At 52.5% G+C, this 137373-nt stretch overlaps 10 protein-coding genes and 1 long non-coding RNA gene across 12 annotated transcripts; 8 read left to right on the top strand and 3 right to left on the bottom strand.

The window, feature by feature from the left end:
* Positions 1 to 27542: 27542 nt before the first annotated feature.
* Positions 27543 to 34359, top strand: LOC101436293 (sialic acid-binding Ig-like lectin 10). Its single transcript, XM_004475827.4, has 11 exons — positions 27543 to 27819; positions 27893 to 28279; positions 28412 to 28696; positions 28907 to 28954; positions 29058 to 29318; positions 29507 to 29554; positions 29680 to 29937; positions 30015 to 30278; positions 30488 to 30581; positions 30675 to 30786; positions 33554 to 34359. Exons 1-11 carry the CDS (start codon positions 27777 to 27779, stop codon positions 33833 to 33835), a joined length of 2082 nt encoding a protein of 693 aa, XP_004475884.1. The 5' UTR covers positions 27543 to 27776; the 3' UTR covers positions 33836 to 34359.
* Positions 34209 to 58632, bottom strand: LOC101436700 (uncharacterized). Its single transcript, XR_188855.3, has 4 exons — positions 58552 to 58632; positions 57924 to 58029; positions 56969 to 57062; positions 34209 to 35251 (listed from the first exon to the last, which is right to left on the bottom strand). It is a non-coding gene; the product is annotated as an uncharacterized lncRNA (long non-coding RNA).
* A 2407-nt stretch (positions 58633 to 61039) lies between these two features.
* On the top strand, positions 61040 to 62349 carry C18H19orf84 (chromosome 18 C19orf84 homolog). The gene is made up of 2 exons (XM_012518520.1): positions 61040 to 61074; positions 61848 to 62349. The coding sequence occupies exons 1-2, from the start codon at positions 61040 to 61042 to the stop codon at positions 62347 to 62349; spliced, it is 537 nt and encodes a 178-aa protein (XP_012373974.1).
* A 1083-nt stretch (positions 62350 to 63432) lies between these two features.
* LIM2 (lens intrinsic membrane protein 2) lies at positions 63433 to 69080 on the top strand. The gene is made up of 4 exons (XM_004475828.3): positions 63433 to 63607; positions 66553 to 66702; positions 67941 to 68075; positions 68279 to 69080. Exons 1-4 carry the CDS (start codon positions 63433 to 63435, stop codon positions 68338 to 68340), a joined length of 522 nt encoding a protein of 173 aa, XP_004475885.1. The 3' UTR covers positions 68341 to 69080.
* A 1-nt stretch (position 69081) lies between these two features.
* LOC131274392 (protein NKG7-like) lies at positions 69082 to 71474 on the top strand. Its single transcript, XM_058280719.2, has 4 exons — positions 69082 to 70051; positions 70460 to 70606; positions 70691 to 70825; positions 70930 to 71474. The coding sequence occupies exons 1-4, from the start codon at positions 69772 to 69774 to the stop codon at positions 71043 to 71045; spliced, it is 678 nt and encodes a 225-aa protein (XP_058136702.1). The 5' UTR covers positions 69082 to 69771; the 3' UTR covers positions 71046 to 71474.
* Positions 71475 to 71599: 125 nt separating this feature from the next.
* On the top strand, positions 71600 to 72742 carry LOC101438134 (protein NKG7). The gene is made up of 4 exons (XM_004475830.5): positions 71600 to 71942; positions 72023 to 72169; positions 72265 to 72399; positions 72520 to 72742. Exons 1-4 carry the CDS (start codon positions 71789 to 71791, stop codon positions 72576 to 72578), a joined length of 495 nt encoding a protein of 164 aa, XP_004475887.1. The 5' UTR covers positions 71600 to 71788; the 3' UTR covers positions 72579 to 72742.
* A 1580-nt stretch (positions 72743 to 74322) lies between these two features.
* On the top strand, positions 74323 to 75291 carry CLDND2 (claudin domain containing 2). The gene is made up of 4 exons (XM_058280721.1): positions 74323 to 74528; positions 74655 to 74795; positions 74898 to 75017; positions 75178 to 75291. The coding sequence occupies exons 1-4, from the start codon at positions 74360 to 74362 to the stop codon at positions 75249 to 75251; spliced, it is 504 nt and encodes a 167-aa protein (XP_058136704.1). The 5' UTR covers positions 74323 to 74359; the 3' UTR covers positions 75252 to 75291.
* A 466-nt stretch (positions 75292 to 75757) lies between these two features.
* Positions 75758 to 88844, top strand: ETFB (electron transfer flavoprotein subunit beta). Its single transcript, XM_004475833.5, has 6 exons — positions 75758 to 75909; positions 82313 to 82471; positions 82577 to 82735; positions 84541 to 84603; positions 87669 to 87827; positions 88650 to 88844. The coding sequence occupies exons 1-6, from the start codon at positions 75853 to 75855 to the stop codon at positions 88818 to 88820; spliced, it is 768 nt and encodes a 255-aa protein (XP_004475890.1). The 5' UTR covers positions 75758 to 75852; the 3' UTR covers positions 88821 to 88844.
* A 2558-nt stretch (positions 88845 to 91402) lies between these two features.
* Positions 91403 to 98940, top strand: VSIG10L (V-set and immunoglobulin domain containing 10 like). The gene is made up of 9 exons (XM_071209419.1): positions 91403 to 92806; positions 93103 to 93396; positions 93495 to 93779; positions 94475 to 94729; positions 95099 to 95377; positions 95519 to 95815; positions 96997 to 97110; positions 97300 to 97448; positions 97932 to 98940. Exons 1-9 carry the CDS (start codon positions 91831 to 91833, stop codon positions 98001 to 98003), a joined length of 2721 nt encoding a protein of 906 aa, XP_071065520.1. The 5' UTR covers positions 91403 to 91830; the 3' UTR covers positions 98004 to 98940.
* Positions 98941 to 100029: 1089 nt separating this feature from the next.
* On the bottom strand, positions 100030 to 115881 carry IGLON5 (IgLON family member 5). The gene is made up of 8 exons (XM_058280718.2): positions 115650 to 115881; positions 108100 to 108178; positions 107065 to 107297; positions 104724 to 104843; positions 103503 to 103637; positions 103267 to 103387; positions 102777 to 102931; positions 100030 to 101529 (listed from the first exon to the last, which is right to left on the bottom strand). Exons 1-8 carry the CDS (start codon positions 115726 to 115728, stop codon positions 101441 to 101443), a joined length of 1011 nt encoding a protein of 336 aa, XP_058136701.1. The 5' UTR covers positions 115729 to 115881; the 3' UTR covers positions 100030 to 101440.
* A 3620-nt stretch (positions 115882 to 119501) lies between these two features.
* LOC101440417 (uncharacterized) lies at positions 119502 to 135368 on the bottom strand. Of its 2 annotated transcripts, none has more exons than XM_023583897.3 (7): positions 135036 to 135368; positions 132515 to 132854; positions 131023 to 131913; positions 130469 to 130750; positions 130219 to 130321; positions 121241 to 121379; positions 119502 to 120150 (listed from the first exon to the last, which is right to left on the bottom strand). In XM_023583897.3, the coding sequence occupies exons 3-7, from the start codon at positions 131714 to 131716 to the stop codon at positions 119833 to 119835; spliced, it is 1536 nt and encodes a 511-aa protein (XP_023439665.2). In that variant the 5' UTR covers positions 131717 to 131913; positions 132515 to 132854; positions 135036 to 135368; the 3' UTR covers positions 119502 to 119832. The 2 variants fall into 2 exon arrangements, with proteins under 2 accessions (XP_023439665.2, XP_023439667.2); XM_023583899.3 differs by having other exon boundaries at positions 119502 to 120096.
* Between the last annotated feature and the right edge of the window lie 2005 nt (positions 135369 to 137373).

Below are 137373 nucleotides of genomic sequence, written 5' to 3'. Positions count from 1 at the left end.
TCGACCAATCAGCCTTCCCCAGCCCCTATAAAACTGTTGCCTCTCCCTCAATAAAGTGGACTTGCGTGTTTACCTTGTCTCCGCAGTAGTTCTTCTGTCGTGCGCCCTCCAGTCCTGAGAGCCCCCGACAAGGGCCTGGCCTCCCTTGTCCCCAGTTCGTCGCCTGCTTCTCCGGGCGACCCCTTCGTCGCCTGCTTCTCCGGGTGACCCCTTCGTCGCCGGCTTCGCCGGGCGACCCCATCAGTTGAACCGCGCAACCCCTGTGAGACCGATCCCTCGTATGCTGCCAGACCGACCCCTCGTCCCAAGTGGGACCGACCCCTCGTCCCGAGCGGGACCGACCCCTTGTCCAGAGCTGGACCGACCCCTCGTCCGCAGCCAGACCCCACCTCTACCGACTGAGCAAGCCGTCCCACTCACCCATAGCCCATGTCATTTTCCCCCTTTATGCCGAAGCTTAACTTGTTAAGGTTTGGCATAATCATTGTTGGAGCTATGAGGTGGGTGGCTGTTTGTTGTTTTAATTGATTACTTATCAATTTTCAGTGAGTACCTAAAGACAAAGTTTTTGTTTTTAGAAGTTTTTGTTTTGGACAGTAGAATCCTGGGGGTGGGCCCCCCTGAAGTCATCCTGGGGCCATCGGTGCTCATGCAGATTTCCAGTCATGCTCCAGATCCATCTATTAATTTTATTTTACCTTTAAAGAGTTTACACTTTTGATTTTAAAGGGGTGATGAAGGGAGATGATCTCTTTTCTGTAACTGCTTTCTGCTGGCCATGGGGTGTAATCATTGCTTAACAAGGTGTAAAATTTTTATTTTATTTTAACTGAAGGAAGATGGATCTGGCATTCTGTTCAAAGCTGGATGAAGTTCTTATATGGTTAATAAGATGTTTGTTTTGAAAGAAACAAACTTAATTAAAATTTTGGAATACTCATTTTTAAAAGAGGACATTGGATTACAGAGGTAGACAGGTTAAGTGCTTATAAAGATGGCACCCTTTTTTAAAAGCTGGTGGGAACAGTATATATATATATATATTTTTTTTTTTTTACGTTATTTATTTTCAGAGAGAAATTGCAACAGATACTTAGCTTTGAAGACACATTTCAGGCTGTTTAATGATTGGCACCTATGTGCTCTGTCAGATGCTCCTGGTGAACTGGAACTTTTTGGGCAGTTGGTTTCATTCAGGGTTAGTGCACTAAGTTGGACATTTTTTTAGTGTTAGCTGTGGGAGTGATCAGAACTACAGAATAAAGTTTTTTTACATTTTGATTTTAACTGTACAATTTCTGGTAATTTTGACTGTTCAATAGGTGACTCATTATTAGCAAGTAAGCCTCATTTTTGCTACACAGTAGAGTATAGTAGAATAGTAAGTTGGCTGAGCCTTGCTAAGACTGCCACTTTATTTTACAGGCATGTTTATTAATTATTTAGAAACTGAAGTTACTAGGAATTTAACATGTTTAATATGCTTTTGTACTTGATCCAGAATAGAAAAGATAACACTATAATTATGTAAGAAAGAAATCTTCTTCTGGAAGAAAATAAGGCTCACCCAATTGTGGAGAAGAAAAGAATTTATTCTCAATCTTGCAAGAAGGGGTGCACAACCAGAAAACATGGCTGGTGCCCCAAACAAAGAAAAATGACACAATTTATACCCCTAAGCCTAGCACACAAGCCCTTCCTCTGTTTCTCCATAGATTGGATACTTCAGAAGTTACAATCTATCTGAGAAGATCTAACTTTCCCACACAAAAGTTTGTGATTAACCGCTTTCCCCATCACACTCCAACCATTTTAGTTTTTACCTGCTCCCCTTTGCCAAATCAAGAATGGAATTTAGTGCTGAATTGGTATTGACTTAGCTCTTTCTTGAGTATCATTTTTACTACCTATAATATAGCCTGTGCACAAATCCAAACTTATTTTATATCCAAATATGCCTAGAAAGCCAAATGAGAAGTATAAGCTCTATAGGCTTTGGCTATTTAGGGAGAATGTAAGCTGGAATGCGGGGGATTCCTGCTAAAAGCTGACTTGGAATGTCGGGGATATGCATTAAGTCAAGCTTACCTGGAGGAAATAACCTATCCAACAATACTCAGATAAAACACTTGAAGAAACTAACAAAAAGTCTTTTTGCATACAAGCACCATTTGTCTCCCCACTCTTATTTCCTCTGTATAAAAGGGACCCAAAAATTCTATTTGGGGCTCGGTTTTTATTAGGACAGGAGTCCGCCGAGTCTGGCCGTTTGAAATAAATCAACTTCCTTCTCAGAGTTCTCGTGTCCTGGCCTTCGATACGGTGTACACCCGACTTCTCTGCTACACCAATAGGACTGGCTTCAGCTGGTTTCCTTTGTTCCTGCTTAACCCAGAAGTGGGAGACTGAGGCAGTAGGCTGCCAGGTTACATTAATTAATATTTTCTTCCTTATGTGAAAAGTAAACTAATCTTCATTTCTTACAATTGCCCCTCTTTCTTTTAAACTCTTTTTAGTTTTCACATTTCCATTCTTCAAATTTTCTAAGCACTATCTCACTCTTCATCATAAGGATCTCCTTCTTTAAGGGGGTACAAATTGTTTTGCCTACACTGTATGGGCCTTTGTTTGGTTAGGGCAGTTTCAATGAGTCTTTGAACTAGCCCTCGGGCACATGGAATGATCCAGTATCCGCCTGTGGTAGGCACCCTAGCTGAGATAATGAGGGAAGTTAAGATGGACAGTGCAACCCCTTTCCATTTTCCAAACCAATTTTCAAGTCATCCTGTGAGTGAATTACTAATTCCAGAATTCTCTGCTAACTCCTCAGCTAGGGCTGTTAGGCCTTGTAAAGCTTTAGTGATAGTTCCATCAGGGGCAGTGTTATTGGGGATGAATGTACAGCAACTACCTCCAATCACAACACAGACTCCCCCTTTCTCAGTGGGCATCATATCTAAGGCCATTCTATTTTCCCATGCCATTCTGCTAGTATCACCTAATTGTTCTGCAATTCACTTAACTGTATTCCTGGTGTAATTAATAAATCTCTGTTGATTATAATAAATACAATTAATCCAGTGTACATTTTTAGTAATGGTGACCCACCAGAACAAGAATGACTCAAACCCAGCTGCTACCCGATTTCTAGCCTTAAATTCATCTGGGACTCCTTGGGGAACTCCTATATTGTCTAAATAGATCTGCTCATCAAAAGAAACAAGTAAACTTCTTTTCTCTCTCCCTCCCTGGGATGATATTATTCTCCCTTCTTTTTCCAATGTGAAGGTGAATGGGATAGCCAATTGGACCAGAGCACAGGTTCCGCCCCACCTCTCAAGCAGTATTGGTTGGAGAACACCCTTCCACAGGACCACCACAGGTCTGCTCAAGGTCTGACCAAACTGGAGAAATTGTCAGCTCTATCACTGCTTACATTCCACACTTGTGTACATGAGGCCGTAGTTCCAAGGTCCTGGAATCTTTCCCCTGTTTAGAGAGACAAGCAGAGTGATTCCCTGGGCCCAGACGGGAGGCAGGTATGGCCTTGATGTTTCCATTTTTGACTGATGGGAAGAGAGAGGACAATGTACTACAATTTTCACCAGGAGTAGCATTTTGGAAGAGGAGTTTCATGCACTTAAACTCCTTTTCATGCTTTTCCATACTGAGCAGAAAGGGTACAATATTAGCTGTGGGTCAGCCTGCTGTGCAAGCCTAACAATTGCTTTTGTTTAGACTCTGGACTGTATATTTGATCCATTCTACCCAGGCTTTTGTGTCTCCATATCCTATCTCTATTTTTTCTTTAAGATTTTTTTTTCTCCCTCCCCCCGCCACCCCACCCCGGTTGTCTGTTCTCTGTGTCTATTTGCTGTGTCTTCTTTGTCCGCTTCTGTTGTTGTCAGAGGCATGGGAATCTGTGTTTCTTTTTGTTGCATCATCTGGTTGTGTCAGCTCTCCGTGTGTGTGGCACCATTTCTGGGCAGGCTGCACTTTGGCGCTGGGCGGCTCTCCTTATGGGGCACACTCCTTGCGTGTGGGGCTCCCCTTCATGGGGACACCCCTGCATGGCAGGGCATTCCTTGCGCACATCAGCACTGCACATGGGCCAGCTCCACACAGGTCAAGGAGGCCCAGGGTTTGAACCGCGGACCTCCCATGTGGTAGGCGGACGCCCTAACCACTGGGCCAAGTCCACCGCCCCTATCTCTATTTCTATGGTTTGCTTTAAATCTTCTGCTTTAAGTATCCTAACTGCTTTGGGATCACTTTGAATTGGGGAACTGGCCTTTGGTGGTTTTTCCTATGGTAATTCTGAAGGGTTAGCTGGAGAGGGCGTTGTCGATGTCATTTCTACAGGGGGAGGAAGGACTTGGATATGGAAACTCCCCAGAGGATCTTTACCTGAAACATCTGCTCCCATTCCATATACTTTACCAACTACTTGGTCCCTGGTGCTGCTCCCAGTTTCTAATTTGTCTGCTTTCTTAATAGTTATTACTACTGGATTGCACTGAAGACTTTTGCAGTCTGGTGGGGTATTACCTTTATAGAAGGTTATCTTACCCTTTAATGGCCTTGAACTTGGTGAGACCCATCCCATATTCACGGTCCATCCCTTATACTGGGTGGTCCACCATACATCATCCCAGGAGGGGCAAGGGGGGCTCGACTATAACCATTCCCCACTGGCTCTGGGCATGGGTATTTATTTTTCCCACTCAGCCATCACTGGTGCTCTAAATTCCCACATTCTATTACTTGGCAGGCATCAAACTGCACCATCTGGGACTCTAGACCTTCAATCATGTTTATAACTAATTTGATGGGGCTAGTTGCTTCTCAGGTTTGAAACATCAGGGCTAGTAAGATTATTTTCACCTGTAACTTAAGGTCTGACTTTCTCCTTTGGTATTCTGATAGGACTAGGGCCATTGTTAACTAGGACACTACACAGCTCAACTCCCTAACCACCCCCCCCCCCCAGTTACTGTTTTTGTTTTTTGTTTTTTTTTCAGTGTGATCTTTAAGGCATCTGGGGCTGAAATTATTTTCCAAGACTCAGACGAAGTTGTTGGGTACTTATCGTCTGGTTCAGGTACTGGTCCTTTTACTCGAGTGTAATGAGTCCAGCCTTTTTCTGCCGTTTGGACTGCTGTTTCAGTTGTCAGCAAGACTTGATAAGGTCCTTCCCAGGTCAGTTGGAGTTTGGACTCTTTCTACGACTTGATTAGGACCCAGCTGCCAGGTTGGTGTTGGTGGACTGCAAATTAAAGAGGCGGAGTCTGAGCCAACAAACCCCGATGTCTGAGGTATGACAAATTAGAAGACAAAGCCAGTATATAATTTTGAAGAAAGAGATCCTTCAACTCAAAGGAGGGGAGTTCTCCAGACTGCCCAGGGAAGGGCAAACCAAAAAGCATTTCATAAGGAGAAATTCCCACTTCCCTCCTAGGGGCAGTTCGAATTCTTAACAGAGCTATAGGTAAACATTTAACCCATGGTAATTTGGTTTCTAAGATCAACTTAGAGATAATTTTTTAAAGATTTGGTTCATTCTTTCCACTTTCCCTGAGGATGGCAGGTGCCAGAGTTATGGAAGTTCCATGTGACACCTAGACCCTGCATAATATTTTGTGACACTCTGGATGTAAAGTGACTACCACTGTCTGAAATCTATGTTTTCTACTAACCCGTATCAGGGAATGATTTGTTCAAGGATGATTTTTGAAGTCCCTGATGCTGTAGCTGAAGCAAGAGGGTCTGCTTCTACCCACCCTGTCAGGTGATCCACAATAACCAGAACATACTTTAGTCGACCTACAGGGGGCATTTCAGTATAATCAACCTGAGTGCTCTGGAATGGTCTGAGGCCAGGCTGCCTCCTCCCTGGCACTTGCTTTCTTAAAACTTTCTTATTAACTTTTGACAGATTATACACCATTCCCTTACTTGTTTGGCTATAGTATAAAGGCCCATATACCCAAAACACTTGAGGACCAAGTCACACATGACCTGTACTCTCCAGTGACTCCCTTGGTGCAAAACCACTAGTACTTCCTTCATTGTTTGTTTATTCAACATCTGCCAGCCATCTGGGAGAAGTCACTTCCCTTGGCTATCTAAGGTTGCCCCCAGTTGCTCTAGTTCTTTTACTTCCTTTTCAGAGAATACGGGGATTCCAATTTCTTTGGGGATGGAGGGTATCAGGACCATCAGTTCCAGAGGGGAACAGAAGGGAGCCTCTTTAGCCTTCTCATCAGCCAATCTGTTGCCTTTTGCTTCAAAAGTATGTCATTTCTGATGCCCATTAATATGTACCACGATATTTCCCTTGGTAAGAGCAGACTGGCTAACACTTGTTTTACCAGTTCCACATGGACTAATTCCTTCCCTCAGCTATTCATCAATCCCCTTTCTTCCCAATTTTTTCCAAAGATGTGCACCACACCAAAGGCATATTTAGAATCTGTGTAGACTGTACCATCTTTTTCCTCTAACAATCTAAGGGCTTGATTCAATGCATACAGCTCACAAGTTTGAGCTGACCAATCATTGGGCTGTTGGCAAGCTTCTTTCACCTCACAAGTTAGTCTATTAACAACAGCATAGCCATTGTGCCTGTTTCCTTCCAGGACTCTAGAAGACCCATCTATGAACAATTTTTCCCCCAAATGTAAGGGAAGGTCCCCTAGGTAAGGCTGGACTCACGTTTGGTGTTGAATTAAGTGTAAACAATCATGTTAAGGAGTTTCTACCCGGTTGGGACTTTCCCAAAGGAAAGAAGCTGGGTTCAGACTATGATCAATTGTCCATATTAAATCATCCTTTTCCATAAGAATTGCCTCATATTTCAGAATTCAGGAATCTGTTAACCACCTTCCTGCTTTTTGAGACAAAATAGTCCTGACCTGATGAGGGGTGCTAACAACTAAGACCCCTCCAAAGGTCAATGTCCTGCTTTCTTCTACTAAGAGAGCAGTTGCTGCCATGGCCTGAGCACACCCTGGCCATGCCCTGGAGACAGGGTCCAGGATTCTGGAAAGGAAGGCCACGGGCTTCCTTTGGTCTCCCCAAATCTGGGTTAGGACTCCCAAAGCTGCCCCCTTATCTATTGTCACAAACAGATGGAAAGGTTTTTCAAGGGAAGGGAGGGCTAGAATAAGGACTTGCACCAATGCCCATTTGAGACCCTCTAAGACCTTTACTTCCTCCTCCTTCCATTCTAATTTGTCAGGCTCCTCCTCCAACAGTTTTTGGTATAACCCTTTGGTTTGAGATGCATAAGAATCTATCCATAATCTACAATATCCCACCAATCCCAAAAATCTTCCTAGTTCTCTTTTTGTCTGGGGAAGAGGTAATTCAGTAATGGCCTGAATTCTTTCTGGATTTATCTTCCTCCTTCCCTCGCTAATGAGATCACCCAGGTATTTTATTTCCTTTTCTACAAATTGTAGCTTACTTTTTGACACTCTTAGCCCTTGATCTCCCAGGAAATTCAATAAGATCTTTGTAGTTCAGACCACTATCTGCCTTTCTTCACCTGATAAAAGCATATCATCTACATATTATAAAAGGGAAATTTCAGATAGGACTGCAAATTTCTCCAATACTTTTTCCAGTTCCTGCCCAAAGAGGTTGGGGGATTCTGTGAAGCCTTGGGGTAAAACTGTCCACCTATACTGCTGTTTTCTTCCTGTAGAGGGATCCTCCCTCTCAAAGGCAAATAAGTCTCTACTCTCTGGATCAAGGGGACAGGCCCAAAAGGCATCCTTTAGATCTATTACACTAAACCATTTATGATGGCAGGGGATCTTACTAAGGGGAGTGTATGGATTTGGGACTACTGGGTGTTGAACCTGAATGATTTGATTAATGGTCCTTAGATCCTGTACCAACCTCCAACTACCATCTGATTTCTGAACAGGCAAGATAGGAGAATTGAAGAGAGACATGCAGGGCTCCAAGAGTCCATCCTGAAGGAGGCCTTCAATGATGGGTTGAAGTCCCTGCCTCCCCTTAAGTGGTATGGGATATTGTCTTTGACAATTTCCCCTTCCTTTTTCAATTTAATTTTAATAGGGGGAACCTGCAAACCCCTTCTATTCCCTTCTCTCACCTACACTTCCTCTTTGCTATATTTTTCATCTTCTTCAGTGAACATGGCTAAGACTACTTCTATCTGCCCATCCCTTACTTCCAAATCCAAACCCATGAATACTATTAAGTCCCTCCCCATAAATTACTCCCGGCTACTGGGATGTACAACAAAGGGCTTATGATTTGATTGTCTGCCCAACAAATATTAGTGGAAGAAAGAATAGGACTGCAAATCCTTCTCTATTTACCCCTGAGAGTGTAAGGGAACCGCTAGAGTTTGGTTCCTCTGGGAAGATAAGTCATAGAGGATGGGCCTGTGCCAGTGTCCACTAGAAATGTAACTTCTTCCTAATATGGGCCCAGCCTTAGATTTACTAAAGGCTCCTGGTTGGCTTTAGAAGTGAGGAGAATCAGACCCCCTAATCCTCAAAATTCATGAGGGAGATTACCAGGTTCTCTTTCTTTAAACTCTGGCATTCCCTTTTGAAATGACCAGGCCTGCCACAGTGATAGCACCCTGCAGAGCCTTGCATTCTCCTTGTCCCCTTATTTAAATAAGCCCATTTTGCATCTTTTTCTCACCTCTGTGTGCTTCCTCCTGACTTGTCTCCAATCTTTTCTTAACCATTTGGTCAACTGTGCTTATCATAACCTTTGCTTTCTGTTTCTGCTTTTCCTGTTCTCTCCTTACAAACACTTTCTGGGACTCTCTCAATAATGCTTCCAATGGCTTATTCATCCATCCTTCTATTTTCTCAATCTTCTTCTGAATATCAGGCCAATACCCCTTCACATAGCTGACTTTTAACATTCCCTGAGCCACAGGATCATCGGGCTCATTCCTGAATATTTCATCACTTGGTCCCTCAATCATTGTAGGTAAGCAGAGGGAGTTTCATCCTTCTCCTGGGCTACTTCAAAGGCCTTACTCAAGTTTTGAGATTTGGGTATGACTAATTTGATCCCCTGTAGAATGAGGTCTCTAAGATCTTTCATTTGTGCTCTGTCCCCCAGGTCATTATTATCCCAATTAGGGTCTGTGTTTGGGATCTTCTGTTCTGCTGCCATTACCCCCTGTCGGGTGGATGCTGCCTTTCCCACTCCTTCATAGTTGCCCTCCGCACCATTCCTCTTTCTTCTCCCGTAAAGAGGATATTCAGTATGGACATAAGTTCAGGCCAGGTGTATAAACTAGAACCTAGGAATTGATCTACTTGTTCAGCCAGCCCCACTGGATCTTCCATTAGTGATTTCATCTCCTTTTTGAAGTTCCTTCCTTCAGTACTTGTCAGTGGGGCATTTACATAGCCAATCTCCTGTGGCCCCATGGGTACTCTCTCTCAGTGGATACAAAGGCTCAATGGAGTTTTGTTCTTTCACTCTCTTCTCAGATGCTCTGGGGAATGGAAAATTTTGTATATCTTTCTTACACTGTTCCAATCATTTCCTCAGCTGTTGGTGGGTTGTAACCAGTGGGGCTGTTGGCCCTGCTTGAATCTCCAGTTCCCCACAGTTTACAATGGGTTTTGCTGGGCCCTCCAAGTCTAATGGCCCTTCTCCTGGGAGGGGAGGGGGAACATAAGGAGGAGGGAGATTAGACAGAGGTCCCAGGGTTTAGTTTCTACAGCTTTTCTTTCTGCAGCCTTAGTCTCTCCAAGCTTAGTCTCGGGGTCTAGATTTTCAGGTTTTGTAGGATAGAAAGTGGCCCCCTTTCCCTTTAACCAGCAGATGGCATAGTCAGACTCTTCTTTGGAGAAGGGTGTTTTCCATTAACATACAGTACAAGGTCAGCACAAAGCCAATCCTCTCCTTCTCCGTATTTTCACCAGAATACATCAGGCAGTAAAATACTTTCCTTGGTCCAGATACAACAGCAGTATTTAATCATTTTTTTCTTGTCTTTTCCCTCGGTCTGATCACTATCTGTCCAATGCCTTAACATCCTCCCTAGTGGACTATCTGGAGGAATGTCTCCAGGGGATCCTACAGACACCCCCTTCCCCTTTTTCCCATTCCACTGACTGCCTCTATTTCCCATTCTGAATCTTGTCTGGGTCTCTTTCTTTTGAATCTTTTTTTTTTTTAATTATTTATTATTATTTTTTTAATTACATTATGAAAAATATGAGGTCCCATTCAACCCCACCGCCCCCGCCCCCCACTCCCCCCACAGCAACACTCTCTCCCATCATCATGACACATCCATTGCACCTGGTAAGTTCATCTCTGAGCATCACTGCACCCCATAGTCTTTTGAATCTTTTGCTTTGTCTGTCTCTGGCCCTTTCCCTCACTGGAGAAGGGAAATGCAAATTGGGACTCCGCACTCACTTCACACCATACGTCATGAGTCTCATGCACACACAGTGAACCTCAGACTCATCAGAATTACCGACCACCAAGGTAATACTTAATAGCCTTTGTTTTTACCTTGGTCCATGCATGGAGTCACCTGGTCAACAAGAGGCAGATTTTCCCTTCCCTTTTTCTTGTCCACAATCAGCAGATCTAAGTAAGCATCTGTTCTTGGGCCTCCTGGCTGCCAGAGGTGAGGCCTCTGCAGGTGGAGTCCAAGACCACTTAAACAGTGGGGTGCACCTCCCTGCCATCCACCCCAGAGCTCCACTCTCTGAAGCTTCAGAATCCCAGACAAGCCCCTAAAGCTGTAAGAAAGAAATCTTCTTCTGGAAGAAAATAAGGCTCACCCAATTATGGAGAAAAAAAGAATTTATTCTCAATCTTACAAGAAGGGGCACACAACCAGAAAACATGGCTGGCACCCTGAAGGAAAAAAAAATTACACAATTTTATACCCCTAAGCCTAGCACACAAGCTCTTCCTCTGTTTCTCCATAGATTGGATACTTCAGAAGTTACAGCCTATCTGAGAAGATCTAACTTTCCCAAGCAAAATTTTATGATTAACCATTTCCCCCATCACATTCCAACCATTTTAATGTTTACCTGCTCCCTTTTGCCAAATAAGGAATGGAATTTAGTGCTGAACTGGTATTGACTTAGCTCTTTCTTGGGCATCTTTTAAGCACTGGCTTAAGCTGGTTTCCTTTGTTCCTGCTTAACCCAGGAGAGGGAGACTGAGGCAGTAGGCTGCCAGGTTACGTTAATTAATATTTTCTTCCTTTATGTGAAAACTAAACTAATCTTCATTTCTTATAATTATTAGGCATATATTTAGTACAGGATAAAAGTACAGCACTTAATATTAATTAATGTATCACTTAATGCATAAGGATTCTGAGTTGCAATTAATAGTTTTAAGTTTCAGGTTTGTAATACTTTACATTCTCTCTCCATGGGAGCAGTACATAATGCCAATTGTGTTATGTTTTACTTACAGTATCCTGGTAATTATGGCTCTACTTAGCATATTCTTCACACAGTGGGTAAGTCACAACATTGTTGATCCTAGAGAAAGTTTCCTGTATTTTACCAGCCTGGTGCATAGTGCTCTGGCACTATGGAACAGTGCCAGTCTGGAGATGATATTTATTGTACACTTGGCTGTACTGAGTTATCATTGGCTGCTGCAGGAGCTTGAAACTGCAACATAGTTTCCATCAATTTCAGGAGCATAACCAGAGGATGATATAGCAAATATTTCTATTTGAGGGGTCAGTGACCAGCCTAGCCAATAACTTACATGGAGAGGCAACCTGTAATGTATTCAAGGCCTGGTCTGAATGTACAAAAGAGTTTGACAATGTTAAAGTTTATTCCTTGTTTTTATATATTTTAAACATTTTAATGCAACATTATATATTAAATGACTTTGTTTACTTACACAATTTTACTATGGAGATAATAGTAGATATTTTACTTTAGTAATAGAGGAAAAAAACTATTTTTCATTGTTAAAATGAAAATGGAAGATTTCCAGAAGAACTAAGATAATTTTTTTATTACCATTTACTTAAATATGCACCTTGTGGTGGCCTTTAGACAGGTTTTATTATCACAAAGTTATTTTTTACTACTAATACTAATCCAGGTTTTTAGTTAATAATGACTTCTGAACTAGAACTATATAAACATTTTCAGTTTGGAAGATGTTTTTACAAACTCATGTTCAAATTGACTACAACCACATAGACTAGTTACTTTACATTTAAATAAACTTATTAAATTAAAATTACCAACTAAAGAAGTTTATTTATTTTAGAGAGCATATCTACAATTTTTTTAGCTTAATTTCATTAGCATGAACTTACAGTTTTCATTACTTCAAAGATTTTGTACATATAATGTTAGTTTATTTAATGGGTATTTTTAAACTAAGGGAGATTACATCCAAGCTAAATAAAACTGAAACTACTATAGTTTATGCAAGGAACGATTTCCCTCCTTTCCCCACAGGAAGCCAAAACCTCTTTTCTTTGTTTAAGTTCTGAAACTGTAAATAACTTAAAAGCATACTGACTACCAGGTTCTGAAACACATTACAATCATACAATTTGTTTAATCATAATCCAGGAAAGATCTCTCCATAGCTTTTATGGACTTTTCTTTACTTACTGAAATTTGGCAACAGAACCACTGACCACTCTTATTTTAAGACTGTTAAAAGGTTTAAACTGAAATTACAGGGCAAACTGATTCTTAATTCCTTAGCCTAGTAGATAGGTTTAATCTGCCACACCTAGTTCCCACCCTCAAAGCTCTTGCAAAGAGAAGGCCCTTTTCTAATAGTTCTTATAATCAGATTTCTACATGACTTTTTTTATCCTGCTTAGTTTAATTTGGGCTCCAGGAATATTTATTTATATATATAACTGCATATTTAATTTTTAACAATTTGAATAGAGCTCTTTTAAGACTTTTCATTTGTTAATTTGATATTATCATCCTGATGTATGAAGATATACACTGAGCAAATGGGCAGACACAAATAGAGTTAAACACAGAAACACAACTCATTGATGTTACTTATAATTTGCATTATTTTATAAACCATTTAGTTCAATTTGGGTTCTAGAAATATGTATTACTTATATAACTGCATATTTAACCACAACAATTTGAGCAAATAGGCAGACATGAATAGTTTGACACAGAAACATAACTTAGTTACTTAAAACTTTTATTTTTACAAAATAAATGTGACTACAAAACATTTTAAAGACTCTTGAAAGTTTTTCTTAATTTGCACTATGACCATGCAGTTTAGAAAAACAATTTCATTTTTTAACTAATGGCTTGTAACTAAAATGTTCCCAATGTTTTGACACAATTTTTTGGTTTGTTTTAGAACCTTATATTTTACTTTGAATTTTATGAGAGAAAGCAGGGTTATTAATACTAATAGGACAGGAGACAGGGATGGCTCACAGCTTCTTTTCCCTGGATTATAGGGGCAGAAGCTATTATGAAATAACTATAAGCAAAGGCAAGAGATGAGGCTAGGCTCGAAGTGACCATAAACAAAGGTAAGGTTAGTTTAGAATTTACACTTACAATAATAGTTTCAGGCTAAATTTACCCAGTTATAATTTTAGTTATTATTGTTCTTCTCTTTTATAATATAAATACATCTATAAATGATTTTAACTCAGTTACAGTTTTTATTAAGTTTTAACTTTAAGGTGAATTGGATACCTTTATTAATTAAGGTACTAGAATTTTATTAGTAACAATCCTGTGAAGTTCTGCCTTTTCCTAGCAATGGAACAAATTTTTATTTGTGAGTTATGCATTTAATTCACCAGCAAGAGAGTATTGGCATTTAAATATTCATTTTTAAACTACTTTTTTACCAAGAATTTTTAGGCTCCAGCAACTGACAAAAGCCAAAGACAGATTTTTTCCTCTGTAGTTTTATAACCCTGACGTTCCCAGCCAGACCATTAAAAAGGCTATCAAGTGCTTAGAGGTCTATTGTTTCAAGCGATAGCCTTTTTTTTTTTTCCAGACAAGTTTACAGTTTTAAAACATTCCAAAGCATTTCTACATAGTCTCACAGAGAGAGAGAGGTTCCGAAAAGCAGAAGAACGTGGGCAGAATGCAAATTTATTTGGGCTTTTGATACCCTAGGTAGGGAACTTTACTGCATTTATTTTGATCATGCTCTGCATCCCCTTCACCTCCCCCCTTCCAGGCAGTCAGGTGCACAGTGATCAAATAAGAATGTGGCTTATGAATAGAAGGTGTGGACTCATTGGAAAGGGGCAAGCCACTCCCTCCTTTCCAGCTTTCCACCAAAATGGGTGGAAAGAACCTACTCAAATTCAGTGCCCTTACCAGGGACCCAACCACCCTGACTGGGGCCAGCCTCAACAATCCCAGGTGCATGGCACGGACATGGATGGCCCCCAAGCTCCAGCAAAGGGGTGGACCAGAGATGAGACAGCAGAGCATGCACAAACATCCAGACTCCTCAGTTTTGCCCCATAATCACTTCACCCCCTTGCCAATGGCAAGGAGGGTTCCAGCTCAACTAAATTCTACTACTTTACATAACTACATAACTCCAACACCAGCATTGAGCTGACACAGACAGAAGCACAAAGGTCACTAATTTGACCCACAAGTTCTATATATATCTTTTTCAGCACAGCTGCCCCTGCAGCCATCACAAACCTTAGAGAGAACATTTAACATTAACATCTGATATAAAGTGAATTCATTTGCAATTCAGCACCATAACAAAAGATTCCAGCTAGACCTTTTTCACTGTTTAACTTTACACCCAGACCAAGCTTCACTAGAAAAGCTGATTCATTTTCTTGTAATTAAGTTTCTCAAAATGCAAACTAATTTCCAGGATGTTAGGACTTGAACCTATAAACATCCTTTCCCATCATAATCAAGCCTCCACCCTTTTAGCAGAGATAAGACTAGTACCAGATTCTAACATGCAGTTACACAAACCCTTTTTTCTCTTTTTTTTCAGGCCTAGAGAGAACAGCTTCCCCCAAATTTCTGGGGATATTAGGGCTCTCTCTTTTGGGAGGTGATCAGCTTCCCACTATAGCAATTAAAGCTAGGGTTCTCCTGACTGTGCTCTCTGGGGAGTCTTACCTTCTTCCATGTTTGGAGTTATTTTTCATTCCCAGAATTTTCCTTCAGACTTTTCATTGCCGTCTATTTTCATTGGAAAGACTCTGGTGGAGCGCACATTTTTTCTGAATTAAATTTAATCCAGGGTCACCCTGATGATTGGGGTTCACCCAAGTCCTTCTGGCTTCTTTGGGGATTTGGAAGGAACAGCAAAATGCTACCATGTCTGGCCTCCATTTGAAATCCCAGATGAGCCCCCCAAAATGTTGTAGAAGGTGAGAGAGGTTCAATTATTTGCATATAGAAAGGCCAGGACTCAGGAATGATTTTGTGCAGGAAAAATTGATGGCCGGCCAGACTTGGGAGCTTTTTGTTTTAAACCTGAGACCCGAAGAAGATTTTTGAGTTCCTTTTATACAGAGGAAGGGCCAAGTCGTTCTTTGTTTCAGTGCTTAATAGGCTTGAATTAGCATATATCTTCCACACCCTAGGTAAGCTTTTAGCATGGACTTCATACATTCTAGACAAGCTTTTAGCACAGTTGATTTGCATTTTCCCTGAATATTTAAAGCTTATAGAATTTGCATTGCTAAACTGTTTCTCCAGGACTGGAGTCGTTACCATGGTCACCAAGGGCAGGACTGCAGCCTCTTAATGTCCCACACCCACAGGTCAGGACACATACAGCTTAGGTTATCCTTGAAGAGACAAACAGCCTCACACCCATACCCCACATCAATACACAGACAAGAATGAATCTCAAAAGCATTATGCTAGATGAGAGAAGCCAGATCCAAAGGCTCCATACTGGAGGATTCAATTTCTGCCTGGAAAAAGTCAAAACCATAGTGAGAAAGCAGATCAGTGCTTTCTGAAGGTGCTGATGAAATTTTTGGAGTGATGGAAAAGTACTACTAGATCATGATTGTTGTGGTGACTATATGACTGAATATATCAGTACCATGTGTTTTTAAAGCCATAAGTGAAGGCAGACATCCAGGGAGAGTGCTCCTGAGCCTTACCAACTTTTAGGAGACAGGGATAGAATGAGAAACCACTAAGCAGGGAGGAAGTGTCTAGAAAGGTAGTGAGAAAGCCAAGAAGGGTGGACTTCCCTCATGTTGCCTGCCTTCTAGAAGAATATGTGGATGGGCCTGCTGAATTGTGCAATGTGGCAGCTGCAGGTCACCCCCAAGGCAAACTGTGAAGTGTTTCAGAAAGGAAGAGGGAGCCAATGTAGCTCAGTGGCTGAGCACCTGCCTCCCTGTACAAGGTCCCAGGTTCAACCCCCAGTACCTCCCCAAAAAAGAGAAGCATGGACAATTGAGCATGGCACCCACAGAGAGGGAGGCATAAAAGTCAAAGAACAGGGACAACTAGCAAGACGGCAGCAGAGAAAGGTGCTCCTGGAGTCATTTCCTGCTACATGGCAGTTGGTAGACACCCAGAGCTAGCTGAAGCACCTGTTTGGGGATCCAGGAGGCCAGAAGAGCATTGTGCCACACCCTTGAAGAAATGGAAGGAGGAGACTAACCATCTGCGGAGAAGACTCATCAGTACAGCATGCCATGCCACAGAAGCCAGTGCCAATCCTCCACGGGAGGCACAAACCACCTTGAGAGCTCTTCCATTGCTGGAATTGGAAGCTCCACTTCCCCAAAGAGGGGGAGGAAGAAATAGTCAGGCACCATCTTCAGCTAGTGATGAGTAAATTCTGCAGGCTAAAGTATAACCCTAAGAAGAATGAAAGTTTGAGGCTATCCAAGTCGGAAAGGGGCCAGTAGTCACCAACTTAACTGCACCTAGCACAGGGGGAAGTGGGGTGGACTGAAAATCACAGTGCTGGTGGGGACCAGCTTCTTTCCATTCAGGTCAGATGGCAGCTCTAGCCTAGGCCCTAACCCCACATCTAGCAGGGAGGAGTCTGGCCAGTCCTGCAGCAACCTATCCAGGTAACTGCAGGTACCTTTGGCTGGCACAGACTGAAAATCAGAAGTCTACCAGGGCAACAGCAACAGGGGATGCATGGGAGGAGGTTCACCTGGGGCATACCTATAAGGAATATAAATGTGTCCAAGTGTTTATGGGCATTGACATGGTCGGTGTAGGTTCACACAATAATCAAAAAAATATTGAATTCCCATCTTGGGGAGCTCTGCCACATTCTCTAAAGGGACAGCAAGAACCCACTGAGTACAGGGGCAGTGACTAGTGAAGGAGGAAGGATGGGCCCTTGCTTTTGATGAATATGCTTATGAACCTTTCCTTTCGAAATTGAAACTTAGTCTAGTATTATAGGGTGACTAAGAATTACCTCTTGAGAGCCTACTTGTTGCTCAAATGTGGCCTCTCTCTAAGCCAAACTCAGCATGTAAATGCATCATGCTTCCCCCAGCATGGGTCATGACTCCTGGGGATGAGTCCCCCTGGGACCAGGGGATTACTGCCAAGCATGAACTAGCAATGCAACTGGAAAAATGCATTTGCTGAAAGGGGGAAAGGGTAAAGATAAATGAGTTTATACTGCTAAGAAACTTCAAAGTGAGTCAGGAGGTCATTCCACTGGTTATGCTTATGCACATCTCATCAGTATCTCATTGACTGACAAAGTAATTATTGCCTCAAATACTGGAGACATCCAGATACTATGGGCAGGACAGATGACAGGAGATTGATGCCCAGCCAGTGGGCCCCACTTGAAACTTAAGCTCACCAGTGTGACAGTGTTGGGCTCAGTTGTGGTTAACCAGTGGCAACTGGAGGTTCTGATGGGAGGGAGAGTGAAAAATGAGTGAAATATGGGGACATTTTGGGGACTTGGGAGTTGTTCTGAATGACATTTCAATGACAGATACAGGCTATTATACTTCTTCTCGTAAGTTACAATATTGCATGGGAGAGAGTATAAACTACAGTGTAGACTATGATCCACACTTATCAGCAATGCTCCAAGATGTCTTCATCAATTGTAACAAATGTTCCACACTGATGGGGGATGTTGTTGATGTGGGAAAGTGTGAGAATGGTTGGGAGTGGGGCATGTGGGAATCCCCTAGATTTTTTTTTCAAATTTTTAATGTAACATTTATGAAATTCAAGAATCTTTTAAAAAAATTAAGAAGTATCATTTTTTTAAAAAGCATATATCTTAGGAAATATTCCATAATGAGGATCAATATCATGAACTCTTGGTTCTTTGATGTGAATAAACAGAACTGAGAAATCGCAGTTGAGAGTCATCCATATGTAAAGATAGGAGGAGGTGGCTCGGGTGATTAGGGGCCTCCCTCCCATATCGGAGGTCCCGGGTTTGGTTTCCGGTGCCTCCTGAAAAGAAGACGTGCACACAATAGCGTAGACAGCAAATGCTAACCATGAGGCAGTGGGGAGAAATGAATAAAATAAATGTTTAAAAAATTAAATAAAGATAGGAGACAAAAATAACTAGTATCCAGCATTATAAAGGAGAAGACATCTCTGAATACAGCAGAAATCAGGCAGAAAGTAATGAACATTACAAAAAGCTTTACTTCCATAAAGCTGAAGTTGTGTATGAAATAGAAAAATTCCTTAGAAAAATATTTCCCAAACTTTTAGTCATGATTCAGTGTGGATCTGTACTTTTCACCATTCTCTCAGTCCAGATGAAATGAACAACCAGATGCATTCATGAAATTCTGCTGCAGGAAGAATTCCCTTCAGCACTGTAGGGTTCATGGGGATTGGTTTTGATAAGCTGTGACTGTCCAGGATATTGCAAAACAAAGTATAACCCACGATGGGGAATGCTCTGATCCTCTGACAATGATTATAAAGAACGTCCCCTTAGGGATGGGTGTTATTTCATAAAATACAGGACACTGCCTAGGAGTAGGTGTTGAAGGGGTCTGCGCCACCTGCTCCTGTGCCTTATTGATGCTTTGTGGACCACTGAAGCCAAGGTCACGGACATTTCAACTGGTGATGGGCTGCTGCTCCACATTCCCGATGCTGGCAACTCGTTCCTAATGGGTGGTCCCTATCATATATTCATTTAATATCCTATAATCAGTTATTCAGTCTCTACCAGGGCCCAGTAATATGTCAGAAGCTCTTTCTTAAAAGGTCACCATGTTCTGAAAAGCAGCACAACTTTGCAAGAATAATGCCAGGGCCTGCACTATGGGACTCTCCAGAGAATGCACACAGCATTCCTAATGTCATACATACTTCAAGTATAATTTGATCTTCTGAATTCTAACCCTGAAACTGTAAACTGTCTAATTTTAAAGCCTGGGCTTGCTGTAGGACCTTCCCTTGCTCTGTAACCACCTCAAACTGGAAGCCTTAAGGGATACATGATAAATGGTTTAGAGCAGCAAATCAAGTAGAGTATCCCTTGCCCTTAAAATACAAAGATGCCTACCAAACAAGTGCCTCTTTTGTAGGATAGGGTGATTGCCATTTCACCCCTTCACCTCTTTACAGGTTGTCTCTAGGGCGTCAAGGTTGCCACTCTGCTTCTACCACTCTAGCATCCATGGTCCCTGTTGAAATCAGAGCTCCATGTCAATTGCACTACGGACATGGTCAGTTACAGTTGTACTCCTTGTCAAATGCACTAATGTATGAGTCTACATTCTAGAGACAGGAAGGAGAAGAATAAAGATAATTTAACAACAAAATAAAATTAGAGCTGGCTGTTGATACATGTTTGGAGGAAAATATTTCAGGGAAAGCAGCATAAGACACATTGGGGATGGTTTCCTCCACTCTGTCATGTGCGAAGGTGGTGTTTGAATCACTCTGGGAAGAAGCAGGCTCTGAGTTGACTTCAGAGGAAGCATCCTGGGAAGAGGGAATGGAGGGGACAGTGAGTGCAGTTGCTGAGACAGAAGCAGGTCCTGTGTGTGGTGGGAACAACAAGGAGGCCAATGTCTGAGAGCAAAGGGAGGCCAAAGGAGTTTGGAGCGGCTGCCTGATGGTGGAGACTGAGACTGGCCTTGCAGTCCAAAGCTAGATGCTGGAAACATTTGGGGAGAGGGGAGAGATGACTGGATTTTTATTTGAACAGGATACCGTGACTTCTCTCTTTTGAAAATGCCAAAGAGCAGGAAAAAGGACAATGAGAAGAATATTGCTGTGCATGCCAGGCAGGAAGCCATCATGCTGTACAGGGAGGTGGTGCTGGCAGTGAGGATAGATGTTTGATAGGTTTTGAAGGACAAGCTAAAGGATTTCCCAGTGAAGGGGAGTAAGGGAAAGAGAAGGGCAAGGTTGAAGGCAACATGTTTCCCCGAGCCAGCAGGTGGATGGACCTGTCTTACACAGAGGAATCAAAGAACAGGGTTTTTGAGGAGGAGCAGTGATTTGAGGGGCTGCTGGATCTCCAGGCAGGATGCCAGGTGGATGTTGAGTCTAAATGTCTGGAGAGCAGGAGAAGCGTCCAGGCTGGAGGTGTTAGGATGCGGAGCTGAAGTAGAGTGATGACCATGGGCGAGGTGAAATAGGGGTGACTTAGGTGCAGAAGGCACGAGGACAAGCCCCAGGGCAGCCCAATGAGGAAGAGGTGGCAAGGTAGGAGCAGTGAGGAGCACAGGTGAGGCAGGAGTGCGCTCTCCTAGAGGCAAACGAAGAGGTCGCCTCCAGGAGGAGAGCGAGCTCTGAGTCCATGTTGTGGATGTGATGTCTATTGGGTGAGGGCTGAGAAGGGGACAGTTAAACCTGGAAACATATTTTGTGCTTTTAACTGAAGTCTATCATTCATACCTGAACATACATAAACAAAGAGTATATATTAAAATTTGTGAATTTACAAGACAAACATGCATATCATCATACAAGGATCCATACATCTCCCCAACATCAACACCTAGCATTGTGAAAGCATGAAAGAGCGTCATCAAAATATTTCTACTAACTATAGTTTGTGTCTTAAATTTGTTGTATTTTTCACCCATCCCACGCAAATAATATTACTATTAGTATTTTATATTTGTTATCATTCAGGAGAAAACATCCTCATATTTTCCTATTTACTGGATTCCCTGTGTTATACAGTCCCATGCTGTGTAAAATCCATTCTAAGTGTGCACTTTTTGGGTCTTGTTTTCATTCGAGTTGTACTGTCATCACCTCCATGAATTTTAAATGTTCTCATTACTCCAAAAGGCAAAATCCCTCGCCCCCTTAGACAGCAGTAGTTTGAATAGAAACCCATTAATGGGAAAGGGGGTGGAAGTTCAAAAGAAAGAAGATCGTGGTTGTTCCATTAGGGAATGTAATAGAGCTCCCCTCACTAGGAACTCAGCACTCCCGCAGGTGTCATGTTTAACTGTAACCACTATGAAAATACCCAAACATTTTTATGTACCCTGTGCACATGCCCTGGAGAACTCCCTCCCAACCATGTGCTCCCCATCAGTAACACCCCACACCAGGGAACTGGAGGAGAGGAAGTGCAAACCACATTTGGATGGATTTTACTCTGAAGGGGCTGGATGAACTGTGAAATCTTCACTCTCTTCTTAATCCTGTTGGGTCCCTGTACTGTCGAGGAAGTTCAGAAGAGAGAAGAGAACTGGAGGAGAGGAAGTGCAAACCACACTTTAATGTGTTTTGCTCTGAAGGGGTGTGATGAACTGTGAAACTTTCACTCTCCCCTTAATCCTGTTGGGTCCCTGTACTGTGGCTCAGTGTCCAGTTCCCCACAAACTGGCACCTCCTGGAGGGCAGAGGTGGGTCTGATGGGGACCCTGATATTCTCTCCCTTGCACTCAGTTTCTGTCCATCACATAATAATTTACAGCCACGGTTTTACTTTTTTGCGTGATGTCTGACTTCTATACCAGAAAGTGAATTGGATAAGGTCTGGACTTGTGTTTGCTTTGTGCACCAACACCAGGTGCACAAAGATATAATTAGGAGGTCCTTGGTCAGATATCATAATTTTTTAATCCCTTTTTGGATCCTGAATCCATCATTACTATATGGAAAAATGGCTGGACTTTGCTCAGCCTTAATTTTCTTCCTTATAAAATGAAGAAAATAATAATAATTTATACTTGGATTATCTGGAGGAGTCAATGAAATTAGTTATCACCTGTAGTCAATTTCTATTGTAGCTGTTACAAATTACAATAACTTTTGTGGCTTAAATTAATACAAACTATTATTTTAGAGTTCCAGAAGTCAGAAATCTGAAATGGGCCTTACTGGGCTAAAGTCAAAATATGTATTTACCCAATTATGTAGATGCATGTCAAGTGCATTATGCTAAGTGGATGAAGCTGAACTTTAAAGGCTGCATTTTATCTGATTTTCTTTTTATGATATTCTGTGAAAGGGAAAACAATAGGAATGGACATTGGATCAGTGTGTTCCAGGAATTCAGAAAGGGAAGGGTTTGATTTCCAGGAAAAAGTCAGATGGAATGTTTTGGGTGATGGAAGTCTTTAGTATCTTATGGTGATTGCAGTTGTACACACCTATGCGCTTGTCAAAACTCACAGAATTGTACACCACAAAATGCACCTTTACTGTATGTAAACTTAAAAATAATGTAAAAAGAGAGAACCAGCAAGATGGTGGTGGAATAAGGAGCTCCTAGAGTCAGGTCCTGCTACAGGGCAGTTAGTAAACACCCAGAGCTATCTGGAGCTAGCTGAAGCACCTGTTTGGGGGCTCCAGGAGGCCAGAAGAGCATCCTGCAACATCCTTGAAGGAATGGAAGGAGCAAACTGCCCATCTGCAGAGAAGACTCATAAGTAGAGGTTCCACACCCCAGAGGCCAGTGCCCATCCCCCAGTGGAGGCACAAGCCATCTCGGGTGGTGTTCCGTGGCTGGAATTGAAAGCACCACTTCCCCAAAACAGAGGAGGAAGAGACAGTTTGGCACCAGTTTCAGCTACTGATGAGTAAATTCTCTGGCTAAACGATAATGCTGAGGACAACTAAAGTTTGAGCCTGTCCAAGTCAGGAAGAGGCCTGGAGCCACCATCTTAAGTCTGTGCCTGGCACAAGGAGACGTGGGGTGGACTGAAAATCACAGTGCTGGTGCTGACTGGCTTCTTTCCATCCAGGGCAGATGACAGCTGTAGCCTAGGCCCCAGTGCCACCTCCAGCAGGGAGGAGGCTGCTGGGACCTGTGCCAGCCTCTCTGGGAAATGACCAGCCAAGTCCCAGAGGTGGGTGATGATCCTACTCTGGTGGCAGAAGCCACCCCAGGAGCTATTCTATGGCTGGAATTGGAAGCTACATTTCCCAAAAACAGGGAAGGAGGAGACAGTTTTCCGCCAATTTCGGTTACTGATTGATTGGTAGACTCAGCTGGCTAAGACATAAACCTGGGAACAGCTGGGGTGTGAATCAGCCTAAGTGGGAAAGAGGCCAGTGGCTGCCATTTTGACTCTGCCCCCAGCCTGAGGGGAAGCTGGTCCACAGCCTAGCCTAGGCTTCAGCCTTCTATGTGGCATGGAGGAGGCTGGTGGACCCTGCTCCAGCCTATCCAGGTAACTGCAGGTAACTTTAGCTGACACAGACTGAAAATCGGAAGTCTATCAGGGCAACTGCAGTCATCTTGGACCCGCACTGCATAGATTGCTGCCCACACCTGCAGCTCCATCCCCGCCCCATGCAGAGGAGAAAAGGGCATGAAGCTTCATCAGTCTCTCTGGGCAACTACAGTCTAGGTCTGCATGACTTGGATTATTCCACACAGATGTGACTCTGACCCTATCCCTGGCAAAGGAGAAAGTTGGGTGAATTTTCATCATTCCCTGGGGCAATAAGGGCAGCTTGAGCCTCCACAGCTTGCAGCACCAACTACATGCTTGACTATTACTTCACAATCAGCTAGGGAGAAAGGGCAGGAACTCTTAAAGAGCAAAACTGCACCGAGAGTAAATACTCTTGTAAGCCAGCTGCCAAGACACCAACAAAAAATTAAAATTCACACCAAAAAACAGGAAGATAGGGTCTAGTTAAAGGAACAAGATAAGCCTCCAGATGACATAAAGGAGTTAAGACAACTAATCATAGATATTCAAACAAATCTTCTTAATAAATTTAATGAGATGGCTAAAGAGATTAAGAATATCAAGAAGACATTGAGTGACCACAAAGAAGAAATTGAAAGCATACACTGAAAAAATAGCAGATCTTATGGGAATGAAAGGCACAATCAATGAAATTGAAAATACATTGGAATCATATAATAGCAGATTTGAGGAGGCAGAAGAAAGGATTAGTGAGTTTGAAGAAATGTGAATGTACAAAAGAACAAATGAAGAAAAGAATGGAAAAAATCTAACATGGTCTCAGGGAACTAAATGATGTGCAAGAGATGTGCAAATATATGTGTCATGGGTGTCCCAGAAGAAAAGGGGAAAGGGACAGAAGGAATATTTGAAGAAATAATGGTAGAAAATTTCCCAACCCTACTGAAGGGCATAGATATCCATGTCCAAGAAGCACAAGGTATTCCATCTGAATAAATCCAAATACACCAACTCTGAGACACATACTAATCAGAATGTCAAATGCCAAAGACAAAGAGAGAATTCTGAAAAGAAAAAGAGAAAAGCAATGCATAACATATAAGGGAAACCCAATAAGATGAAGTACTGATTTCTCACCAGAAACCACGGATGCAAGAAGACAGTGGTCTGATATATTTAAGATACTATAAGAGAAAAAATTCCAGCCAAGAATCTTCTATCTAGCAAGATTGTCTTTCAAAAGTAAGGGCAAGTTTAGAATATTCACAGATAAACAGAAACTGAGAGAATTTCTAACCAAGAGACTGGATTTTCAGTAAATACAAAGGGTGGGATGGAACCTGAAAAGAAAAGACAGGAGAGAGAAGCCTAGAAGAGAGTCTAGAAATGAAGATTATATCAATAAAAGTAACTAGAAGTGTCAAAAGTGGTGAAAATAAAATATGATAGATAATACCCAAATATTCAGGAATAAATTTAACTAATGATGTAAAGCACTTGTATTCAGAAAACTATAACTCAACGTTAAAAGAAATCAAAGAGGGCCTACATGATTAGAAGAATACTCCATGCTCATGGATTAGAAGACTGTATATCATTAAGATGTCAATTCTACTCTAATTGACAGATACAATGCATTCCTGACAAAAATTCCACCAGCATTTTAAAAATAAATTGAAAACATAATTATCAAATTTATTTGGAAGGGGAAGGGATCCTGAATAGCCAGAAACATCTTGAAAAGGAAAAGCAAAGTTGGAAGACTCTCACTTCCAGGCTTTAAATCATATTATCTAGCTACAGTGGTAATAACAGCATGGTACTGGCATAAAGACAGACACATAGGCCAAAGGAACCAAACTGATGGCTCAGAAAAATCTAGGGACTGAATAGCACAGTAAACCCAGAGGTGGATGAGAATTGTAGTTGACGGTACAGATGCATTTGTGTCCTTTGTGAGCTAGAGATGTACATCACTACTGCAGTGTGGCTGTAATGTGGAGAAACATGGGGAAAATATAATAGGAGTGACCTATGGGCTGTATTTAACAGTAATAATGTAATATTCTTACATCTATGCCAAAGATGTACTGTGTTGATAATGGGGCAGTATGGAAAATGTGTGCCAAATGTACACTATGGACCTAGTAACAGTCTGATGACATTATCTCATAATCTGTAACAAATATTCCACCACAGTGTGGTGTATTGATAGAGAGGTGTTGCTTGGGAATTCTGCACATGTGCGTGATTGTTTTGTAAATTACAACTTCTGTCATAAAAGTGTATTTAAAAAATAATAATAGGGTGTGTTGGGGGGAAAATACACCAAATGTAAGATAAGGACTATAATTAGTAGTAAGATTTTGACAATATTTTTTCCTAATTCATAACATATGTCTCACAACAATACAAGGTGTTGGTGGAGGGTTGATGTATGGGACCCCTGTAGAATGTTACGCATGTTTGATTTGAAGTTCAGAACTTTTACTATACACTTGTTTATATATGTTCATATATAAATGATATAAAAATAACAATGGGGTGGGTTGGGGGGAAAAGCCAAAGAACAGAAACTGTCTATTGGTTGTGACAATTTGGGTGTCTTTGGTGACCTTGACAGGAGCTGTTTAAGGGATAAAGTGGGGAAGGAAGGGTGAGGGGAGCGGGGTAGACAGAAGATAAATAAGGACAACTGTTGAAGAAATGTTCCTGTGAAGAGAAGCATCGAGATGCCTCAAGGCTGTGGAGGAAGAAAAGGGAGCCAACGGCCTCAGGGCTGCAGGAAACTCCCCAGAACGCCCTTCGTCCCACTTCCCACCAAGCCCAGCCCCGCTCCACTGTGGCTGTGGACAGAAGATCCGCTGCCTTCAACCCACACTGCTGGCTCAGACCTGAGGTTCAGAGGGACCCCCAACCCCGAGGGTGGCTCATGGCCCCGGGTGGGGGCTGCCAGGCTGCCAGGCAGGGTCCCTGCCTGGATGCCCCAGTAGGGGCCCAGGGCCCTCTACGGCAGTGGAGGGCAAGTGCTGAGAAACCCAGGGGAAGACAGGTGTAGCCATGCTCTTGTTTTCTTGAATCCCCTGGACGCAAAGGCAGCGGAGCTGTTGGTGCCCGGCTCAGTGAAGCTTGGGCTGCACCTCAACTGGGGGCCTCCCCTGGGGGAGGGAGCTGGCTGCTTCCAGACGAGGCCCTGGGGACCCCGGGATCCGCGCAGAGAAGAAGGCAGTGCGAGAGCAGGGAGGAGGCTGGGGCAGGGACGGATCCCGCCACCTCCAGGAGGCCTTCCTTGCCTGACTTCCCTCCTCCAGGAAGAACGGCCCATTGCTTCCCAAGGTACTCATCCCGATGTTGTCCCAGCGTCCGGGGCACTCAGGAGCCCTCTGTGGGCCTCTCTAAGGATCTTCCTTTCCCGAACTGGGGTGCCTCCGAGTGGACGCATTCCTACCACCTATCGTGCTGAGTGACTCAAAAGTGCTGCCTACGGATCTGAGCGAAGAGATCAAGTGATCGGGACAGGCGGCCTTGGGGGCGGTGCTTCTGGGGGGTGGGAGGGGCAGGTCAGGGTCCCACCCAGGAGGATGAGGGGGTGGGATTTAGCCAATAAATGTGCAAGACGCCCGCTGAATTTCAGATACACAACGAATAAATTCTTAGACCCATGAAACTTCTGGGACATAAGGATCCTAAAAAAATATACTGTGTACCTGGAAGTCAACTCCACCCTGGCCTCCTGCATTTTCATCTGGCCGGAACCCTCCCTCTTCTGTGCTCCTCTCCCCCCCAACTCCTGGGGGGCTGGGTAAGGGGAGTTCACCGTGAACTTTCACTTCTGCTTCCCCAGTGACCTGGGGCCCAACGGGAGGTCCCCTGCCTCCCCGCCCCCTGCCCCCAGCCTCGCCCTCCTCCTCCCCCCCCAGGCGCGCCTAAGGAAAGGCCCGGCTCAGTCTGCCCAAAGGCCAGGCCCCCCAGGAAAGACCGAGTGGGCGAGGAGGCGGCGGCAGCGGACAGAAGGGAAGAGCGAGTCCTTGGGTCCCAAGACCAGAGGCTCATTCATTTCACGCCTCAGTCCCCAGGCCTCGGCTTCCGCCCCTGGCTTCCCCTTCTGCGCGGCCCAGCGCCCACCGCGGCGGCTGGGACATGTGCCTGGTCCAGGACGCACCCAGGGCCTCCTCCGGCCATGTCGCTGCCGCTGCTGCTGCTGCTGCCCTGGCTGCCAGGGGGTGAGGGGCCGGGGCCGGGGACCCGGGAGGGGCCGCTGCAGCGGCTGCAGGCTGAGCCCCTGCCTCTTCCCAGGGTCGGCGTTTACCACCGCAGACTTCTCGCTCCAAGTGCAGCGGCAGGTGGCCGTGCAGGAGGGCCTGTGCATCCTCGTGCCCTGCAGCGTCTTCTACCCGCGGGACGGCTGGACCGACTCCGACCCAGCTCACGGCTACTGGTACCGGCAAGTGACCAGTACTGACCAGGGTGCCCTGCTGGTGGCCACAAACAAACCCGATCAACCAGTGTGGACGGGGACCCGGGGCCGCTTCCAGCTCGTCGGGGACCCCCGGGACAAGAACTGCTCCTTGCTGATCCGCAACGTGCAATCTGGGGACAGGGCCACGTACTACTTTCGGGTGGAGAGGGGATCTATTGTGAAATACAGTTTCCTGAAAGCCCTGCTCTCTCTGGACGTGACAGGTAAGAGCCTGGGTCCCTCTGCTGCTACTGGGGAGGGGTCTAGGGAATGGACCCGGTTCTGAGCAGAGAGGCTGCTCCTGGAGTACCCAGCTCCCACTGAGGGGGCTACAATCTCTCCCCCTCTCTGCCCAGCCCTGACGCAGAAGCCAGATGTCTACCTGCCAGAGAGCCTGGAGCCGGGGCTCCCGGCAACAGTGGTCTGTGTGTTTAACTCGGCGTTTGAAGGGTGTCCAGCCCCTACTTTCTCCTGGACGGGGGCTGCCCTCTCTTTCCAAGACATCAGACCAAGGACCTCCTACTTCTCTGTGCTCACCTTCACCCCGCGACCCCAGGACGACCGCACCAGCCTCACCTGCCACGTGGACTTCTCCAGAAGGGGTGTGAGGGCCTACAGGACGGTCTTGCTCAGCGTGGCCTGTGAGTTGGTGGCAGTGAGTGGGAAAGGAGCATGGGGGAGGTGGGCACCGTGGCCCTGCAGCCTGGGGGTAAGGGGGGCATCTCGTTCTCCTGTGGGCTTTTGCTTGTCACCAGTCTCCCCTGGGACAGCCACACTTTCTTTCCCAGAGTGTTCTCTCTGGCCGTGGGGCAGAAATTCCTCCCCAAAGCCAGCTCACCACCTCATTGCAGATGCCCCAAAGGACCTCATGATCAGCGTCTCCCATGCTGGCACATCAGGTACTGGGGGGGCGCAAGTCAGTCCTCTTTGAGGAGTGGAAATGTTTCAGGGGGTGGAGAGATGGCACATCTTCCAGCGACCCTTCTCTTGCTCTCTTCTCAGCCCCGGAGCCCCTGAGGCTTGTCCAGTATCTGGAAGTCCAGAAGGGCCAGTTCCTGCGACTCTTCTGCACAGCGGACAGCCAGCCGCCCTCCACGCTGAGCTGGGCCCTGGAGGACAGGGTTCTCTCCTGGTCCCAGCCCTGGGGCTCCAGAGCCCTGAGGCTGGAGCTGCGAGTGGGACCTGGGGATGGCGGGCGCTACACCTGCCGCGCGGAGAACCGCCTGGGTTCCCGGAACCGCACGCTGGAGCTCTCAGTGCAGTGTGCGTGGGCCCAGGGAGCCGGGTCTCGGGGCTGGGGCGGGGATCAGGGTGCCTCTGGGTGCTGGATCCTGGGGTCGTTTGTGTCTAGGGCTTCCGGTGGAGCCCTCCTTCCACCCCAACCCCGGGATGGTTTGCTTGGCCCAGGGGAAAGCCCCTGGTCGGCCCAGAACCAGCTCTCTCTGTTGCAGATGCGCCAGAGAACCTGAGAGTGGTGGCTTCCCAGTCAAACAGGACAGGTATGAGAGGGGGCTGCGGGACCGAGGTGCGGGACCAGGTGTCTGGTGTGTTGGCGTGGGGGCGGAGGGAGCGTGGTTCCTGGGCCCTGAGCTCTGCGCTGGTTCTGCCTCTTCGCCTCCCCCAGTGCTGGACACTTTGGAGAATGGCACATCCCTCCCAGTCCTGGAGGGCCAGAGCCTGAGTCTACTCTGTGTCGCCGACAGCAACCCCCCCGCCAGGCTGAGCTGGGCCCGGGGCAATCAGACCCTGAGTCCCCCGCCACCCTCGGACCCCGGGGTCCTGGAGCTGCCTCCAGTGCGCGTGGAGGATGGAGGCGAGCTCACCTGCCGGGCTGAGAACGCGCGGGGCTCCGCCCTCGTCTCCCTGAACCTCTCGGTGCTCTGTGAGTGTGGGGTCCCTGGGGCAGGAGCCCGGGTCCTGGGGAGGGGGCGCCTGCCGACCACCCTGCGCTCCCTACAGATCCCCCCCAGCTGCTGGGCCCCTCCTGCTCCTGGGAGGCCGACGGTCTGCGCTGCAGCTGCTCCGCCCGCGCCCACCCGACGCCCTCCCTGCGCTGGCGGCTGGGGGAGGGGAACAGCAGCGACGCCTCCTTCACGGCCACGGCCGAGGGGCCCTGGGCCTCCAGCAACCTGAGCCTCCGCGGGGAGCTCGGCTCCGGCCTCAGACTCAGCTGCGAGGCCCGGAACGCGCTCGGGGCCCACAGCGCCACAGTCCTGCTGCCAGGTCAGGGGCCCTGTCCTGGTGGCTGAAGAGGCAGGACGGGGCCGGGTCTGGGGGCCTAGGGGCCAATGGAGGAGAAGGAGGAATTCAAGGGGAAGTTCGAGGGTGGCAGGTCAAACATCTAGGACGAGAGCTGGAGGCCCAGTTGCGCAAGCGTGGAAAGCACCGGGACAGCGTGTGGGAGACGTTCATCCCACCCCCTCCCCGTACAGGCAAGAAGGGGCTCGTTTCCACAGCGTTCTCCAAAGGAGTCTTTCTGGGAATTGGCATCACCACCTTCCTTTCCCTCTGCCTTATGCTGATCATGTGAGTTCCGTGGAGCAGCCAGGGCACGTGGGAGCTGGGGCCCGGGAAAGGGAGGGCGCGAGGACGCACAGAGACCTGGGCTCGTTTCCACAGCGTGAAGACAGTAAGGAAGAAACGGAGCCTGGAGGAGACGCTGAGACCCAGGCCTTCGAGGGGCAGCTCCATCATGGATTATGTCAACGTAATCCCAAACCCCATTTCCCTGGTGAGTGGTCCCAGCAAGCTGAAGACAACATCCTTCAATAGTTGATTGCTACCTTCCTTGGCTGTCCTATCCACCGCCCCCGCCTCAGGCACATCAAGACAGAAAACGCAGTCCGGTGTTGGACTCCAGTTCCAGCTCTGGCACTTTGCATTCTTGAGCCTTGGCCAACTCGCTGACCTTCTCTGAGCCTCTACTTCCTCCAGTTTCCTTTAGAGTGGGTTTGGAAATTAGAATACTTGCACTCTCTCACTGTGAGGCAGCTATTCCTGTCACCCTTTACATTATTAATTATAATTGTTAGATAAGAATTATTAATCTCATCAGGATTCAGGCAGGCACTTACCTGACTTCAAATCAAATCCTCCTTTCCTTGCTTTGTAGTCCTTTCCTTTTTTTCTTTCTTTTTTTTTTTTAACTTTTTATTGTAATAACATGTATGCAACTCAAAATTTCCCATTTTAACCACTTTCAGGGGTACAATTCAGTGGTATTAATTATACCCCCAATATTGTGCTACCATCACAACCAACATCCATCACCCAAGCTTTTAATTTACCTCACACAGAAAGGCTGTACCCATTAAGCAGTAACTTCCTCTTCCCTTCACCACCCACCCCCAGCCCGTAGATTTCTGTCTCTTTGGAACTTGCAAATTCTTGTTATTTCATGTAAGTGAGACCATGCAATATTTGCCTGGGATCTGGCTGATTTCATGCAACATGAGGTCTTCAAGGTTCATCCATGTCGTAGCCTGTATCAGATGCCATTCCTTTTTACAGCTGAATAGTATTCCATCGTGGGTATGCACCATGTTTTGTTTATCCATTCATCTGTCCATGGACACTTAGCTGCTTCCACATTGCTGTGTGTCCTTGAACAAGCCTTGATTTCCTGAACTGTGAAAGGAAGATAAGGGTGGGAGGTACCTCCTAGGATGGCTCAGGCGTCCATTTGCTCACTTTGTACCTGTGAAGCACTTAGAACAGTGCCTGGCACCTAGGAAGGCTTCAGTAATCTCCAGCTGCTGTTAGAAGATAACATCAGTATCCTGACGACTCCAAAATTTACATCTCCTGACCTCTCCCCGAACCCCAGTCTCGCATGGACCTGTCTATGCAGCATCTGCACATGGATGTCTATCAGGCATCTCAAAAGTACCTTGACCTAGCCAAACATATGACTCACCCTCCACTTCCCCTTTCCACTCCCCACCTCAGCAATTAGCATGACCGTTTGCCCATTTGCTCATGGCTAAAGTCCAAGAACCATTTTTCATCCCTTTCTTCTCTATGACCCTGCAACAAATCCATCAGCAAATCCCCTTCCAAATGCATCCAAGCCACTTACCCCATCTTCCCTCCCTCATCTGTGACCCACATCTTTCACCTGGACATGTGTGTCCTTGCTGCTTCCCCCCGTTCTCCTTCCAGCCTATTCTCCACCTCCACACATAATGTCCTTTTAAAACACAAATACGTTGGCGGGGGTAGGGAGTTATTGCTTAACGGGTACAGTTTCTGTTTGGAGTGATGGAAAAGTTGTGGTAAAGGATGGTGGTGATGGGAGCACAATATTGTGAATGCAATCAACAGCAATTAAGCCTACACTTAAAAGTGGTTAAAATGGGAAAATTCATGTTGTATATATGGTACCACAATTAGAAAAAAATTTTTAAATAGAAATAGGTATGTCCATACATGGAATACTCCTCAGCAATAAAAGGAAACAAATTATTGCTGTAGTCAATAAGTGGAATGAACCTTAAGGGTAAACAAAGGGGGAGGGAGGAGTCAGTCTCAAAAAGTCATATACTGCATGATCTCATCTATATAACATTCTCGAAATACAAAATTATAGAGATGGAGAAGAGATGGGTGGTTGTGATGGGGGCGGAACTATCGAGGGGTAGCAAGAAGGAGATCTTGGTGGTGACGGAACCTCAACTGAGGTGGGATTTCATGAAGCTACACGTGACCAAATTGTGCAGAACTATATGCACATACCACCCCAACGCCAGCACCCTGGTTATAATGTTGGGCTACAGTGATGTCTGCTGTAACCACTGGGGGAAACCAGTGAAGGGTACATGGGACCTCTAGGTACTAATTTGGCATCTTCCTGTGGCTCTATAATCATTTCAAAATACATATTTTATATATATATATATCAAAACCCACCACTTCCCTGTTCAAAACCTCCAATGACTTTCAATCATACTTAGAATAAGTCCGAAGCCCTTACCAGAGCCTATGAAGCCTTATGGGGCCAGGCTCTTGGCCCCCTCCCTGACCTCATTTCCTTTCCTTCTTCCCCCCACGTAATTCTATTTTAGCCCTGTTAGCTGTCTTGCTCTTCCTTGAACACACTATCATACATTCATCTCAAGGAATTTGTTGCTTCCTTCCCTGGAGATAATCCTCGGAATAGTTGGTGGGTCCTTTCCCAGTCTAATCCTTTCTAGGTAAATGCCCACTCCTCAGATACACCTTCTGTGACTGCCCACTCTAAAACAGTCGCCCTATCTGTCTTTCCACTGTCTCCTATCCCTGCCTTTACTCTCTTCATGGCATTTATGACCACTTGATACTCAGTGTTTGCGCGTTTATTGTCTCTTCCCATCACTGGATGGACCCACAAGCCTAAAGGGCAGGGACTCTGTGTCATTCCCCGCTGGACACCCAGCTCCTAAGACAGAACCTTGCTCCTGGTCAGCGCTCAAATATCTGTTGAGCAAATGAATGAAGGAAGGTTGTTGTTATTCCCCTAGGCACGGAATCAGAGAGCGAAACCAGCCGGGCCTTCCCAGACCCCTCTGCCAGGCCCTCCCACGGAGGAATCAAAGAACCGGAAGGAGCTCCATTTTGTTTCCACCACTTGCCCAGGACCCAAATCATTCCCACCAGCCCCAGAATCGGAGGCCAGCCCAGAGGAGCTCCATTACGCTGCTCTCAACTTCCCAGGCCTCAGGACGTGGGGGACCCAGGAACCCAGGAATACCCAAACCGCATATGCAGAAATCAAGTTCCACAGAGGCTCTGCTGAGCTTTAAGACAGAGTCCTAGGCTAGGAAGAAAACTAGAGAAATAAAGAAACCCTCCTACAACCCAAGCATTTGGAACAAGCATATACAAATCTGTCCAAAGCAGCCTTCCTCCACTGAATATGCTGTTCTGAGAAGCAAGGGAAAGATTTTCCTCTGAAATATCCAGTCATCCTCCTGGCCTGCCTCAGATTCCCAAAGGCGAGAAGGCCTTTACAGATGATTAAATCAGGAGTCAGCAAACTGGACCCACAGACCAAATCTGGCACTGCCTATTTTTGTACCACCCACAGCTAAGAACATTTTTTACCTTTTAAATGGTTGAGAAGAAAATTGCAAGAGGAATAATATTTTGTGACTTGAAAATTCTATGAAATTCAAATTTCAGCTTTCAGCAATAAAGTTTTATTGGAATAGCCATGTTCATTCTTTTATATATTGTTGGTGGCTGTTTTCACACTATGTCAACCTGAAAAGGCTAAAATATTTACCACCCAGTTCTTTCTTTTTTAATAAATTTTTCTTTTTTTTAAGATTTATTTATTTATTTCTCTCCCCCTCCCCCCGACCCCGTTGTCTGCTCTCTGTGTCCATTCACTGTGTGTTCTTCTGCATCCGCTGGCATTACTGGCGGCACTGGAATCTGTGTCTCTTTGTTGCATCATCTTGCTGCGTCAGCTCTCCATGTGCACAGTGGCGCTCCTGGGTGGGCTGCACTTTTATCACATAGGGCGGCTCTCCTTACAGGGTGCACTCCTTGCACGTGGGGCTCCCCTATGCAGGGGACACCCCTGTGTGGCACGGCACTCCTTGTGCACGGCAGCACTGCGCGAGGGCCAGTTCACCCCACAGGTCAGGAGGCCCGGGGTATTGAGCCCTGGACCCTCCATATGGTAGACGGGCACTCTGTCAGTTGAGCCATGTCCGCTTCCCCCATCCGGTTCTTTACAGGAAAAGTTTGCTAAATCTTAACCTAAACTAAACTAACCCCACTTATTTTTACAGAAGAGGAACCTGAATCAGATGTTCAGAAAGAGTTTGAATAACTGAAGACAAAATGGACTAGATTTGTGACTAGAAGGAAAGTTGTCAGGGTTGGGACTTGCAAGGGTTTGAGACCACTTGTCTCTGGGGTGCTGTTGCACTCACTAGTCTAAGCTGAAGAGAGGGACTCCCTGGGCTGGTGGGAAGAGCAAATGAAGGGTGGAAGTGGAAATGCTTTAAAATGGAATAAAGAACAAACTGGCAAAGGGCTATAAATAAAGCAGCTAGTAAGCAGAGAAGAACAGGAACTCACTTCTGAGACTAGTCTGTGACCCTTCCTGACCTCTTCCTTTCCCAGAGCTCAGTGCCCTAACTGGTTCAAAGAAAGCCTTCTTGGGGGTTGGTTACCACTTGGCAGGCACAGAAAAGGAGCTTCCTGAACTGAAAGAAAAAAAGAGCAATAAATTACACAATTAGAAGAGAGAAAAAAAGCTAAAAATATATATGGGTAAAACAGAAAAAGTACCTAGGGTTGTCTCAAGGACAATTGTATATATGCAAGCAATCTAATCATAAGGGGGAAGGGAAAGGAATTGATTTTTGTGTACCTGCTGTGTAACATATTGTAAGTTCATTGCTTTATTTATCATTATTACTTTACTTATAGTTGTAGCCTTAAACCCTTCCCCACCCCTACCTCCCCAAAATGCTATGTGCTAATATTTGCAGTGTAAAGACATCTGAGACTCAGAGAAATAAATTACCTTGTCTAAGGCCACACAGAGAGAAGAGAGCACAGCCAGGAGCCCCGCCCATGTCTGTCTGACTCTAAAACCACAGTGTTTCCCACTACTCCACTGGCCCACCTGCAGGTGCACTCTTGAGGTTAAAGGAACTCAGAGAACCCCAGACCAGTTCCCAGGACTCTTGGGTTGGCAATGTGGGAGAGATTGAGACATACAAGGCCCCATCTCTGACCTAGGCTATGGTTGCTGAGATCAAGATGCTAATGAGCAGGGAAAAGGATTTAGAAAGGAAAGTATATAATTTCAAAACAGGACAATTTAGATTGGGAGGGAAAATGGACTTCTTCATATTTTCCAGGCATATCACAGAGGTATCTGTCAGGAAAAAATCTTCACAATGTGTCCCAAGCCAGTGAGCTGTAAAGTCATTTCCCACATAATACCCACTCTAGCCAAACCCTCTCAAATGCCAGTGCTATTTGTTTGTGGAAAAAAATTATAATAGTGACTTACATTTATGGAGCACTTTACTAAATCCCAGGTAAGTTTGTTTAGGACTTACATTACCCCATTTAATAGATGTCTTAAGGAATTTTTGGCCAAAGACCTGGAGACTTCTCTTCTATATTACCAGACCCCAATTAATTAGTTTTATAAAGCAGCAAGAAAAGGTTCTGCACTTCTTTAAAGAGAGACATTAGTAAGAAGGGTTCTATCAAATGCTTTGTCTACCTGGAATAATGTCAAATAATATTTCTGGCACTGGTTTTTTAGCCATTATGGATTAGATTTCTTTAAATTATTGTATTTGTCTTTCCAAGGAGTAAAGACTCCCCCCTGCCCAGTCTTAGGAAAGGCGTAAAAAGAGAAGTTCAGTGCTGCCAGCTCCAGGGACACAGCCTGGTCACTGCTTCCTGCCTAGATGATATAACTCTCTAACTGAGATAACAGACAGTTCTCATAGTTAATCACATCTTTTCTTCTCATTGGAGTCACCAAGAGGCAGATTCTGACTTTTCTCTGATACAAATATTAGGAAGAAGTTAACATGTAAAAATTCTTATGACATAGAGAAAGATGTGAAAACTGAAGAACAACTCATAATTTTATTCCTTTTCCTAGTCATGTCTTTTTTAGAAATTCCCTCTTGTGAATGAAATGACTAATGCTTTGTGGTACCAAGCTCCCCTACTCTCTTAGTGGCATTTTAACCAAGCAATCAGTTTCCTAGATGAAGAGCATTATGTAGCAAATAACAACAACAAATGTTAGAAAAATGAAAAGTGAATTTGAAGATAAGACATTTGAAATTGAAAAGACAGGAAAAGAGACAGAGAAAAGAATGCAAAAAATTGGACAGGGTCTCAGGGAACTGAATGACAACATGAAACACACAAACATACACATTACAGGTATCCCAGAAAGAGAAGAGAACACAAAAAGGGTAGAAAGGATATTTGAGGAAATGCTGACTGAAAATTTTCCAACGCTTATGAAAGTCATGAATGTCAATATTCAAAAAGGACAACATACTCCAAACAGAATAAATCAATAGACCTACTCCAAGACATCTACTTTTCAGACTGTCGAAGGCCAAAGATAAAGAGAGGATTTTGATAGCAGCAAGAGAAAAGCAATATATTACTTAAAAGGGAGACTTAATGAGGCTATGTGCTGATCTCTCTTCAGAAACCATGGAGGCAAGAAGGTAATGGTATGACATATTTAAGGCACTAAAAGAGAAAAACTGCTGGCCAAGAATTCTTTATCCAGCAAAAATATCCTCAGAAATGATGGCAAGTTTAAAGTCTTTACATACAAATAAAAACCAAGAGAGTATGTTACCAAGACACTGAACCTATGAGACATATTAAAGGGTGTGTTACAGCCTAATAGGAAAAGACAAAGGAGAGAGTCCTGGAGAAGAGTGTAGAAATGAAGAACGTAAGTAAGAGAAATCAAAAGGGTTAAAAGACTGACAATAGTAAGATATGACAACAGAAAGCTACGGGATAAAAATGGACAAAGTAAGTAATGCCTTTGTAGTTTAACACTGAATGCTAGTGGATTAGACTTCCCAATTAAAAGACATAGATTGATAGGATGGATAAAATGCATGAGCCATCTATTTGTTGTCTACAGGAGACTCACCTTAGATACAAGGACAAAAGCAGGCTGAAAGTGAAAGGTTGGAAAAAGATATTCTGTGCAAATAACAATCAACAAAGAATGGGTATAGCAATATCAATATTGGATAATAAAGATCTTAAATGCAAAACTGTTATAAGAGATGAAGTAGGTTTCTATATATTAATAAAAGGGACAATTCACCAAGAAGAAATAACAATAATAAATATTTATGCTGCTAACACAGATGCTCAAAAATACATGAGACACACACTGGCAAAACTGGAGAGAAATAAACGTCTCTATAATAATAGTTGGAGACTTCAACATGCTACTCTCAGCATTAGATAGAACATTGGGACAGAGGATAAATAAGGAAACTGAGAATCTGATATATAATAAATCAACTAGATCTAGTGGACACTTATAGAGCATTACACCTAAAAACAGCAGGATATAGATTCTTCTCAAGTGCTCAAGCAAAATAGATGATATATTGGGACATTAATCAGATTTCAATAAATTTTAAAACACTGAAATTATACAAAACACTTTCTCTGATCAAAATGGAATTAAGTTGGGAATTAATAACAGTCAGAAAAATGGAAAATACACAAATATATGGAGATTAAACAATGCACTTTTGGGAGCATATGTGGCCCAAGTGGTTGCGTGTTCACCTCCCACATGTGAGGTCCTGGGTTCAGTTCCCAGTGCCAAGTGAAAAAAAACAAAAGCAAAAAACCCCAATACAATCTTAAATAATCAGTGGATTAAAGAAAAAATTACTAAGAGAAATCAGTAAATACCTCAAGACAAATGAAAACAAGAACACAACATACCAAAACTTATGGGATACAGCAAAAGTAGTGCTGAGAGGGAAATTTGTAACCCTCAATGCTTATGTTTAAAAAGAATAAACAGCTAAAATCAAAGACCTAACTGCACGCCTGGATGAATTAGAAAAAGAACAGCAAACGATCCCAAATCACGTAGAAAGAAAGAAATAATAAAGATTAGAGAAGAAATAAATGAAATGGAGGGGGGAAATAGAAAAAAATCAACAGAACTAAAAGTTGGTTCTTTGAGAAGATTAACAAAATTGATAAACCCCTAGCTACATTAACAAAGAGAAAAAGAGAGGACAGACAAACAAATAAAATCAGAAATGAGAAAGGTGACATTACCACTGACCCAGCAGAAATAAAAGAGATCATAAAAGGACACTGTGAACAACTATATGCCAACTAGACAATGTTGATGAAATGGGCAATTTTCTGGAAACACATGAACAAAACATACTGACTCTAGAAGAAATAGAAGACTCAAGAAACCAATTACAAGTAATGAAATTGAAATAGCTATCAAAAACCTCCGGCAAATGAAAAGTCCAGGACAAGGTAGCTTCACAGGTGAATTCTACCCATCATTTAAAGAAGATCTAATACCAATCTTGCTCAAGCTCCTCCAAAAAATTGAACAGGAAGAGATGCTACCAAATTCACTCTATGATGCTAACATCGCCCTAATACCAAAGCCAAATAAATATATTATGAAATAAAGAAAATTACACACCCATTTCTTTAATGAATAGGGATGCAAAAATTCTCAACAAAATACTTGCTAACCAAATCCAAAACCAAATAAAAAAATTATACAACATGATCAACTGTGCTTTATACCAGGTGTGCAAGGATGTTTCAACATAAGAAAATCAATTGGTGCAATAAACCACATTAATAAACTGAAGAAGAAAAATCACATGATCATTTCAATTGATGCAGAAAAGGCATTTGACAAAATACAACATCGTTTTGTGATTAAAAACATTGCATATATTAAAATTTCACAGTTAACATTGTACTTAATGGTGAAAGACTGAAAGCTTTCCCAGTGAGATTGGGAAAAAGACAAGGATGCACAGGAGAGTGGGTGTAGCTCAGTTGTTGAGTGCCTGCTTCCACGGTCCCAGGTTCAATCCCTAGTCCCTCCTCAAAAAAAAAAGAAAAGGAAAAGAAAAAAGACAAGGATGCCCACTCTCCCCACTGTTATTCAATATTGTGCTAGAAGTTCTAGCTAGAGCAATTAAGAAAGAAAAAGAAATGAAAGGTACCTAAATAGGAAAAGTAAGAAGTAAAACTTACATTATTCACCAACGATAAAATCCTGTACTCAGAAAGTCCCAAAAAATCCACACAAAAAAACTACTAGAACATATAGACAATTTCAGTAATACAAAATTAAAATGCAAAAATCAATAGCTTTTTGAGCTGACATTTGCACAGATTTCATAGCAGCATTATTCACAATTGCTAAAATATGGAACCAACCTAAGTGTCCATCAACTGATGAATGGATAAACAAAATGTGGTATATACACATAATGGAATACAAATCAGCTGTAAGAAGAAATGAAATTGGGATGCATATGAAAACGCGGATGAACCTAAACAATATTATGTTGAGTGAACTAAGCCAGACACAAAAGGATGAGTATTGTATGGTCTCACTAATATTAACTAAATACGTTGAGTAAACACATGGAGGTAAATTCTAGAGTATGAGAGATGATGCTAATGTATGTAGCATTATTAATAAGGTTTATCATAAAAGTGTGGAAATGAACAGAGTTGAGAATAGCCCACTATAATGAGTAAAACTAATATTGCTCATTTATAAATGTGATGTGGCTGAAAGGGATAGTTAGTGGATGTAAATGTCAATTGAAAGGAAACTAGGGAGTGTATAACATAATGATTTAGGTGGTGGATGAAGACTGTAGTTAGTAGTGTAAATATAAGAATGCTCATCTTTCACAAAGTGCTAAGAATATGGTGATACACAAGAAAATTACAATTAATAAAACTTATGGATGATAGTTAACAGTAATGTAATATTTTTTAGCAATATCGAGAAAATATTTTTTCCGTACTAAGGGACAACAATGGGGGGGTATAAGGGGTAGGGATTTTTCCTTTTTGAGCTAAAAATGTTCTAAAATTGACTGGGGTGGTGACAGCACGAGTCTGTGATAAAAACGAGAGCCACTGAGTATACACTTTGAATAGAGTGTACAAAGCATGGGACCGTATAACACAGGGAATCCAGTGGTGGAAGATGGTCTGTGGTTAACAGGGCAAATATGAGGACTTTTTTCCTGAATAACAAATACATAACACTAATATAGGCTGTTAATAATTGGGTGGGTTGGGGGAAAATCCACCAAATGTAAGATATGGGTTATAGTTATTAGTAATTTTTTTTTTAAGTACTGCGGTTGGGGATTGAACACTAGACCTCATACGTGGGAAACCAGCACTTAACCATAGAGCTACCAGCTCCCCTGAATTTGTTTTGTTTTGTTTGTTTTGTTTTTGTTTTTGTTTTTAGGAGGTACTGGGGAATGAACCCAGAACCCCGAATATGGGAAGCAGGTGCTCAGCCACTTGAGTTACAGCCACTCCCCTATTAGTAATCCTTTGAAGTATATCAGTCATACATGAACACACATAAACAATAAATGTATAGTAAAATTTGTGAATTTATAAAATAAGCATACATATCATCATACAAGGCTCCCATACATCTCCCCAACACCAACAACTTACATAGCCATGAAGCATTTTTTACATTGTCAAAATATTTCCTCAGGAAACTAAATATAGAGCTGCCATATGATCCAGCAATCCCACTACTAGGGATATATTCAGAGGAACTGAAAGCAAGGACATGAACAGATATTTGCATACTGATGTTCACAGCAGCATTATTCACAATTGCTAAAAGATGGACTCCACATAAGTGTCCACCAACTGAGGAGTGGGTAAACAAGAGACATACAATAGAATATTACTCAGCTGTAAGAAGAAATCAATTGGGAAAGCACATGACAACATGAGTGAACCTGGAAGATACTATGTTGAGTGATATAAGCCAGATACAAAAGGATAAATATTGTATGTTCTCACTGATATGAACTAAAAACAATGAGTAGGCTTATGGAGTTGGACTATGAAGTGTAGGTTGGTGGGAGATGGAATGTGAGCTGAGAAGGGGAAGAAAATGCTGGATGTATGTAGAATGTTTAATAAGATCAGATATAAATACGTGGTAATGGTTGGACTTGATATAACACATTATAATGAATATAATGAACACTATTGAATTTATGGATGTGATTTTGGCTGAAACAAGTAATCTAAAGAGATTAATGTTAGTTGGTGGTCAGCCAGAGGGTAATATTGGGAGCATATAACAATGATTCTGGAAGTAGATTGGGATTATGCTTAATAACATAAATACAGGAATGTTCTTCTACTATAAGGTGATAAGAACATGGTGATACATGGGGAAAATATAACTAATGTAATTTATGGACTATAGTTAACAACAGCATCATAACATTTTGTAGCAAAAGAGAAGTTTACTATATTAACGTTAAAGGTAAAAAAAAGGAATATGGAGTTTGGTTTTGTGAGATACAAAGATGACTACGCATTTTTTTCTCTTCTTCATTTTTTTCATTAATAAGGAGACCTTGACTATGTCATTTAACTAATCTTTGTTCATCTGAATATCTTTCTGAACACTACAGGAACAACTGAGTTAGCAGTTGGAATTAGATGAGATAAAAATGCCTGAAAAAGAACTTTTTAGGAGTAATGTTTCCATAACTGGCTAAGCTGTCTTTTTCTGTCCTTTTATTTTTGTGAATTTAAAATAAAGTTTTTTTTTAAAAAAAGTCTTCAATCAAGCTGTCGGCAGGGCCATGCTCCCTCTGGAGGCTGGAGGCTTCTGGCAGTGGCTTGCCAGCAGTCCATGGCATAACTCAATCTCTGCCTCTGTCACATGGCTATCCAAAGAGATGTGGCAGTTGCCGCAGATGCAAAGAGCAGAGGGCTTATGTTTTTATCCAGATTCTAACCTCTACTACCAGCATAAGGGTAAAGCAAATCATTTTTCCTCTTAGAGCTTCAGTTTCCCCCATATTAAAATGAGGATAATACCCCTATTTCAAAGGTATCTTGTAATGAATAAATGAGAGCATAGATGGAGACAATTTATAAACTATAGACTACTATCCAAAATCAAATATGGGGAAGGCGGGGCAAGATGGTGGCTAAGTGAGCACACCCGATAATCTCTCCTGCAAAGAAGCAGCTAGGCAGTGTTGGAAATTCTTCGGGACCAGGCTGTTTCAGGATTTTGCAGGGCAGGAGGTGTCTGGACATTGATTTGGTGGGAAGATAACAGAGAAAATTCATGTACAAGATAAAATTGAGGCTCTATTACATGGAGGTGGGGGCTGCGCTCAGGACGCTCCCTCCTAGGGTGGGCGGAGCTATGGCATCAGCGCTGTGGCAGCGATTCCCAGAGGCCCTGTGGTACTGGGGAATTCATAAGCCCTGAGTGGGCTGTTGGGGAGCTAACAGGGCAGAAGGCCTTCACAGACCGATTTGGGGAGACAAATGGGAGTTTTATTGCGAGGCAGGGAATTTTTGATTGTGGACACAAAAAACAGCACTTCCGGCTAGAGACCCACCCCCCCAAGGCCAGCTGCCGATCTGCAGTGGCCTTAAATTGCTCACAATAAAGAGACATAACCAGGAGACTGTTTCAGGGACTGGCAGGGTGGGAGACGAATGGAAGCTGATTAGGAGAATATTTTGCAAAGCGTGGGAATTTCAGTTTTGGACTCTGTTATCAGCGATTCTGGCTGGAGCCCCGCTCCCTGGGCCTGGCTACTGATCTGCATCATTAAATTGGCTGCAGTGTAGAGGCGCCCCCAGGTGGCCGTTCTGGGGGTTTACAAGGCGGGAGGTGTCCTGAAGTCGAATTGGTGATACAGCCACAGAAGAGAACCCAGTGAGTGGGTGAATTGCAGGACACATAGGTCAGAGTTTGTGGATGTGACCTCTCCCATAGGGCTGGCACCCAGCTGTGGGGATCCCTGGAGGCTGTGTTGTACTACGGTGCTCCCAGGCTCCCTGTTTACCAGATTTGAGGTTGCCAGGTCTGAGTCCCCTAAACCCTGGTGGCCCACACCCCAGAGACTCACACCTCTTGAGTCTTCAATATCACAGACTTTCCATCCCTGAATCCATCATGCCGTGAGGTCCATCTGAGGTCCTTGAATGTCCTAGCCCTCAACGCTTGCATTTTTTCTTTTTTGTTTTGTTTTGTTTTTTTATTTTTACTTTATTTTTATATTTTTTATTGTCCTGAGTGCTAACAATGCCATTATCTCTTAGTCTTTTCTCCCATCGTATCCCCCAAAGTCTTTTTTTTTTTTTCAGTTATGTAGGGGTTTTTTTTGTTGTTGCTGTTGTGGTTGTTCTATATCTTTTTTAGTTTTCCTTACTTGTTCCACTCCCTTTACCCACACCCTTTTTCTTTCTTCTCTTTTTTTTCTTTCTCTCTTATCCCTCATTTTCTCCTTATTTTATTTTATCTTAATTATACAATAGGTGCTGCAGGGAACACCTCACATTTGCTGGGTTTCCTCATCCTCCACTGCCTCATTTCTGTGTGAATTGATTTTGGCTACCTACACTATCCCCTTTCCCCTACATCTTGATATCCTCCATCATCTACTGCCTCTCTTATATTCCACCTCCCTTTCTTTGATCCCCAAAGTGTTTTAACTCTTAATTTCTAATACCTTTGTTTTGTTTTCTGTCTTTTATCCACTCTTGAAACTATTGCCTTTCTTTTCTCTTTCCCTCTCTCACGAAAAAACTAGCTTTTTAATTCATACCATATTCCTCCCATATTCAGTCGACTACCTCATTATAGGTACTCTACCTACTGCTACAACTCTACACAACTTACAGGAATCTAATATCCATCCTCCCAGGTCTCATATTGTTGCTCTGTTAACATTTATCACCAATACTACTTTACACTTTTTCCTTGCTTACACAATTCCCTTTCCTTCGCCCTAATACATTCCTTCAAAGTGAAACTCAGCCAGCAATAAGAAATTAGAATAAGAAGAACAAAGTGACAAAGAGAAGATATAACACTTACACAAAAACAACAGCTAATTAATCACCAAGACTAGACAAAGAAGCTAAGGAACTGATTAAACCTGTCATGATAAAATGATGATCAGACAGCAACAAAAATATAAAAACCAAACCAGTAATCAAGAAAACATGCCTGAATCCAATGAACAAACTAAAACCCAGGAAGGGGAGCAGAACTTCACACAAGTATTAAAGATCTCAGAACATATATCACCGACAAATTTAAGGAAGTAAAGGGAGAGGTTAACAATATGAAGACAACATTGGAGGGGAAATTGCAGACATACGCAAAAAGATAACAGATATGATGGGAATGAACACCACAGTTCAAGAAATCAAAAATACACTCGCAGCAAATAACAGCAGATTAGAAGAGGCAAAGCAGAGAATTAGTGATGTGGAAGACAGTACATCAGAAATCAAACAGATAGCAGAAATGATCGATAAAAAGATAGAAAAAATGCAGCTGGGACTTAGGGACCTGAATGACAATGCAAAACGCTCAAACATATGTATTATACGCATCTCAGAAGGAGAAGAGAAGGGAAAGGGGTCAGAAGGAGTGTTGCAGGAAATAATGGCTGAAAACCTCCCAAATCTACTGAAAGAGACAGATGTACATATCCAAGAAGCACAGCGCACCCCAATAGTCATAAACCCCAACAGGCCCACCCCAAGACATATACTTGTCAAATTATCCAATGCTCAAGACAAAGAGAAAATTCTAAAAGCAGCAAGAGAAAAGAAAACCATCACATACAAGGGAAGCTCCATAAGATTAAGTGCCGATTTCTCATCTGAAAACATGGAGGCAAGAAGGCAGTGGTATGATATAGTCAAGGTACTAAAAGAAAAAAATTTCCAACCAAGAATACTCTATCCAGCTAACCTAGCATTCAAAAATGATGGAGAGTTCAAAATATTCACAGATAAACAGAAACTGAAAGAGTATGCCAACAAGAAACCTACCCTTCAAGAAATTCTAAAGGGAGTTCTGCAGGAAGAAAGGAAAAAACAAGACAGGCAGAGTTGGAGGAGAGTGTAAGAGCAACAAAAAAGACAAAAAGAGAAGGAAAAAAACAAACAACCAAAATATGACAAACACAAGTCCAATCAAAATATGGCTAACACAAATAATTCCTTGAAAGTAATAACACTGAATGTCAATGGATTAAACTCACCTATCAAAAGATTCAGACTGGGGCATAGGATAAGGAAATATGACCCACTATATGCTGTCTACAAGAGACACATCTTAGACCCAGAGACTCATGGAGGCTGAAAGTGGATGGTTAGAAAACAATCTTACAAGCAAACAATAACCAAAAAAAGGCAGGAGTAGCTATATTAATATCAGACAAAATAGACTTTAAATGCGAAACAATTGTAAGAGACAAAGAAGGTACTACATATTAGTGAAAGGGACAATCTCTCAAGAAGAATGAACAATCATTAATATTTATGCTCCTAACAAGGGCACCTCTAAATATATGAGGCAAAGGCTGGAAAAACTAAGTGAAAGAATAGATGCATCTACAATTATAGTGGGGGATTTTAATACACCACTATCAACTCTGGACAGAACATCTCAAAAGAGAATCACTAAAGAAACAAAATATTTGAACAGTATATTAGAGGAGCTGGATCTAATAGACATATACAGATCATTACACCCAAACACAGCAGGACATACATTTTTCTCAAGTGCACATGGATCATTCTCCAAGATACTTAACAAAATACTTACTAATCATATTCAACAACACATTAAATGAATTACACACCATGACCAAGTGGGATTCATTCCAGGTGTGCAAGGATGGTTCAACATAAGAAAATCAATCAATGTAATACACCATATAAACAGATTGAAGGAAAAAAATCAAATGATTATATCTATAGATGAGGAAAAAGCATTTGACAAAATACAGCACCCTTTCTTGATAAAAACACTCCAAAAGATCGAAATACAAGGAAATTTTTTGAACATGATAAAGAGTATATATGAAAAACCTATAGCCAACATTGTTTACAATGGAGAAATCCTAAAATCCTTCCCTCTAAAGTCAGGAACAAGACAAGGATGCCCACTCTCTCCCCTTCTATTTAACATTGTCTTAGAAGTACTTGCTCAAGCACTGAGGCAAGAACCAGATATAAAAGGCATTCAAATCGGAAAGGAAGAAGTCAAAATTTCATTATTTGCAGATGGCAGGATTCTATACATAGAAAACCCTGAGAGGTCTACAACAAAGCTTCTAGAACTCATAAATGAGCTTAGTAAAGTCGCAGGTTATAAGATCAAGGCGCAAAAATCAGTAGCATTTCTGTACACCAATAATGAGCAAGATCAAGAGGAAATCAAGAAACAAATACTATTCACAACAGTAAATTTAAAAAATCAAATATTTAGGAATAAATTTAACTAAAGATGTAAAAAACTTATATACCAAGAACTATACAAGACTGTTCAAGGAAATCAAAGAAGACCTAAATAAATGGAAGAATATTCCCTGTTCATGGATAGAAAGACTAAATATTATTAAGATGTCTATCCTACCAAAACTGATCTACACATTCAATGCAATCCCAATAAAAATCAACAGAGCCTTCTTTAAGGAACTAGAAAAACTAACTATGAAATTTATTTGGAAAGGAAAGAGGCCCCAAATAGCCAAAGACATACTGAAAAAGAAAAACAAAATTGGAGGAATCACACTACCTGACTTCAAAACATACTACAAAGCTACAGTAGTGAAAACAGCATGGTATTGGCATAAGGAGAGACACACAGACCAATGGAATTGAATTGAAAGTTCTGGTATAGAACCTCATACACATAGCCATATAATATTCGATAAAGCCACCAACCCTCTCAACTGGGAGAGAATGGCCTATTCAACAAATGGTGCCTGGAGACTTGGATATCCATATGTAGAAGAATGAAAGAGGATTACCATCTCACACCTTACACAAAGATCAATTCAAGATGGATCAAAGACCTAAATATAAGAGCCAAGACCATAAAGACCTTGGAAAGCAGTGTAGGAAAACATCTACAAGACCTTGTAATAGGAAATGGTTTCATGAACATCACACCAAAAGCACGAGCAGTAAAAGAACAAATAGATAAATGGGACTTCCTCAAAATTAAAGCCTTCTGCATCTCAAAGGAGTTTGTCAAGAAAGTAAAAAGGGAACCTACACAATGGGAGAAAATATTTGGCAACCATATATCCGATAAGAGACTTATAACTTGCATATATAAAGAACTCATATATCTTGAAAATAAAAAGATAAACAACCCATTTAAAAAATGGGGAAAAGATTTAAACAGACACTTCTCCAAAGAAGAAATACAAATGGTTAAAAAGCACATGAATAAATGCTCCAAATCTCTAGCTATCAGGGAAATGCAAATCAAAACTACAATGAGATACCATCTTACTCCCATAAGATTGGCAGCTATGAAAAAAACAGAAGAATACAAATGCTGGAGAGGACGTGAAGAAATGGGAAAACTCATCCACTGCCGGTGGGAATGCAGAAGGATCCAACCATTCTGGAGGACAGCTTGGCAGTTTCTCAAAAAACTAACCATAGATTTGTCATATGCCCAGCAATACCACTGCTGGGTATATACCAGCAGAACTGAAAACAAGGACACAAACCGATATATGCACACCAATGTTCACAGCAGTATTGTTCACTATCGCCAAAAGTTGGAATCAACCCAAATGCCCATCAACAGATGAATGGATCAATAAAATGTGGTATATACATACAATGGAATACTACTCGGCTTTAAGAACAAATGCACTGCAAGCACACCTGATGACATGGATGAATCTTGAGAACCTTATGTTGAGTGAAGCAACCCAGGCATTGAAGGACAAATACTACATGACCTCAATGATATGAAATAAGCAAGCTGCCTCAGAAAGCTAGAGACTGGAAGATAGGCTTACAGGAAATCGGGGGGTAGAGGAAGGATGTAAGCTGACATCTACATGGGTGAAATCTATGATAAGCTGGCGGTAAGTATGTGCACAAGGAAGAGATAAAATGGGGGCATAGGGTTACCTTTGGGTGGGGTTTTGCGGGTTTGAGGGGGGCTAGGGATGGGCGGATGGGTAATATTGCCCAAGAAATTGGGGGGAGGGAGGGACAACATACGAACATAGGAGAGTCTCAGGTTTGGTAGAAAGTAAAATGCTGAGAAAAACTTTTCAAAATATAATTAGGAAAGTTATCTGTTTAAGATACTCAAAAGGGATAATCTGACACAGGACAGACTCCTAGGGAATATGTGAATGCTCATTTTGCCAGAGTGAGTTATACCATTGGGTAGAGACCCATATAATGAGAGTGAAGGAAGACCCACATCCTGGGGAGGACTAAGCCATCAAATAGAGGGAACTGTATCTCTCAAGAGAAAGGGTGGCTCCCAGGGCATTAGGGCAGTTGAGCAAGTCAAGCCCTCAACACTGTTGCAAGTACCTCTGAACATGGCTCCTCAAGAAATGAAGATTGACTGTCACTGTGGGCCCCAAGGGGAGGGGGAAATAGATATTGAATAGATAGAAGCAAAGTAAATGTGAGGGCAAAAGAAGTGTTTCACAAGAGTACACCAGGATGGATATAAAACGTAATATTACACCACAAACATATAGGGGATGACAGATTAATAATGTAAACCATAATGTAAAACATAGGATAACTAAAAAATTTAGAAAACTGTATAGCCTAAAATATAAACCACAATGTAAACACAAATGTTACCTTGTTTGAAAGCTATGGTCTCAATATCTGTACATCAGTTTCAGTAAATATGATAGGAATAAGTTAAAAGATTATCGCTGTGCAAGGGAAAAAAGGTTTTATAGTGGATATGTGGGAGTACTGTATATTGGATATATGAATAACTGTGATCTAGGGCTTTTGTGGAGAGAAGCTCAATAATTAGGAAAAAAGAAAAGAAAAAGATAGGATGTAGAATTTTTCCAAATCAATATGTATTCTATACCTAACCTTTAAACTCATTGCTATATTCCATTTTACTAGTAAGGAAACCTGACATTATATTGGGCTTCACTTTTCAGGAAGTTTTGGATCACAGAGTGGTTCAACAATGGCAGTGGAGGAATACTGGTATGGGATGTTATTGACAGGAGATATATGGTTGACAGGGAGTTATACAGGGTATGTGTCCAGGGTGCATGGAAATGTTTGGATATACTCATAGGGGAAACAATTAAAAACAACAGCTGGGGGAGTACTGGGTTCCTGGCTGGGAGGGTCTCTGTCGTGGTCCCTAGGGGAGCAGTGGCAGTCCCCCAGGTGCAACGGCAAGGACCAGGAAGGAATGAGGGTCCAACAGTGAGCCCCTGATACTAATGACTATGCTTGTGAGCCTATGCACCTGAAATAAGAACAAGGCCTAGAGCAACACTGTGCCTAAGCATTCCCTCCTGACAGCCTCCATGTTACTCAAATGTGGCCAGTCTCGAAGCCAAACTCAGCATGTAAATGCAATGCCTTCCCCCCAGCGTGGGACATGACACCCGGGGATGAGCCTCCCTGGCACCAAGGGATCACTACCAAGTACCAGCTGATGACATAACTAGAAAATGACCTTGAATTAAAGGTTCAATGCAGACCAGCAGAATATCCCTGTCTACATATAATAACAGGAGTTAAAAATGCTGTTTGACCTAATGTAAGGGGGAAATGGAAAAGACAAATGAGTTCATATGGCTATGAGTCTCTAAAAAAGAGTCTGGAGGTTGTCAGAAAGATTGCCCTTATGCACACCTGAGCAGAGTCTCAGAGACAGATAAAGTAGATACAACCCCAGGTATTGGTCCTTTTGAGGGCTAAAGAGACCCACAGGTTCTATGGTCATGGCAGATGGGGTTCACTGCCATGCCAGTTGGCCCTTCTTTGGAGCTGGTGTGTCTGGGTGATGGAGCTGGACTCAGATGGGGTCTCTTTTCACAAGCCTTTCATGTTAGTTTACTGGAATTGTAGTTGGTGCTGGGGCTTAAGATATATCTAGGGGATTTGAATCTCTGGACTGACAATATGATAGCCAGGCCCTGAGCCTCAACAGACTTCAGCTCCTACACTCTGATTTATTGGACTTACTCCACTCAGCTAACATGGAGTTGAAGAATGTCAACCACCACACCATGGAGCCGAGAATGCCTACAATGAAAGCAGGAGGATGGCATCCAATATCCATGTGGAATCTAAACCCCCTATTGACATAGATGTGGAATGGACACAACCAAGTCAAGGTCCACAGGAAGGAGGAATATAGTAACGATCAGAGTGGACTTAATGATATCCTATTCATGAACTATTGTGGTTAATAATCGAGAAAATGTGGCATTGGTGTGAAAAAAGTGGCCATGGTGGCTGCTGGGTGTGGGGAAGGGGAGGAAGAGATGAGATGTGGAGGCATTCTCAGGACTTGGAGTTGTCCTGGGTAGTGTTCCAGGGACAATTGCCGAACATTGTATGTCCTCCCATGGCCCACTGGATGGAACATGGGAAAGTGTGGGCTATGGTGTGGAACACAGGACATGGGGTGCAGCGATGCCCGGAGATGTACTCACCAGACACAATGGATGTGACATAATGATGGGGGAGAGTGTTACTGTGGGGGTAGTGGTGGGGTAGGGGCGGTGGGGGTGAATGGGGACCTCATATTTTTTTAATGTAATATCTTTTAAAAAATGAATAAATTGAATAGAATTTGAAAAAAAATCAAATATGATTTATTATCAGAGGTTGATCAGTATCTGTGGCAGTTTGAGATTATTTTATGAATCCCAAAAAGAAAAAGATTATGTTTGTAAACTAATCTATTCCTCTGGGTGTGATACCCTTTGATTGTATTAAATTCAGCTGAGGGAACTTGGATCAGATGACCTATTAAGATTAGAGTTTTTTTGTTTCAGTTATGTCAGTAAGTTGGGACTCAAGTTGAGCCCCGCCCCCTGGCTGGGGCTGATATAAACGGGTACTCACTCAAGAAGGCACAGGGAAAAGAGAACTCTTCTCATTTTTGGTGCTGTCCTGTGAAAGAAAGGAGAAAGCTCTAACAGCTCAGGCTCTGGGGAGAGATGAGCCATTTTGCCTGACGCTGCCAGCTGGCCTTGGGAAGAGAGCCAAGCCTGGTATCGGAAGCCCTGAGACCAGCCCTATGCCAGCCTGCAGCTGAGATGGGGAAGACACTGGCCTCCAAAGGAAGAGGAAGCCCAGAGGAGAAGGCAGAGACCAGCCAATCGACTTGCTTCAACATGTGGCAAGTGACTGGTGAGGAAGTCACCTTGAGTTGGACTTTTCACAGCCTTGCAACTATAAGCTTTTGCCCCAAATAAATTCCCTTTATAAAAGCCAACAGTGTTCTCGTACTTTGCATTGGCAGCCCTTATGCAAACTAATACAGTATCCTTCCTTGATTCAGAAGAATAAAGAATGTGATCAAGATCCAAATCCTACCTGGCAACTCTGATACTTTAGGTTTTCTCGGCTTGTGGATGGTACTAACTAACCAGGTTAATTAGTCATGGGGCTCCAGTCCACAGAGGAAATGCAAACGGCTCTGAAGAATAAGATAGAGAGCAAAGGAGGGCGCTAAACTGGCTGCCTCTTCTGGCCTCCTCTGCCCTCCCTTCACAGTCCCCCAAGGAACCTTAATATTGGGTAGTTATTTGGTAGTTGATGACATGAGGAGGAGGCCTCTGTGACGTTTTGCTTCCTAGGTGTGCACTCTGAGTGCTCTCTAAAATAAAAAACTGAATTAGCTGCAAGGACTGAAGTTGTCCACCAGAAACCAGGCTATGCGGGAAGCAGAGTGGCACACTTGTGGGGTGGGACAGCCCAACCTGAAGACGGGGAAGCGCTGGATTCCTCTGGGTTCTTGGCTATGTTGCATAAATGACTTTAAGAACATGACAGTTTCGTTAGGCCAGTAAAAATGTGTATTTGGGAAATGGGGGAAAGAACAGAGCTTGCTGAGAAATGGGAGAGAAAAAATGGAAATACACACTGAGTTGGTGTGGGCTCCTCTAGGCAGGGGGAGCAGGCTCTGCCTTGTGTGGTCACCTTTTAAACTGTTAATTATTCCTCCCTTTGCTGATGCTAAGGGGAGGGGTCCCAGCTGTTATTGGTTACCCCACCAATGGTGGGGGCCAATGGTGAGGCCTGTTTGGAATATCCAGGACCAAAGGGGCGGTCCCAGAAAGAGAAACTGGGACCTCAAGGTTAAATTCAAGGTCTCAGCAGGGTCTTGCAGCCATGTTGCCTGTCAGCCATGTTGTCGGTTGGCCATGTTGTGGCTCGTCTTTTCCTCAGTTTCCCTGTACTAACCTGCCTCAAATCCAACCACCTTATTGTATGGACAGGGTTCAGAAAGGGACAGGGTCTTGCCTAAGGTCACACAGCTAAAGAGCAGAGGCAGAATTCAGACTCAGGCAGACCCTATAAAGGATGAGCAGTGCAGGTTTACAGTTCCCTTCAACTAAACAACTAGTGGGGTGGATGTAGAGGGGCCTTGAGAAAAAGAGAAACATTCTAAAAGCTACACAAAGGCTTGGTAGTTTGTCTTCCTTCCTTTAACATCTAAACCCTGCCAGAAGAGCCATCTCTGGAAGTTGGCTCAACTGGGAAATTGCAAGATTGTGTTGCTAGTATAACAAGTTGGACCAGGGACAGTAATTTCCAAACATATGTATTAAGGTCCTGACTTGTGCAATAACGTCTTGGGACTTGGAGGGCGGAAGAGAGGGTACTGTTATCCAATACTTTTGGGGGAAGGCAATGTTGTGTAAATGCATGAAACATTTCTTCAGTTGTCAAGAGTCAGCTTGGGCTTTCTGTATTTCTAGACACTCTCTGTCACCAGTTAATCAGGGACAATTAACTCTGTGAATATAAATATAGAACAGTTCTATTTTTCCAATCGCAACCTTCAGTTATGTTCTGTTAAAACTCTTTTCCGGGGGAGCAGATGTGGCTCAGTCAGTTGGGCACCTGCCTCCCACATGGGAGGCCCAAGGTTCTGTTCCTGGTGCCTCCTAAAGAAAACAGGCAGACATCAAGCAAAAAAATCAGTGAGCAGAAAATGAGCAAAAAAACTTGAGCAAACAAGAAAACAAAAACAACAACAAGCAAGAGAGTGAACAATGAGCAGACAACAAGCAAAAAAACAACAAGCAGGAAGTGGATGTGGCTGAGGCAGATAAGCACCCACCTCCCACATGGGAGGGCCTGGATTCCATTCCAGGTGCACCCTAAGAAGAAATAAACAGACAATAAGCAAAAACAGTGAGCAAACAGATGAGGGAGCCATGGGTGGGGCGGGGGCGGGGGGGGGGGTGGATAAAACAATAAAATACCACTGGGGAAAAAAAAATAAAACTCTTTTCCTTGTCCCTTAACATCTAGGACATTCTGTAACTTTCCAGTCAGCTCTGATGACTTAAACTCAGCTTGGTCTTAAATCTTAATTTCAAATTCAGTTTAAATCCAATTTACTCCCCTCCACATCCAGCTGGGACCTGGCCCCTTGGGGGAGAGAGGAGGACCAGTTGGCTCTGAGACGCCTTCTCTCAGTTCCTGCTTCAAGGCCTGGTTTTCCACAGGATCAAGGCAGGGAGGGGGGGCAGGTACCGAGACAAGCGAATCAACCTAACTGGCCAGTGTTGTGACCCCTGTAGGCTGAAGCTTCTCTGGCCATCACTGGCTGGCAGGACCAAATATTGGCTCTCTTGTGTGCACAAGTGTGAGGTCGTACACGGACCCAGTTAGACTTTCTCGACTCCTCTGTTTCTTGACATGAGAACTCTGGCACCCCCTTTCCCATTCTTCGTCTGATTCCACCACTGGAGACACCCTGGGCGTCTTGCCTCCCTCTTGGGTGAGATACCCTCTAGACCAGAGGCTCTTAACCTTTTTTGTTCCATGGACCCCTGTGCCAGTCAGGTGAAAACCACAAACTCCTTACTAAGTCCACACTGTACTGTGTATTATTTAATAAATATATCACACCTGCACCAACACATCCCCACAAGAATAATGTTTTTTTGAATTTCAATTCAAGCTCACCCTTTGTTAAGAACTCCTGCTCTAGCTGCCTGAAGCCCAGCCAACCTCACCAAACTGTAGCGTGCCGACTGCCCCTGCTCCCCCATGACCCCCACTTTCCCTCTCTAATGCTCTCTCCCCTCCCTGCACTAGCAGATGCAACAAGTCTGCTGCCCAAAGCAGTCATTCAATGGGCAGAGGAAACACTAGTCTCACCTTCTTTCAGAAGTCCTCAGTCTTTTCTAGAAATTTTCTTAGTAGACTCCCCTCCCACATGCAACCTGGGGAAGAGTGAAGGGTGTGAGCACGATAAAGCATCTCACCAAAGACCCCACACTCTCCAGGAGTCCAACAGTCACTTGACAACTTTCTCCTCTTGTGAGAAGCCGGAAGGAGGGAAGGCTTTCTGAGCCCAGTATTGGCTACACTCTTTAGACCATTTCAGAGGCAATGGGAAAAGTCCTCTTTGGTATGTGTTAAAGAGGGGGAGGACTGAGATAGACTACAAAGAAAAGGCGATCTCCTTTTAAAATTATAGTCATGCCCTGCCCCTAAGTTCTAACAGCAAAATGGCTCTAAAAAGAGAGCCTCTGTGTTAGTTTCTGGGCTGCTGAAAGAAATACCATTAAATGGGTTGGCTTAACAGTAGGAATTGACTGGCTCATGGTCTCAGAGGCTGGAAGGCTTGCTTCCTCCAGGGGGCCATATCTTCTGGTTGGCCGGCAAGCTTTGGGGTTCCTTGGCTTCCCATCACACAGCAATGCACACGGTGTTGTCTTCTCCTTTCTCTTCCAGGTTCTGTTGACTTCCACTTCTGGATCCTCCTCGTGGCTTCTCTTCCTGTGTCTAATACCCCTTGCTTCTAAGGACTTTGGCTCTCTCGGATGAAGGCCCATCTTTATTCAGCTTGGGCACACCTTAACTCGTAACATCTTTAAAGGTCTTATTACAAATGGTCCACACCCACAGGATCAAGGGTTGGGGCTTGATCGTGCCTTTTGTGGGGGGGCTTGATTCGATCCCAAACAGCCTCTAAAGCAGGAAAGCACACAATGGCCCCCTTGCCACACTCATGAGAGCTGAAGAGTGCTGGCAACCCTCACAGTGACTTCTGGAGCAAGCAGAGATAAACCTCCCTGGAGTGACCTACATCAACAGCCTCCACCTCTAATGAGCACCCTACCTATTTCTTATCCCCCAGACATCTCTACTGGGGATTTCCCACAAGAATCTCCACAAGTTCAAAAACATATGCATTGTTCTCCCACATTCTCCTAAATGTCCTTGGCCCAAAAACACTTCCTTGTGTATATACTTTATCTTAGTTTACCACTGACACCCCACCCATCAATTCCCCATGACCGCCCAATGATAAAGCCCCTAGGGAACATCCGGGGCTTCTCCTGGCTTCCAGAAGAAGTCTTTGTTCTGAATGGCAGAATCTTGGGGGTGGGGATCTTCCAGCAGCCATCTTGGGGGTTACTGATGTCCACATGGACTTCTCGCCAGGTTCCAGATCCATCTACCGATTCCCTCTTTTACTAGCCTGCTTCACATCTATAATTTGGCAAATTCTTAGTTATCTATCCACAGGTTACCCCTCAGAGGTAGCATCCCAGGTTTAAGGACCTTTGTAATTTTCCTAGAAAAGGGCAAATGGTCCTCCAGAAAGATGCCGTGACCTCGGTAAAAGATCATCATGGCAATGTTGGCAGCACAAGAGAATTGTGGAGGGTGATAGAACTGTTTGTATCTTGGTTGTGGTGATGGTTGTGTGACTCTTTGCATTTGTCAAAACTCATAGACCTTATACACCAAAAAGAGTGAATTTTACTGTGTTTAAAGAGGAACAGTACAAATAAAACACAGACAAAAAAAGCACTGTGTGCTTTTATAAAGATTACTATGGGAATTTAAATGAGATAACCCGGGTAAGATGCAGGTTAAAGACAATGCAGGTAAAAGATAACATAGGTAAAAGGGCCCAGGTGAGCTCCCTTTCAGGGCCCTTGGGCCTCCAGACTCCCACTGCCTCTTAAGCAGAAGCTTCTAGCAACATCTGGCTTTCAAGCAGTCTCAAAGCTGCTCATGACAGCCACATAAACTCAAGGGGACTCATTCCAGTACAGACCTTGGCCCACAAATTCAGTACCCAAACTCACCTTCCCTTCAATGACCTCTTGCCAAGTACTGCGGTGATGTCCTGGGGCAGTGGCCAAACCGCCCAGCTCCAGGGTTCCCTGATGGGAATCTGGCCTGAAAGCAAAGCGCATTGGGTGGGGTGGTCTGACCATCTGGATCCAGCCCTCTCCACGTGTGATATAAAGATGCACCAGTAAACATCAAAGGCTAGGATACTGCCACAATGGAAGAAACTGTTATCATTGATGTGGAGACAGTGGCCATGGGAGTTGCTGAGGGCAGGGAAAGGGAAGAAGAGGTGTGATATGGGGGCATTTTGGGGACTTGGGAGTTGTCCTAAATGATATTGCAGGGACAGATGCTGGACATTATATATCCTGTCATAACTCATTGAACGGACTGGGGGAGAGTGTAAATTACAATGTAAACTATAATCCATGCAGTGCAGCAGTGCTCCAAATGTATTCACCAAATGCAATGAATGTGCCACACGAATGAAAGAAGTTGTTGATGTGGGAGGAGTGGGGGTGAGGTATATGGGAACCTCATAATTTTTAATGTAACTTTTTTTGTGATCTATGTATCTTTTTTTAAAAAGACAATAAAAAATATAAAATATTTTTTTAAAAAAGATGCAGTGGAGACTGGATCAGGCTGGGAGGGAAAGAGCTGGGAGAGCGACCAGAAGCCTGGGGGTCTAGTGGATGAGTGAGGGGCCTCTGTGTGCTGCGATGGTTGATGGGAGATTCTTGGTGGAGCTCAAAAGTGGATTCCGGGGGAGGTGCTTGCGAATTGTGTCCCCCAAGAAAGATCTATTCTATTCTTAATCCAAGTTCCTTGGGTGTGAACCCACATGTAAATAGGGTCTTGAAGATGTTAAGGTGTGAATAGGATCTCTGAAGATCCTACTTAGAAGAGGCCAAAATAAATCAGGGTGGGAGGCAGAGCCACAAGCCAAGGAAGCCCAAGGGTTACCTGCAGGCCTGCATCAGAAGCTACAGACTCCAGAGCACCGGAGGTTATCCCTGAAGAAGGGGGCAGGGGAGAGCCTGGGACTGATGGCCTGGATGTTGAGATTGACCTGGGGGATCCCGGAGAGGGAGATTCTGAGGATAATGGCAAAATGGGAGGAGACGGAGAGCGGGCAGCTGGAAGAACGGGAGGGATCTTCAAGCAGGAGAGGGCTCGACCGCGCACCTCTCCATCTAAAGGATGGCAGTGGGGCTCCAGGCGGCGCGAGGAGGCCTGCAGCGAGAGCCGTGGGGATGGGGGAACTCCCAAGTGGAAGGAGCAGGGAGGGGGCTGCCTGGGAGAGGGGAGCCCCAAGGAGGGGGAGCAGGGTTCCAGGGCAGGGGTGATCCCCTTTACCGTGAAGGTGAGCTCGGGAAGGGGAGGGCCTCCCACCCTGCGCCTGGAAGGGCCCCCAAGATGACAGGACTGAAGCAGGGGGAAGGCGCAAGGGAGAAAGCAGGGCCCCCAGGGCATCCCAAGGGTCTCCCCAGACGCCAATGGCCCCCTGAGGGAGCGCAGACCACCTAACCCGCGAAAGGCCACAGTAAAGAACCACTAAAACCCCAAGGGGCGCGGGAGGACGCGAACCAACCCGGGAGCACCGCCGCGGCCTCGCGGTCCTGAAAGCCGCAGGGCGGGGACAGGGAGGCGGCCCCGCCCCCGCCCCGGAAAGGGGCTGGATAATGCGCGCTGCCCCACCAATCAAAACCGAGGGCGGGCGCTCGCGAGGCCCTAAGTGATGGGAAGTGGGCGGGCCTCCTAGCCGCATCCCGGGCAAATCGGGAGCCTGGCTTCCCCCAATGTTGGAACTGATTGGCTACTTTTCAGACCTTGCCTGTCAATTTTGAAAGCGGGGGCGTGAGGCAGGCAGTTCCCTAGTTACACAAGATCCCGCCTCCCGTCTCCAAGCGCGTGGGAGGGGGGCCTTAAAGGGCCAGACACAGGGTATGTGAAGAAGTAGGGCACCTGGTTCCTAAGTGGAGTCAATCCCTAGAGCAGAAATAGGAGAAACAGTAACAGAACAAAAATGGAAGCATTCTCGTTAGTCCGGAATTGAGCAGGCAGTGCTTCTGCGCAAAGAAACAGAATTTCAGAAAACCTAAGCAGCTTACTCAAGGCCACACGCTTGTAAGCAGCGGGGCTGGGATTTGAACCCTCTTTGCCGAGTCCTGTGTCTCCTACCAGGCTGCTTTTTTGGGGGGAAATGGCCTAACCGGACTTGAAAGCTTGAGAGTTCAAAGCCCACCCTTCTGCTAGCACCTGTTCTTCTACCTCAATGCCCATCCGCCCAGTCCCAGCACAGGGGCCACCTCTCCTAAAACAGCTCCCCTGACCCTGACCCTCCACCCTTCTCCCCACCCCTCCCTCCAGGTAGCCTCCCCCCCCCCCCCCCCCCCCCCCCCCCCCCCGCCCCAGCTTCTAGCTCTCACTGTTCGCCCTGGTTCTCATCACCCTGGCAGGCTGCTGTGCACACAGTCGGGCGTCTTTATTGCCGTCTACAAGGTCCTACGCGATTTGACTTCTATTCGTGGCTTTGGGTCTCCGGTGAAAGCACAGGCTCTGCAGCCAGACTCCCTGGGTTCGAATCCCACCCTGGGCAAGCTGCTTAGCCTCCCTGTTTCCTCATCTGTAAAATGAGGATTAAATCAGTTGGTATTACTAATTAAAATAGACTTCCAGTTTACAAATCACTGACTACTCCTCAAAACTGTCAAAGTCATGAAAAGCAAGAAAAGGCTGAAAAGACTGTCACAAACCAAAGAAGACCAAGGAGACATGATAAAGAAATGCAGTGTGGAGTTCACCGTTTTGTCTTTTGAACCCTGGAGTTTAGTTAACAGTAATGTGGGTTTCTTAGTTGCACCGACTGTACCACATTAGGGGAAGCTCCGTGAGGGGTGTACAGGAACTCTGATTTATCTTTGTAACTTTTCTGTAAATACAAAAATATCCCAAAATAAAAAGTTTAATGAAAACTAGACCCCCTATCCCTCTCCTCCCAGCTCATTCCTTCACAGTGCAGCACACAGGAAGCTTGTCCTATACCTGGACTTGCTGTTCCCTCCACCAGGTGCTCTGCTCGTCTGAGGTAACCGCCCTCCCCCAGTGCCTCTATATCCCCTCGCCCTGACTGCACGTCATATAGGAAATGTGCCATTTGAGCATTGTCTGTTTCCCTCCGGAGCCTAGGAGCCACACTTATTTTGTCAGGGTTGAGACTCCCCAGAGCATGGCCTGGGGCAAAGCACACCCTGAATAAATGTTTCCTAAACGAATGAATGTGCAGATGATCACTGATTGCTCTTCAGGTAAGGACAGGACAACCAATGATAACAGGGAGTAGCTCTCAGTGGTTGACAACCATACTCTGGATTCTGTGCAGTACTTTGCACACTTGGGATCCTTTAACAGCCTCAAGAAGCCGGAAAAAGAGTGATAGCCTCGTTTTTCAGGAAGCTGGGAACTGTGGCATAGCGACTGAAGGACCTAAGGCCGCCAAGCCAGGAAAGGACAGAGCCTAGAGTGGAGCCTGAGACGCCCAGCCCGTCCACTCTCCCCTCTGCCCGGGGGAGTGGCCAAATGTCCACATGTCACTGTCCTAATGTCCCTTTAGCCCTAAAGAACACCATCAGGACCTCAGATCATGACAGGAAAACAGCTGGGGAGGGAAAGGGGCTGGGGGGCAGGATACAGCTGGGGAGGGAAAGGGGCTGGGGGGCAGGATACAGCTGGGGAGGGAAAGGGGCTGGGGGGCAGGATACAGCTGGAGAGGGAAAGGGGCTGGGGGGCAGGATACAGCTGGGGAGGGAAAGGGGCTGGGGCCTGGGTTCCTGGGCGTGAGGGAGAAGAGGCTGGAGGCTAGGAAAGGTGGGGGTGAGGACAGAGATCCCAGGATACCGAATGTTAGACTGAGACCCCATCTCTCCACGCTCAGGGAACCCTGCGCGCCGCCAGCCGCGCCCCGTTTCGGGCTGTACCAGAGCTCCGCCCACTTTCTTCCCCGACTCCTCCCCCATCTTCCGGGGCCCTTGAGCGACTTCGGGAAGGTACTAGAAGAGGCTTCAGAGACTTCTGTGGAGATGGAACAGCAAAAGGAAGGGGCTGGGCGTGCAGGGTGAGGGAACTAAGGCCTTCCTAGAGGCGAAGGGAGACCCGGAGACGGACAGAGACCCAGGGAGAGAGGGACGGAGACCCCGAGGGGAGTGGGGGGGTGCTGAGACTCCGAGGGAGGGGGGAGTTGAGGGGGGGGGGCACCCAGGGAGAGGGGGATGGAGGCCCAGAAAGAGAGGGGCCGAGAAAGTCATAGAAAAGATTGGGCCAGAGAAAAAATCAGAGCCAAAAACCAAAACAAACCACCAAGAAAAACCCAGCTGGGGTGTCATATTTAAACAGAACTTTAGAGGATCTTGGTGACAGAGAATTCAACAAGATACACAGAAATGGGGAGGCATAGCTAAAAACAAACATCCCTGAAAAAAGAAAGTTCAGGAATGAACCGGGAGAACCAAGGAGGCCAGGGACGGCCCGGGGCTGGAGGCAGATCCGCCCCTGCCCTCGTCTGAGCGCTCTGCAGCCCCCTGAGGATGCACGCACCTTTGCCCCTACCCAGCGCCCACTCTTGAGGTGAAAGGGCCGGGTGCCGAAGGGGAAACGACTGGCGCGAGGCACGTGGTCCCCGCGGCTGGAATCCGGAGTGAGCTCGGTCTGGTGGTGAAGTTAGGGCTCATAAAGAGGGACGGGAAGAGGCGGAGAGGCTGGGAGGTCCGCGGCGGACCCAGAACCGGCGACGTCCGCGGGCTCCCGGGGAGATGCAGACGCGGCCAGGCGGCAGCAAGGAGAGAAATGTGGGGTGGGGAGACCCACTCACCTGTCCTCTTGTCATTCTAGGAACAGCCCGGCCCCGCCAGAACCCGGGGCTGAGACGCAGCCCCCGGCGCCCTTCCCAGCCCTGCCACCTTCGCTCCTGGGGACCCCGGCCCCGGCCCACCTGGGGCTCCCCGAAAGCCTGGCCTCTGTCACCGTCCCCATCCGGCTGGACGCCCTCTCCTACCTCCTGCACAGCGCCCTGCTGGGGGCGTACACCCTCCAGCAGTCCTTGCCCTCCTGCCCCTGTGCCCCCCAGGCTTGCTGCACCCAGCCGGGCGCAGCCCAGAGGCCCTCCTGGGGACGCGGGGAGTGGGATGTCCGGCGCAGGCCAGGCCGCGGCCAGCGCCGCTGGGGACCGGGGAGAGCCGAGCAGCAGGAGCGGGGCTGGACGGGGGGCTCTGGGGCTGGCCCCAAGACCCCGCTGGTGATGTCGCCACCGCCGCCCGCTCGGGACGGGAGGAAGGAGGCCCGTGGCCCCGAGCCAGCCCCGGACGCTGCTGAGGACTGGGAGGCCGAGTACTAGACCCCGGGAGCCCCTGTCACAGGCACCCCAAAATATGACCTGTTCCAGCCCCCAAAAGCCACGGCCTCAGGAGCAGTCCTGGGGTTCACCTGCTGAGACCTGAACCTGACTGAGCATCCCAAGCCGGGAAATAGCCCCAAACCTCCTACCCAGGCCCAAACCAGTGCCTGGTCCCGCCCGGCTCCTAGCACCGGCTCCAGCCTCATCCTCCACCCCAAGGCCACCTTCCCCATCCCCACCCCAACCCTGCCCCCCAAGCCCAAGCCCACCACCTCTCCTGCCTCAATATCCCAGTCTCTCCTTCCTGTCGTCATTCCCGCCTCCAGCCCCAATGCTGTGCCCCAGTCCTGAGCCCCCCTCCTGCCCTCCCTGAGCTCTCCTCCCTGCCCCCACTGTGCCATGTCCCGGGCCCCCACCCCACAAAAGTATCTGGACCCCTGCCGCCCTCCTCTTTGGGGTGGGGAGCCCTGGGTGATAATAAACGATGACTGTCCCCCATCTTGTGTGTGCACACGTGCTTCCACGGCTCAGGCTGACACGGTGGGTCTGAGCTCGGCTGGTGCCGGGGGTAGGCTGGGGAGGTGGGTCACCCACAGGGAGGTCTGTGGGGCCCATGGCTGGACCCAATTCTGTGTCAGCGAATTCCGTTGGGGGCCTTTGCCACCGCTGCACTTCTGCCTGCTGGAAGCTGCTGGGCCATGGGCCATTGTCTGGGGAGGCTTAAGGGATTTGGGGGGCTGGGGACGGGGCAGAGAAGGCAGTGAGGAGAGACCTGGCTTGGCTCAGTCTTCACAGAGGGGCCGAGGCTGACGGAGGGCTCTGGGCAGGCTCTGCCACTCAGGTAGGGACTGGGCAGGGGACGTGCAGCCCCTCCTCCCTCAGACCCAGGAGTCCCAGACCCCAGCCCCCTCCTCCCTCAGACCCGGGAGTCCCAGCCCCCAGCCCCTCCTCCCTCGGACCTGGGAGTTGGGGGCCCAGCCCCCTGCTCCCCTGAGACCCAGGAGTCTGGGCATCCGTTACCTCCTCCCCCAGGACCCGGGAGTCTGGACCCCCGCCCCACTGCGCCTTCCCCCACAGACGGCCATGTACAGCTTCATGGGCGGTGGCCTCTTCTGTGCCTGGGTTGGGACCATCCTCCTGGTGGTGGCCACGGCAACAGACCACTGGATGCAGTACCGGCTGTCGGGGTCCTTCGCCCACCAGGGGCTGTGGCGGTATTGCTTGGGCAGCAAGTGCTACCTGCAGACGGAGAGCATCGGTGAGGCGCGGGGGCGTGGGGCGGATGTCCAGCTCCCAGGCCCTCCAGGTCACCACGTAGAGACCCTGTGGCTTGGAGCTGGGAGGGGGGCTGAACTCACTCAGCACGAAGAGGCAGGACTGGGGTTTAGCATTTGTTTTTCTAGTGTGATTACCGGATGCGCTGGTTTAGGGGTTGCATAGAGAGAGGTGACATTTCCTGGGCCCTTCATGGGTGTCAGGAACAGCTGCTGGGCTGGGGGTGAAGGAACAGCATTTTCTGATAGGTGCTGTGCCCCAAGAAGATGCCAAGTACCAGGGGGGATACAAAGCATCGTGGACCCTACATGTGCTAACTACAAGGTGACATAATTTCCATGTAGTTACTGTGTGCCAGGTCATGTAAGAGAGAGAGAGATAGGCAGGTAGGTGCACAGGTAGATATAGAGAGATGTAAGGAGGTAGAGAATTAGATGCTAGATGAGAGAGAAGTAGCTCTAGATGCGTAGATGCCCATATCTGTTGGTAGATATAGATTGGTATATAGATGGACAGAGAGATCAATAGATAGATGATAAAGACAGATGAGTGGATAGATGGTAGATAAATGGGTAGATACAGGATGTCAGAGAGGGGAGAGAGGAGATGATTGCTAGATGACACACATGTATGTCCATATTATATTTCGTAACATATACACAGTAATGCTGACGACCCCTGGCGACTGCTGCGTGCTTTCCGTGTCTGGCGTGCCTCTGAGCACTCTACACGGGTTAGCACCTTTCCACCTCCCCGTGACGCCGAGGGGCGGTCAGGTCGTGTGTACACACAAGACGCGAGGCTTGAGCGATGCAACCTCCCCCCTGGGAGGAGGGACCAGCCCGCCCTCAGCCCTGAGACCTGACCCACAGACACCCCTGCCCCATCTGCCTGAGCCCTGGTGCCAGCGCTGAGGGCCGGGGAGGGCGACCTGAGGCTGGGAGAGGTGAGAAGAGCTTGCCCCCCAAGCCGCCGGCGCAGGCCCACCTGCCTCGCTCCCGGCTTGCTCCAGCTCCCCCCCTTCTCCTCTGTGTCTCACCTCCACCTGGGGCACCCAGTGGCAGGTGCTCGGTCTTCAAGTTCATTCGACACTTCCTGGACCACAGAGCCTAAAACTTCAGGGGCATACCTCACCACCGGTGGGTTCTTGGGGATTTGGGCTTTGTCCAAACAGCCGGCCTAACTTGCCCACCAATTATAATTTGGCCACCGAAATTAGAGCAGAAGTCCTGAACTTACCATGTCGGGTATAGACTTTTCTCTACTGTCCTTCGTGTACATTTGGGATCACTCTTTGGGTTCCAGCCTATGTTTTATTATTATTTTTATCCTATTAACATAGATTACAACCTAAAATTTCCCCTTTAACCACGTTCAAGTATTCAGTGGTATTAAATTACATTCACAGTGTTAGCCTGCCATCACTACCACCTATAGCCAAAACTCTTCCATTGTCCCAAATAGAAACTCTGTACCCGCTCAGAGTCGACTCCCCATTGCCTACCCCCATCCCGGGCCCTGGTAGCCTCCGTTCCAGTTACAGACCCCATGGATTTGCTTGTCCCAGTTATTTCATCCAGGAAACCGAATCATTCAAGTTATTTCCCCATTCGGGAGACTGAAGCCACGCGGTGAGGTGAACAGGGAAAGCATCCCAGAAAGGCGGAGCTGGCAGGCAGTGGACGGACAGCGCCGGGCAGGGCGGGCAGTTCCCCCAGCCCCGCCTCTGCCTCCCGGAAGGCCCTGCCCTGCCCTGCAGCTGCAGCTGGGCCTCCTCCACCTTCCAGATCTCCACTCCTGCGCTGCACAGCTCTAGGAAAGAAACGAGCTCCCCACACCCCCAAAAGACCCCCAGGCTTTAACACCTTCCCCACCCCCAGCCCCGCCCCAGGACCTTTCTCTCCTTTCGGCTCAAAAGACTGCATTTTGCAAAGAGCTAAGACTTTCTGCTCTCCACCAGCAGGGCCCACACCCTGTCCAGGGTATCCGGTTGTCCTGGGTGACTCCAGAGGCAGCACGGCTAAGTGGTTAGGAGCACGGGCTTTGGAATTTGGTTTCCACCCCAGCTCTGCCGCTGTCCTGGGTTCGTGGGCCAGTTGCTTTCCCTCTCCGAGCCTCAGTCTCCTCACCTGAAAAATAGGGATAAAAATAGCCACTGCATCCTAGGGCTCTTGGAAGGAAGAAGTAGGGTGTCCCCCAGGCGACAGCCCGGGCACAAGGCTGGCAAGTCCCTCAGTGGAAGATGGGTTCTGAGAAGTCCCAAGCACAGGAGAAGAATGGAACCCTGAGCTCAACTTCCATTTATTCGCCTGATGACTGAGCACCTAGGACGTGCCAGGGACTGGGTGCTGGGGATACAGCAGTGCGTGAGACAAAGGAGACCCAGGTCCTCACAGAGCTGAGAATCGAGTGGGGGAGATTATAAACAAGCTCAAAAGAGACAAACAGGACATCTTCCGAGGCAGGTAAGCCGTACGAAGGAAATGGACAAGGCTGATGTGAGAGAGCATAGAGAGTGATTGGCAGGAGGATGTTGGGAATCTGCATTCGTTCATTCACTCATTCCTTCAAAACCAAACATTTCCTGAGGCCGGTGTGCAGACCAAAGCTGTACTGGGAGTGCTAGTGACAGAATCACCTCATTCACTGTCCTCAGATGCAATATGCCTGGAACCAGGAAAAAGACAGCAGAAGGGGTGGGGATGACACCTGAGGACGTGAAGGAATACTTCCTAGAGAGGGGACTTGGGAGCTGGGCTTTGAAGGATGAGTAGGAGTTTGCCAGGTGAAGAGGAGGGCCTTGGCAGAGAGGTGAAGGAGGAGCCGGGCCAGGGATGTGGAGGGAGGCAGGGTTCTCGCCCTGGAGGCAGCAGGGTTCAATGTCGGGAGCAGGGGAGACATGGGGGTGACCCTGGGGTGTTCCCACAGCATACTGGAATGCCACCCGAGCCTTCATGATCCTGTCCGCCCTGTGTGCCACGTCCGGCGTCGTCGCGGGCATCCTGGCCTTCTCTCGGCAGCCCACCTCCACCCGCCTCTCGCGGCCCTTCTCTGCTGGCATCATGTTTTTCACCTCCAGTGAGTGGTCCCAACCCACCCCTCTCCCCACCCCCAATTTCCTGCCTCTCCCCACAAACCATCCCCACCCCCACTCTCTCCCTATTTTTCACCCTACTCCCAGCTCCATCCTAGGTTTTTGTTTTTCCTTATTAGAGCAGTTGTAGGTTTACAGAAAAACCACGAGCAAGTAGAATTCCCACGTCCTGCCCCACTCACGCAGTTTTCCCTGTTACTAACATTTAACGATAGCGTGGTATGTTTGCTATAGCTGTATCCTAAACTATAGTCCATAGTGTGTGTTGGAGAAAATACAGCACTTACTGGGACACAGAGACTGATATGACTATAGACAAGGAAAGATTTATGGAGCAGCTCACCAACGGAGGGGGTCTGAAGAACAGACTTCAGCCCCCCCTTGAAAGGGGGGAACTTGAATTTATACAGAACTTCCCTAGGCGGGGAAATGATAGTTGGTGGGAGGGGGTTCAGGGCTCCAGTGAAGTACAGAGGCCAATAGAAAGCCCTAGAGGTGAAAATTTTTCCAGATGGTGACTAGAAGATAGTGGGTTAGGGAGTTATGGTTTCTTGGAATGCTGCAGGAGCAGAGGTTTCTTTGTTCTGTAGGGATTTTATCTCCCTTTGATAAGCAGGTAGGGAAGATTTCCATTTCCCTTTACCCCTATTTCTACGTGGTTTCTTTATTTAACCTGTGGGGAATCACCATGCCCTTAGGCACGTAGGCTTATGGGGGATGGGTTAGCCTTTCCCCGGTGCACATCAGGGGAAACTGAGCTACAGCGTGTTAATTCTTGCAGACCTCTAACAGTTGGCCTTAAGGTTTGTTCTCAGTGCTGCACAGGCCTATGGGTTTTTGGTTTTTTTCATCTTTACTCTGGTAACATATACCAGCTAAAATTCCCCCTTTCAATCACTTTCAAATATATAACCCAGTGGGGCTATTTATATGTGTAATATTGTGCCACCATCACCATCCTCCATTACCAAACTTACGCCCATGGCAGTTTTCCACGGAAACTACCCGAAGCCTTCACTCCCCATTCCCCACCTGCACCCCGGCCCCTGCTGACCTCTCTTCTGGTTCTGACTCTGCGAATTTGCCTATTCTAATGATTTCAGACCAGTGAGTGCAGACATTTGCCTCCCCCTCCCCGTGCCTACTTCTCACTCCAACCCCAGCCCACCCGTTTGTCATCACCACCTGCCCCCCCGGCTCACTCTCCACCTTCTCTCCCCAGGCCTTTTTGTCCTCTTGGCCCTGGCCATCTACACTGGAGTGACCGTCAGCTTCCTCGGCCGCCGCTTCGGGGACTGGCGCTTCTCCTGGTCTTACATCCTGGGCTGGGTGGCCCTGCTCCTGACCTTCTTCGCAGGTGCTGGGGCTGGAGGGCTGGGGATGGCAGTGTCGGGGCAGGGCGGAGGGGGGGGCAGGCTCTGGGCACTGAGGCCCCAGAAGGCGTCCGTGGAGGCTGCGGGACGCCGCCGAGAAAGGGAGTGTTGGTGGCAGGGTCTCTCTCTCGGGGCGGGAGCAGGGGCTGGGGGGCCTGGGGGACGACTGGGCTCTCCTCGCGCGCAGGGATCTTCTACATGTGTGCCTACCGCGTGCACGAAGGCCGGCGCCCATCCACTCCCCGCTGAGCCCAGGGGTATCCCGGACTGCGGACACAAGGGCACTGAAGAGGAGGGGGCGTCTCGGAGCCCAGACTGGTTCCTGGGGGCATGGGGGGGTGGAGGCTCAGTCCCTAAGTGGGGGCCTCTGGCTCCTCCGTCCAAAGGTGGGGGGGGGCCATGGGGTCTGCTAGGAGGGTGTCGAGCAGATCCAAACCCCCACCTACCTGAGGTGCTAGAGAAATGGATTATCCATTAGGGCTATTTTGGGGGAGGGGGGACAATAAAAGTGGATGAGAGACTACAAGAGTGTGAGTCCCTGGGGGGCTGAGGTGGGGAGAACAGGTGTGAGGTGGGCGGGGGGAGGCCCGGGCTTCCCCGATGCACCCCACAGCCCACCCAGGGGCCAACCACCACCTGGCGAGACTTCTGTGGAACGGGCGCGTCTGGCGATAGGGCCAATTAAAAGATCTGTGAAAAAGCGACCTCCCTGCCCACCTGCGCCATCCCCGCCCTGGACCTTTATCGCCTGCCCAGCCCTCTCTCTCGTCCCATTCAGGACCCTAACCCTCCCTTCATTCGCTCTTTCATTAGTTCATTCCGTCGCCGCGAGATGTACCGACGACTATCATAAAATAGTAAGACTCTCTAGCAAGGTCAATGCTAATAATAGTTATTAGATTCCATGCCAATAAATGCTATATTTATAGAGGCTTACTCCCTAGAAATATTTATTGGGGCCTTTTCAATGACAATAATAGTATATTAGTATTATGTAGTATAATGAAATAAGTATGGTATAGCTTATATAATACATAAGTACATACTTGTGTAATGTATAATAGTGATTAAGAATAGTATATTTAGAATATAGTATTACTCTTACTCTCATAGTAACGGCAGTTGAGGCCTTCTCTAATAATTTATTGAGGCCAATTTAAAGGGGAATATTTATCGAGGCTTATTCCAGTAAACCCTATTTAAAGGGGCTTACGCTGATAAGAATAATGATTGTGGTTGTGATTATAAGCCCAGGCTCAGTGTGCCAACTACTCAACATTTCCACTTGAAACGAAGAGGCATCTCCAATGTCACACACCACACCTACTCCTCCCACGCCCTCCCCAGCTCAGTAAATGACAACCCCATTTCTCTCCAGCTGCTGCAGCCCAGAAAGTTGGGCTGGGGGGCTTGGCCTTGGGCCTCGACTGGGGTTCAGCGGTGGAGACTAGAGAATCAAGCCCAGGCCTCTGGGTGGCCAGGGAGGGCCCCTGGGGCTGGGCGGGGCTTCCCCTGGGTGGGGCCCCAGCAGGAGCCCCCCAGAGTGATGATGTCGGAGGGGTTCTGTGGCAGTTGAGGCTCCTGAGAGGTTCCTAAGCCTGGGAGAGGCCAGGAGGGGCTGGAGGGAGTGGGAAGATCTGTTGGAGCTCGGACGAGCCCGGAAGAAGGCCAAGGGCGCCAATGATCGCGGCAGCCAGGCAGAGCAGGGCACAGAGGTTCTCGGAAGCAGCTTCGGGAGGCGGCCCGGATGTCCCCCTAGCCACCCCGTCAAGAAACTGGACGGAGGTGCTGCCCGCCAACTCCACCTTCAGGAGGGTGTTCAGCTGCACCTGCTTCGGGTTCTTCCTGGTGGCCCTGGTCTGCCCCTGCTGGCTGGAGGTGTGCGTGCCGGGGGGCACCAAGCACCTGGGGCCCTGGCAGGGCTGCAAGGCCTACGTGTGCAGGGAGCTGCTGGACACAGGTAGGGCGAGCGTGCACGCGGGCAGGGGGGCGGGCCTTTGGGAGCCTAGACCCAAGGTTAGGTTTCCACCTGCAGAGGGCACCAAGGAGAAAACTGCGGGAAGGAGGAGGACTGGAGGCAGAAGTTAGAGCTGGAGAGGCGGAAAGAAGGAATTGGGTGTGGGGCTGGGGTTTGGGGATGGGAATAAGGACGGGGTTTGGAGGACAGCGCGTGGTTGGCTGGGGGCTAGGGTTAAAGAAGGGGATGGAGATGGAAGCGGCGTTGGGTTAGGGAATGAAATCCGGCTAGGTATGGGGCTGAGTTTGGGGTTGGAGCTGGAGTTAAGGGGGGGATGAGTTTGGGACGGGGGTCAAGATCCCTCCCGGGGTCTGTAGCCTGACTCTCCCCTCACCGACCCCCACGGCCCAGGATTTCTGAAGACTGTCCGGCTGCTCCTCTCTGCAGCCATGGTCACGGCTGTCCTGGCGCTGCTGCCCATCCTGCTCATCACCGCCCTCCACCTCTGGGACCCGATCCTCGTGAGCATCTTCTCCGGAGTGGCCAGTTACCTCACTGGTGAGGGCTGGGGACCCACATATTGGAGTGTCTGCAAAGAAGGGGCCTGGCCTCCTGGGTCACTCTGGTTCTCCCTGTCACCAGCTGTCCTCGGACTGCTGGCCCAGTTCATCTTCATGACAGAGGTCCTCCTCCGGGCCATCTCCCACTTCATAGAGGTCAAGTTTTCCTGGGCCTTCTACCTGGGCTTCGGCGTCTTCACCTTATACCTGCTCACAGGTGAGGCATTACCCAGACTTGATGGGTGTGGGACAGGAAGGCTGGTGCCTGGAGGGCCTGAGGGTCTGGCGCTAACCCCTTTGTGACGCGGCCCCCCCCTACAGGCACCCTGATCCTGGTCATGGGACCCATCTCGCTGGACACCGTGTCCCAAGCACAGCTGCCTCCGCATGCTTACCAGATGAGGATGCGGCGTGTGGTCGCCTGCACAAACCTCTAGTGGTTCTGTCATTTGCCTGCTCTGGGCTGAAGCTTTGATCGGACTCAAGAATCTGAGCCTCCCAGCCCCCTCCTCCCTCAGACCCAGGACTGAGCCTCAAGCCCCTTCCCCCGTCTCTCCCCATACCAACTCCAGAAGCCCTGGCCCCCAGGCTTAGAGCTGGGGCTCCCGCACCCCCAACGGAAGGTTGCAGAACCAAGGGTTGCAGAACGCATGGGAAAGCCTGACTCTGCCCTCAAATGTCCATCCGGCCACACACCCCCTTTCCCCCCACCCTTAACTCACACCTTGGCCCAGTTCACCACCTCCCACCCCCGGGCCCCCAAGCCTCTCTGTCACCTCTGCCAGGAAGCGCTCGCCTGGTGCTGAGGGTTTCAAGGGAGCAAATAGAACCCAAAGCAGAGAGACAAGTTCTAAACCACCACCTAAACCGCTCATTTCTCAAGGCCCTCTGTCCTGGGGGGAGCCAGAGTTGGGGGACGGGGCGGGGGGGCTGCTGTCTGCAGAGCCAGGAAGCACCAGGGTGAGTCAGCTACCGGGAACCGCGTGAAACCAACCTCCCTCCTTTCCTCCTGGGGAGCACAGGATTTCTAAGTGCCCCTCTGCTTCCTGGTTTCTTTTTCTCAATCCCCGAGGACCCAGGCGTTCAGGTGCACGGCCTCTTCCTCTCTCAGAGGTCCAGAGTCTGGGCCACCCGGCAGCCTCTCCGACGCCCAGGTCCCAGACACCCAGCGCCCTCCACCATGGAGCCCTGGCGGTCCCTGGCTCTCCTCGTCGCCTTCCTGGGCCTGATACTCTCCTTGGTTGCTCAGAGCACAGATTTCTGGCTGGAGGCCAAGATGCCCACCATTGCAATCCACTTTGGCATCTGGCCAAAATCTGGGGAGACTGTGCAAGGTAAGTGGGAGTGGGCAGGCTGGGGGTGGGGGCAGGAACAGCTGGCAGGGCAGGTGCTCAGCGGCCTCACCTCTGCACAGACTTCCTCCACGTGACCGAGACCTTCTGCGTCCTGGCAGCCTTATGGAGTCTGGGGACCGTGATCTACCTCGCCGTGACCTACATCCCCTCCCTGACCCTCCCGTTGTACAGGTTCCTGTACTCTGCTTTCTCCTGTTTTCTTGCAGGTGAGGAAGTGCTCGGGGCTGGGCTCGCGCCTCAGGGGCTGGGGGGCCCCCCCGGCCAAGGCGCTGAGCGGTCTCTCTCTCGTCCCCGCCCCCAGCTCTTTTCATGATTGTCGCCATGGCCGTGTACACAGCCGAAGTGTCGTCCCGGTCTCTGAATCCCCAGATCCAGACCTTCTTCTCCTGGTCCTTCTACCTGGGCTGGGTCTCAGCCGGTGCCTTGCTCTGTGCAGGTGATTGCTGCTCCCCATTCCTAGCCTACCTCCCACCCCCCAAGAGCTTGGGAGGGCCTGGGGGAGGCCCCCAGGGAGCTGGGTGGGGACGAGTGCTGACCCCCCGTCTGGCCACCCTAGGTGTGCTGAGCATTGTTGCGCAGTTCCGTGCCAGCCGGATTGGCTACGACAACATGTGAGCGCAAGGCCGGCGCAGCCCACTGAGCTTGGGAGCCATCTTTCCCCAAGGCACCATCACCACCTGGAGGCCGGGATCGCCAGGGCCCTTGGAGCCTCCCCTCCCCCACCCCACCCCCAGCACTCTCATTTGTATCTTCATTCACTCAACAAAACTTGGCTGTGATATGGTTGTTCCCAGATTAATTCAGCGCAGACATAAGCCCCCTGTGCGCCAGCTCCCCACGGGCCGTGCCGGGGCCCCAGCCAGGTGTGAGCCCCACCTGCCCGCAGGGAGCTTTTTCCTGGGTCCTTTCTTTTCTTCCCTGGGTCCCTCTCCCTTGGTCTCTCCCCCTCGGGTCCTGCCACCCTCTCCTCTGTTCTCTTTGTGTTGGTCCGGTCACTCCCCAGTGGGGCACGTGCGGCCTGGGCACGTCTTGTCTGTGACCCCCACCACCCCAGGGCCTCACAGTCTGGCGAGGGAGGCCCTTACAGAGAAAAGCAGTTAATACAGGCCAGGCAGCAGCCAGCTCCCAGGGAAGGTGCGGGAGAAAGATGATCAGACCCAAGAGAGATGGAGGGGAGTCTCAGGCAGAAGGGGGGCGGCGGTGAGCAAGCAGAGGCGGATGGGGACCAGGGCCGCCAAGGCCACCCCGACTTCTCCCTGGTGCGATGGGGAGCTAAGAGCAGGCTGTGAACAGAGGAGGGACAGCGTCCACTCTGGGCATCAGAGCCCTTTGAGGGTTGATGGGGAGCCTCAGGATAGGGAAGCCCCTGGCACTGCAACAGGTGGGGATGGGGGGGAGGTCTGACCTGGGGCCAGGTGTGAGAAAGAGCCAGACAGCTTCAGGGAGCAGGAGAAACAGGACCTGGGGACCCAAGGTGGAGGGTGCAGGGAGTAGGCAGGGACCTGGGAGAGAGCTGGGCAGCAGGTAGAGTTTGGGGTAGAGGGGCTGTCAGGAGCTGCAGGAGGGAGTGCCTCACCTGGTGAGAAGGTGCAGGATGGAGCCCCAAGGAAAAATGGCATTGAGAGCTGCAGTGGAGCAGGGCAGGAGCCCACGGGGGTCCTGAGAGGGAACAGTCAGAGCAGGGGGCCAGGAGAGCTTGCGTGGTGCCGCAGAAGCCAGCGGAAAAGAAGTTTCTAGAAGACGGAAGTGGTCTACCATGTCCTATCTGCCGTCTGACTCAGATCTGGCACCCTTGTGGGGAGTTGGGGGGGGGGGCGGGGGCGCTTTATCTCTTTAAGTCGCCACTGAGAAAGAGGGTTCTGGAACTCCTGCTGCCTCACAGAGACCCATCTCCCCCCACCCCCAGCAGTGTCTAAGCAACCCAGGGGAGCGGATGAGGTCACTTAGGTGGGTGTATGGGTGGGGGTGTGCACAGGGTGGCTGAAGGGGGAGAGTCCCCTGGGAAAGGGCGACTTCTGGGGAGACAGGGAAGTTCCTAAGCAGGGAGCCTGGGGGAAGGGGGTCTTGGTGGAGGAAGGGGGCCTCAGGTACCAGGCAGGGCCTTGTTGGGGGAGGACTCGGGGGCATGGAAGCACCTGAGGGAGGGAATTCCAGGGATTCCATGGATCCCTGGAAGAGGGAATGTTAGCGGAAAGGTGTTGGCACCCCTGGGCAGGGGTGCTGGGGGAGGAGTCTGAGGGATGGAAGGAGCTGGGGGAGGATGCTGGGGAAAAGGAGTCTCCCAGGGCGAAGGAGCTGGGATGGGGGTTTGAGGGGTCTGGGGAGGGCGGCACCTGGAGCGGTGCGAGGGGCATGGCCCCTCCTGAGCCTGCGGCCCTCGCAGCAGGCTCCCTGGCATGGGGGTGAAGCACAGCCTCCAGAGCGGGGGCACCCTGCTCAGCGTCCTGGCCAACATCCTCATGGCGCTGTCCACGGCCACCAACTACTGGAGCCGCTACCCCGAGGGCCACAGCGGCCTATGGCAGCAGTGTCACCAAGGCAACTGCTCCGTCATCCCCTGCCAGAGTGAGGCCCGCCCCCGCGCCTCCCACCGGGGGCTGGGGACACCCCCCCACACACACACACACACATGCCCACGCCTGGCTCTGGGTCCAACCCCGGCCGCGGGGCTCACGCCGCCCCTCTCCCCAGCCATGCTGGCGGTGACCGGGGCGTGCATGGTGCTGGCGACGGGCTCCGGCATCGTAGGCATGGCCATGGGGCTCAAGGTCCTGTGCCGCCGCGGCGACGCGCTGCGGGGCCAGGCGACGAGCGCCACCTTCTTCCTCAGCGGTGAGGCGGGCCCGGGGCCCGAGGGGCGGGGGCTGGGGGCTGCAGGGGCGGGGTCTGGGTGCAGGCGCACCCGGCCGCGCTCACCCGGCGGGCGGGGGCCAGGGCTGCTGCTGCTCATCGCCCTGACAGGCTACACGGTGAAAGAGGCGTGGAAGCCCGACGTCTTCTTCTCCTGGTCCTATTTTGCGGGGTGGCTGGCTTTACCTTTCTCTATTCTCGCGGGTAACCGGGATGGGGGAGGAAGCGGGGGGAGGAGACGGCCCGGACGACCCCCACCCCTCCAGCCACTTCCCGGGGATCCCCGCGGCCCGCTCCCCCCACTCCCGCAGGCCGGGCGGAGTCGGCCTGGGGGCCCCGGGACCCACCGCCCTCCTCCCGCCAGGCTTCGGCTTCCTGCTGGCGGACATGATCTTGCAGAGCGCCGACGCCATCAGCGGGTTCCCGGTGTGCCTGTGACCGCGGCCGCCAGCGGCAGAATAAAGGCACGGCTGCCAGCGCCGCGGCTCCGCGCGCCTTTCTGCGGGCGTGGGGACCGAGCCGGGAGAGGGCGGGCCCGCGGGGGCGGGGAGCGGGCCGGGCGCCTCGGGAAACCCGAGGCACGTGGGCGCACGGAATGGGCGGAGGGGACAGGGAGAAGGGCACAGCGCGCCGCGGGGGAAGTAGACTCGGGACGCGCGCGGGGACACGGTCGCGGCGGCGTGGGGAACGTGGGGGGGCCTAGGATGGCCGCGAGCCCCCACCCCGGCGCGCCCTCTCCTCGCGGCCGGGCACGACCTTTCCCAGAGTTCCCGGCCGCGCCCCACACAGAGCCCCTTTCCTCCCCCCCCCCGGGTCCCGCCTCTCACCCCGGGAGCGCGCCCCATTGGCCGCATCCGCTTATCACGCCGTCGTCCCCTCCCTCCTTCCCATTGGTCCTCTGTCGGGGCGGGAGGCGGGGCCCCGCTGCGATTGGCTGGCTGGCGGCGCGGTGCTCTGGCGCGGGGAGGGGCGGGGGAGAGGCGTCGGCACCGACAGACGTAGCGGGTGGGCTGACGCGGGCGGCGGCGGCGGCGGGAAGATGGCGGAGCTGCGCGCGCTCGTGGGTGTCAAGAGGGTCATCGACTTCGCCGTGAAGGTGACCGGGCCCCCCCCACACTTCCCTGAGCCCCGCGGCCGTGTGCTTCCGTGTCACGAGCGCGTACTGTATCGGGGGTTTCCTTGTAACCTCTGACCTCTGTCGCGTTTCCCCCCAACGTCAAAGTCGCACCTGGGGACAAAGGTGAAGGACTGTGAGGTTCGGACGTCCGATCCCTTATCATTCAGACCCCTGTCCCCCAGGTTTGCACCTACGCTGTTGAGAGCTGTGTGCAGGGCGAGTTTCTTACCTGCAGGGGGTGTCCTAGTGCTTTTTAACACACGGAGAAACTGAGGCACAGCGGCCAGGAAGGGGCAGAGCCGAGATCCCAGTCCAGTTCCGACCGGCTCCTCGCCCGGGTTCCTGGTTGGTAGACAAGCCCATCTTTAACCACTAGTCTGCAATAGTGGGAAATGCACTGTGTTGGAAATCCTATTGGAAGACCTTTTACGGCACACGGCCACAGAGCGAGTGAGGAGGCTTTAGCTGGGAGGGCAGGCGGGGCAAGAGTGTTTCCTAGAGGTGAACGTTCAAGGAAAGCACAGCCAACCTGACTGAGCTGGGGAGCCGCTGGAATTCTCCACAAAAGGGGTGGGCAGCATTGTAGCTTGTTCCCAGAGGGAAGCTGGTCTGGCGGAGGTGAATCAGACAGTCCCCCAGGCAAGTTTCTCTCAAATCGTGGCCTGAAAACCAGACTGAAGGTGATGACTGTCCATCCATCCACATCTGTCTCCCCCGTCAGACCGAGAGCCCACCTCCGCGTCCCCAGCATGGCGCCTGGCACCCGGAAAGCCTCGGCACAGATGAAACTGGGGCCGGAATGTTGACCCCGATATTGGGAGTGGGGTGGGGAGGAGGGTACAGGAGGCAGCCCCTCACCTGAAACCTGCAGTGATCACAGCGGCTCACATTTAGGGCGTCTGAACTGTGTAGCATTCTAAGTCCTTTACAGAGGTTAACCCATTCTGCCCTCTCAGTCCCCTTTGGATTTAATTAATCCTGTTGTACAGGTGAGGAAACTGAGGCTCATAGAGGTGCTGTTTACTAGCCAGCGCAACCAGCCAGTGAGGATTTAAACCCTGGCAGATCTGGCTCCAGAGCCCATTCCACTACAGCTGCTAGGACAGCAGATGACAGGGTCACATGCTCCTCCCACTTCTGGCTGCTCCCAGTATGTGGCCTTCCGGAAGTTTTTTAAGCTCTCCATGTTAGTGTACTGCTGCTGCTGTGGAGTTCTGGAGGCCAAAGTCCAAATGCAGCCTCCATGGGTGCACACTCCAAGGTGTGGGCAGGCCTGGCTCCTTCCGGAGGCTCTCAGGGAGACCCTTTTCCATCTTCAAGAGGTCACCCGTGTTCCTTGGCTCGTGGCCCCTTTCCTGCCCTTCAAAACCAGCAGTGGGGCATCTTCTGATCTTCCACTCCATCCCTCTGCTTCCCTCGTCACATCACTCTGACCCTCCTGTCTCTTATGAGGACCATGTCATTACATGGGTCCACTGCATAAGCCCAGGTAATCCCCCCATCTCAAGACCCTTAACTCCACCCCATCTGCAAAGCACCTTTTGCCATGCAAGGGAACAGATTCACGGGGTCCGGGAATTAGGGCATGGGCATCTTTTGGGGGGTGTCGTTTGGCTTCCCCCCAGGCTGAGCCTCTTTTGCCTCCTCGGTACAGAGGGGATCATGATGGTCCCCGCTTTATTGGGTCATCCCGACCATTCGCTCTGTGAATGTCTGAGAGCTGTGCCCCTCGTGAGAAGTGCTGGCCAATGCCCCTGAGGCTTCTTGGTAGGGTTATGATGGGAGTTGATTTAGGCATTGCTCAAAACAACAGATCCTCTGCTGCATGTGTGTGCACATGTGGGAGTTGCTGCATGTGTGCATGTGGGCCTGCGTGCAGGTGTGTGCAAGCACACCTGTGTGTGCATTGCATGTGTATTTGCATCAGGTTTGAGTAGACGCTGGGCAACCCAGTAATACTCATTCCTGGCCGGAGGCACGTTTCCCACAAAGCTGATGAGCTAAACCCAGTAATACTCATTCCTGGCCGGAGGCACGTTTCCCACAAAGCTGATGAGCTAAACCTCAGGGCCTCTTGCAGGCTGGGGGAGGGCCGTGGTAATTCTGAATTCACACATTCAGTAGGACCCCAGAGTCTTTCAGCTTCAGGCCCCAGGAAACCTGTTTCCGCCTCTGGGCCAGTCCCAGACCAGGCAAGTCTTTTCTCGGTCTTGGTGACACCTTTTCCCCTTGGACGTGGGGGAAAGCTTGGCCCCGCCTCGGCCTTTGGGGTGCACGTCGCTGCCCATGGAGGTGTCTCTGCCTGCCCCAGAAGAGGCCCCTGCTGAGGGGTCTGGGAGCACTGACCACAGGGTTCAGGGCCTGTGGCGAGGTTAGGGGTGCGTTTGTGGATGGGCTTGCTTGCCAGCCACTGTCTCCCCATTGCCCCCAGTCCAGGCCCAGTGTCTCGCAGGGGAGAAACTAGAGCACAGCTTGCAACACGAGCCTGGAGCTACGTCCAGGGTGCAGGGAGAGTGTCAAATCACTTTATAAAAACCTGCTCACTTTATAAAAACTTGGGTAGCGAATCACAGAACTGTCCCCAGTAGCTCTGGTTTTATGGAGCCCCGTGCTTCCCAAAATGGGACTTCAGCTATACATCCTGGCATTAGGCTCCTGGCCCTGCGACTTCCATGCTGTGTGACCTTGGGTCAGGTACTTGGGCTCTCTGCCTCAGTGGCCCCATCTGTGTGACAGGGTGAAAATGTCCGTAGGGTGTCTTGAGTTAATTGAGTTCATGCAGGTAAAGCCCTTGTATGATTGCCTTGCCTGGTCGTAGCAGTTTTTGTTGAGTGTTCACACGTCGCATCTTTAAGGGAAAGCTGGAAAGCTTAATTCTGAATGATCTACGTCAGTTTATAAGACATCAGCCTATGAAAAGGAAAACAGCCTGCTGCCGATTTCATGCCAACCATTGTTTCTGACTTAACGTAATTTAACTAAAAAGTGTTTCAAGCTTGAAACTGACTCAAGTTTCAAAGGTCTGGCACTGAAAGGCGAGCTGGCACGTTTCCTCGGAGCACGAGTCTGAGGACCTGGGGACAGAATTCCAGTCAAAGCCAGAGCCTCCCGGGTCGACCGGCTTGGGTGTTTTTAAGGGGTTGTTTTCCTGTCTCAAAGGAGAAACTCGTATCTCAAATGCTGCCCCCTTTTTTAGAAAAGTGAGGGCTTCTGTGTTTTGTTTCCATCACTGCTTAATAAGCATTTGCTGAATGCTTATTAATGTTCTAAGGCATATAACACATGTAAGTGAGTTCCCATCTATTTTTTGGCAAGTATTTATTATGTGCCTACGGTGTGCCAGGCACCGTTCTGGATCCCAAGGGTTCGGGAATGAACAAAACAGACCGAAAAATCCCTGTCCTCGTGGAGTTGACATTCTGATGTGGAGAAAGATAAGTAGAAATTATATTAATATAACATATATAGTGTAATATCCTATCAACATGAGAGTAGAACAGGAGAGAAGAGAAACCACATCCCGTCATGGCACTGTCACATGGCAGCATGACATGATATAGTATACTGTATCTCTTCTAGCACTGTGGCAACACAAGACGTCAAATATACGATGTGCTTCGCAAAGTCCTTGGTGAAAAAACGTGGATTCAGTACATGGTGGTTGTTCTGTGTCCTTAAATGAAAACTATTCAAGTCTGCAATTTCAGCCTTCTTTTTGGTATTAAAATGACTTTAAAGTAAAATACCAATGAGAGGAAGTGATCCCTTTTCTTTTCTCCTTCTCCTTTTACTTCTCGACTTTTCCCGCTCCTCTCCCTTCTCCCTTCTTCATGCTACTGGTCCATGAGGCATGGCCAGGCTGGGAAGCCAGTTACCTCATCCCAAATCCCAGATTTCCATCTCTGAGGCCATCCTGCCACAGGGAGAAAGGGCGTGGAAGTAGCAGGAGGGCTGTCCCTGTCCCCCAGCTCCCCCAGGCTCCCCCGTGACACTGCTCTGCCCAAATCCTTGGTGGTGGCTGCAGGGGGTAAGAGCAGGAGGGTGGGTTGCAGGCCAGGCCACACAGACCCCTGGCGAAGGGAGCGCCACACAGCTGTCACCCCTAGGCTGGGGTTCTTAGCCTCTTTTGCTCACGCACCCCTTACTAAGTCCACGCTATACTGGGTGTTATTGAATAAATATAGCACAGCTGCACCAGCACATCCCCACAAGAAGAATGTGGTTTTTTAAATAATTTTCAGCTCACGCTCACGGAGCCCCTGAAATCCCAGTTAGGAGCCCCTGCCCTAGGCCGACCTCACGGGCACCTCACACCCGGTCGGCCTGACACCGAGCTCGGTGTCCCTGCTTGCAGCTGTGTGCGGCAGAAGCCCCGCGGCCCATCCCCATCGCCCCAGCCCCGCTGGGGCCCTGAGCCACCATCTCCACCTCTCAACACCTGGGTTCACCCACGTCTCCTCTGCCACCTTCGACTCTTATTTTAGTCACTCGCAGTCCGCCTGCCTCCGCTCTTGCGTTTCCACTTTTCTCCACTGAGAATCCAGAACGACCTTGTGAGCACTTCACTGGGGTCCTGTTACCTCTTTCCCCTTCCCATTGACCACAGGATCAAGACCCAGCTCCTGCCCGCGGCCTCTGGGTCGCCCACGGCCGTGCCAGCCTCCTGTGGCTGCTGAAACAAATCACCTCCCACTCGGGGGCCTCGAGCACCACACTGAGCTCTCGCTCAGTCCTGGAGGTCAGAAGTACAGGACCGAGCTCCCTGGGCCGACATCAAAGTGTGGGCAGGGCCGCTCCCCCTGGTGGCTCCGGGGGAAGCCGTGCCCTGCCACCTCCAGTTTCCGGAGGCTGCCTGCGTGCCGTGGCACGTGGCCCCGTCCTCCATCTTCAAGGCCAAGTGTGACATCGTCACACATCCTTCTCTGACTCTGACCCTCCCATCTCCCTCTTGTGACCCTGTTGATGACCTCGTTCCACCCAGGTGGCCCAGGGTCGCCTCCCATCTCAAGGTCCTTCATTTAATCACATCTGCAAAGTCCCTTTTGCCATAGAAGGGGATGTGTTCCCAGGTCCCAGATGAGGATGTGACATCTTGGGGGGCCCTAATTCTGGCGCCTTCAGCGGCCCAGCCCTTCTGGCCTCTTCGTCCTGCCGCACACCACTCTCCCCTGGACACAAACCTTCCCTGCCTCTTCCCTCCTCAGGGCCTTCACATCCCAGGCCCTCTGGCGGGCCATGTGGCCTCAGCCGGGTCCTCCAGCGCCGAGCCTCAGGTTCCTCTTCTGCACCCCGGGGTGGCGACAGCCCCTCCCTCCTCAGGGGTCGCCAAGATGAACGAGTTAGGCTCCGTGGAGGTGCGTAGGATGGGCTCTTCTGTGGTGCTCCCGGAGCACCTGGTGGCCACGTGAGGATTGGCGCAGGCCAGAGCGGCCCCCAAAGAGGTCAGCTCCCCATGCCTGGACCCCGGAACATGATTGACTTGGGAAAAGGGTCTTAGCAGGCATTAAATGACAGATGTGGAGATCGGGAGATTCTCCTGGATTATTCAGGTGGGCCTGATGCCATCGCTAGAGTCCCTGAAAGAGCGAAGCAGAGGGAGATGACACACGCGTGTGTGCACACGGAGGCCCTATGAAAATGGACCAGAGGCTGGAGGAGGCAGGGAACGGCTTCTCCAGACCCCCGGAGGGAGCGGGGCAGCCACCACCCAGCTGTCAACCCAGTGGTTCCAGTTTCAGGCTTTGGGAGAAAATAATGACACCAGGTTTGCAGACATTTGTTCCAGCAGCCCCCGGAGACCCACACGACGGTGGGTCTGTTGCTTCTGCGCCTCCTGAGGCAGACCTGGCATGCTCGGGGCTGTGGCCCTCTCACCCCTGCACTCAGCTGCACCCCCAGAGCCCCCTCAGGCCCAGGCACGTGGTGGGTGCTCACAAAGACCTGCCGGCAAGGGAGGAGGGTGCGGGGCTGGTCTGCCTCCCTGCTTGCCTGCTGGGCAGAGAGAGAGGCTTCTAGTGTTTTCCAACCCATTCTTGGGTCATGGATTCAGCTAAAAGGCTGGCATTTTTAGAAAAAGAAAGATACCAAATGTCAGGTCGAGCGTATAGAGCAAGGGTAACTGCTTTCCACTGAGCCAGATATGCAGTGGTGTATTTGTATGTCTATAACGCACTTGGGGGCATCAGGAAATGCATTTCTCACTGTGTGGTATGAAGAACAAAAGTTCTAAAGCTCAGCGCCATTCAGGCCCCAGGAGCGGCCCCGGAGCAGGTACGCAGGGGAAGACGTCGCTGTGCCCCGGGAATGCCTGCCGCCCCCGGGGCTGGGGCAGGCCGGGTGGACGGCGCCTCTCCCCCTGAGTGCCCCTCTCCTGGCCGGGCAGATCCGAGTGAAGCCAGACAAGACCGGGGTGGTCACGGACGGCGTGAAGCACGCCATGAACCCCTTCTGCGAGATCGCCGTGGAGGAGGCCGTGCGGCTCAAGGAGAAGAAGCTGGTGAAGGAGGTCATCGCTGTCAGCTGTGGCCCTGCGCAATGCCAGGTGCGCGGGCCCGGGAGGGGCTGGGGGCATGGACGCCCGGGCCTCAGGGAGGACGGCCGGGGCCCCAGGGGTGGAAGCTGAGGCCTGCCCCTCCGCTCCTGGCAGGAGACCATCCGCACCGCCCTGGCCATGGGCGCAGATCGAGGCATCCACGTGGAGGTCCCAGCTGCGGAGGCGGATCGCCTGGGTCCCCTGCAGGTGGCCCGGGTCCTGGCCAAGCTGGCAGAGAAGGAGAAGGTGGACCTGGTGCTGCTGGGCAAGCAGGTGGGTGTGCCCCGCGCCCGCCCCGCCTGCATCTCAGTTGGGAGGGTGGGAGGTAAACCTGAGGATCCCGGGCCAAGGGCGCCAGGGGTTCCCACCACCCCTGATACAGATTTGCACAGGAAGGACAGGGAGGTCAGGCCCCTTGAGGTCCTACTGGGGGAGTCTGGAGGCCAAGGAGGAGGCTGGGGTGGTGGCCCACGTGGGAGGGGACAGAGGAGAGGACATTAGAGGCAGCTGCCGCCGGGACAGGGCTTGAGCTTTGCAGGCTCAGGGCCCTGAAGGTGCTGTGGGGAGGGAGGTAAGGACGGTGCTGGGACTTGGCTTGGTAACTCTGAGGTGGGAACCCGGGAAGGAGAGGTGGGTTCATAGGCCAGTGAGAGGTGCCCAGGGGGCGTTTGGGGCCCCTGGGGAGCCCCAGTGTGGGCAGGGGAGGGCAGGGTCAGCTCTGGGTACAGAAGGACCCCTCTGGGGCTAGGGAGGGTGGGGCTGGAGGCCAGGGAAGGAGGACCCATCTAGAAGCTCCCTGCCGCCCTGGCCCTCCCAGCTGAAGCGGGCCTGCGGTCAGCCCTGCGGACACTCGTCCTCGGAAACCCTCTACTTCCCTTTTCCATTTGAGGACGCTCGGGGAGTGGTGGGCAGAAGAGGGACATCAGAAGAGCCACAGGCAGGGAATTAGGGACAGGCTGTGAAAGAAGGTCACAGATGGACAAGTAAAACCAGCTGCAGAGACAGAGCAGGACACAGGCGGCTCAGAGAAAAAGCTGGGGCCCCTGCGGGGAGAAATGGGGGTGCAGGGGGCACAGCCAGCCTGTGGGTGGAAGGAGGTCGTTGGATAGCCTGCCCTGTAGTTTGGGGACACACCGGACAAGAGAGAACAAACAGCAGCAGTGCAAATTGGTAAACTGAGGAAGGAGGTTTAATTAGAGAATGGGCCGAAAAGGCAGGACCTGGGTGGAGCTGTGGGGACCAGGGCGCGGGTGCTGGCAGCATGACCTATTGGTGCCCTCTGCACTTGCTGATAGGTCTCGGGCACAGGTGTCCCACCTGTCCTGGTTGTTAGGGACAGTTCTTGGAGCCAGGGCTTCCTGTCGGGGGAGATGCCAAACCAGTCAGGAAACTCTTTGTCGTAGGTGGCAGAATCATAGCTCTAACTAGCTTAGGCCCCACAGCTCCAGGCATAGTTTGATCCCAGGTCACACGTGAGCTCTAGGTTCTGCTCCTCTGTGTTGGCTTCACTCTACTGCATCTCCCTGGCTTCTTTTTTCCCAAAAGCTCCAGCAAAGCTCCCAGGGCTGACTTCACTGGCCAAGTTTGAGTCGCGGGCCCATCCCAAACCAGTCACTGTGGCCGGGAGAGAGAATGTTCTCCCTGACGCTGCTCATCCAGCTCCCCAGTGTGGCCCGCAAGGGCCCAGCTCCCTAAAGGTGTCCATGAATATTTATACAGCACGCACAAACTCAAATCGGGGTGCCACACGCCCCCACGTGCTCCTTTACAAATGGTCTCCCATCATCAGTCCTGAGCAATTCGGTTATTCTAGAGCAGGAGTCAAAGAACTCTGGTCCCTGTGCCAAGGCCTGTTTTTGTAAGTGAAGTTTCATTGGCACATCACCACCCATTCGTTACCTCTGGCTGTTTGTGCTCAGAGGCAAGTAGTTGTGACAGAGGCTGTAGGACCCACACAGCCTAAAATAGTTACTGCCTGGCGCGTTCTAGAAAAGGCTTGCCCTCCCTATTCTAGCGGACATCCGAATGGTGTGCAAGAAGCCCCGTCGTCACTCAGCCTTCTCTCCCTCCACACCCAGGCCATCGATGACGACTGTAACCAGACGGGGCAGATGACAGCTGGATTTCTGGACTGGCCACAGGTAAGGCTGGAGTGGGGGGCCCCTGCCAAGGGCCAGGCTTGGGGATCTGCAGATGGGGAGAACCAGGCAACCCTGTCCATGTCCCCTGGAGGAGACAAGCAGTAGAGCGGGACAGCAGCTCCGGCTGGGTGGGCTCACCCAGGGCACCCGGCTGCCTCTGGGGGCTTCACGTGCTCTCCCCGCCGGCCTGGCTGCTCCTCGGCCGTGTGCTCCCTTTGCACCTGCTGCTCGCTCAGCCTTGGGCTGCCTCGTGGCTTTCTCACTCCTCTCCTTCACTCCTCTGCTCAGACATCGCCTCTTCAGAGAGGGCTTCCTTGCCTACCCCGTTTGAAATACTCACGCCTCTCCCTTGACCCCAATTCCCCATTCCCTGTCCCTACCAGTGCTGTGCAGCAGAAATGTGATGGAGGCACAGGGGTCATTTAACAATTTTCAACAGCCATGTTAAAAAAAACTAAAAGGAACAGGTGAAATTAATGCTAATAATATATATTTTAACCCAACATAAAAATATTCTCATTTCAATGTGTAATCAGCATAAAAAATTGAGATAGCTTACATCTTTTTTTTTTTTTTGGCGCTAAGTCTTCAAAATCCAGTATGTATTTTATATTTTGACATAAAATTTGGATGCTAAATTTTCATCAGAAATCCTTGATCAGTTGATTGATTTTTAGGAGGTATTGGGGATCAAACCCCTGACCTCCTATGTGGGAAGCAGGTGCTCAACCACTGAGCTACATCTGCTTCCCAGAAATCCTTGATTTAGAACCTGTAAAAGTCACAGTTGAAAAAGTAGATTAACATGCCCAAGTTGTTCAATCAAACTTAAAATTTTCCCAATAACTGAACAGAGACCCACAGGTTCTATGGTCATGGCAGATGACTCAAGTTCAGGGCCATGTCAGTTGGCCCTACTTTGGAGTTCGTGTTCCTGAGTGTGATGGAGTTGGATTCAGATATGACCTTTCTACACATGCCTCTTCTGTCACTTTTACCAGACCTGTGGTTGGCACTGGGGTTGATGTATACTCAAGAGACCTGAATCTTTGGACTGTCCATGTGATAGCCAGGCCCTGAGCCTCAGCAGACTTGCAACTCCTACCCTCTGGATTATTGGACTTACCCTGGCCAGCTAACAGGGGGGTGAAGAAGATCAACCACCACACCAGGGAGCCAAGAGTGCCTGCAACTGCAAGCAGGAGAATTGCATCCATCATCCATGTGGAATCTAAGCCCCCTGTTGATGTAGAAGGGGGACTAGACATACCATCCCAGGGTCCACAGGCTGGAGGAATAGAGTATGGATTAGAGTGGACTTACTGGTGTTCTTTTGTGGAACTATTGTGATTAGTAATGGAAGAAATTGTAGCACTGATGTGGAGAAAGTGGCCATGGTAGCTGCTGATGGTAGGGAGAAGGAAGAAGAGATGTCATGTGGGGGCATTTTCAGGATTTGGAGTTGTCCTGGGTGGTGCTGCAGGGACAGATGCTGGACATTGGTGTCCTGCCATGGCCCACTGGGTGGGCTGGGGGAAAGTGTAGGCTACAATGTAGACCACTGTCCATGTGGTGGAGCAGTGCTCCAAAAAGTACTTGTACTTTTAAAAAATTTATTTTTTTTCCCTTTTTTAGTATTTTTTCCTTTCTTTATGCTTTATTTTTTGTCCTTTTTTCCGTTTTCTTTTTTTGTCTTTTAGTTTTTGTATTTTTTTTTATCCCGCCCCCCACTCCCTTTGCGGCTTTTTGCGTACCCTCTGCTCTATGTCCATTCACTGATTCACTGTGCATTCTTCTGTATATTTATTTTTATTTATCTGCCCACCCCACCCCACGGCTTGCTTGCTGTCTGCTCTCTGTGTCTGTTTGCTGCGTGCTCTTCTGCATTTTTGTTTGTCTCCCTTTTTGTTGCGTCACTTGCTGAGTCGGCACTCCATGGTGCTTGCGGGCAAGCCTGCCTGCACAAGGAGGCCCTGGGACACAAACCCAGGGCCTCCCCTATGGTAAACGGGAGCCCAGCTGATTGAGCCACAGCCATTTCCCTGTATGTTTCTTTTAATTTATTCTACCAGTGCTTTTTTAAAAACAGCTTTATTTATGGTGTGGTTGACATACAACAAACTGCAAACTGCGTGCATTTAAAGTGCACAATTTGATAATTTTGATCCATGAAACCAATACCACAATCATGATAACTTAGCTCATGTATCAGTTTTTAAATTTAAATAATTAAACTAAATTAAAAATTCAGTTCTCGGTTGCAGTGGCCGTATTTCAAGTGCTCAGTAGCCACAAGGGCTGCAGCTCCTGGTTGAGACAGTGCAGTGCTAGACCCTCCTCTTGTTTTATTTTCTCTGAAGTGTTGGCACTTGACCAGCCTCTCTAAAGTTCTCCCATCTCAGCCTGCCGGGGCTGCTGTGACAAACAGCCTGGTTGGCTGAAACCACAGGACTTTATTGGCTCACAGGTTTGGAGGCTGGTATCCCAATGTCAGGGCCCCCGGGGCGTCTGGGGGATGAAGGTGAGCACAAGGCGAGGCTCAGCTGTCGGCCCATGGAGGGGCCTCCCAAGGCACTGTGGCGGGTTGGGGAGCGTGTGACTCCCTGGGCCCACACCCAGCTTTCAGATTTGACAGAGGCAGGTGGCAGTGGGCATGTTATTCAGCCCCTCTGCCTCAGTTTTCCTCTTCTGTAAAATGGGGACTGCAGCACTTACCTCAGAGTTGCCGTGTTGATGTGATGATTTAATATGTGTGAGTTGCTTAGAAGAGGGCCCAGTGCATAGTACATGTTCACTGTGACTCAAGTAGGGGGCCTGCCTGCAAGGTTGGGGAAGTCGTAATTTGTGCCTTGGCTCCCACGGAAAATAAAAGCACCCTCCCCCAGGGTTTTGAGACTCCCTTCTGTGGCCTCCTCCCTGTTCTGAACTCAAGGTCTGCAGGCCACCTCGTGGGCCTCTCCCTCTTACTCTCTCACTCATTCGTGCACCTGTACTTCCTCTCAGGGACCACTCTGCCTGGCTGAGATTACTCTCACCCACTCTCCTCACATGTTGTCCCTCCTCAGGGCACGTTCGCCTCGCAGGTGACGCTGGAAGGGGACAAGGTGAAAGTGGAGCGGGAGATTGACGGGGGCTTGGACACCCTGCTCTTGAAGCTGCCGGCCGTGGTGACCGCCGACCTGCGGCTCAACGAGCCCCGCTACGCCACGTTGCCCAACATCATGGTGAGCTTGGCGGGCAGGGCCTGAGGATGCGGCGGCACTGCGGGCCTGCGCCTCTCTGGTGGTCAGAGGGGAGGAGAGATGGGTCCAAGGAGCATCCCAGCCCAGCGGGATGAGGAAGGGTCACCAGGTCATTGTGGCTGAGGAGGAGGGCGCATTGGTCAGCTCTGCCATAGGGAGAGTTCACAGGGGGTTGTGTTGGCTAACAAAGCACTGGCGGGTATCTTAGCCAATAGGAAGGGTCCCCAACTGTCATTGCAGCCAACAGGGAAAATTCACTGGGTAAGCCTGGCCATTTGAGGCTTATCCATTGTTACCTTAGACCATGTTGGCCAGCAGGAAGAGCTCACTGCTCAGCATGGCCACTGGGATGGGTTTATTAGGTCATCCCAGCCAACAGGGAGAGGTCAGTGGGTCACCTCAGCCACCAGGTAGAGCTCACTGATCATCTCAACCAACAGGGCAGCTTCAGGGGGTCATCTCAGCCAACAAGACGGGTTCAAGAGGTCACCTCAGCCAGAAGTCGTTGAGTCATTAGTGCCAAAAGGATGGGTTTACCAGGCCATTCCAGCCAGTCAAGGGCTTATCAGGGTGGTTGACTACAGGAGGGCAATGGCAATAGGAGAGTTTCCCAAGACATCCCAGCAGAGAGGGATTGTCCACCCCAGGCACGGCCCTTGTAAGAGGCCGCATGTGCCCTGGACAGCGAGTGGGTCCAGACAGGTTCCAACCAATGGGTCCCGCAAACATGGCCTCCAGGAGTGCTGGCAGGCGGGTGGGGCGGGGGCTCCGGCAGCCCCGAGCGCTGTGGCTTCCCATGTGCAGAAAGCCAAGAAGAAGAAGATCGAGGTGATGAAGGCCAGCGACCTGGGCGTGGACCTGACCTCCAAGCTCTCGGTGGTCAGCGTGGAGGACCCGCCCCAGCGCACGGCTGGCCTCAAGGTGGAGACCACCGAGGACCTGGTGGCCAAGCTGCGGGAGATCGGGCGGATCTGAGCAATAAAGCCTTGACTCTCCTGGCGTCTGTCTCTGTTAACTCGTGCCACGGAGACCTGCTCTTTGATTCCTTAATCTCCTGCGTGCCAGGCCCTGTGCTGTGTGAGGTTGAGGACCCCGGTGAGGCACATCCAGCCCTTGCCCTTGAGGAGCTCCCATAGTGAAGAGGGACACAGACATGGGCAAAGAGAGGTGTCATGCCGGGTACAGGTACTGTCCTGGGCCAGCACTGTGGCTCCTGACCTGGCCTCTGGGGTCTCAGGACTTCCTGGGGCAGGACAGTGAAGCTGGGTATCAAAGGACAAGTAGGGTAAGTAGGTGAGAAGAAGGGCTCTGCCCCACAGAGTGCCGGGGCCTCCAGCGAGCCAGCTGGCCTCTACTGAGACTTGGGACACGGGGGATGAGGCCCGGAGCTCTGGTTCTGTTCAGGGAGACAGACAGACATCAGACAGTCAAAGGCTGGTGCAGGAACGAAGTCTGGAACCGGGGGTCAGATCGACTGGTTTCCGCCTCAGCTGTCAGGTGACTCTTCCTGTGCCAGTGACTCTCCTGTGGTCTGGGAGGCAGAGGGGCGGTAACAGCATGGTGGAGGGCTAGAGGGCAGGGATTCCGTGGCTTGGGGTTCAAGCCCCAGCTTTGCCCCCTCCTGGCTTGTGAGGCCCTTGGGCAAGTTGCTACTCTGACCCAAGGCTTCCTCCTCCGTCAGATGGAGTCAGTAATAGCTGTGGTCTGGTTAGCTATTGTGGCAAAACAGACCCCTCCGACACTTGCAACTGTGATGGCTTGAAGCTGTATATGCCCCAGAAAAGTCTGTTCTTAAAGTTAATCCGTTCCTGTGCATGCGACCCCATAAGGAGGGTCTTTGGATGAGGCTATGTCTGTTAAGGTGTGACCCACCCAGTCAGGATGGGTCTTAGTCCTATTACTGAGTCCTTTATAAATGGGATGAATACAGAAAGTGAGCAAGGGAGAAAGCACAGGAGCAAGAAGCTGAGATCACTGAAACCCAGAAGAGAAGGGAGAAAGCAGCAGATGCCGCCTGGTGCCTTGCCATGTCACAGAGAAGCAGGGATCACTGGCGGCTGGTCTTCAGGAAGACGGCATCACTGACGGAGCCCTGATTTGGACATTCTCTCAGCCTCAACACTGTAAGCCTGTAAAGCTAATAAAGTCCCACTGTTAAAAGCCAACCCATCTCACGGTATCTGCTTTCGGCAGCCTAGCAACCTAAAAGAGTGGCTTAAGACAGCAATCTTGTTTTGCTTCTAAGTCTGAAACTTGGGCAGAGTCACCAAGCGAAGCCTGTCTTTCTCCCACATAGTCTCACCTGGGCGGCTCAGTGGGACCAGAGGGTCTATTTCCAAGAGGCTCCCTTATATACGGCTGGCCAGCTGGGGCTGCCAAGAGCTGGTGGCTGGTCATGGCCTTTGACCAGGGACTGCTTGAGCTTCCTCCCAGCGTAGCAGCTGCTTCCAAGAGGGAGTGTTCTATGAAACAGGAGGTGGAACATAACCAGTCACATAGGGCCACTTCCACTGGGCTGTTTTGGTCAATCACAGAGCCTACCCAGATTCAAGGGGACAGAGACCTCTCTTAAGGGGAGGAGGGTCAAAGAATCTGCAGCCACCTTTTAAGCTACCACATCCTCATGGCATTTCAAGGGGTTCATTCAGCTCCCCAGATCCACACCTGACATACAGAAAATGCTCTATATTTATTTCTTACCATCATGACCAGCGTGGGGTAGTAAGAGAAGCTCACCGAAGGGATGCACAGTCTGGCCCCCCTGGCTCAAAGTCCAGCCTCCCCCCTCCCTGGCTGTGCAACCTCCGGCAGGTCTTTTGAGCTCTCTGAACCAGAGTCCTCTGGTCTGTAAAAGGAAAGTAACACCCAGCCCCAGGGAGTTGAGGTTTCGGCCAGATCACGCAAAGGAAGCATCTAGCGTGGTTCCTGGTGCATGATAACTGGTAATTTTTATTATTGTTCTTCCAAGGGTGAGACCTGAAGGACAGGTTGTGGGTAGCCAGGTTGGAGGGGGCGGGCAGTGAGGGAGCGCCTTCCAGGCCAAGGAAACAGCATGTGCCAAGGCTGGGAGGTGAGGTGGGGCCTGAGGTGGTTTAAAAGAGTAAGAACCGGGGAGGTTGGGGGGGCACAGCGGTCAGTCTAGGCTGGGACTCTGGAGACCAGGGAGGGCCATGAGTGGTGGAGAGGCGGGTCAGCTGGTAAACCTCCAGGGGCCACGTGGGGCAGACTGGAGCAGAGACATGGGGGCAAGGGGCCGGGTGAGAAGCCTGGGCAGTGGGGATGGGGCAGAGAGGTTCAGGGGGCCAGAGGGGCCAGGTGAGGGAGAGGAAGGGGGTGAGGGCCTGCAACCACGCAGGCTGGAGAACCCAGGAAGGAGGGGCAGTGAGGAAGATGCTGAGCCTAGCGGGGCAGGGCAGAGAGGGGCTGGGGCCACGGAAATGCAGCGCTGGGTCACAGGAGAGGCATCTGGCTGGAGAAGACGGACTTGGGATTTGGTTCTGGGTGTGGAAGGCAGCCACGTAGAGCTGAAGCAGAGGGGCAGGGCCAGACATGGGCGTCAGAGGCTGCAGGAGGATGGAGCAGACTGGGGAGGAGAACGCCTAAGGTGAGGCCAAGGCCAAGGCCGTCAGATTCTCCAACATGACATGTCACCTCACGTCCTCCAGGAAGTCTTCCTGGCTTTGGCCCACAGGTTCGCTATCACTGGTCCAACTGGGACCCAGTTCCCCCCATCCTGACCCCAGGGGTGGGGCACGCAGGGGTCAGGCTGTGTCTCCACTCAGATGGGGCCAGCTGATGAAGGTGAGTGGGGTGGGGTGGGCAGTGTGGCTGTCAAGTCTGGGTGGGGGATCCTGGCGCCTCCCGCCGGTGCTGGCTCCCTTCCCCGCCCAGGAAGCTACCTGTCCTGTCGGACTCGTCCTACCCAGGAGGGACGGGTGCGGGCCCTGGGTCTGCTGCAGTGTCCTCTGGGCCGCGGGCTGGCACCATGCACGCCTGGCGGGCCCTGCCACTCTTCCTGCTGCTGGGTAAGTGCCCTGCCCACCCCTTCCCCACCGGCCCCCTCCCCAGAGGCCTCCCCCGACGCCCTCCCGTCCTCCTCTCTGCAGCCTCCAGAGCAGGGGTCCTGGCCCTCAGAGCCTCTCCCGGAGTTCAGCAAAACAACTCTGCAACCGCCTCTGACGCTTCCCTGGGCCTGGGTTCAAAAGTTCCTGCCACCGAAGCCCCTAGCTGGAAATTTCTAGATCAGTCTCCAGGTTCACAACTGTCTGCTGGAATCCCGGATTCCAGACGGTTTCCCGAGGCCCCCAGTCCAAACCACGTGTCTGGGTCCCTCTGGTCAGATAATTCTGCAGAGGCCCCAGACTTGAAATTCCCTACCCAGAGCCTGCGTCCCAACGCCTCCGAAATCCCGGGTTCCCAAGCACCTCTGGACACCTCAGGTTCTCAGGTTCCTGCCAGAGACCCCCAGCCTTCCAGCTCGGTTAAGCCTCCAGTGTCAAATGCTTCTGCATCAGCCGCAGACACCAAACCATCTGTTGAGGCTGCAGGTTCAAAATTCTCCCCAGAGGAGTGGGATCTTGAGTTCTCAGCCCAGAGACCAGAGAAGGAAGTTTCTGCGGAGGCCCACCCTGCGGCAGGCTTCCCCCAGCAGGCCGGGCAGCCTCTAGCTGTGCTGGTGGGGACAGCCATCCAGCTCCCCCTGGTGCCTGCCCCCAGGCCCGGCCCCCCGCCCCCTCTAGTGGTCTGGCGCAGGGGCTCCACCGTGCTGGCAGCTGGCGCCCTGGGGCCAGGGGGTTCTCTTAGCCTGGACCCTGCTCATCGGGACCGCCTGCGATTTGACCAGGCTGGAGGGGGCCTGGAACTCACCTCTGCCCGGCTGGACGACGCCGGGGTCTACACAGCTGAGGTCATCCGGGCCGGGGTCTCCCGACAGACTCGGGAGTTCACGGTGGGTGTGTATGGTAAGTGGCCCTGGGGTGCAGGGAATGTTTTGCCTGGGTTGATCCTTGGGCCAGGCACTGGGTCGTTCTGAGGAGGTTTGCTCTCCAGAGGAAGGGGTCCTGGATTGGAGTCCCTGTGGGCGGGATGAGAAGAGGGGCTGGGGGCCAAGACAAGGGGGCTCAAGGGAAGCTGGACCTGGAAGCCAAAATTCCTGGCTCTCAGGGGAGGAGGGCCTAGGGGGCTGGGGACCCGGAGAGGAGAGGGCCCGGAGACCTGGATCTCAGGCCGGTCCCCGAGCCCGTGCCCCCTCTTGCAGAGCCCCTGCCCCAGCTGTCGGTGCAGCCCCAGGCCCCGGAGACCGAGGAGGGGGCGGCCGAGCTCCGGCTGCGCTGCGTGGGCTGGGGGCCCGGGCGCGGCGAGCTGAGCTGGAGCCGGGACGGGCGAGCCCTGGAGGCGGCGGACCCGGACGGAGCCGAGGCGCCCCGGGTGCGCGCGGACGGCGACCAGCTGCTGATCGCGCGGCCGCGGCGCAGCGACCACGCCCGCTACACCTGCCGCGTGCGCAGCCCCTTCGGCCGGGCGGAGGCCGCGGCCGACGTCAGCGTCTTCTGTGAGTGCGCGGGGGCGCGGGCGGCGCCCGGGCGGGGGCGCGGGGCCCGAGGCCCCGGGCAGGCGGCGCTGAGGCCCAGCTGCGACCCCTGCCCGCAGACGGCCCCGACCCGCCGCTCATCACGGTCGCCTCGGACCGCGACGCCGCCCCCGCGCTCTACGTGTCCGCGGGCAGCAACGTGACCCTGCGCTGCAGCGCCGCCTCGCGGCCCCCCGCCGCCATCACGTGGAGCCTGGCGGACCCCGCGGAGGCCGCGGTGCCTGCGGGGCCGCGCCTCCTGCTGCCCGCGGTCGGCCCGGGCCACGCCGGCGCCTACGCCTGCCTCGCCGCCAACCCGCGCACGGGCCGCCGCCGCCGCTCGCTGCTCAACCTGACCGTGGCGGGTGAGGGCGCCGGGGCGGGGCCCGCGGGGGCGGGGTCAGAGGGGGCGGGGCCCGCGGGGGCGGGGCCAGGGAGGGGCGGGATGCGCAGGAGAGGAGAGGCCAGCGCGGAGGGGCGGGGCTACCCGTGGGGGCGGGGCCAGCAGGGAGGGGCGGGGCTGTCCAGGGAAGGGGCGGGGCCAGCCGGGAGGAGCGGGGATGGCCGGGCCAGGGGAACGTCAAGAAGGGCGGAGATCTCCTGAAGAAGAGGCGGGGATGTCCAGGTGAAGGGGCGGAGCCAGCGAGGAGGCAGGTGCCCGGGAAGGGGGGCGAGGCCCCCAGAGTGGGCGGAGATTCTGGGGCAAGGAACAGCCTCAGCGAAGTAAGCAGCAGGGTTAAATGGCAAAGAGTGGGTCACGTGGCAAAAGGGGGCGGGGTCATCTGGCAAGTGGGCGGGATTCACAGGGAAGGGCGGAGATGCCTGGGGAGGGGGCGGAGTGCCCTCGGAAAGGGATGGTCCCAGAAAGCAAGGGGCTGGCCACGTTAGGAAAGAAGGCATCGGCAGCCGCAGGAGGTGGAGTTTCTGGGGAAAGGGGGGAGTTTGTGGGGAATGGGGCGGGGCTAGATGGAGAAGGGGTGGGGTCACCTGGCGGGGAGGCGGGGCCAGGGGAGAGACGGGGTGCTCCGCCCTTGCCCCAGTCTTTCTCTTCCCTCTGCAGATCTGCCCCCTGGGTCCCCACAGTGCTCAGTCGAAGGGGGCCCTGGCGACCGCAGCCTCCGTTTCCGCTGCTCGTGGCCCGGAGGCGTTCCCGCCGCCTCCCTGCTTCTCCAGGGTCTTCCCGAGGGCGTCCGCGCGGGACCGGCGCCCTCTGAGCTCCTGGCGGCCGTCCCCGCCCACCCCCGGCTCAGCGGCGTCCCTGTCACGTGCCTTGCTCGCCACCTGGTCACCAGGCGCACCTGCACCGTCACCCCGGGTGCGAGGGGGCGGGGAGTGGGGGGCTTCCTTGTCTTTAACCCTGGAGAAGGATCTTTCCGTGCCCCGCTAGGATCCAGGAAGAGGGTCGAAACCTTCCTACTTCCCGAGAGATGAACCCGTCATTTTTTCAGAGCGTTCAGTGCTTGAGAAGGATAGCATGTGCTCAGGGAGGACTTGTTGAGCAAATCCAATAATGAGTGAGTGGGTGAAGCAATGCATGAATGAATGAGAGAGTGAGTGAACAGGCAGTTCTGGGTCAAGCTGCTGGGGTGTCACCGCGCTCTGATGTACAAAAGGGTGTAGGACTTGTCCATTGCACCCACGGTAACGTCTTGACTTCCTTGTTTGTGTTTTCTTCCACCTACAGAGGCCCCCCGAGAGGTGCTGCTGCATCCGAGGGTGGAGGAGACACTGTCGGGGATGGCAGAGATAGCGCTGGAGGCCTCCGGCTGTCCCCCACCCTCGCGAGCATCCTGGACCCGGGAAGGACGGCCCCTGGCTCCTGGTGGTGGGGGTCGCCTGCGGCTCAGCCAGGACGGGCGGAGGCTCCTCATTGGCAACTTCAGCCTGGACTGGGACCTGGGCAACTACTCCGTGGTGTGCAGTGGGGCGCTGGGTGCTGGGGGCGACCAGATCACCCTTATTGGTGAGGCCCCTCCTTTCCCAGAGCCCAAGAGACCAGTCCCCAGCCCCCTCCTCCCTCAGACTCAGGAGTCCAGCCCCCCCAGCCCCTTTCGCTGTCCCCTCTTGGACCCAGGAACCCACCCCTGCCCTTGCCTCCCCTCAGGACCCTCCATCTCCTCCTGGAGGCTGCAGAGAGCCCGAGATGCGGCTGTGCTGACCTGGGACGTGGAGCGCGGAGCCCTGGTCAGCGGCTTTGAGGTGCAGGCGCGGCTGGAGCAGCCTGACCTGGGCAGAGCCACCACGCACAGGGACTGGGTTTCCCTGCTCATCCTGGGGCCTCGGGAGCGATCGGCCGTGGTGCCCCTCCCTCCTCGGAGCCCGGGGACCTGGGCCCTGCGGATCCTGCCCACCCTGGGGGGCCAGCCAGGGACCCCATCGCAGAGCCGCGTCTACCAGGCCGGTGAGCTGGGGCTGCTGGCGCATTCTCCCTGCCTGTGTCCCAGCACTGGTCCAGATCCTCGGTCTTGGTTTGAGGCCTCATCCTCCTCCTCTCCCCAGCCTCTCAATATTGGAGTGTTCCAGGGCTCAGGCCTCTTCTCTACCTATATTTCTCCTCATTGCAATATTGTCCAAAGCCCAAGGGCTTTCAACATCATTGATAAACAGATAACTCTCACATACATTACCCTACCTTGATCTGGCCCCTGAATTCTAGACTCAAGAAGCCAACTCTTTATCTGACATCTCAAACTTCACATGTCCAAATTGTTCCCCCTCCCCCATAGTGCACCCCACCCCAATATCCCAATTATCAGCAAGGCCTGTTGATCTTCCTTCCAAAGTGTCCTCACCCATCCATTCCTTTCCATCTCCATTCCACCACCCTGGTGCAACACCCTTCTCTCGCACATAGACAGCAACAGCTGTTTTTCTGGCCCTTCCTCCCCCCTGTGCCCTTCTACAATCCATTCATTGAGTAGAAGCCAAAATTATGTAAATCACATCGTGCTGATGCCCTGCTTCAAAGCCTTCCATGATTTCCCACAAGAACTCCTTCCCTTCTTTGACTTCAGTCCCTCCCTCTCTCTCCCCTCATTGCACATCCTTCATTCACACGTTCTTTCACTTTGCTGAGCAGGGGAAACTCTTACCTGCAACTCTGGGCCATTGCATTTTTTGTTCCTCTGCTGGGAACACCCTCCCCAAGGTCTAGCAGGCCTGACTCCTTATTCTCTAGGTATCCCTCAAATGGTACTCCTTGGGGAATTTTCTCACCACCTCCCCCTTTCTAAAGATACGCTCTCTTCACGCTTTTTCCTTTTTTGCTCAATCTGTAATTATGCTCTTTATTTGCACATTTATTTCTGGCTTCCCTCCTAGAATTAAGCCCCACGAGAGGTAGGTCTCTTTCCTGATGCACCCACCAATGACTTCTGAGCACTGAGCACAGTACCAGGCTCACCACTGTCACTCAGGAAATGAATTGAGAGGCTGGGGTCCCAGATTCCAGGGTCCTGAGAGGGGAGGGGCAGGTGGCCTGGCCACCTGGGTCCCTGAAGGAAGGATGCGTTCGCAGCTTAGGAAATGTGGCCCAGCTCCTGCTGCCCTCCTCTCCCTCCCCCCCCCCCCCATCTCTTCCAGGTGCCACCCTGGGTCCCGGGGCCATCGCTGGCATCGTCCTGGGCTCCCTCCTGGGCCTGGCGCTCCTGGCAGCGCTTCTGCTCCTGTGCTTCTGCTGCTTGTGCAGATTCCAGGGTGAGCAAGGGGTCTGCTGGAGGACCCTGGGGAGAAGGGGGGGGCGGAGAGGGGAGACCTGGCCCAACCCATCAGGCCCTTCGGCGTCACTCCATATCAGCCAATCAGAGCAAGGCTCCACTTCATTGGCTGGGCTGGCTTGCTGGAGCAGCCAATCATGTCATCGCGTGTCCCCCCCCCCCCCCCCAGGAGCCTCTTCGAAGAAGCAGCGGCCCCCCGCCTCACCCCGGGTGATCTCCTGGCCCGAGAAGATGGGCAGGGTCACGCCAACCCAGACTCCACGGCCTCCGCTCCCCAAAGTCCCTCTGGAGGACCCTAACCCAACGGGGACCCACCCAGTGAGTGTGGGCACCCCAGTTTCCTTCCGGGGATAGGGGCGGCACTTTTAGTTTCTTAGGGGGATGAGATGTTCTGAATTGTCTTCCTCTAGTTGTACTTTTTGGTTTACAGTTGGTGAAGCCTTAACCCCCTCCCCCTTTTAAATAGAAAAGATGGACAGAAGTTCCCACCCAGCTTTTATGTCTGTTCAAGGGAGAGTGAATTCAAGTTTTCCCTAAAACCAGGGTGGAGTGAGACCTCCTTTTGTGTCCCCCCCACCACCATAAAAATTGGGCAAGATTTTCATTTTTTCTCCAAAGTGGGATGGAATTTTCCACTTAAAACTTGGGTTGTCTTATCCCCCCACCCCAAGGGTGGCCAGGCACGCTTTCCCCTTCTAAATGAAAAATTCAGAAAGGAAAGAGCTCGAAAAGGCTAGGCGGGTGAGCAGCTGTGTCACCTCCAGGGTAACTTCAGAGATCAACCTCCCCTCCTCCTTCCAGGTCACAGGCCCCAGTCCAGGCATCTCTCCAGGTGGGCTCCCAAGGACTGTGCGGGCAGCCACGCAGGTGTGAGGAGGGCCAGTGGCCTGTGCAGTTCAGAAAAGTTGGAGGCAGGACTTCCTGCCTCACCCCCACAGCAGGCAAGACTTTCCTGTCCTGTTTCAACTGAAGGCTGGACCCCAAGAGTGGGACTTCCTGTCTCCTCTCACCACAGAAGACGACTCTGCCTGTGTTTTTGCAACCAAGGGGATATGCCTCGTGGGCTGGGGGAGCCTCCTGCTGGCCCGAGAAGGGTGGCTCGCACTACCCGGACCAGGCAGGGTGGGCTGGCACAAAGGCAGGACTCGCTGTTTTGCTCACGTTGGAGCAGGTTCTCAGAAAAGTTCTCCCTTCATCCATTTTTTTCCCTCCTTTAGGATGGGCTTCTCCCAGCTCCCAGAGTCTTCATCTTAAAACAGATCAGATGAGTCCCTCCTCTTTTTCAACACTTCCATGGCTGCCTGCTCTCCTACACCTTCCCCTGTGCTACTCCAAGTAGTACAAACTTTCTCTTGGTTCTATGAATGGGCACCATGTTATTTTGCCTCCAGAACTTTGCCTCTGGAGTTCACATTGCCTTGAACCCTTCCTTTTATTTTGTGTGGTTCATTCCTCAAGTCTAAGGGTGCATTACCATCTACAAAGACACTTCCAAAACCCTGCCCTCTAGCTTCTCATCCATCATGATAACTCCTTGCTTGGCTCTGACATCCTCTCTAAACAGAAGGTTTCAGGGATCACGTCATTTTCCCCAACACTCACCACAGAGTCCAGTACACAGCAGGCTATCAAGAAATATTTGTTAACTGATCAACTATTTTGGGGCCAGTACAGGGCTGGGCTTTCTGCTGCTCTCCCCAGCATAATGGTTTTTCCTTTTCTTGGCTGAGTTTCTCATTAGGAACTTAGCGAGTGTGTCAGTGAGGATGCTTTTAGCTGCAAGGAACAAAATACAGAGTGGCAACAAGTATGAAGGTCTGTGTGGTTTTGATTTGGTTCAGCAACTCAGTTACCTTGTCAAGTACCTGGGTCCTTCACACCCTGCTTATCTGCCACCCTCAGTGGGTTGGTATATTGTCTCCAGGCTTGTGGCCCTATGCTAGTAATAAAATGGCTGCTGTAGTTCCAGGCATCACATCATTATGCAACAGTGTCCTAAGATAAAAGGAATGAGGCATGGCTGTCTTCCTACCTCACCTCTCTTTCTCGCTGATGGAAAAACACCTTTCTTGGAAGCCTACCAGCAATCTTCCCTTTCATTGGTCAAAACTGGCCACATAGCTGCAAGAGAGGCTGGAAAACCAGCTATCTCAACCTGTATCACAGGAAGTGCATCTGCCAACAAAGAAGAAAGGGAAAGCAAATCACTAAAATGCAGACACCCAGTGTCTGTCTCAGAGAAGAAAGTATGTGAGGGATTCTGGTTAAATTGTGAAGTAGAAGATGCCCTTAGGGAAATAGAGCCTCTGGATCTTTTTAGAAAGATGAGAGTCCAGGTTGGCGGGGCCTTAGAACTGTGACATCTCTTCTTCCATATCAGTTTAAGTTTTTGCTTCTTTTTCGATCACTGACTGGAAACCAAACTCAAACTGGCTTAAACATAGAAGGGACACTGTCATGCATGTAAGTGAAGGGGGGCATCAGGTACGTTTTGATCCAGCTGCTCCAGTGATGTCATCACAGATTCTAGCTCTGTCCTCTCCTTTCTGCATTCCATAGTCTTTCTGTCATTCTCAAGTTCCACATGCCCCCCCCCCCCAAAATAACCCCACAGATGCAGCTTCTCCTGGCTCTGTTACCCAGGCAAAGTGCATCTCTTCTGTGAACCCATGAGCGCTGGGATTCATTTTCTCTCATCAGCCTGACTGGGTCATGGTCCATCTCTGAACCAATCCTGTTGCCTTAAGCCAATCAGGGGTCATCTCTGGGCCTAGGGTCAATTCCAAATTCCCCAAAAAGAAAGTAGGGGGAGAAATGACACTAGGTGGGCAACGTCAAATGCCCGCCTTGCCCTCCTCTCACCCAAATCCTTAAAGATGCCAATGCCTGCAGGCAGAGACTTTGGAAAAAGGCGTTTATTGGTGAGGTGGTCTCAACACTCCCCATGAATCGGAACACACAGCCCCCAGGGCCCCCCACCCTTCTCCCATCAGCCCCTTTCCCACCCCTCCCTGTCCCCTGGACCCTGGGAATGGAAGACAATGTGGGATGGGGCCCACGCCCCCGTCTGAGGTACAGTCACTGCCCCTTGCCTCCCTGCCCCTTCTCTGCCCTTTCCCCCACCAAGCTGTGGGTGGAGTGGTTTGGGGTGAGTGATTATAGAGGGTCTCCCAGGAGTCGGAGCTGGTGACGTGGCATCTGTGTGTGGACTCAGGATGTCAGGGGAGGCCTCCCTCTCCTCCATGCTTCTTCCCCGGCCACCATGGCCCACCCTTGGGGGAACTACAGCTGGTCACCGGCCGTGCGGCAGCTGGTGCCAGGGGCTATTGCTGGTCACGGTCGCTGGTGCGTGTGTCTGAGTGTGTGTGAGGCGGTCGGGTCAGCCTTTGGGGGGTACAGTTGGTGGGGGCGCTGGGGCAAAAGAACCCGGTGAGGCCCCTGGGTGGCCGCGGGCCGGCTGCACAGGGAAGGCCAGCTGCACAGGGGCTCTGGGGACAGCTGGGTGGCACTGCAGGTGGCCGAGGGGAGTGGGGTGGGGGCAGGGCGAAGCACTGAGACAGACCGGCCGCACCAGCCACCGGCCTGACAGTCAGATGGAAGCACCGATCGGCCCAGGAGGGGGCCAGAAAGTTCGGGGTGGAGAGGGATGGGGCAAGTGGGAAGGTCTGGGGCGGCTGAGCGAGCGAGGGGGCGTCTGGTCACAGGCAGCCAGTGGTGGACAACAGGGAGGCCGGGAGCCAGCTGGAGAACCCTCCCCTCCCTGCTGAACGACAGCTTGACAGGAGAGTGTCACACCTCTCCCAGCAGCCAGACAGCTGAAAGGAACCCCCTTCGGCAGGCTGGGGGGGGGGGGGGGGCCGGTGGGCGTGCATATATTGGGAGAGCAGAGAGCCTGGGCACGCTCTCCTCACCGTTTCCACCACCCCGGACCTACCTCCAGCCCGAGGGGAGAGGGGCCAGGGTTGGGGCAGAAGATGTGGGTGCGGGGGGAGGAAGGCCAAGCCCCCTTCCCCACCACACACACATACACACACACACACACACGATCCAGTTCACAGCCTGAGCTAAGAGGGGTGTGGGGTGGCTGGGGTGGGTCACAATCGGAAACGTGAACGGGTGACGAGAATGGCTGTAGAAAGATGCATAATTTTGCGTTATCCCTCACAGTGATGGGTTCTCTAAAGATCTTGCTTCTTCCTCTTCCTCGGCGGCCGAGAGGTCTTCGGCCCCTTGGAGACCCACGGCGCTCGCTCGCCCTTCCTCTCTTGCTCCCGGCCTGAGGCCCCGGGTGGGGGGAGGCCAGCCGTCTCCTACATCCTCCACCACAGCCAGCCCAGGGCGGAGAGGAGGGTCAGGGGCCCTGGGGGTCTTGGGGCTGAGTTTTCCAGAGATCCGGGGCCTGGAGAAGGGGGGAAAGGAAGGGTCACAGAATGCGGCCCGGGGGCAGGGGCACCAGTGCTTGCCTCTCCTGGGCGCCTCCCCCTGCGTCGTCTCCCGGGGCCTCGGGGCTCTCAGTGCGTGCGGGTCTGCTCTTCTGAGGGTCTGCTTTTCTGACTTCGGGGCCTCGGCTGGGAGCCTATCTCGCTGCCTGCCTCTCCTTGCTACCAGGCTCTCCCTCTCCTCTCCCTGCCCCTCTCCATCCTCGACCTCCATTGTCTCAACCCGGGATTCTCAGTGCTTGTCCTTCTCTCTATCCAGAATTCCCACCAAGCCTCGATTCCTCAATCCATCAAAAGTGCACTCTTGACTTTCCTTCCCTAAAACCGACGAGCCTGGTATACGTCTCCATTTCGGGGCTGCCCCATCCACCTAGCTGCTCGAGCGGACGCCTTAGAACCACTTCTACCTGCGTCGCCCCCTCTAAGCGCCTGTCAGACAGACATCCCTCACTGCCACGCCCCCATCGCCCCCAGGACTGCAGCAGCCTCCTGGTCTCCCTGCCTCCTTCGTCCCCAAAGCCCATCCCTCGCACAACAGCTAAAGCGATGTCTTTAGAAGCATCAACCAGACGTCACTGCCCGCTTCACAGCCCCCCACCCCCATCTTCGACCTGAGCCTGCTCGGGTCATATCCGCCTCCTTGCTCAGCCTCTGCAGGTGCGGCTGCCTGCGCCGTGCAGCGATCCCCCTGGAGCTTGGCAGGGCTGACTTCTTACCACTGGGACCCGGGGCAAACGTCCTCCCCACCAGGAACCTCCTCTGATGAGCTTATCCATGTCCCACCCCCAGTCCTCTTTAAGGTTTCTCTCCTTAGTAGCCCTTCTGGGTACCTAAAACTAGGCACTGGTATATTTCTGTCTTTGCCTGTTATTTACTGACATATGCTGCTGCTCGTTTGTTGCTTGGCTTGCCCAACGCTGGCCCCTAGCGGGCGCTCACTACGTCTCTGATTTTTGCTTCTGATCTCAGCATCTGTGTCTTTCCTAAATCGGGCTGTCAGTCTGCGGGGAGGTCCCGGAGTCTCCACCTCCCCGGCGCCACCCACCGCAGGCCCTGCCCACCCAGCTTCCCGGCTCCGCCCCTTCCACCTCCCCCCGGTCCCGCCCACGCCCTGGCCCCGCCTCCCTCAGCTCCGCCCTGCCCACCTCCGCCCCCGGCCCCGCCCCCGCCCCGCGGCCCCGCCCCCGCCCCAGCCGCGCGGACGCACGCAGGAGCCGCATGGAGGCGCTGGAGGCTCCCAGCCGGTTGGCGGCGCGGCACGTGTAGTTGCCGTAGTGCCGGGCGCTCACGTTGGCGAAGAGAAGCATCGAGCGGGTGCGCTCCGTCTGCACCTTCAGGCCCTCCGCCGCGCCGCTGCTCAGCCTGCGGGGCGCTGGGGTCAGGGCCCGGGCGGCAGGAGCCCCGCCCCCAGAGCCCCCTCCCCGCAACCCCACCACCCCCGGGGCTTAGGGAACTAGCCGCCCTCTCCGGGGACGCTCGCGGCGCGGGTCTCGAGGGGCGCTCAGAGCCTGCCGGACCCAGGACCGCCAGAACCACCGCTTAGACCCCGACCCCAGCCCTGCTTAGCCAGGGAGTCTGGGGCCAGGGTTCAGCCTCCCAGGACCCCGCAGTCTCCCGGGGCCCAGCAGCCAGCAGCGCCCCCTCCCCCATTCTCGCCCCCCCCCCTTCCCCACGCCCCGCCGCGGGGCTGTGCTCACAGCCTGTCATCCTTGTACCACTGGAAATCCGCGGGGGGCACCGCCATGGCTTCGCAGCGCAGGAGGGCGGCGCGGCCCGGGGCCGTGCGGGCGCTGGTCACGTCTGTGATGGTCGGAGGGTCTGGCGAGGGGCGAGGCTCAGTGAGTTCCAGCGGGCGAGGCGGACTAAGGCGCCCCGGTCCCCAGCCCCTCCTTCCGAGACCCTCCCTCCCCGGGCCCAGAGCCTGGGGGCTCACAGTTGACGGTGACCAGCACGCGGCGGCTGTCGGGCACGGAGTTAACCCCGTTGTGCGTCACGCACTCGTATTCCCCGGCCTGGCCCCGCTGGATGTCGGAAATCTCCAGGATCTCGCCCTCGGAGGTGAAGCCGTCTGTGGGGGGAGGGGGGCGGGGCAGGGGTGGGGCCGGACACAGACACTTAACACGGGACAACACGGGCACAAGACGGGCACACATCAGCGGGGCGGGCACTGGGGGGTTGGAGTGCCCGGGTCAGGGGGACCGGGAGGGGCTGGCGGGGCCTGGGAGCAGCTGCGAGGGCTGGGGGAGGGCAGCGGACCTGGGGCTCCGTGACTAGGAATTGGGGGTTCGGAGCTTTCCGGGGTCTGACAGGGTCACGGGGTCAGTGGGGAGGACCTCGGATCTTGGGCCTCAGAAGATCCAGGAAATACAGATGCAGCAGGGAGGGTCCAGAGCCCGGGACCTAGCTCTCGGGATCCTCTGTCCAGAGATCTAGGGTCATGACCCAGGACGAGGCTCAGAAGCCCCGAGCGTCTAGACTGGGATGGAGACGTAGGGCACCCAGGGGTCCAGGAGCTCAAGACGGGGATCATGGGGCTCGGGTGCCCCCGTGGGGGTGGGTACAGGGCTCTGAGAGCTGCCCCCGGGGCGCCGGGGCCTCAGGGGGTGCAGGGGAGAGGACCTGGAGCTGGCCGGTGGCCTCCAAGGACCTAGGAGTGAGGGCCTGGGGGCCTGGGGGCTGGGGGTGGGTCAGGCGAAGCGACATGTGGGTCTGGGATGTCGAGTTCAGGCATCTGGGCTCGGTGTTTGGGGACAGCCTGGAGCCGCAGATCAGAATCCCCTAAAACTGATTGCGGGGTGCGGACGGGGACTCTTTGGGAACGGGTGAGCGAGAGTGAGGGGCGGGAATGTGACTGGGAGAGGGTAAGAGGGCCAGGGGGTCCGCGGCTTGGGGGTGCAGAACGGGGCCTGGCAGCAGGGATCCGAGCCCAGGAGCACTTGCGGGAGGGTGGGGCTGGGGATGTCGGGATGGGAGGGGCTGGGCGAGCTCTAAGGCTCTCTCAGGATCTGGGCTCCGCAGGCGAAAGAACTGGGTCAGGGCAGGATGGGGAAATCGAGCCATCCGCAGAGTTGCGGTATTAGAGGGATAAGAGGAAGGGGCGGGGCTGGGAGTGAGGGATCCGTGTGTGGAGGCGGGGAAGGGGTGGGGTCCTCACCTCGGAGCTGCCTCCAGGTGACCGTGGGTTCCGGCCGCCCCACGGCCAGACACAGCAGGTTCACACTGCCGCCCTCGTTCACCGCCACTGGCGAGGAGATATTCACGATGCGCGCGGGGACTGCGGGGCGGCAGAGCTCAGTGAGGGGCCAGGGGCCCTCAGGACCCCTGGATCCGGGCCCCAGCCCCTCCTCCCTCAGACCCAGGAGTCCCAGCTCCCAGCCCCTGGTCCCTCAGACCCGGGAGTTCCAGCCCCCAGCCTCTCCTCCCTCAGACCCGGAGTCCCAACCCCTCCTCCCTCAGACCCAGGAGTCCCAGCCCCCAGTCCCTCCTCCCTCAGACCCGGAGTCTCAACCCCTCCTCCCTCAGACCCAGGAGTCCCAGCCCCCAGCCCCTCCTCCCTCAGACCCGGGAGTCCCAGCCCCCATTCCCTCCTCCCTCAGACCCGGGAGTCCCAGCTCCCAGCCCCTCCTCCCTCAGACCCGGGAGTCCCAGCCCCTCCTCCCTCAGACCTGGGAGTCCCAGCTCCTCCTCATCAGATCCCGGAGTCCCAGCCGACAGCGGCTCTTCCCTGCTTCTCCCTGCCCCTTAGCCCTTTCCCCTGAGTCTCCAAAGAGCCAGCCTCCGGGTCGCCTAGCTGGCCTTCTGCCTTCCCTGCTCTTTCTGGACTTCTGTCCCTCTCTCCACCTTCATTGCAACTCGGTTTCTCTGTCATCCAGCAGGTCTGAATTCCCCCTTCCTCATCAACATCTATTTTTATCTACTATTACTGTTATTTTAAATTAGTGCATGCTTGTATTCTTGCTGAGTGTTGCACCCTGTTCCTAGTGCTTTACAAAACCCTCTCTGCCACCCTGGGGTGGATGCTGGTCTTTCATCAATTCGAAGGCACACGCTTTCTTCCCGTTTGGACACTTCTCAACTCAGAATGGCCTTACCATATATGATGCCAGACTTTTTTTGGCAGATTTTCTCCCTTCCTAGCAGAACCTACACTAATGCAGCCTCTTCCAGCCGATGCTGTCTTGGATTTGATGAACTGCAGCACTCTCCCCCTGGCACGCAGGGCGCTTGCCCGGGGGGCTCAGCTCCTGAGAGCCCAGCAGGCTCCACACCCAGGAGGTCTGGCTCCCACACTTGAGCTCTTGGCCACCCCTACGGGTCTGTTTCTGTGCTCCCTCTCCTCCCTCTCCTCCCTCCCCTCCAGACTCATTTAAAAATAAAACTTTGGCGGGGGGGGGGGGGGGGGGAACCAGTCTTCTTTTGAAATTTTGGTAAAATATTTATAATTCAAAAACTTGCCATTTTAAATAACTCAGCAGCATTAATTACATCCACAATGTTGTGCTACCTTTGCCACTATTCCCAACATTTTTATCCCTCCAAACAGAAACTACCCATGGAGCAAAACAAAAACAAAAACAAAAAAACCCTGTTCCCCTCCCAGGCCCTGGTAACCTCTGCTCTTACAGTCTCTAGGAATTTGCCTGTTCAAGTGGAATCATGTAATATTTGTCCTTTGGTATCTGGTTTCTTTCATTCAATATGTCTTCAAGGGTCATCCCTGTTGCTGCACATATCAGAACTTCACTCCTTGTTTATGGCCAAATAATATTCCATTTGCATATCTACCATCTTTGGGGGGACATTTGCATTGCCTCCCCCTTTTGGCTATCGTGGATGCTGCTGCTACAAACACTGGAGTGCACGTATCTGAGCCTCTGCTTTCGATTCTTTGGAGGTAACAGGTCTAGGGGCTGGAACTGCCAGGTCATAGGGTAATTTCGTGTTTAACTTGCCGGCTGCACGTCTGACGCTGGGTGAGGCAGGCTCCTGAGTGCCCTGGCCCCGCCCGGCCCCTCTCCTGGCTCCTGCCCCTCTGTGGGTGCCCCTCCAGACCTGTTGCTCCCCCTCTGAATTCTGGTGGCATCCAGCTGCACGGATGCCTCTCCACACTGGCTGGCTCTCTCCCGGGGCTTCTGCACACGTGGTTCCTCTTCCAGCACTAGCTCTTTGCTGAAAGTCTCCGCTCAGTCGTCATGTCTGGAGAGCCCCCTCGGAGCCGTTCCTTGCGAAACCAGCTCCCAAAGGGCCACGCTGGTCCCTTCTGCACCCCCAGCGTCCCCTAGAACAAAGCCTGCACAGAGCAGCGGCTCTGTGGGGAGTCGCTGCATGGATGCGGCTGTCCCCTGAGCACCGCCCCCCCCACACCCTGCCCTGGAGGAGGCCACGCTGGAGTGTGGTCGTCCACGTGCCTCTGTCCCTTTCTGCTGTGTCTTCCACCTGGGATTTGGCCAGCAGGTGCCCAGTGGGTGGGTCAGTGCCAGGGGCGGGGGGCTCACCGTGGACGATGAGGTACACCTGGGTGGTGTAAGGCTGGTGGCGGGTCTGGAAGGAGCAGGTGTACAGGCCCTCGTCGCCGAGCCCCACCTGCGTGATGAGGATGGAGAACTCCTCGGGCGTGTTGACCAGCAGCCGCACCCGCGGGTCGCTGGTCCAGCGGTCGTTGCCCGCGTACAGGATGTTGGAGCGGTTCAGCCAGGCCACGCGGGTCACATGCTCGTCGATGAAGCAGCTACAGGGTGGGGGTATGGGGTGGGGGGGAGAGAGGGAGGTGCTTCTCCCGCAGCAGAACTGGCAGCTTGATTCTCCACCCACCCCCCACCCCTGGGATGAGGCAGGGCAGGGAGGTCGCCGTGTCCCCAGTTTCCACTGCAGCCCTAAGAATCAGGCATTACTGAGCCCACGTGAGGGGGATGGACGGAGCCTCAGAGAGGGACAGCGTGTGCCTCAGGGCCACAAGGGAAGGGACAGTTACTGAACTGCTGTGAGCCAGGGATCCAGAGTGGGGACAGACCCAGAGTGGGGACAGACCCATAGAGAGGGGGATGGAGACCCAGAGGGAGGGGACGGGGACCCGGAGGGAGGGGATGGGGACCCAGAGGGAGGGGCAGAGGCCCAGAGGGAGGGGAATGGAGACCCAGAGGGAGGGGGACAGGGTCCCAGAGGGAGGGGCCAGGGACCCAGAGGGAGGGGGACAGAGGCCCAGAGGGAGGGGCAGAGACCCAGAGAGCTCCCTCCTGGCTGTCATTTATTGAGCACTCCCAGGCGCCCTGGCCTCTCAGCCTGTATGTGCATAAACTCTGGAACCCTGGGCAATCCCACGAGGGGCTCCTGTTTCCCAGCGCCCTGACAGATGTGGACACGAGGTAGGGGTGGTGCTGGCTCAGGCCGGCGCCCCCTGCCCCGTCTCTCTGACGGGAGGTGTCTGGCTGTCCATATGGGCAGGAGGTCTGAGGAGGCGGCGACTGCGGCTCTGGGAGGCAAAGGGGCAGGAGTGCGGGTCCCCGAGCCCTCCCCAGCCCCCTGGGGGGTACCTGAGGGTGGCGTTGTCACCTTCGCACACGGTGTAGTTGTCTGCAGGAGAGCTGAACTCGAGGCTCTGGGACAGCAGCCCTGTGAAGGGAGGGGCTCAGCCGGGGGGGAGGGGCGGCAGGGCCTGCGCTGGAGGCTCCGCCCCGCGTCTCAGAGCGCGCGCACGCGCACCACGCGTGGCCCGCGCAGACACACCGGCACGCGCATGTGCAGCTGCCATGCCAATCACACACACGTGCTTGCCAAAGCCCCAGAGGGACACGCACATGGGTTCACGCACACGCACCTCCAGAGACCTACTCAGAAGACACCCACTGTCACAAACACCACGTGTGCACGTGCATCCTCAGCTACAGGTGCACACGGAGACCTGCATGTGTACACACAGCCCCACACAGACACAGACACATATGCCTACGGATAACAGCCGCACGTAGACATGCAGGTACATATGCACAGATAGACGTGCACACAGACATGTACAGACACAATTCCACGTTCACAGGTGCACACGCGTCCACACCCACAGTACAAACGTCCATCAAGACACACGTGCACCCACAGGGCCGCTGCACGCAGGTTCTCACCCAGACCCCTGGGTACGCTGATGTGCACACACAGACACCCACGAGCACGAGGACCCTGGCGCAGCGGCACCGCACACACAGAGGGACGCAGAGATGCCCGACTCACGTTGCTCACAGACCCACAGATTCGCCCTTAGACGTGAACAGCCACGCACAGACTCGCAGGCACACACGTGTGTCCACGCTCCGCCCGCCCGCTCCTGCGCAGCACAAGGGGCATCCGCGGCAGGGCTCCCACCCCCACCCGCTCATCTCTCCCTGGACCGCGGCCAGGGCGTGGGGGCTGGGCTAGCGGAGGCGCTGGAGACAGCGCGGGCGGGGAGGAAGGAGGCAATGACCTTGGACGTCGCGAAGGGAGGGCCTGCCCCCGCCCCGGGATGAGGAGCTAATTAATCGAATGAATTAATTGCCCGTGCGGCCCCGATGGCTCCCGGAGGCCCTCTCCATCAGCAGCCCCTCGGCGTGCGGCTGGGACCGAGCCAGGGCTACTGGCGGACCAGGCGCTGGGGTCAGCCGCTGGGCCCTCCCACAGGCCAGGGCGCCTCCTGGGACAGAGGGAGGGGGCGCACGCTCCCTGAACTGGACGGGGGACGGGGATGCGTGTGCGTGCACACACACATGCCCCTACACACACATGCACACCCACACGCACACATACCGAACACGCCCACACTCATACACACACATGCACACGCAACGCGCACCTTTTCCAGATTCCAGGAGAACACCCAGAGCAGCCCCAGCCAGCAAACAGCCCCTCACTCTCAGCCACACGCGCAGCCTGGGCCCAGCTCGGAGGCCCTGGACGCACACCCAGCCCTGGACGCACACCCAGCCGGAGGTCAGGACCTTGTCTGCTCAGCCACAAAGAGCCAGCCCTGGGCACAACACAGGGAGGCACCCCCATCTACTCGGACCCAAGGACACAAATAGCACCCCGCCCCCGCACCACTGTAAAGTCCACACACCGTGACACACGGCGCCAGGGGAGTCGTCTTGCACACGCACGCACATGCGCTGGCGTAGGTCACGCTGAGCTCATGGCACAGGGCCACCCCCCTCCTCCCCCACACTGGAAAGTCGTGCGCGTGGTGACAGCCAGTGTAATGAAAGAGTTGGGCGGCCACGCCCTCTCTCGCACAAAGGGGCTGCGGGGCCCAGAACCAGCCGCAAGCTGTCACCTAGGGCGGGTCACGGGGGGCGAGGACACGCACACACAGACACCTCCCGCCGTTCCAGGGGGTGTCACACCCAGGCTGAAATACAGTCTCACATCCATGCGAAGACCCAATCTGCAGCTGGACCCTGCAGATGGACAGACAGACACGCCCCAGGGCTGGTCGCACATGCTAGGCACCCGCGCCCCAGCTTGGCACTGCGGACCCTCGGGGCCCTCCCCGCTGGGTGCCAGTCACGCCCAAGTCAGGACCATCAGTGTCTGCAGACATTGCCAGGTGTGCCCTGGGGGGGGGGCGGGAGCGGCACGACCGCCGTCACAGGGCAGCCTGGAAGCAGGGGCTGCTTCAGGGGCTCCCATAGGTCCCCCGCGGTGCTCCCCGCAGGGGCTGGGCCCACAGCTTGGCAGATGGGGGCCACCCTGGCAGGCAGAACCTTAACCACATGTTCCATTGGACAGAAGCACTGACAGACAGACGCACACATCCCGTGCCTGAGGGGGCTGTCCACCAGCCAGAGCAGCCCCCGCCCCTCCTCTGCCCAGCCTTCGGGGCTCTGCAGGCCTCCCTGGACCCTGCCCTGGCCCCCAGCCTGGCACCGCCCTGGCAGCGCTCTTCTGCCCCCTCCCCTGGTGCATGCCTGGTCCCGCTCTGTACCTCCCCTTCTCCTCCTCCAGGGCCCTGGTCAAATGCTGCCTCTCCAGGAGGTCCCTGTGCACCTTGGACGGAGTGGTCTGTCTCGCCTGCCGGACCAGGAGCTGTTCCTCCAGGGCTGGGCCCGGGGAGGGGGCAGCTGGGGGCAGTGCCGGGACATGTGCAGTGAAGAACCAATGCCTCCTGTGGGCCTCCGGGATGGATTTGCACGTCACGGGTCCCCAGGTGCCGGGATCAGGAGCCCCCTCTGTGCTGTGTGTCTTCGAGCCAGTCTTCTCCCTCTCTGGGCTTCAGTAAATGAGGATTTACGGGGGTTCAGGGCCCACCCTCTAGGAGTCCATGACCTACTCTGTCCCTGGGCCAGGCTGCTCCTCTCACTGCCTGAGCACCCTGGATCGTGGGCTGCCTGCCTCCCCCATCAGACTGGAGCCCCTCCAGGGCAGGACCTGGATGGGAACCAACTCCAGGGCCCCAGCATCTCCCAGCAGCCCAGGGCCCAGCCACAGGAAGCCTCAGGAGACGCCGATGTGCAAACCAACACGCCAGTGTACAAGCAGCCTGCTTCTGAAATTCTGCGTGGAAAACCCTCCCCTCTGCCAAGGGCCTCGATTAGGCCTCACCTCCCCTGGGAAGCCCTCCCTGAGTCCTCCCGGTCCTTGCCTGGACCTGTCTCCCCCATCAGACTAGGAGTTCCCCGAGGCCAGAGCCAGGCTCTGGTCCCTGTCCCAGCATCTCCCAGCACAGGGTCTGGCCCATAGGTGGCCATGGGAAACATTAGTTGACTGTGTATTCACTCATTAATGGATGCCTGTGACACTTTCTCCAACTTCAACTTCTACTCATTCTTCAAGGTCCAAACTCAAGTGCCCCCTCCTCCAGGAGGACCTACTTGACTGTTTGAGGCAGAGTCCCCACCCGCTCTTTTTGACACCCTCCAAACCAGCTGTGGCAGTGGTCCTGAAGGCCTCCCCTCCTTCACAGGAGTCCCCCGAGGGCTGGAAACTTGACCTAGCCCAGGGCAGGGAGGTGTTTGTGGAGGGAATGAACAGGCAGCAGAGGCCGGGCTTGGGGACCCAACGCCTGCCCCACCATTTCCTGAGTGGGTGACTTGACGCCAATCTGAGCCTCAGTTTCCCCATCTATAAGAAGAGAAAAAGAAGAGTTCTTGGCTCCGAGGGCGTTGGGGAGGGAGCCCATGGGATCCTGCAAGTGAAGTGTTTCTAACTGGGGGCCTGGGTTGCAGGAAGGGCTCGACATCCGCTGTTCCCCAGCGGCTGCTTTTTAAGGAGCAGCTGTAACTGTCCTGGTTTGGCGTCGGTCTCTCTGCACTGGATGCTGCACTCAGGTGGGGGGTCTGGGCGGGTGCGCTATGCCCAGCACCCACCCCTGACTCGGTGGTTGCTGAACGCATGCCCGGCAAGCACCCACTCTGATCGCACCAGGACAACACTGGGGGACTGGGCTGCCTGTGTTCAGATCCTCTCTGGGACTCAGTTTCCCCAGCTGTCAATGGGGATTATAACTGTGCCCCTGTCATGGGGTTGTGGGGAGCTTAAAAGAGGCAATCTGTAGAACGGCGTCTGCCGGCTAAGGACTCGAACACAGCTCTCGGGTGATCATGGGCCAGATGCTGGCTGGTCTGGGGGTCCAGTGGTGAGGGAGCAATCGCACTCCCCCCTGCCCTCGTGGAATTTACAGTCCAGATCGGTGGGCCTCATCCCTGCTTGATAAATCAAGGAACGAAAGTTGCACGCAGGTGAGTTCCCCGAAGATGGAGTTTTCTCACAACCTGAGTGACCGTGCCTTGGAGGAAGAACCTCTTTACCCTGCAAGGGAACTTAGGCAAAGCCGGGACCCTCCAACCCGGGGAGGCCTGGAAACTCCTGGCCATGTGGGGAACCCCCCATGGACACTGTCCCAGCTGAGTCAGAGGGGATCCAGAAGAGTGGGTGGGCTATGACTCAGGCAGGTTGTCCCCCTGAAGGAGGGGGCATTTAACGTTGGGCCTTGACGAATGAGTAGGAGTTTGAGAGCCGGGGCCCTAGGAACCAAAGATGAGGAGCCTGAGGCTTAGGGAGCATGCATGAGCCTGCCCCGGCCACTGAGTCAGTGGCAGAAGCAAGGCTGCATCTGGGGAGTGGTGGTGAGTAGTTCTGGTGGTGAGAAGAGGCAGGGCCTGGTCTAACTGGCACTGAGGAGTCCCCAGACTCGTCCTTCTCTTGCCTGGATGCAGGCTCAGAGCCCTGTGAACCGCACGCTGCATGCTGCTTGGGCCCTGCGCACAGCCCTCCTCGCTGACCTCTATGCTGGCCCCGATGCAGGGCCTTTACTCCTGCTATTCCCAGATCCTTTAGAGGCGGCTCCTCTTCCTGCAGGACTTAGCTCCACCTCTCCAGCTCAGGGACGCCTGCCTCCCTCGCGGGGGCACCAAGGCGGGCAGCTGGGCCCTGACGTCCCTGATTGTCCTCACGGCATGCGTCACTCTGTTACCTTCTTTACTGCTCCTCTCTAGTTTTTTTCTTTGTTTTTTTCTTTGTTGATGTTTTTTTTCTGTTGTTGTTCTCCCTCTCCCCACTAAGTCTCCTTGAGGGCCCGGCCTGCTCTGGTTTGTTCACTGCCATCTCTATCCCCAGCTCCAGTTCCCAGAACAATGACCGTCTGGAATCAAAATCTGTGACATGAACCCTCGAAGCGGAGCACCAGCCTGGACAAACGGGGAGCTCGGACGTCCCGCAGTGAGCAGGTCAGGGGCGGCGCCGGCACTTCGGGGCTCCCGCCTGCGGGCCGGGTTTGCCCGCCCGCTCTGTCTAAACAGCCATGCCACGCCGGCTGCCCAGTAAGCAGCGGACCCCCGCACCACTGGCCGCAGCTGAGGCTGCCACTGGATTTTGTTGAATTGCTTTTAAATACAGCAGCATTGCTACTCTTGCAGATGAAGATATGTGTGTGTGCATAAAGAATGCAGAAACAAAAAGACAGATCGTTACCTACAGATGCCAGGGAGGGAGACTTAAGTAGGAAAAAAGGAAAAAAAAAAACCTGTTGCAGAGAAATGGGTTTACCATGATTCTATTTGGGGGAAAACACCGGCCAGCAAACCATGATTCTATTTGGGGGAAAACACCGGCCAGCAAACCAATCGGTTACAGACGGGGACCTCCGGGGGTGTGAGAGAAAGCTGTGGAAGGGTGTGCTCCAGCCAGTTGCTGCCCTAGGTCCTCAGCAGAGAGCAGGTGAGGAAGGGTGGGGGGGAAAGGGCTTGTTCTGACACATAAGCCCGTGGACTGTTTCCCTCGTGTAATTTGGGAAACATCAAATGAACAAATGAGAAGGTACTGTAGTGTGTGCCTTGCCGTGGCGGCCTCCCAGAGCCCACCCATGGGGTGAGGGTGAGTTCCTGCCTCCTACTTGTGTTCCAGCCCACTGCGCCCCATTCCCTCCAGCCCTCGGTTCTCAGATGGGGAACCTCAAGTCCAGGGGTAGCAAGGGACTTGGTCAAGGTCACAGGCCCCTCCTGGCTCCACCAGCGTCCCCAGCCCCGGAGGCGCTGCAACGGGGATGTCTGGAATCCTAAGGGCAGAAGTGGGGACATGGGAAGTTACTCTGAGGGTGCAAGGAGAAGGGGAGGCAGGAAGGAAAGAGGGGCAGGAGGGAGGGAGGAGAGACCAAGGGTGGAGGAATGGGGGATGGAGGGAGGAGAGGAAGGAGAAGTGAGGGAGGACTCAGGCGTGAGCCGCGGGAACTAGGAAGAGGAGAGCCCCGAGCGGGTGTGACAACCAGAAAGCCTCAGAGGCAGAGGGAGACAGATGTGAAATTGTGCTGAGACCAGCAGGGACGGGGAGACGGACAAACGGAATGACACATACAGAGCATCCTCCTCCGGGACCCAGAGGCTCAGAGAGAGACCTGGAAGCAGGCAGTGATTGCGGGGCCAGGCGGGGAGAAGGTCCTAAGGCGCCGCTCCAGTGTGTCTGCGCGCCGGCGTGAGCGGCGGGTGCGTGCCCGCGTGTGCGTGGGTGACTGTGGGTGCCACGGGGGCTGCCTCCGTGAGGCTCTGGGGGGCTCTGCGTCTGTCGGGGTTGGGTCCCGACAGAGTCCCTGACTCAGGCTCTGGGTTCAGGGCAGGGCCTGGGGAAACCTCTGGAAACACTAAACTCCCCCTGCCCCTGCCCCCGCCCCCTGCCTGGAACCTCCAGCTTTCCTGCGCTCCCCTCCCTCCCTCCTGGGGAGACCCAGGTCCCCCTTCATCCTCGGCCCAGAGACGGTCCAAGTCGCCCCCTGACTCCCCACACCCGCTCCACAGCCGACCTTCCCCCGCCCCTCCCCCACCGGAGGGCTGAGATTAACCCTTTGACCCCTGCATTAGCCCTCCCCCTCCCTCTTCAGCGCCCATCTCTCCTCCTCAGCCCAGACGCGTGCCCAGACGCGCAGCCCAGCTCCTCACATCTGAGCTCCCCACCCCCCGGCCCAGCACCCCCACCTCCCTGGACCCCCAGCTCCGCTCTTCCACAAAACTACACCTTCCACCCCCCAAAGCACCAACACTTTCTCCCAGCCCGGATGACCCAGCTGGGGAATCGCGGCCCCTCCCCCGGGGAGGTCGCAGCTCCCCCTTTCCCCAGCCCCCAGCCCCAGGTCTCCGGGCCCGTCTGCCCCTTCCCTTGGCAGGCTCTGGGTAGGCCTCCCTCCCCCATCTCCACCCACCCCCCGCCAGGACCTCCTCGGGGACGCTCTCAGCGCAGAGACCCCCTAGGCGGCCCCGGCGCCACCACCCACCCACCTCAGTCCAGGGATCGTGCCTGGGGGAGAGGACTCTGACCTCACCCCCACCCCCGATCCCGAGCCGCAGACTCCCGCCCCCAGGCCGCGACCCGGCGTCCGCCACCCTCTCCCCAGCCCCCAAGCCCAGGCTCCGGCGCCGGGACGAGGACCCCTGCCCCCGGCGCCGACCCAGACATCCGAGGACCCCTGCCCGGCCCGGGGACGCGGCCCCCCGCCATCTCCCCGCCCCGGGCCGCGACCTCGGCGTCCGCGGAACCCCCTGTCCCGCCCGGGGACGCGGGCCCCCGCCCCCCTTCCCCCCGCCCGGGGGCCCCGGCGTCCCGGCCGAGCCCCCCGCCCCCGGCGCTGCGGTACCTCGGCTGATGACGGCCAGGCCGGCCAGGGCGGCGGCGGCGAGAAGCCGGAGCCGGGCCCCGGGCGCAGGGGGGGGCATCGCGGCAGCGGCGGCGCGGAGGGGAGGGGAGAGGGGGGGCCGGTCCGGGGCGCGCGAGGCCTGGGGGGAGAGGGGGAGGGGGAGGGGGACCCCGCCTGCGGCTGCACCGGCCCGGGGGGCGGCGGGGGCGGGGGGAGGGGGCCGGGGGGGCGCGACGAGGCGGCCGGAGCTGCTGCAGACCCGGGGAGGGGGGCGGCGCTGACGGGCAGGGAGACCGGCCAATCAGGGGAGGCGGGGGGCCGGGGAGGCGGGGCCGAGGGGGGGTTGCTTGTTGGAGGGAGAGGCCTTTGTTACTGCGGCCCGGCCCCTACCCCTGCCCGCCCCGGCGGCCCCCGGCCCTCCCACTCCGGCGCCCCGGAACCCGGGGTCTGGGACACTTTTCCCCAAGCACAGCCCCCAGGTCCCCCACTTCCTCCTCCTCCCTCAGACCCAGGAGTCCAGGCTTCCAGCCCCTCCTCCCTCAGACCCAGGGGTCCAGGTCCCAGCCCCCTCTTCCCCGGGGACCAGGTCAGCTCCTCCACCATCTTCCATGAATAAGCACTCCACTGACTTTCGGGGAGGAATTTCCTTCCTCCCTCCACCCCAGCCCTCAGCCCCGGGGTAATAGGGGGCCAGGGCGGGACTGGGGAGACCTGATTTTGCAGGGGGTGCAGACTGCCCTGACTCCACTCCGGCTTTGCTGCGTGACCTTGGCCGAGTCACTGCTCGGTGTCTTCCCCAGCAGCATGGAATAATCCCTAGTTCTCAAGGTTCCTGGATCTTGGAGGAGCTGCGGGGTCCGCCCAGCAGTCTGTGGTTCCTTCTTTCCTCCTGGTTCCTGGCCTCTTCCATGGCCAGGTGTAAACCCCCTTCTGAGACCACCACGTGAGGAGTCCGGCCCCTTTCCCATCAGAAAAGAAGGGGCAGCTGGAAGCCGGAGCTTGTGAAAACGGCCCTCCTTGTCCCTCTCCCACCCCACCCAGCCCCCTGGGAGAGCAGCTGGCTCTGCTGGGCCTCTCCTCCCACCTGTCCAGACCTCTGCCCTTGCCTCCAGGCTGCAGTCCACAACCACTGGACCACACACCAACTTGGCCCTGGCTTCCTCTCTGGCCCTGGAGCAAGCCTGACGTGCTCCAGCCTCAGGCACTGGCTCTTCCTTCTGCTAGGATGCTCTTCCCACCAGACCAGTGCGCCTCTCTCCTTATCATTTCAGTCTCCCAGCTAAGAAGCCTTTGCTGCTGCACTTATGCAAAGTTAGTCCCACCCCCAATCCCTAACTCTGGCAAATATAGGTATATATATATTTGCCTTCACAGCATTCAGGATTCTCTGATTCCATTTTTCACTTCTTCAGCTTCGGCTGCTTTCCCCCACCGCCCATTTCCAGGATGCAAACTTCCCGAGGGCAGGGTTTTGCTCTGCTTCTGCTCAAGGCTGTGTCTGCAGAGCCTGGAACCCCGCCAGGCCTCTGCTGACCTTGGACTCCCGTGTGGGCTTGGCCGGAGGGGGCACAGGCTGCCCACAGGAGGGTGACCTCGGCCTGGCCCACCCCTGCCGGGCAGCACTTCTCCCGTGGCACCCTTTCTCCACCTCGTCCCTCCAGGCCTCAGCAGGGTCGATGAGGAACCCTTTCCTTCTGTGGCTTGACCTCTCCTCGTTGTTCCTCTAAGTGGCACTTTTTTTGGAAAGTCTGTTTCAAAATTCCCACTGGAAAGGGCAGGTGGGGCAGCTGCCGTGGAAGCGAGTTTGGCGGTTCCTCAAAAAGTTAAAAGTAAAAAGTAGGTGTGTTCCCAAAGGACTGAAAGCAGGGATTTGAATGACGCTCGTCCGCCCACCACCATGTCTAGAGGAGGAAGCAACCCCGGAGTCCATAGACAGATGAATGGAGAGACGAAAGGGGGGCTATCCCGACCGTGGGATACGATGTGGCTACAGAGAGGAAGTTCCAAAGCTCGTGACAGTGTGGATGAGCCTGATGTGATGTTACAGTGAAATAAGCCAGCGTAGAAGGACAAATGCTGTCTGCTTCCGCTTAGGTGGGAAACCTAGAATAAGCAAATTCAGAGCCAGAAAGCAGGTCGCAGGTTCCCAGGGGCTGGGCGGGGAGGGGAAATGGGGGTTACTGCCTAGCGGGGACAGAGTTTCTGATTGGGGTCATGAAAAAGTCTGAGAGGCTGGTGGTGCTGGTGCACAACATCGTGAATATAATTAACACCCCTGAAGTGTGCACTTAAAAGTGGTTAAAATGGGAGAAGTTGTGTTCTGTCTATGCTGCAATCAGCAAGCCCCACTGCAGGGGCCTGCCTCCTTCCCATGGCCCCGCTCTCTCGCGGGCTTTTATTATTCCTTGTTGAAGGTTCACCGCGTGCAAGGGGCTTCACGGGGCACAAGTCAAGGCCTGGGGTCCCCGGAAGTTGTTGCTTAGAAAGGCCAGGAGTGTGAAATACGGCTCAATTTTGCATCTTTTAAGCGGAATAAACATTTAGGGGGGGCCACGTGTTACCTCATCTGTTAGATGAGCCAAGATCAAAAGAGCCTGAGACACACACGGGGCTGGGGACGCCATTTGCTGGCAAGAGGGAAATTGTGCCCTTCCTCGGGCATTGGCTGTGATGATCATGCCGCATGCACGTGCCCTTTGACCTTGGAAGTCCACGGCCCCGCGTTCCAAATGGCAGAGGGCCCCTAGGACACGCCCAATGGCAGATGGACAGGGGCCATCGCTGCAGTCCCGTCTCCAGGGCTTGGAGGCGACAAACCCTCAGCTCCCATGGGGAGAGACTGGCGAGGACACACAGGGTGGGATCCCAGCAGCTGCTGAGAGCGGAGGCCACGCTAGGACGGGGCGCTAAGAAGCCAGGGCAGGGAGTGCGAGGACGTGGAGACCACACACCCTCCTGCGCGATACCCCTCCAGGACAGGCTCTGTCAGCGCAGCCCGGGGGGACGGACAGTTCTGGGAGGTGGGGCCCCCTGAGCATGGGGGATGTTGTGTCCCTGGACCCGCTCACCCTCCACCCCCTCATGACAACCAAATGTGCGCCTGGGGCGGGACAAAGCTGCCTCTGGCAGGAGACGCCAGGTGCCCAGGGAAAGGTTGTCTCTGGGCAGGGAAACTGAGGCAGGAGTCTTGCTTTCCTGCCAGCCGTCTCTCATCTTTCGTCTGGAGTTCGTGCAAAACCCCTTCAGCAATAAGTCATTCACGAGAACTGAACCTGGACGTGGCGCCACACCTTGCGTTGTGGGTTCTCGAGGGCCGCCAGGAACAGCAGCAGCCTGCACCCCTGGACTCGCCCCCTTGCCTCTTCCCGTGCTGCGAACCGACCGGGCTCCCCAGGCCTCTGCTCACAGATACCCTACACCTGGGACCGCCCGGGGCCTCCTGCTCCTCCAAGGGCACGCCGTCCCTGCACGCTGGCCCAGCTCAGGCCTCAGTGGCCCCGATGTCCAGGCAGGACCCCCAGGCCCACCTCGAACCTGGCCATCTGCAGTTCCTCCAGGGCGAGGGCCGGGCTCCCACTCAGGTCATCCCAGCCCGGGCCTGGCACGTGGGAGGCCGGGGGTGGGGGGGGGGGGGAGGTGGAAAGGGTGTGACCTCCACGCACTCCCTGGGGAGTCCTCCCTCCGCCCGCAGACCCCAGCCTCTTGCCAGTCCTTTGTTTGTTTGCACTCGCCGAGGTGTCTGCTTTCTCCCTTTGGCAGGAGCGGTTCTGGGGAGAAGGCATCTTTTGCCTAGCTACGCACCTGGTCAGATCTCCAAGTGGCACGTCGGACCTGGTCTTTATTTGACTCATGTTGCTTTTTAAAAATGTGTTTATTTAATATTATTCATTACGTACAGGTTTGAATCAAGAAATTTCACACTGAAATCTGGGTTCATGGGTTCTCCTGAAAAAGAAAAAAATCGGGAGACCTGGCAGGGGTCACCCCGCGTCCAGCTTGGGAAAGACGGCTGGAGTGGGTCTGCAGCGCCCGTCCCCTCAGGCCAGGCTGGACGCGGCCCCCTCCCATGGCCATTGTGGGTTTTGTGGTGTTGAGTTTGCAGCATCTGCTTTAGAGTCTCGTGCAGTCAGAAGAAAACGGCAGGGCAGGGGCAGCTGTCCAGGGATGAGGAGCCCTGAGCAGGTTATGCCCTTGCTGTGTGGCCTGGGGCGCTGTGGGCCTCAGTTTCCCCATTTGCAGCACAGGGGTTGGGCGTGCGCCTCGTGATGCCCAAAGCCCCTGGGGCAATCCTTGGGGTTTCTTTAGGGTTGAAGCTGCCTCCTCTGTCGGGGTCGGTTTCCCTCTCCGTAAAGGCTGCAGCTGGACGAGACGAGGGGGCTCCGGGCTGGTCTGGCTGATCTCTGTGGGTTCGCAGTGCCCCGCACCACCTCCGCGTGTCCCCCAGGGTCTGTGGGGTGGGTATAGCCTCAGGGAATGCCTGCCGAGCGAGAGGGGCACCGGGCTGCCCGGCCGAGCCACTGGTTGGCGGGTGGGAGTCAGGGGTCCTGTGAGCCCGCAAACATACCCCCGCAGTTCGTAGGGAGCCCGCTGGGCACATAGGTCTGAGGCCTTCCCTGTCTCTCTAGAGCCCTGGACTGTGGGACAACCAGGCCCCGCTGTTCCCCTGCCTCGAGCAAGCCACTCCTCCCCAGGTCTCCCCAAAGCAGAGGGTTAGTCATGAGAGATGCAAATCAGAGCCTCGGTGAGATGGCCCCTCACACCCACCCAGGAGGATGGCTGCTAAAAAAAAGAAAGAAAGGTAAGTGGTGGTGAGTTGCAGAGAAATGGAACGCTCATGCACTGCGAGTGGGAGAGCCCAATGGCGTGGCTGCTGTGGAAGAGGTTGGCGGCAAAGGTTAAACACAAAATTTCCACGTGACCCAGCAACCCACTCTCCGGCATATTCCCTGGAGAACTGAAAATGGAGTGGGACAGATGCTTGCACACCCGTGCTCATCACAGCCTTAGTCACAGGAGCCAAAAGGTGGACGCACCCAAGTGTCGGCCAGGTGGTGAACAGGTATGCACAGTCGCCGTCCTGCATGGAATATTATGCAGCCGTACAAAGGGAGGAGGCTCGGACAGGCCACCGGGGGGATCAGACCTTGAGGACATCATGCTGAGCGAGCGAGCAGACTCAGAAGGACAAAGGCGGCAGGATTCCATGAAGTGAAATTGCCCCTTAACCCTCTAATGCGTCACTTCCATGGTGGTAGTTAGTCACAGCGTTGCCATCACCACCACCCGTTACCGAGACTTCATCACCCAAACCCAAGCTCCACCCGGTTAAGCAGAACTCCCCACCCTGTCTCCCCACCCCACCCTGTGACCTGAGCTCCCTGTCGTCTCTACCCACTTCCTTTCCCCCCATACTTCCTACAAGCGGAGCCCCACGCCGTCTGTCCCTTGTGCCCAGCTTCTCTCACACCACGGGCTGCCCTCAAAGGTCACGCCGCCGTAGCCTTTGCTGCGTCCTGCTGGGTGGACCCTGCGGGGGGCCCAGCCTGGGCTGCGCCGGGGCCGTGCTCCATCAGGCTGGCGCAGGGACTTACCTCCCGCCCGGGCCACTGGGCTTGCAGCCTCCGGCTCACCGGGTGTCTCGGGCTCCTCCGCGGCTCGGGCTCCTTGGGGCCTGGCACCTCGCTGGTCTCCGGAGCGTGCTTTTCTGCCCACCATTTGAGCATCTTCGTTCTAAGGGCAACACGGCCGGAGACTCAGGCTGTGCTGGGCCCCTCCTGGCTCCTGGGGGAGCCTGGACAGCCCCCGTCCTCTAAGCCCAGCCCCTGTCAAATGGGGACACGAGCCCCTGCCCTGCTGGCCTGTTCGCTCTCCCAGCCTCTCCTCTCCCAGCCTCGCGGCTTCCAGCCCGCCCGGCCGCCCGCCTGGCCCAGAGCCGGCTCCGCCCTCCCGCCCAGTGCCTCTGCCTGCGCTCTCCTCTCCCTCCTGGGCTCTGTCCCAGGCTCTCTGCCTCCGGTCTCCCCCCCAGTAGATCTGCCCCCACCGCAGGTGCCCAGAGCTGAGCCCGCCCCTCCCTGCTCAAGGCACTGCCGTGGCTCCCCAGTGGTCCCAGAACCGAGCCCAGGCCCTCCGCCTGGCGGCCTTTCGCAGGCTTGCCCTTCCTCGGCTCCTCCTCCAGCTCCCTCACGTCAAGGTTTTTTGGACAAATCTCTGGCACCTTTCTATTCTCTTAATATTTCTGGTCTCTTTCTGCAAGTCTGCACGTGGAGCGCCTCCTCGGCCTCTTTTCCACAGCAGCATGGAGCTGCGCCTTGCGGATGTGCCCTCCACGAGGAAGCCGGTCCTTGCGCTCGCCCGCCCTCCTGTCGCCTGCCTCCCAAGGTGCAGCTCCAGCGAGCTTTCCACGCTGTTCCCGGGAGCCTTTCCCCCGTCAGTGTCCTCCCACAGCTTCCCTTTGCCCTGAGAGAAGGTCTGAAGCTCGGGCTCCTGCCCCCAAACCGCCCTCCTCCAAATGCCTGGAGATGCTGATGGAATGTCACCGTCCACCCACGTTCTGGCGGCGGTGTTCACAATCCCCGAGAGATGGTGGCGTCGGGGACAGACAATGGGAAAACAAAACGTGGGAGTTGCACAACGGAGTGTGATTTCCCCGTTCTCAGAGCGGAGCTCGGATACATGTGAGAACGTGGATGACCCTGAGGGACGTAAGCCGGACACTGAAGGTCAGGGGGTGTCCGGTTCTGCCTGTATGCACATCTAGATGAGCAAATCCGTGGAGACAGAAGGTCGATTAGGGGTCCGCAGAGCCCGGGGAGACGGGGTGGGGAGTTGGGCTTAATGGGACAGAGTTTGTGTTTGGGGTGATGAAAAGGATTTTGGTAATGGGTGGTGGTGATGGCAACGCAACTTTGTGAGTGTAATTAACACCCCAGAGTTGGACACTTAAAAATGGTTAAAATGGTTGGCTACAGAGTAACTGTAAATCAGAATTAAGAAAATAAGAAAATGGTTGGAATGTTTTAGGTTTTGCACATAGATAGATGTCACCACGATACAAAATGAATTTTAAAACAATCACCAACCGAGATCTGGCTGAGGTTACAGGGAAGCAAGGCACTGGAAGTGAGGCTTTCGACACAGGGAGGCCGGGTCGCCTGGGGGCGGTGCTGGGTCCACAACCGAAGGGTTTCACTTCAGTGGCCCGGTGGCGACAGACGCCGGGTTGGGGTCCCCCGGGCGGGGCGCTGCATCTGAGACTCCCACGCCAAGGTGCTCAGGAAAAACCCCTGAGAACGGGTGCACAGAGGTGGCCAGAAAGTTTGTCCATCTGGCAACCAGCCTCTGGGTTGAAGGTCATTATTTCTCCTAGACTTTGAGGCCATGGGCAGGGATTTGGGTCAGAGAGCCCCTGTGGGGAGAGGGGGAGGGCGAGGCGCCGAGCAGACACAGACGGAACTTGTTACCTCCCGGCTGAAGAGTCCCCAAGACCCTCCAGGCAGGCCCACAGATTCCCACAGACAAGCCCCTGGCTGCGTCCGTGTTCCACAAGAGCAAAGCATCCGGGAAATAAACACGGCCCGCCCCAGCTGGCCCCGCACTCCCCAGCTGGCCCCCCACCCCCCAGCTGGCCCCCCACTCCCCAGCTGGCCCCTCACTCCCCAGCTGGCCCCCCACCCCCCAGCTGGCCCCTCACTCCTCAGCAGGCCCCCTCTCCCCAGCTGGCCCCTCACTCCCCAGCTGGCCCCCACTCCCCAGCTGGCCCCCCACCCCCCACCTGGCCCCTCACTCCTCAGCAGGCCCCCACCCCCCAGCTGGCCCCTCACTCCTCAGCAGGCCCCCACTCCCCAGCTGGCCCCTCACTCCCCAGCTGGCCCCTCACTCTCCAGCTGGCCCCCCACTCCCCAGCTGGCCCCTCACTCCTCAGCAGGCCCCCACTCCCCAGCTGGCCCCTCACTCCCCAGCTGGCCCCCCACCCCCCAGCTGGCCCCCCACCCCCCAGCTGGCCCCTCACTCCTCAGCAGGCCCCTCACCCCCCAGCTGGCCCCTCACTCCCCAGCTGGCCCCCACTCCCCAGCTGGCCCCCCACTCCCCAGCTGGCCCCTCACTCCTCAGCAGGCCCCCCACTCCCCAGCTGGCCCCCCACCCCCCAGCTGGCCCCTCACTCCTCAGCAGGCCCCCACTCCCCAGCTGGCCCCTCACTCCCCAGCTGGCCCCTCACTCCCAGCTGGCCCCGCACTCCCCAGCTGGCCCCCCACTCCCCAGCTGGCCCCCCACCCCCCAGCTGGCCCCTCACTCCTCAGCAGGCCCCCACTCCCCAGCTGGCCCCTCACCCCCCAGCTGGCCCCTCACTCCTCAGCAGGCCCCCACCCCCCAGCTGGCCCCTCACTCCTCAGCAGGCCCCCACTCCCCAGCTGGCCCCTCACTCCCAGCTGGCCCCGCACTCCCCAGCTGGCCCCCCACCCCCCAGCTGGCCCCTCACTCCTCAGCAGGCCCCCACTCCCCAGCTGGCCCCTCACCCCCCAGCTGGCCCCTCACTCCTCAGCAGGCCCCCACCCCCCAGCTGGCCCCTCACTCCTCAGCAGGCCCCCACTCCCCAGCTGGCCCCCCACTCCCCAGCTGGCCCCTCACTCCCCAGCTGGCCCCCCACCCCCCAGCTGGCCCCTCACTCCTCAGCAGGCCCCCACTCCCCAGCTGGCCCCTCACTCCCCAGCTGGCCCCTCACTCCCAGCTGGCCCCGCACTCCCCAGCTGGACCCCACTCCCCAGCTGGCCCCCCACCCCCCAGCTGGCCCCTCACTCCTCAGCAGGCCCCCACTCCCCAGCTGGCCCCTCACTCCCCAGCTGGCCCCTCACTCCCAGCTGGCCCCGCACTCCCCAGCTGGCCCCCCACTCCCCAGCTGGCCCCCCCACCCCCCAGCTGGCCCCTCACTCCTCAGCAGGCCCCCACTCCCCAGCTGGCCCCTCACCCCCCAGCTGGCCCCTCACTCCTCAGCAGGCCCCCACCCCCCAGCTGGCCCCTCACTCCTCAGCAGGCCCCCACTCCCCAGCTGGCCCCTCACTCCCAGCTGGCCCCGCACTCCCCAGCTGGCCCCCCACTCCCCAGCTGGCCCCCCACCCCCCAGCTGGCCCCTCACTCCTCAGCAGGCCCCCACTCCCCAGCTGGCCCCTCACCCCCCAGCTGGCCCCTCACTCCTCAGCAGGCCCCCACCCCCCAGCTGGCCCCTCACTTCTCAGCAGGCCCCCACTCCCCAGCTGGCCCCTCACCCCCCAGCTGGCCCCTCACTCCTCAGCAGGCCCCCACCCCCCAGCTGGCCCCCCACTCCCCAGCAGGCCCCTCACCCCCCAGCTGGCCCCTCACTCCTCAGCAGGCCCCCACTCCCCAGCTGGCCCCTCACTCCCAGCTGGTCCCTCACTCCTCAGCAGGCCCCTCACTCCCCAGCTGGCCCCCCACTCCCCAGCTGGCCCCGCACTCCCCAGCTGGCCCCCCACCCCCCAGCTGGCCCCTCACTCCTCAGCAGGCCCCCCACTCCCCAGCTGGCCCCTCACTCCCAGCTGGTCCCTCACTCTCCAGCTGGCCCCCCACTCCCCAGCTGGCCCCTCACTCCCCAGCTGGCCCCCCACTCCCCAGCTGGCCCCGCACTCCTGAGCTGGCCCCTCACTCACTGGCCTCCAGCCACCAGGGACCAGGGACCAGCTCTTGGCCCTTGAACTTTCCAATCCTCTCCCATCTCACAGCCCAGACTGCTGCTCCCTCTGTTTGACCAGCGCCCTGTAGCCCTTTGGGCCTCAGCACGAAGGCCGCTTTCTCCGGGAGACCTTCCAAACTGCCTTCTCCCCTCCCCATGCTGCTCCGTGGCACCCCGTTCCCATCCGCCAAGCCCCCGTGTCTGCCACTAGCCACCCGCCTTCTGGAGCCCGGCTGCTCTCCCTGCTGTGCCGCGGCAACGAGCCCTCGAGCCCGGCCTGTCCACAGCGCTTGCTGGAGGCATTTCTGTCGCATGAGAAGAGAAGGGCTGTCTGTGCCCACTCCCGGGAGAACAGGGAGAACCCAGGTCCCTCTGAAGAGCCAGGGCTGTTATTTGCTCAGACACACCGGGCCCTCTTCCCGCCCTCCCGAGACCCCAGGAGAAGCTGTGCACAGCCCAGCAGCACCCCTGCTGCTGCCCCCACCCCCACCCCGACGGGCCCAGCCGCATGGCCAGGGCCTCCCGCAGCCTGCGACAGCCACCAGCTATCCCGGCCCTCCCTAGTGCTGGGCGCCTGCAGCTCCTCCTCACCTGCACTGGACCCGACTGCCTCAAGACCATGACATCTGCTCCGTCCCGGTTTCCAGCCCGTCATCCCCCATGGATTCCAGCTCCAGTAGACACAGACAGCACATAGCAAATGGACACAGAGAGCAGACAGTGACCACAAACAAGGGTGGGGGGGTGGGGTGGGGCTAAAATAAAAATAAATCTTAAAAAAAAAAAAGACTGCAGCATCAGTTCTTGGCAGAATTTCCTGACCTTCGGCCTCTTTCATGAATTTCAGGCTCAAGATCTCAACATCAACTCTTGGCAGCTTTTGTAGGCCGCTGCCTGCCCTACGGCTTTTGGAGTTGACCTCTAATCTCTCTCTCTCCACACACACACACAGCCCAACTCTAACCCTCCCCTCTCCCCTCCCCTCCCCTCCCTCTCCCCTCCTCTCCCTCTCCCCCTCCCCCCTTCTCTCCCACTGGTTCTGCTTCCCTGGAGACTCTCCTCTGCCCTCCCACCTCCTTCTCCTTCTCCAGGAGGCCGCCTCCTTCAACAAGCCATCTGGAGAACGCTGCGCTTTCTCCGACGTGACTCTCTGGCGGCCCGGAGCCCAGGCCTGCGTTTTTAGGGTCCCTACCCCTTGACTTCAAAACCCCTTCCTCCATTCTGGGGCTCAGAACCCACGCTGGCCAGCTCGCTCCACTCGTCAGGGACCTCCAGGTTGCGTGCCGTCTTCCCGGAGGGTGTCCCTGTCTGGCTCACACTCATCCCTCTTAGCATCCTGGGAGCCTCTGGCGCCCACGCGGACACGCCCCCTGTGCCCTGCATCCTGGGGCTGGCTCATTTGGGGTTGTGGCTGTCCCCTCCTGGGCAGCCAGCTGTGATGAGGAAGGCCGGGGCGGGCCTTCGACCCAGGCTGCGCTCACCGAAGTGCCGCGTCCTCCTGGGCACGGCCGTGGGTCCAGGATGGCCAGTGTGACTCAAGCAGGTCTTCTCAGGACTCTGCACATCACTGCGGGACAAGTCTCCCAGCTAGAGTTGCCACCACAGCTGGGTGTGAGCCTGAGGCTGCTGCTGGCCAGCACGGGGACCGGCAGGGACACATCAACCCAGAAGGAAGCAGAGCCATGGGATGGGGACGAGCTCCTGGTGACGCCGCGCCTGAAGTTCAGGTGCACCCTTACACCTGAGAGGTGTTCGGTGTGGTCCCGTGGTGGAGTGAAGACGGCTGCACGTTCACAACATGCCCCCCCATTGGAGAGGGCGCACGTTTCCTCTCCCCTTGAGCCCTGCCTAGCCCCTGGCTTGCTCTGGCCAAGAGAACACGGCAGAAGTGAGGCTGTGCCGGTTCTGGACCCAGCCTTTCAGAGGACCAGCAGCTTCTGCCTGGGAAGCAACCACGCGGAGACCCCGAGGCCACACGGAAAGGGAGAGGGGCCTGGCTCGGCCCAGCCTTCCTGCTGTCCCACCAAAGTGTCAGTCGTGGGAATGAAGCCCCTCACCCAGCCGACGACCGCCTGTTGGTGCTGCCACAGGGAGCAGGAGAGTCGCTCACCGGTGCCACCCAAACTCCTGATCCACCAAACTCTGACATACACTTTTGCTTAAAAGCCCTTAGTTTTGGTGGCAATTGCATAGCAATAAATGACCAGAACTGTTCCCTTTGAGCCTGAACTCATTGGGTTCAGCTCCTGCCCCTTGCAACTGGAGGGGTCCTGACTAATGCACCTTCCAAATTTCCATTATTTCCAGAACTGTGTTCCACTCCTGCAGCAGTAAACTGCAGAACTCCACAGTCTGCCTAGTTCTTTCTCCCCTCCAATTTTCTCATGCCCTCCTTCCAACACCTGGTCTCGCAGAGGGGAGCTTTAGTCCTCAGACACCTGCTCTCCAGCAGCCTCCGCAGGCCTTCCTGGCTTCGCTCCCTCCCCTGCTCCGCTGGGAATGCAGGCTTCTCCAGGGTGAGTGCTCTCTCCTCCGGCTTTCTCACCTCTCGTCTGCCACCCCTTTACACCCAATGCACCCTGCCTGCAAAGACGCAAACCTAGATCAACGCCAACATCTACTCTTTCTCTTCCAACGATCAAGCACTGCCAGGAAGGAACATTACCCAGCAGTGAAGCTTTGCACTGTTAGCAATTAACAATCTCCAGTCACCGCTGGGACTTTGCTGCTGCTCACCAATTATTATCCTTGCCCTGTGCAGGTGCTGCTCAGGCTCCACAGTGACTATTCCAGCCGCTTCCTTCACTACCACCCTCCTCCACCGTCCTCGAGTCCCCCACCCCTCACCCCTGCCTGTGCCCATATCACTTGCAGCAGACAGTCTTGCTGTTGTGAAACGAAGCCATTGGGTGGAGGGGTCTCAGCTTCCTGCCCACTCCCCACCATCCTAATCATAAATGCCACCTAAAGGTAAAACGAAAAACACCGGACATCGGCCATTGCATTTTGACAAATAAGGATGGCTGGATGCTTTTGAAGTGTTACTTCAGTGGCATTGTATTGGAGTACAGACTGCAGTGGACTGAAAAGTGTACGGGTGATGAGAATTGGGAGTGGGTGTAAGTTATTCTTTCAAAAAAGGTGGGATGGTTCTCACAGAAGCAGCTTGTGGGGCTGAGGTGGAGATCTGTGCATGCTTCTATCTTTCAGAGAAAGAGCCAGTAAAAAAAATGAACATTTAGGAGACAGAGGGGACGATTAATGGAGTCTAGTTCCCAAGGAGGAGGAGGGGATTGATTCCCAAGGAAAGGAGGCAGGGCTAACCTTGGACAGGAAAAGCAATGCCTCTTTATCTGAAAAAGGCAAGGAGGAAATCACCAGTTCCAATGGGAATAAGTTTGTATGTGTTGGGAGTTGCTTGTTTTCTGCGAAGAAGGTAAACCTTATTGCTGAGCGTGAGAGGGGAGGAGACAAGAGAGTTTGCTGGGAACTGAGCCGCGGCCGGCCGGCTTGGTGCAGGCAGAAGGCAGTCTGGGCAGCAGGGCTGGCCTCCCAGCCCACGAGGAGGAGACGCGGAAGACCTGGGGCTCCCTTAGTGCCTCTCTTGCACAGGCCTCCAACCTGGCACTTGTTTATTTGTCCATGACTTGGGGAAATCAGACATACAGTAGGTGGAAAAGAAAGGCTGACAAACATTAAGTAAGAGTCCCATAATGAAAGGAAAATGCAGAGGGAATATGTTAAGAAATAATGGCTGAGAAATTTCCAGAACTGATAAAAGACACCAAGCACTGACTAAAGAGGTAAAAATATAAATAATAATAAATTAGAAAAGAAGTCCATATTTTGTCACTCCAGAGTGAAACTGCTAGTGTCAATACCTGCCCTCCTCAGAGGCTGGGGGGCCCTGAGAAGGTGCCACCCAACCAGGTGAGAGGCCAGAGAGGGCTTCCTGGAACACGTGATGCCAGAGCTTTGCGCTGAGGCCCACGTGATAAATACTCTTCAGCCAGGGTAAGAGATAGACCAGGGATGGAGATGAACGTAGAGAAGGAAGGGAACCAGTAGAAGACACAATCAGCAAAGGTACAGGACAAGAAACGGGGCTATCTGCCAGAAAAGCACAAGCAAGGTGGTATAATGCAAGCATGAGTGTGAGTCAGGGGCCAGGGAAGTGAAATGCTGGAGAGAAAGAGATCTTAAAGGCAGAAGCAGGAAGAGACAAGAGTATTTTCAAAGGAGTGGCAGGTAGGATCTACAGCTGCCTTTTCTCTTGTGATGAAAGAAGCAAGAAATAGTGGAATGTAGAAGAGTTCAGTATCTGCCAATTCAGAATTCCACACTTGGCAAAAATATCTTTCAACAATGAAGGCAGAAAAAAAAAAGACACAGAAAATCAAAGAACATTTGCTACCAGACAAACAGCTCTAAAGGGCTTTCTAGGTCTCAGATACAAGAAGGAATAAAGAGGAAAGACATATGGTAAATATGTGTGTAAATAAAAATGAACAGTTACTGTAAAAAAAATAGTATCTTGTGAGGCATAAAAATTCAGAATTCACATTTCATTGATGCATCTAAAAATTCCATGGGTGAAAACATCATAATGTAAATTAGAAATATTTTAAGTGAATGGTAATAAAACAATTCACATTGAAATTTATGAGATGCAGCCAAAGTCACGCTCAGAGGGAAATTTGTAGCCTTAACATTCAAACGTTGGGAAAAGAAAGAAAGGCTGAAAGTTAACAATCTATGCATTCATATCAAGAAGGTAGGCAGAGCAAAGTAAAGTGGAATAAAGTATAAGGAAGGAAATGAAGAACAGAAATACATGTAGTAGACTTTGAGGAAGGCTTGTTGATGAAGTTCAACTTTGCTACTCACATAAGGAGGACGAGGTAGAGGAAGAGCAGTGCTGATGCGATGGTTCCGTACACGATGCCCTGGATCAGCCCTTTCATGAACACGCTGGAAACGGAATTCTTACCTAGAACCAGAGGGAGGGGAGGGTGGATTTTTCCGAGGCTTGGAAGTCTGAGCAACAACTTTGTGCTCTCCTCTGGCCCTGTGCACACCGTCAGCCTGGAGCCCCGTTTCATCTGCCGCCCAGCCACCAGGTCCCCTGTACACTTACTTGGTATCAGGAAGATGCTCAGGGTGTGGATTCCATACTGGTTCCTCCCCTCACAGCCGAGGCTCGTGACTATCTCTGTCTCCCCAGTTAGGAAGATGGTGCTGTTGGCCCAGGGGGCCGCTGTGGTGGACACCACTCGGAAGTTGCCATCCATGCTGCCCACACCCACAGGGACACCCCTCATCTGCCACTGCACAGACGGCGTGGGGGTCCCGTGGAAGGAACAGCTGCACTGCAGCGTCTTCTCCAAGGAGCAGGAGGAATGGAGCAGCCTGGCAGGCGCTGTGGGGAGCGAGGGCGGGGGTCAGCCAACACCCCCACCACCCTCCTCTGTCTCCGCACGATTCATGAGTGTGCTCAAAAGAGACCAGTTCCCTCATCCTCAATCCTCACAAGCTCAGACCTGGGGTCTTGTCTAGCGCTAGGTTTTCTGTCCCAGAGGCTGGGAGGAGCTGTAGCTGCTCCACACACTCCTTCACCCCCTAGGGCTCGGGTCCCTCCCTTGGGCCCACTGCTTCTCCCAGACTCGACCTGCCCCTGCCCACCGCACTCACAGGCCCCTTGGAGCGTGGCCATGCTACTTCTGGTCAGATTAGCTAGGAAGAGGTTTGGGTGGCATCCGAGGGTGGTGCCGCGGTCCTCAGGCTCTGGGGTGAAGTGCAGCCTGGGGGAGGGAGCGCTGCTGGAGATGGCTGTGCTGGAAGGCATGGTGGAGGGCACACTGGAGGGCATGGTGGAGAGTACGGTGGAGGGCGCGGTGGAGGGCATGGTGGAGGACAAGGTGGAGGGCAAGGTGGAAGATAAGGTGGAGGACGAGGTGGAGGACAGGGTGGAGGGCAAGGTGGAGAACATGGTGGAGGGCAAGGTGGAGGACAAGGCAGAAGGCAGGGCAGCGGGCATGGTGGAGGACAAGGCAGAGGACAAGGTGGAGGGCACGGTGGAGGGCACGGTGGAAGATAAGGTGGAGGATGAGGTGGAGGACAGGGTGGAGGGCAAGGTGGAGGACATGGTGGAGAACAAGGTGGAGGACAAGGTGGAGGACAAGGCAGAAGGCAGGGCAGAGGGCATGGTGGAGGACAAGGCAGAGGACAAGGTGGAGGGCATGGTGGAGGGCACGGTGGAAGATAAGGTGGAGGGTACAGTGGAGGGTACAGTGGAGGGCACACTAGAGGGCATGGTGGAGGGTACAGTGGGGGGTACAATGGAGGGCACACTAGAGGGCATGGTGGAGACTACGGTGGAGGGCATGGTGGAGGATGGTACAGTGGGGGGTACAGTGGAGGGCACACTGGAGGGCAAGATGGAGGGCACGCGGGAGGGCACGGTGGGCCTTTCCCAGGAGAGGAACAGGGCTTTGCTTTCCTCTCAGGTGCCTTTGATGGTGCAGGTCAAGATCCCCGCCACGAGAATCTCCGGGATGTGGAGTTCCAGTTTCTGGGTCCGGTCTGCAAGAGAGAGGGGAGCAGACCCAAACCTTGGGGCCCACGCCTGCCCACGCCCCCCATGGACACGTCACAGTTGCAGGGTTTCCAGGTCGCAAAGTACTTCACCACCCATTAGCTCATTTCATACCCGCCAAAACATTATGCAGTCTGCGATCATTACCGCTGGGTGACTTTTCACAAGTTGATTTCCTTCCTCTGCATGGAACTGGCACACCCCATTACTTTGATGAGCAAAACTGAACAGACTTGCTTAAGGCGGCAGAGCCTGTATCCAAACTCTGGACTTTCAAGAAGGATGGCGAGAGACTTTTCTATAATAATTGATCCCATGATCCTACTGCCCCAGGCTAGAGCCCCAGCCTCAGCTCCTACTCGGCCTCTTTCAGCCCAGCCTGATTTGTGATGGCATTTTCCCTCCGTCCCTTACTGGAGGGAGGCTGCTGGGCAGGTCACTTGCCCCCTCGTTGATGTTTCTAATTGGACAAATGAAGTTGCCAGCTGAACTGAGCTCCTCATAAGAACGACAAGACCTGAGGTTTGTATAAAACCCGGCGCCCAGAGAAGCCAAACCCTGACAATCGCCAACCCCCCTCTGGATTACCTTCTTTCCAGACCGCTGACTGGATGAGCTTGAACGCTACCTGACGCAGAGAGTGTGATGTTCTCCTCCAGGAAAGATCGTTTTTGTTCCCCTAGATCTGCACAGAATATGTACATACACTGTATTCTGAGGACATCGTGGATCCGCAGGGTACAGTCTTGTTCTTTGAGATTCCCAGTAAGGTGGGATCTGTCCTGGGTGTTACTGTCTATGCCCACATTGGGTTTATTCGTAGTGGGTAGCTCGCCAACACGGAACTGCTTGGGGATCCTCTGGGAAATCCAAAAGCACAGGGGATTGTGGCGCTCAGCCCCTCCTCCACTGCGATCTTCCAGTAATCCTGTGGAGAGTCAAGTTGAAAAACGGACTCACCTGGGCCCCCTGGCATCCCGCCTGTGCAGTAAAGGGTTAGTCTTGCCCAAAGAAAGGCCCGGCCATTGTCCAGTTCCTCAGAGGTAACCTCGAAGCCCTCGGAACGTCCTGCTTGGTAAAAGCGTTGCTGTTTACCTGGGTCTATGGACCAGGCCATAGTCTAGGCTAACAGTGGGATAGGCGGTGGGGGCCTCGGACCACATGGTATCAGCTTGGCCTTGGGAGGGGCTGGAGGCTGAGGTCAGCCACAGGGACAGTCAGCCGTGCCCGTGTGACCAGCTCCATTAGAATCCCTGCACAGCAAGGCTTGCGCGAAATCCCTCTTGGGCAATGCTCTGTGATCGGGGAGAATTCAGCGCTGTCTGCATGACTCCCCCGGGGGGGGACCACTGGCAGCTCACGCCTGGTCCCCCCTGGACGCTGCCCTCTGCGCCTCTCCCTCTTGCTCATATTAAACTGGATCCTCCCACCAGTAAACCACAGCCACGAGTGTAATGACTTTCTGAGTTCTGTGGGTTCCTCTAGGGAATTACTGAACCTGAGGCTGGCTGGGGACCCGGGCTGCTGGGTGTTTCGTTGTTCTTGTTGTTGGTATTAACTGTGCCTTGTGACCATGGCCGGGCACCTGCGACAATACCGATGCTGCACGGCTGCTGCAGGGGTTGACGGTAATAACCACAGAGGAACTCGGAACCCCACAGGAACCGTTGTAGGTCGTCATTCCGTTGTTGGCTCCCAGTGAACAATGGTTCCTCCCCTCCCTTCTCAGCTGCCCCGGTAGCATCTCTAGTTGCACACAATTGGTGAACAGCCCGCAAGTACAATATCCTGTGACTCTGGGCAAGTCATTTAAAAAATCTCTCGGGAAGAGGACATGGCTCAACTGAGAGAGCATCCGCCTACCATATGGAGGGTCCAGGGTTTGATCCTCAGGGCCTCCTGACCTGTGTGGTGAGCTGGCCCACGCGCAGTGCTGATGCGCAGAAGTAGTGCCATGCCACGCAGGGGTGTCGCCTGTGTAGGGGAGCCCCGTGTGCAAGGAGTGCACCTTGCAAGGAGAGCCACACTGCATGAAAAAAGCGCAGCCCACCCAGGAGTGGTGCCACACATGTGGAGAGCTGACACAGCAAGATGATGCAACAAAAATGAGACGCAGATTCCCGGTGGCGTCTGATAATGCAAGTGGATGCAGAAGAACACACAGCAAATGGACACAGAGAGCAGACAATGGGAGGGGGGGAAGGGAGAGAAATAAATAAAAATAAATCTTAAAAAAATATATATCTCAAAGGCAGTTTCCTCATCTGTAAAACGGAGACAGTAATTGTCCCAGGAGTCTTGGGCAGGTGGGTCACGGTGTGGTCACAGGCTGTGCACGCAGATGTCTAGGACACGTCCGCTGTTCAGTACCCAGTTCTTCACGCCCTTCCCCCCCCTCACGCCGGCCCCCCGACCCGCACGCCTCCTGGCCCATCCTCGGCTTCCTCAGATCCCTTCCAGCTGGCCTCTCCTTCCACTACCCCAACCGCACCAGCAGCGGTGCCACCAGCTTGACGGGAGAGTCAGGGGCGTGTGTGCTGGAGGGTGGGATCTGGAACGGATGAGGCGAGGGCAGAGGGTGCCGGCGGGAGGAGGCCCTGGAGGCAATTCCTCTTGCCCCAAGGAGCCGTGTGGGACCAGGCGCTGCCGAGCGCCCGCTCTCTGGGAGGCCGCAGGCACATGTCTGCTTTCTTTTCTCTCTTCCAGGTTTTACTCCCAGTCTCCCACTCTTTAGAGAGGACTCCCATGCCAGCCTGAGGAGCTTGGACTTTGGGGAGCCATGGAAGGGTTTTGGATCATGAGGGGCAGGGGCAGGTTTGGGTGTTAAAAGGTCACTTGGGTCGGCATTGAGGGGTTGGTGATAGCTAGTCCAGGAGGAAGCTGGTGAGGCCTGAGCTGGGACAGTGGCTTTGGGGATGGAAAGGAAGGGATACGCTGCTTGACGAGTGAAAGACGTTCCTGTGGCTGACAGGAGAAATCCCAAACTCCCTGCTTTGCGTCCAAGGTGCTCCTGCTTTTGTCCTGCCCCTAGCTCCACCGCCCCCGTCCTCCCCTACGCCTCTGCCCACTCTTCACTTGCAAAGATAAAAACGTGGTCTTCCCCACTTACGCTCCATCCGTTGTGCACTGGGCCAGTCCCCTTTCCACAGCATCCTGCAAATCTCTCCTCTGCCCGCATTCAGATCCTCTCTTTCCAAGTCAAGTCAAACGTCCCTTGCTCCAGGTAGCCTCCCTAGAGCTCCTCAACCAGGAAGAGGCCGCCGTTCTCAGGTTCCCCTCGGCACCCAGCTGTCCGTCTCTCAGGGCAAAGACTGTGGCAGACCAGGAGAGGTTCCTCCCTGACACACACACCCTCCTGCACCCCTTGTATGATTTTGTTCAGGTTATCCAAGTCCTCAGTTTAAAAACGAATCTCTCTTTCCCTGCTTCCTTTCCATTCAGGGGGTGGTCACCGGACAAAGTTCTGGCCAATGAGGCAAGAGGCATAAAAATAAAGTTATTATAAGGAAACAAAAGCCTATTCATCTCCTTCCCCATTTTTTAAAATCAGCAAAATTGAGCTCTGATGATCAGCTTTTTGCATATAATGCTAGCTTGGGAAATTCCAGAGCCTGGTTTTAAAGAAGCAAGTTTTCAAAGTAAGTGAGTTGCAAAAAGAGTTGAAGGAGATGTCCCTCTCCCCAGGAGCTCTTAATCAAAAGACGTTGTTCTGTGTTAGGAAATAGTTCAAGGAAATGGATTTGATAATGTGCAAAGCAGGAAGTTTTTAAGAATATCAATTATGCTTGCCTCTGCAATTTAGTTTTGTGTGAATATTCATGACTGCTACTGACTTGTTCTATTCTCTTTTAATATAAATCTGTCCTTGGAAAAACAATTTGAAGTGGTCTGATGACACTCCAAAGATGTTAGAAATTGTTCTATGTCTTGTGAAAATGATCTCCAAATAATACAGAATTCTGATTGGTTTTCTTGATAATTTCTTGCTCTGGAAATTATAATGTCAAACTCAACATCCTAAATTCAATGCGTAGTTGTAAGATTGCATTCTTTTCTTCTTCCACATGCACAATGCCAAAAGAAAAATCTTTGACTTTGCTGGATTTATCATTAAACAAGTATTTTGAGAAACTTGTTTATTTAAAGTACCAAATTTAAGAAAATGTCTGCTGGAGACTTTTGGTACAGGGCTTGCTTTTCTGACAATGGCATCACTACTTCTCACTTGTAGCTTCTTTCTTCTATGAATGTGATACTGGAGATAGAGCAGTCGTCTGCTACCACGAGGTGTTTAAAAGTTGTGTCTTCTCTTTTTTTCCTTGATCAGTCTCCTCAAGGTCTACCTATTTTATTGATTTTTTTTCAAAGAGCAAGTTTTTTGTTTGGTTGATCTTTGTTTTTATTTTTTTTTAAATCTCACTGATTTCTGCTTTTTATTATTCTTTCCTTCTGCTTGCTTTGAGTTTAATCTGTTATTATTTTTACTAGTTTCTTAAGTTGGCATCTTGCACTATGGATTTGAATCCTTTCTTCTTTTCTACCCAAAGCACTGCCACAACTTTTGCTATATTGTGTTTTTATTTCCATTCAGTTAAAATCTTTTCTAATTTCCATTGTGACTTTTTTCTTTGATCCATTGATTGTTTAGAGGTGCATTATTTAATTTCCAAATATTTGGAAATTTTCTAGCTATCTTTCTGTCATTAATTTCTAGTTTAGTTCTGTCATGGTCAGAAAACATACTTCATATGATTTCAGTTCTTTCAATTATGTTTAATTATGTTGAGATTTGTTTTATGGCCCACAATATGGTTTTACTTGGAAAGTGTTTCACGAGTCCTTGAGAAGAATGTGTATGCAACTACTGTCGAATGGAGTATTCTACACAAGTCATTTAGCTCACGTTAACTAATAGTGTTCTACAGTTGTACTGATTTTTTCATATACTTCCTCTATCAATGACTGGGAGAGGAACGTTGATTTGCCTAGTTTTGCTTTCAGTTTTGTTAGGGCTTATTTGTCTATCTATTTATTTATTGGCTTTTTGAAATAAAAATGTGCTGGGAATAAGTTGCATTATTTTAGTTAGGAACCGTGGTAGAGTCAGTCATGCTTCCTACAAAGAAATGCTACAGTCCTGACCCCTGCTCCCATGAGTGTGAACTCGTTGGTAAAAAGGACTTTGAAAGATGTTAAGGCCAAACTCATCCAGAGAGGGCCTTAGGCGAACGTGGCTGGAGACCTGATAAGCTGAGGAAACTGGACACAGTTTGGAGGAGAAGGAAGAGAGATGCCACCAAGTGACGGAAGCAGAGACTGGCTGCCAGGAAGCCACCACAGGAGTGCTACGGACTTGAGAGAAGGCACCGCCTGCTGATGACTGGACTCTGGGCTTACAGCCTCCCGGACCTGAGATAGTGCACTACTATGTGCAAGCCAGTTTGTGG

Source organism: Dasypus novemcinctus, chromosome 18 (assembly GCF_030445035.2).
Source record: "Dasypus novemcinctus isolate mDasNov1 chromosome 18, mDasNov1.1.hap2, whole genome shotgun sequence".
Classification (NCBI taxonomy): Eukaryota; Metazoa; Chordata; class Mammalia; order Cingulata; family Dasypodidae; genus Dasypus; species Dasypus novemcinctus.
The sequence above is the reverse complement of the archived record's forward strand: the minus strand, read 5'-3'. Positions and strand labels throughout refer to the sequence as shown.

Coding starts and splice junctions, on each gene's coding strand:
- LOC131274392 (XM_058280719.2), top strand. CDS start 69,772: ATGATCGCGGCAGCCAGGCAGAGCAGGGCACAGAGGTTCTCGGAAGCA. Junction 70,607..70,690: donor AGTGGCCAGTTACCTCACTG/GTGAGGGCTGGG, acceptor CCCTGTCACCAG/CTGTCCTCGGACTGCTGGCC. Junction 70,826..70,929: donor CACCTTATACCTGCTCACAG/GTGAGGCATTAC, acceptor CCCCCCCTACAG/GCACCCTGATCCTGGTCATG.
- LOC101438134 (XM_004475830.5), top strand. CDS start 71,789: ATGGAGCCCTGGCGGTCCCTGGCTCTCCTCGTCGCCTTCCTGGGCCTG. Junction 71,943..72,022: donor ATCTGGGGAGACTGTGCAAG/GTAAGTGGGAGT, acceptor ACCTCTGCACAG/ACTTCCTCCACGTGACCGAG. Junction 72,400..72,519: donor CGGTGCCTTGCTCTGTGCAG/GTGATTGCTGCT, acceptor TGGCCACCCTAG/GTGTGCTGAGCATTGTTGCG.
- ETFB (XM_004475833.5), top strand. CDS start 75,853: ATGGCGGAGCTGCGCGCGCTCGTGGGTGTCAAGAGGGTCATCGACTTC. Junction 84,604..87,668: donor GATTTCTGGACTGGCCACAG/GTAAGGCTGGAG, acceptor GTCCCTCCTCAG/GGCACGTTCGCCTCGCAGGT. Junction 87,828..88,649: donor CCACGTTGCCCAACATCATG/GTGAGCTTGGCG, acceptor TCCCATGTGCAG/AAAGCCAAGAAGAAGAAGAT.
- LIM2 (XM_004475828.3), top strand. CDS start 63,433: ATGTACAGCTTCATGGGCGGTGGCCTCTTCTGTGCCTGGGTTGGGACC. Junction 66,703..67,940: donor CATCATGTTTTTCACCTCCA/GTGAGTGGTCCC, acceptor TTCTCTCCCCAG/GCCTTTTTGTCCTCTTGGCC. Junction 68,076..68,278: donor GCTCCTGACCTTCTTCGCAG/GTGCTGGGGCTG, acceptor CCTCGCGCGCAG/GGATCTTCTACATGTGTGCC.
- IGLON5 (XM_058280718.2), bottom strand. CDS start 115,728: ATGCCCCCCCCTGCGCCCGGGGCCCGGCTCCGGCTTCTCGCCGCCGCC. Junction 102,932..103,266: donor TGGTACAAGGATGACAGGCT/GTGAGCACAGCC, acceptor AGCGCCCCGCAG/GCTGAGCAGCGGCGCGGCGG. Junction 101,530..102,776: donor CGCCTCCATGCGGCTCCTGC/GTGCGTCCGCGC, acceptor CCCCTTCTCCAG/GCCCCGGATCTCTGGAAAAC.
- LOC101440417 (XM_023583897.3), bottom strand. CDS start 131,716: ATGCCCTCCACCGTAGTCTCCACCATGCCCTCTAGTGTGCCCTCCATT. Junction 130,322..130,468: donor GAGCATCTTCCTGATACCAA/GTAAGTGTACAG, acceptor CTCTGGTTCTAG/GTAAGAATTCCGTTTCCAGC. Junction 121,380..130,218: donor CTCTACCTCGTCCTCCTTAT/GTGAGTAGCAAA, acceptor TGTTGCCCTTAG/AACGAAGATGCTCAAATGGT.
- C18H19orf84 (XM_012518520.1), top strand. CDS start 61,040: ATGGAACAGCAAAAGGAAGGGGCTGGGCGTGCAGG. Junction 61,075..61,847: donor GAAGGGGCTGGGCGTGCAGG/GTGAGGGAACTA, acceptor TTGTCATTCTAG/GAACAGCCCGGCCCCGCCAG.
- VSIG10L (XM_071209419.1), top strand. CDS start 91,831: ATGCACGCCTGGCGGGCCCTGCCACTCTTCCTGCTGCTGGGTAAGTGC. Junction 93,780..94,474: donor GCTCAACCTGACCGTGGCGG/GTGAGGGCGCCG, acceptor TTCCCTCTGCAG/ATCTGCCCCCTGGGTCCCCA. Junction 95,378..95,518: donor CGACCAGATCACCCTTATTG/GTGAGGCCCCTC, acceptor GCCTCCCCTCAG/GACCCTCCATCTCCTCCTGG.
- CLDND2 (XM_058280721.1), top strand. CDS start 74,360: ATGGGGGTGAAGCACAGCCTCCAGAGCGGGGGCACCCTGCTCAGCGTC. Junction 74,529..74,654: donor CTCCGTCATCCCCTGCCAGA/GTGAGGCCCGCC, acceptor CCCTCTCCCCAG/CCATGCTGGCGGTGACCGGG. Junction 74,796..74,897: donor CGCCACCTTCTTCCTCAGCG/GTGAGGCGGGCC, acceptor GGCGGGGGCCAG/GGCTGCTGCTGCTCATCGCC.
- LOC101436293 (XM_004475827.4), top strand. CDS start 27,777: ATGTCGCTGCCGCTGCTGCTGCTGCTGCCCTGGCTGCCAGGGG. Junction 28,697..28,906: donor GGTCTTGCTCAGCGTGGCCT/GTGAGTTGGTGG, acceptor ACCTCATTGCAG/ATGCCCCAAAGGACCTCATG. Junction 29,555..29,679: donor TTCCCAGTCAAACAGGACAG/GTATGAGAGGGG, acceptor CGCCTCCCCCAG/TGCTGGACACTTTGGAGAAT.